Source organism: Hetaerina americana, unplaced genomic scaffold (genome assembly GCF_022747635.1).
Source record: "Hetaerina americana unplaced genomic scaffold, ioHetAmer1.1.p SCAF_26, whole genome shotgun sequence".
Classification (NCBI taxonomy): domain Eukaryota; kingdom Metazoa; phylum Arthropoda; class Insecta; order Odonata; family Calopterygidae; genus Hetaerina; species Hetaerina americana.
In genome coordinates, this window is record NW_027286830.1 from 6,223,468 (window position 1) to 6,367,646 (window position 144,179).

The window sequence follows — 144,179 nt, forward strand, 5'->3', positions numbered from 1 at the left end:
AATACGTTCTGATGATTTTTTTCTGTCAGTCACCTCATTACTTCTCATGAAGTTCCCGGCCATGGCATCATGCATAACTCACCTTTTCCGAACTGAACTGCATATGTAGGACTTCAATTTCTCCCGGCGGATGATGGCAGTGAATTCTTCTCGGGATTTCATCCGGGTAATCTCCTCCATCTCCATCGCTGCCGACGTTTCGATGAAATCCTTTTCCATCGTCATCAGGGCCGATCATGAACTGCATACCTTAGCTGCGTGCAAATCAAAGTTTTTTTTTAGTACTCTGCAAGCCACCGCTAGGGTGTGAGGCAGGGAGTGAATATTCATTCAACAGACTAGTTTTGACCGAAATATGACCCTACCGCGGTCGGACAATGTTATTCTGATCCCTTATCGTTCGTGGAAAAAATGACATTTTAAATCCATGTGTTCTACACTCAATCGCTCTAATTTTATTGACATGATCTCACCTACTGTAGTATGATTGGGCTTTTGATACATTTTCAACATCATTGCATTCTTCCAATTTATGCAAAAGATTTAATTTGTAATACAACCTTCGCTGCGTGAGTGATTCCCAGCCTTGCTCCACTAATATTTTGGATACGCTACTAAGTTTATCACAATAACGTTTCACATTCTCTACGCTGCACGTGATCTAATTCGGCAATCAATCCAACTTCATAAGGATCCCATGTACTAACCAATGAGGCATAATCAGCGAAAGATAACATTTCTCTTTGACGTTTTCATCACATTTACTCAGTACTCTTCTCATAAATCCTAATTTTTTGATAGCTTATCCACATATTCCCCGGAGGTTTTTCACCCAGGAGAGGTCGTGAGAGAGGGTAACTCTTAGGTATTTAATCGAATCTACACATTCCATCTAAGTGTTCCTGATGCAGTAGGCGTTCGGTAGAGAATTGCTCTTTTTCCCCTGCTGTGCCCTCAGGTTCATGGATATCACGATATACTACTGCATCGTCGGCAAATTAAAGTATCTTACTAGTGACTACGGAGTGAATGCCTTTAACGTAAAGTAGGAATAAAAGAGGTCCGATGACACTTCCCAGGGGAACACCTGAAGTAACTTCTACTGCATTCGAGGTAACTCCATCTATGACTACTCCTTGTACCCGACCATTCAAAAAGTCTCTAATCCAACCCAGTATATTTTTATCCGTGACATATGCTTCTAGCTTAATGAGTATTTTACGATGATGTACTTTGTCGAAGGCTTTCTTAAAATCTAGAAAAATCGCGTCCACTAGAACATTGCTCTCTCCCGAAGTAAGAATTTCATGAATAAAAAGCTCAAGTTGTGTCTAGCAGGATCTATCCTTTCGGAAACTGTGCTGATTTTCCATTAATAATTCCTGATTATCGAAGTTTTTCACGATCGAACTAACGACCATATATTGCATGACCTTGTACGAAATGTATATGAGGGAAATAGGTCTGTAATTGGTCGGTTCCTCCCTGCCTCCTTTTTTAAATATTGCTGTTACGTTAGCCGTTTTCCAATCTCTGGGAACCTTATAATCTACTAGCGACTTTAATATGATGGTGATCGAGATGGTGCCCTGACTATCATACTGACTTCCCACCCTGGGGGCCCGGGTCCGAATCCCGGCGGTTTCGAATATATTTCTGTCGTATCTCGATCCCTACTCGAGGAGCTTTATGGATTGCACTTTAAGTGAGTACGCTATCCGTCAGATGGGACGTTAAGCTGTGGACCCCCCTGAGTGCCTTTCGTTGAGAGTAGGCTTATGCCGACGCAGGGTTTCTCTCCACCCTTCATCCTTTCCTGTCCATCCCTAACGGCGCAAGTGACCTTAGCTGTCGGTCATCTACCCTAAAATACTACTTCTACGTAAAATTGCAAACGATTTCCTAACCATTGCCTAGAATTACCTCAGCACTGCTGTCGCAAGAATTTTTAACTGCAATTTAGACACCGCCCCCGATTCTATATGCTCTGTCATTTCTGTAAACGGAAAAGGATTTTGGGAAAGTTGCACTGTAGGCGATTTCAATAGGTTAACCAGCTTGCTGTCCCAATATCTGCGCCTGTACTTTGAATAAGTTGATGATATTCTGCGACTTTATTTTTTAAGCTTTGATAACTTACTATCAATAAAGAAAATGTTTCCTTGAAATTATGGTTTTTTTTAAATTTTAACGAAGATCGTTTTCTTATTAAAATAAAATCCCTTATAAATTTTTCGTCCGATGTTATCTGATTCCTGTTTAATGAACTATTGCTATCACTACCCTCACTTCATTTAAAGTTAAACAATTTGGCAAAGAAATCTATAGAGTATTTAACCTACCGACTGTTTAACCTACACGCTGACTCACACTTTAATCTAAAAAAGGCCTGCAGTGCTCGAAAATCGTAACCGCTACACATGGTGGCCTCAGACGTGTATTATCTTATGGTTCTTACATAAGACTCCTTCTCCCTCTTTTTGAGATGGGGAATAATTCTGATCGAATGAAACTTTCTTGTCAATTTCCTCCCTCGTAACTTCTACAAATTAGCCCAAAAAACTCTTCCCTCGACGCTTTTTGTGTATTTTTACAGCGACGTAATTTGTTTGCCATATTGCTTTTTTATATTCTCTTTATCTCTCCCGAATTATTTCTGGATCGATTTAATATTTTTCCGTTGTATCTCTGATAGGATTATGGATTATTCTTTCTAGTTCCCTGACGGCACTGTCAACTTGCTGCGAAGTTCACCAATATCACCTTTTCCCTTTATACTTTGCATGTTCTCGTACTGCTTCTTCTGCTAAGTTTATTTTCTCTATTACATGTATTTTCCGCCTCGTTTATTATTTACCTCTTAATAATTTCTTCTAATCTTCTGATTACAGTCTCATAATTTCATTGCTATTCTTCTTGATCCTATAATAATCCATTGCTCTCTCATCCTCTTTCCATTCGCATTTCATATTTTTCGTTTTCGGCTTTCTATATCCTTTTTTTGAGATCACATTTTTCTTCTACTCTTCCCCTTCCTTTGTCCTCACTCAGACATTTTTCGACTTGTCTTCTAAGAGCCCTCTCTTTTCTCCCCGGTGAAAGCTTTTTCATTACAATTTCTCAACCGTTTTCTCCTTTTTATCCCCTTGAAATTGACGTTACACCATGAGAATTAAATTCTTTCCCCTAGATAGTGGCATTTTTCTTACTTCAAACCCTTCCCAGGACCCGTGAATTCTTTGACGACTTTCGAAACTAATTTGGATACCTTGCACGTAACTTGGGACGTAGCTCTCAACATATTTTCATATTGGGGCCGTTCATGTATAATGTCGCACCCAAATGTGAGAAAGACATGGTGAAATGGCATCAAGGGTGTAGGGTATACGTATGGACTCGTACATATGGAGAGTGTGACTTCACACGAAAAGTTCTCAAACTTTGCCCTATAAACATGATGGATACAATAGGATAAGTTGATTTCGTTCTGCAGCATTTGAAATGGTCGAAATTCAGCCGTACATAGTGGATAATATTGTTGCAAATTAGGAAAATTGTTGGTCGTAACGAGACAGCTGTTTCGATTGATGAGAGTGGATTGAAACTTTATGACAGAATGCGGCATGTGAGCGTTTTGACATAGCTCACGGATCATTCCATTGGTTGATTTCACCAAAACGAATCTTCGGCGTATTAAATATAAAATATTCCACGTAGAATATATAAATACACGATTTCTTATCTAAATTTATCGTCATAATATGTTGCTAGTGAGTGGCAGATGAGCTAAGGTACTCGTACTGTAGCCTAAGCTGCCTTCCCAGAGAAATAATTGGTCTTAGACAATTTTTTAATTTTAAATGTCTAGCCTATTCGACCAATGCATTTCAGATTAAACACTTCCACAAGCACAATTATTTCTTCCACAAATAAGTGTAATGTATTTTCATATCATTATTGGTTTACCCTCAAAGACCCCACCAGGCTAAAATTCTGGATCTCTCCCTTTCAATGAATGGCTCTTAAGAGCAGTATTCATTTTTCTTCTCAAAGGCAAGAAAGCAAATTAATTTGAAACGAAATTAAGTCATTTTTATTCGAAATATACGATATTATTATTTCAACTGCTAAATGTCAGTGTCAATGGGGTTATTTCTTCCATAAGGAAATACGTTTTTCCAATATTGTCGTGATTGACTTCCGACTGACGTCAAATTAAAAAATAGTGCCTAAGGATAGAGCTCATTCCAAACAAAGAGCGTTAATTACACGAATCCGATATAGAGCATTTTTCAAGGTAAGAAACTCACTGAATTTCCTATTTTTATGACCTCTTATCCCGATGTAAATTCCCAATATACGACGTTGATAAAATTAGCAGGAATTGTCAGCAAATTTTAAAATGTTTCGACTTTTGATCATGAGGACACTCAGCTTGAAATTTCTGCGGAAGCCATCGATAAGCGTTCCTAATACTCCCTTCCATTAGTCTAAGCAAAATCGCATTATCTCTTCCATTCATTGGGGGACACGATTTTTCCTGACCAACTAAATAATTTAATTTGCTTTACAATCTTCGTATTATAGACCCCGGAGATTGATGATTCTACACGCTACAATTGACCTCTGATTCGGAAATTCTAAAATCCTATTTCTCCCAACAAAAAGGCCTTATTTGGCAGATATATGGATTGATGAGAATTTAAGAGCGACATATAAAAAGTTACTCCCTCGAACCCTGCTCAACTTTTTCTTCAAAGAGCCAATGTCGACGCCAAGTTTCTTTCCATCCTTCCTCAGCTCTTGTCAACCAACCCAATCATCCCCAATATCGCAAGTGCTCTTACTCGAGTGTCAGTCAATTCCTCTACGTAATAGCTACTACAAGTGTAACATCTTGTCCGCTAATGCTTTGCGCTTCTTTAAGTCCTATTAGATGCTGAATGCATTGATTGATTATTTGCATTCATTAAATTTCATCAAAATCATCGCATCTTCGTGAATAGGCAAAATTTTCGGTATGACGACGAAAGCAAGTTTAACCGATTTGGAATCTGCATCAAACATTTAAAAATTTCCCTTTTAACTGTGGGTGACTCCAGGAATTTTCCATTAAATAAAACCAATTCTGGTATTTATAAATGTCATTAAACGGTATTTCGTAGATCCTCGGGGTCTTCATTCCAACTGGGTCATCCCTGCTTTCGTTTTGCTATTTCGTCCACTGGCAAGCGTCCTCATGCACACACTCTCTCCCCCTCTATCTATTTCTCCCGCTCTCTCCCTCTCACTTAATCTCTCGCCCTCTCTCCGTCCGAGGGAGGAGGAAGAGAAGGCCCGATTGGCGGAGAAGGAAGCGACTCGGCGGTCGGTGCCAGCGCGAGGCGTCCTCCGCCTTCTCCAACCCGCCGTCGACAGCCGCGTGCGCCGCTGTGAGCGTTTGCATACAGGATGCGGTTAATTCGCGCGCATCCTCGTTCAGCTCAAGTTATTATTTTCTTTTATTGTCGGCTCTCCTGTGACTTTGCGACAGCGGCAAGGCACCGAAAGGGACGAGAGGAGACATAGCGGGGAATATTCGCTGTTGGATCCGAGTGCGGGCGACGCGGTATCTCTTTTGAAGGAGAGAAGGATTGGCTGGACCGGAGGTTATTAAAGACAGATAGAAGCTCTCTATTTCTGTCATTCATGGCTGCTACACTTGAGTCTTTGCGGACCCCCAAGCGTCATTGAGAAAAGCACCGGGCCTGATTGCCCGGTTCCTCCGAACGACATGCCGTAGCGACGTCTTTGGAGGAGACGCCGCCGAATTTCCCGTGGAATTCGCTTTTGCTTGCTCACAGGCTGTTGGTACGACGAAATACGAACTAAACTCATCATCTGTGAATGCCAGGGGTCATCTTAAACAAGCCCTCCATTGATGTGTTACAGTGCAATATCTATCTATGCAATCCATAACATAGGCAGTCCAGCGATTAAGACATCAGACGGTCAATGAACCAAAACCTGCACATCGTCGCGGGCTTATGAATAACTTCCTCCCTAATTAAACTCCGTTTCTCGTGCATTATTTTCTTGTTCTGTCCTTCATATTTTCAACCTTACTTACGCCATCCAAAATGCCTTTTGTGATGTCAAATCTTCACAATAGATGGGCACGTTTAACATATCATCAATTCTAGTCTGAACGTGTGCTCATTTATCAAAGGATTTCCGTAATCATCACGACCGTTTATGCCGAGCAAAAGATATCTCAGTGTTGAATACAGAACGCAATGGTACCTAAATCAATTTCTCCATGTCCACATTGAGTACGTACACGCTGGGAGTACGCTGCCAAGGGTGTGTCCGTCGTATATATGTGCGCGTGTGTTGTGATTTGGTCGCCTGTCCTGTGTCCTTGGTGAGAGTAGCGAGAGCGGGACGGACCACTTTGACTCATTGGGCAGTATTGGATCAGATTGGCGAGGCGAATTTCGGAGTGGTTGGCGGCGGGATGGGAGGGGGTCGAAATGGTTCGAGGGGGGAGTTTATTGTCAGCAAGGTCGGCCACGCGCTTCCGCGTGGGGCGAGCAGCCGCGTGTTTACCTCCAGCGCGGGGTTGGGGGGGGGGGCGGCGGGAGGGAGGGAGCGTGTGGGTGAAGACAATACCCCAAAACATCCGCTGTTCTGATTTCTCCTTTTGAACTTGTCCGACATGACGAACGAATGGCTCAGTGTACACGACGTTTGAAGGACTTGACGAGGTTTTGAAGCCGACGTCTACAAGTTCAAGCGCACGTCGTCGACATTTTGAAACACATCGAAACGGTTTGATAAACGCGATGACCGGTGGGATATACTTTCTTGTCTTCTGGAGACACCTATTGAAACTTTTCGGCACCTCCGTCCGTTATTTGCTGTTTATGTAATGGAGAAGTGGTGGGTCTCATGTCTTGGGTATGATATTCATATGGTGATAATGACTGAGAATTCTTGCAGTGGATTTCCCGGAAAACTGAATCAACTGAGAACCCATATGAAGTGCACGAAGGAACTACTCCGCCCCCTCATGCCGCAAGTGCGTCATTTCATTCACCGTTAGACTTAATTATGAGGTGAATTCTGCTCATACCCATTAAATCCAAATTCCCGGGTATTATCCGGTTTTTATATGTTACGTATGTGCTAAAATATTTTTGAAATTCTAAACGCTTCCGTTCATTTCCATGTAAAATTTCACAGACATTGGATGATGATAAATCATTAACAACCTGCCTGGTTTACAAACTGCAACAGTTATTCAGTTAATGAATTTCTCATTGGGATAACCCGAGGGGAAATAAGACCATTTTTTATTATACTTATTTGGTAAGTTCTTATTGCGTCATCTTACTTGAAGTTCTTGCAGGCATGCGTCACTGAGGATTGAATGCATAACCTCAAATCATAGCCATAAAGAGCACTCACTGTTCGTGTTTGTACGCATTAAATTAAAGATGACGGTGTCAATTTTATAATGAGGCTTAAGTGCATATTTGGAACCCTCAGATTTTGTTCTACGGAAAGGTAGTTGGAAACCCTTTTAAGTTTTCAGGTCCGAGACTATGTAGTTTATACTGTCTAGTTTGCAATTTGTATGCAGAAAAATTCGTTGGAAAGCGGAAGGTATGTTCTATGATATGCAAATCCTATCCTTTAACCTTTTTATCATTGCTGAAAATATATATTCTTGACAAAATTAGCATTTCCCTGCATAAACAAAATGCGGCCAAACACCTCAGGTTGAAAACTTTCTGCAGATAGCATAGCACTCATGCACTTAAAATGTCTCTTGGCTTTGGCGAAGCCAAAGACTATCTTAAAGCACTATTATCTTTGTGGGATAAACCATGAACTTATTGGTGCATTTTCGAACGCTTATCTGAGAGATCGCATCTGAAGGGCAATGAGCCACTAAGCATCTTTTTGAAACCTAACTTTGCATACAAGTCCTTTGCATTAGTGGTATAATTTAAAGATATTCGATGCATGGTATAACAAGACCTTGAATTTTCAAGCTTTATCATGTGAGCTTCTAGAATTCAGAATTCTTAATTAGGTTCAAAATGAGACACTACCAAAACAGGTACTTTGCTACAATATCGCAAGGCACGTATCAGGCTTCAATTAACCGCGGTTTAGCAAGATTTGGTCGAAAACTTTCCTTCAGATGTATTAGTAATGAAAGCGGAGCTGGATTATCACATGACTAAATCCTAGAGTTAACCCATAGGACTCCAAGGGTTTAAAATAATTCTGCCCTCACAAAGAGATGATTTTTAAGATTTCATATATTTTCACGGATGAAGTAGTGGATAATTTTCGAAGGACTGTAATATTACGAATTACATTATGCAAAATTGCACATTTAAAACATTTGGCAAAAATTATATAATCTCTGCAGAGGTATTGAGGGCCTTATTTGATTAGTATTTTTTTTTAAAGCCCTGCAAGCCACCGCCAGGGTTTGTGGCAGGGGGTGAATAAACACCAGACTAGTTTTGACCGAAATATGACCCTACCGCGGTCGGACAATTTTATTCTGATCCCTTATCATTCGTGGAAAAAATGATATCTTAAATCTCTCTGTTCTACACTCAATCTCTCTCATTTTATTGACATGATCTTGCCAACGGTATAATGGGGCTAATAATATATTTTCAGCATCATTGCATTCTTCTAATTAATGCAAATTATTTAATTTGTAATTCTTCCTTCGCTTTGTGAGTGATTCCTGGCCTAGCTCCACTAATATTTTGTATACGCTCATACTCAATATTCATCGTTAAAACGTTTTACAAATCTGGCTCCTTTATCCTCCTCACATAATTTAACTTAAAGATGGTGAAGTTTTCAGCAAAATCTCGAAAATGATCCGTTCATTTAGTTTACACCCTATTTTGAGAACTTTCGTTTCGGATATGCTTGCCAAAAATTGAAGAAACCCTTCAGTACAGAGATATTTTCTTATAGGAAATTTATCATTCCATATTTGAGCATTAAAATTTTTTATTCCCTTAAAAGTCACCTTCACTTCACATCGGTTAAAATACAAATACAGTATATACAAATCATTTTACCTAGAGGTCACATGCTTAGTGATTTTTTTTGATGTACCTAATTTCATTTCCCAAAAACATTAACCTCATCAAATGTAGTTGATGAATGGAGGTTACCCATTGGACTGAACTCGTTTCTCTCCTGTCAGTATCCGACTCCGATATGCGTGAAGTATCACCACTGAAAAGTCATCCAATGTGATGGATACTCGAACCGACACCATCAATGTCACAGGCTACTTTCAAATTTTGGTTGATTTAAATGATTTCTTAATATGAAATGGTCATAAGTTTACTTCTGACTTAAATTCAGACGTGTACAGTATGCTGTAATGGAATATCCTAGAGTATGGTCAAATAAGGATATTTCACTGCCTTGAAAAATAAATTGAAAGACGAATTCAGATTAAGAAGGACAGTTACCATTTTACGCCCAACTGTCTAATAAGGCTGCGTCTCTTTCCTTTCTTGGGCGTTCCCCCAACTTGATGCACCCACAGAAAAGATAACTCCGGGCTGCGGTCGTCACGAATTTCTTAATCAAGTATGGGGTAAGAAAGAGGAAGGTTTATGAGGAAAATTCAGCGATATTCCCAACTTTGTTTTCCTTCTTTGAAAGACCATCGGGTGTATAAAATTGAGTTGTTATACGTAAAAAGTGATGATGTTGGCAGTCACATTTTTCATCGTGATTGGTGCAGGAATAACGATGAACAAAGTGAACTAAAATGGCAGGAAAATAAGCATGACAGGGTCACTGGAGAAGTTAAAATTCCGAGGACCTTCAATCAAGAAGAGAGCAATAAAGCGTAAGCGTTGTTGGGCCCACATGATGAATCAAAATGTGTTGGACGCTTGGAATGCTGTTGGATTAACAACGCGCTTGGCAGCTTGCTCTTCCGTAGGGATGGCAGGGAACACTTCGGAAGTGTTCATTCGCATTATTAAATTCTATGCACTCCTCGTCGTTCATTAAGTTTTGAACTTCTGAATTGCTCTTTGTTTGCTGAGTTACATAAATGATGAACTCAATGATTGAGATTTAAATTTCAGGAAAAATAATTCCATTTAATGCGTTAACTGATATCGAGGTAGGAAAAGGCAAAAATGTCGTCATGTGTGCCTGATGATGGGCTCGTTAAGTAAAAGGTACATTAAATAATTCTCGTAAGGAGTTCGAAATTCTACGCCGTGCTGCTTTTTGACTTGCTTCTCCGTGAAGGATCTTGCGCGAACGTTTCAAAGAGAGTATTCGTCCTTCCATGCACATAATTTGAGTTCCAAAGACAATACATTTAGACCGAGAGCGGTCGAGAAGTCGAAGGAAACATGCGTTTCTTGATTGATTTCAACAACCAGAAAGTTAGCCCTACGATGGTGTGTATGAGAGAAATACAAAATCTTGAAAGGTGCGCCAAATACTCGCTACTATTTCTTTCGGCTGGCAAGTGAATTCCATGCCCTCGGGAGGTCGGGGAGACACTATGAGACTTCAATGCAACATTTTCAGAGCGTAAAAATCATTCGTCTTGACTGGGATTCGAACCCAGATCCCTCAAAATCCGGTCGAGTGCTTTAGCCACTTAAGCTATCGAGGCGTCCTCTTAAACTCTGAAATTTTGGGACTTTTGGGGATGACTCCGTTAAAAGTCACTGTTGCGGCATCTCCCGCAGTTTCTTTGGAACTATGATACTTGATTAAAACTCAAGATAACAAACATTGCCTGATTTTCTCAATCTCCCTCTCTCTCTGATTGGCAAGGGCCTAATAATAAAGGGCCTAACTTGAAATGAGACGTCGAGGGCCTAATAGTGTAAATTGACACATCGTTTGAATTCCCCATAATAATTCTTTATAAGGTACAGGGTACAAGAGTTGACTCCTGACAAAAGAAAAATTTCTAAATCATCGTATTCTATGGATTTTTTTCCGCCCTTATGACACAGTTTAAATAGAATGAACATGATAGATTTAAATACTCGTTCTTCTCTCATGAAATTTTCGGTCGGGTCAAAACCAAACTCAAGCACTCTCAAAATTTTAGTGGAGAAACTATATTGCTGTTATGTACCATTTATTTTATGAAGCACTTCGTGTGAACCGTCATTTGCATATATAATTGAACCATATTGTCTCAAAAACCCGCCACATGGTAGCTTCCATGGTACCATATAAATCAGTATATTTAGTCATGCAATAAGTGACAGTTGACTGATTTCTAAATTTATATTGTCTTCATCACCTCCTACAATATTGTGCAATTTAACGATCCATATCAACTCATTTGGTCTTTTTTAGTGTTTAAACTATCTAGTGTTACTTAGCTATTTCTTTAGCGTATGGGATGCATACAATGTCAGTATTGGGTTTTGAAGCAAAATGTGTGTGTAAAATAGTTCTGAAACTAATTTCACACACCTAACCGCGTGATAACTTTAAAGTAAACAGCGATGATACAGGTACTGTACATTAATAATACACTTTAAGAAAGCACTTTATTTTTTCTGCGTCCTAGTCTGCGTTCCCAGACCGTGTTAAATTTAGGACGAAAGTATTGAAATATTGATCTAAAGATGGAATTTTGGTCAAAAAAGAAGAATGATTTATAATTAAACATACTTTCACATGCAAACATGCATATATATACATAAATATTCATATTTTTCACTGCATGGAAAATTATGGACAGAAATCAAAATCTGACCCGGACATTCTAAAATGAAAAGAACGAATTTTTCTGGAAAAAAGGGACGGTTCGTCACCATAATCCGAGGACAGCAATCTTTATCCTATTGCGTCGAGTGGTCATCTAAATAATGTCATAACCCGGATACGCGTAGGAGTTAGAGCTGTAGTTTGTCACAGCGTCCGCAATTAATCTTCATTGCGTAATAAGCGAGTGTTAGTTGCAATTGCGAATTAATCAGAGCTCAGGGAGGATTACTCAGAGGCATGACTTAATAACGATATGATTCACTATGACCCATTGTTCATAGATGTTTTATTGGTTTCAATTCCTCTGAAACATTTAAAAACGCATATTCATCATTCTTCTCCGGATGTATTGTGATAATTTCCATTGAATATCGCGGAATCGGTCATTTCTCAGCTGGTATTAGTTCTCTATTGGTGGTCTCTGTGGCTGTCGGTCATGTGAAACATTTCACCTCACTCGGAGGCATTGTGGGACATTCAATGATCAAACTCGTGGTTCCTTCTGCAAAACTCCTAAATCAAAAAGATTTAGGATTATTTGCAGCTTTCTGTTTGTTCTTAGTATTTTTGTCGTGTTTTTTAGGTAAGTTTTACAAATACCGATTTCCGTTCATGTACTTCTAGATAATTGGAAGGACGTCTCTTAAGCAGTGATGTTGAAAATATATTATTAATCCCATCGTGCTGAGGTAGGAGAGATCATGTCAATTAAACTACAGAGATCAAGTGTAGAACAGATAGATTTAAGATGCCATTTTTTCCACTAACCAAAAGGGATCAGAAAACACTGTCCGACTGCGGCAGGGTCATAGTCGGGTAAAATTTAGTCTGGCGTGTGTTCACCCCCTGCAACACACCCTAGCGGTAGCTTGCAGGGTAAATAAATAAATTGATAAATAAAATTATTCTAACACTACAAAAGGGACTAATAGGTGCTTAGGATGGTTTCTCCGCCAGAATTTACTCTGCATCGGTTTATAAGTCGAAACAATATTGTAAGTTGGTTGATGTCACAATCTTGGATAGATAACTGACGGACTACATGTGAGAGACGAAGGATGGCTTGATACATCTGCACATTCAATCGGTGATCAAAGAGGTGTATCGCAGGAGGTATGTATCATTAATTAAAGGAAATTGGCTTTTTGATAATAGAATCCAGAAGTTAAATGACAAAGTAATATCTTTTTTTCGAGCAGTTGCAATGGATTTACGAACGTAACTCCTACTAACTTGGCTACTCTTGGCTCTTGGCTTGGTGCAATGCCATAGGTACAGGATCATCAGTGCACTCAGATTACAATTTAAGATATATCCCTAGCACCTGAGAGTTACTTCATATAAAATCTTACCCCTCCTTTTCACACTTTCTTCGTAACTTCACTTAGTCCTTTCGCTTCAGAATACTCTCCCTCTTCTTCCAAAAATAAAGCTCAGGATGTAGGCAGTTGCACGATGGCAATAGTGAGAAATGAAGTCATTGATAGACAGCTCGGACCGTTAAACCATTGGTAGAGATCGGTGTCCATTAGCCTTTGTATACCTTCCAAAGCATCTGCATAATGTTACACAAGACTAAATCCTAACAAAATCGATCTTACAATCAAATATATGATTTTGCCAATCAGAGAGAGACAGAATTAGAATCAAAATTAACTATTTGATCGGCGGTTATTTGCAAAAATTAACACGTGCACTTTATCCTACACCGGATTTCGTTACTTTTCTTTAAATTTCTTTTCCTGTCAAATTTTAGGTCCTTATTTAAACCCACCCACCCACCGCTATTTGGTCCCCAAAATTGCGGTGGGTTGCGGTATCTATATAATAGCGATTAACTTCAATGTTAACATGATTCAACTTTTAAAAATATGATTTCAATTTTTAACAGCTTACTCGGTAGAAAAAAGTAATTAAATTATTTTTGTTTGTATAAATAGTGCCACCCTTCCTTTCGTGTTTTCCAGATCCACTACTGAAAACGAAACAACTATATCATGGCGTTTTGGGGTTAGAATTATTGAAAAAAGAATGGAGGGTTGGATTCAATCAGTTATCGGATTGATACAATGATTGTGATGGTGATCAATACTTCGCCTTACTATTCAATTACAGTAATAATTTGGTGAATGCTGCTCTTACGAGAGTTTTTCGACGGAAGAGGTTATCGAAAAATAAAGACTCGAATGCACGAAAATTGGATAACATGGACCATTCCTTGACGCAAATGTTTTACAATTGAGATGCTTAACGCGGCCTTTATTTCCGGTTGCGACTCCATTTCTAGCTTTAGATTTAGCGTATTGGGGAATTTTATCAATAGTGGATGCTTATCGGGAAAATGATTCCATATGAGTTTAAATAACGACAATGAATGACCAAATGAACAAAAAACAAAGCTAAGCGATTATCATGTTTTGCGTTTTAATTGGCGTTTATAGTACCATAAATATCCTCAGTCTTGGTCTGTTTGTTCTAAAGTGCTTGATTTATCTAACGACGCAATCGGAAATTGCACAGCAATTGTGACGGACGTTCTCGAACTCCTAATTCATGTAATGAATGGTGCCACCGACGCTGGAGATATAATGCAGGAAATTTTATTGTGCACATTTACGTAATTTGTGGCCTTGAATGGCCAAATGTTTTTTGATTTCATTTTCATTGGCTGTCGATAGGCACCCGAGCCTTTTTGTGAGCGACATTCATCTGCAATTGGGGTGTTTCGATAATGTTTCGGGAAAACCCAAGATCAAGAATATGTGAAAACGAAAGTTAACTTCAGCTGAATATTGAGGGTCCTTGAAATTTATGACTATGCTAGACGATGCACACTCGATCAAAATTATTCCTGCGTGTCTGGAAAAGTATAGAGCGCATTATTCAAAACAGACCGATCACGTGTATCCTTGGAATCGCACATGACAGGCACAAGCGCTCCCGCGGCTTAGCAAAGCTATTTAAGTCCGGGACGTTCCTGTTCCAACGACATGTCACGACTGAGCAAGTATATATCTTACAATTAGACTGACAGAAAAAGACTGTGAGTGGATGGTATAACTATCAAGTTTGAAATCAAGGTGACCTCTAATGCAGAATGAACAGTGGTTGCTTGCAAGGTCATGTTCTCACGTATTGGCGAGCTGTAGTTGTTTGTTAAGAAGGGAACATACAAATTTCGGGCAGTTTCAGCTTTTTTTACAAAATATATTCGAACATAGCCTATGACATATATGTAAATATTCGTAAATAACTTTATGAATGAAATGAGGTAGATCATTAAGAGTAGCAATCTGAGATTGGTTTTTAGCAGCTCCCCTAACTATCCGTTCCCCTTCCAATTACTTCATTCCTTCATACTATATATTCTCGCATCGATATTTTCCTTCTTCTTCTAATTCTAGGTAGCTCATGGTAGTTCATCCTAGGCCTTCCTCTGTAATGCTTCACCTCCATGTTTCCTTCAACCATGAACTTCAGTCGTGGCTCAGGGTTTGTCCAATCAATTTCCCTCTCACTTTTCCCTCTTTCCTTCCTCCTCCTGTCCTCCGTCGGCTTTCTTCACCCATTCTTCGCAGTACTTCTTCATTCGTAACAGTACCAATGAATAAATAGAAGGCCACTTAGTAAATAATATATTGTCATTTCAATGAAAACCGGAACGAAGTATGTATATAATAACTAACTATCGCTTTCACAGTTTTTAGAATAAGTTCACTGATTTACATACTATTTTTTTATTTTCTTCAACACAAAATCTCCTCCCATCTGGTGAAACGTTATTCACCAGATGGGATTGAAGAGGATAGCACTAATTTCATTAAAAGCTTACGGAAATGTCATACGTGCACCTGCACTTTCATACATTTTGGTTATATATTCATCTTTTTGGAAAATACTTGCTTTAAAATTATAAATTATGAAAACCTTTAAATTGTTGATTGGACTAACCCTAACATCCGAGGGCAGGCTGAAAAGTAATGCACACATGCTTGTAGAGCGCGAACAAAAACAAATAGCAATATCAGGCAAAAAGTACATTGAAGTACAATTATTAAGTTTTAAAATCATAAATTTATTTTCAACATAGTCACATAAAGGCTTTAAACACATTTCTCCCCACGTGTAACAAGTTTTTTCATTCCGTCACTGAAAAATTCTTCAGACTTTTCTCGAATCCAGGACGTGACAGCTGCCTTCACCTCATCGTCCGAGGTGTAATGATTACCCTTGAAATGCCCCTTGACTTGAGGAAAAAAATCGGGGGAAAAGGAGGGTGTGGAATCGGTTCAAATTTCAGGTTTCGCAGAGCCTCTCCAGTTGCGCGCGAGGTGTGTGGACGAGCGTTGTCATGTTGCAAGATTATTGGCGCCAGGCTGCCTTTAACACGACAAACCTTTTCCTTGGATATTCCAATATGATTTGCGATACACTTTTGAGTGATTCGTCGGTCATTTCCGCTCTCGCAATCACGAAATTTTACTACCCACCGATTTACAGTAGACCTCTCAACAGCATCCCCATAAACTCCCTATAAACGACAATAAATCTCAGTAGGAGTCACTTTTTCAGCAGTTAAAAATTCGATAACATCACGCTGTTTAACTCGCGTTGACAGCACTAGAGCACGTCTCCTTACTTCCGCTTCTCGGAATACACTGGATGAATGAAACGATTTCAAATCTGCGCATGTATGTTGATGGGGAATGTTACTTCCACATGCCAGCCGGATTGCTTCTGAAGGTCATTATGTTTGTGGTCTACAAGCATGTGCGCATTAGTTTTCAGCCTACCCTCGTATGTAATTGACAAAAATCGTTAAAAATAGACCAAGGAATAGAAAATAGAACAACAAAAATAGAAAATCTCCTTTTCCACGGTGTAAGTGATTTTCAATACATTGTAATTTTAAGTCACATTTAATGGGCAAGTTGAAACTTCCGAAGAGTGGCCGTGCTCGTCTGAGGCAATTAAACGATATATGAATATCAATTTCAAGGAAAATTTCAGATTCGACCACCATCTTAGAAAATCCCATTTTCACTAACTTCTGAAAAAAAACAATCACATTTGGCTGTAAAGGAGCTCATTTCTACGAGTGTGTTCAGCGCGTTTCGTATGATTATCTTCCTACCGCGAAATTAAAATTTTCCAGGAATTCTTATTTTCGGAATCCATGGTGAGTGAACACGCAAAAAAAATATCTATTTCATTACTTTCCGATGCTCTTTGCGTGATTCACATTTAATTGTTAAAGATTAATGCGACTATTATAATCTGTCGGTCAAAGAATTGTGTCTATTTTTGAACTTAGTTTTGTTAGCTTCGTACAGAGTGAGTTATATTTTTAAGATTTACTATTTTTTTCAATTTTTGTCCTCGGTGTTTTCTTAATTGCTTCCTCTGTCGTATAGCATTGACTCTATAATATGAACGTAAAAGGTAATACCATTGATGTCGTATCTTCGCTTTAACACCAGAAAACTAATTGTGGAAGGAATGAAAATTTTTTCGCTAACGCCTTCATTGATTCGATATGGTTAGCACGTATATTTGATTATCACAAATTTCCCAGGAAATAGTTTGGATGATATTCCGTTGGAAAGTGAATCCGGCCGCATGCTTGCTACTTGCGAAATTCTTGCTTTGGCAGTAAGAATCGTGACCGGACTGCGGCATGCCTTTAAGTGCTCATTCCTGCTTCTCCGATTCGAATGGAAGTATGCAAGCCAAACGTGCGCGATAGGCGAAATGCTTCCCCTCCGAAACCCAATGGTTTACATTCTCCCGTCGCCAGCAAATCCTCCACCGCCGCCGTGCCGGTCAACGGCGCGCGCCAGAAGAGAGTGAGAGCGAAATATTTCGGATCCCAAGGTTGCGGGTAAAACCCGGATAACGAGGGACTACTAAGTGACTTAAGGGCTGTTGACTGGTGAATCTAGCTTCCGCGAGTTGAGGGGGAGAGAGAGGGAGTGTGTCAAGAAAAGCTTGTTAAGAGGGAGAGAGAGAGGAAGCTCCGAGGTGTTGTTGCCTGAGGGGAAAACGGGCGTCCCAAAGGGTGTAGGGGGAGGGCTTGGGGTTGCTGAGGAGAGGGGGGGTTCAGAAGCCGAAGAGACCGCGACCAGCGACGGGGAGGAGGATCCTGTCCGATAAAACCAGGCTCGTTGGGGGAGGAGGAGGGAGAAGAAGGGAAGTGCCGTTAGACCGCTTTGGATGGTAGCATTGGGGGAGGGCGAGGAATAGAGAGGGGGGGAAATGTTGGGGGTGAGGGGAAATGTTGGGGGTGGGGTCTCTGAAGGAAGAGAGCATGAGGTTATGCTGCGACGGTGGGGGGAGGTTTGAGGGAGGGGGGAGAGACCACTTACTCCCAAGGGGGAGTGGGAGTTGGGGCGGTGTTAGATTGGCGAGAGAGGTAGGGAAGTCGTCGTCGCGGGTGCCCAGAAGGGGATGGGATGGGGGGAGGGCCAAGGAGGAGGAGGAAAGCGGAGCAAGGCGGGTGGAATGGGGGGAGCCGGGAGGGGGAGTGGTGGGGGCCTCCGGTGGCGGGGAACCCGACCACAATCCTACAGCTGCACCGCGCCGCAATAGACACACTGCTGTCAAGTGGAAGCCGAGAATACCTGGAAGTGCGTTGTTGTGAATGTGAGTTCGCTTGGCGTTTCCAAGTCGTGCGGTAGCAATTGCGTGCGGTCCACATGGAACCCAGATTGGATACCTGAGGATTTCGGTTGCCACAAGGTAAGCGAGATCCTTGATTCAACGAGAGAGTGATAAGATCGCTTCCGCCAAGAAATCCCCATGGGGTTACCCGCAGTCTCGCGTCCATAGCCGCCGCCGGGATTGAGGATGCGCGCCCTTTTGGGCGAAATTGGTGAAGCATATTTCGGGGTGTCCTCCGTCGTATTCCTCATATTGTGTCCGTTATTATCTTGGTTCTTAACGTCTGTGTAACCGGGACAATATGTGCCTACTGTTTCAGACTTTCTACAATAGGTTCCGACGGAGGACAACAATAAGACAATCTCGGTTCAGTGAGTTGGTGATATCGTGAGCTGTTTTTGTGATCAAAAAGGTCAGATATGTAGAGCGATCCTCTCCAAACTCAGTGCGTCCCAACTCAAATTGGGAAATTTGCGGAGCGAAGTCCTACGTGTGCGTTAAAAGGAACTTGGGTGTGCTCCCTTGCCTTAGAAAAACGCGTTTAACATCCGATCTACAAAAGAATAAAAAACAATTATTTTGTAGTTTTTACTTGATTGAATCCAAAGCACTGCCTTAAAAAAGGTTGATGGTCAATGTTTTTAAATTCAGCTTTCGCCGTGTGCAAAAATGGAAAGCCTTAACTTTCTTAATCACATCGTCGCTCCGTTGGTTTTTTCTAGAGAAGAAAAGAAATGCATTTTCTTTTCTCTGGGAAAAGGGACGCAAATTAAGTGAAAGCAATGTGTTTTCCTTTTAAAATTCTATGAGAGCTGTAGAAGTCGGTCGAGGCCTTACGCCGGTCGACGCCCGTTGATCCTCCTGAGAAATGGAACCAACTTTCTCCTGTTTCTTCTTATCAAGTGACATTACAGACATATTAGCATCCTTAGCATATGTTCGCGATTTTTAAGGAAATGTTTGTTTTGGGTTCATATAAGCATGAAAGTGAAATTGGTCAAAATATTTGTTAATGATTTAAGAGGACCGAGAAAGTCGCAAATTTTTACAGCTGTTACAAGCCGTTGACTCTACCATGTTTACATGTCTCAAACTATATTAATACGCAGTTAAAAAACTAATTAAAAATATCATTTATTATTTTTCTTGTTTAATATATTTAGAGAATTATCGCTTTTAACTTATCAAATAACAACCTTTACAATGTGAACGAACTCCCATATCAAAATTTACATTTAGTATAGCTGAGGAAATATGCGAATGAATGTCGGTCATAAGGTCATGCTGATGTCGTAACGCTGCATTCTGGCGCGTGGATGAAGGTAGAAGTTAACGTTTTGTATGCATTGTGTACCACTGTAAACAGTTGGTCTTGCTAAGAAGGCTGACTTTCCTAGAGGGAGCGCTGACGTAAGTGGAAGCCATTAATACAGAAGGCGCACTTGGAATAAATAAAATATCACCTTTATCCCTTTGTGCGACGGTAACCCTCTCTTGTCTCTCTACTATCTTCGTTGGGTTGATATTATGTCTCATCTTCAAATGTTAGCGAAACTACAGTTGGATCGAACTACTCTTCAAATCTTGGAATGGACTTGGATGTGTCGTATGAAATTCGTTGTATCCTTTCGGCAATAGAAACCCGGTAAATATTTGCATTAGATTTAATTATTTAGGTACAAAGAGAGACGTTATATAATACTTATATATTTTCATTTTGCTAAATTTATGTATATAATTTATCGCAAGATAAACATTTATCAGCTATTTTGTGCGAACTAGTTATAATGAGATATTCTATAGCATCATTGTCATGTGATATCCAAATAACTTATTTTCTCATTCATCTACTCAGCGAATAGAACGCATTTCGGACAAAGAGCGGTTATTAATCTAATACTTGACAATGCTAAGAATAGAGTTGAAATTTCAGAATTACTCAAGTCAAATCATGAAAACGTTTACACCAAACCAGCCGGACATGTCCTCATTATGAACTGAGCTGTAGAATATTTGGTGTTTTGTATTTTTTTATCAAAAGAAACCAGCATTTGGGCGTCTCCTAATGCGTAAAAATAGCGATCGCCTGAGCTTATCGATAATTTTCCTTGTACTTACGCAATGCGCGCGGAAATGTGACTATATAAATCATGACGAACATAAAAAGTAATCTAAAAGACCTACTATATCAACGTTGGCCTTGGACCAGCTTTCCAGTGGCACTTTTTGGGTATTCCTAAGAAATGCAGGACTCACTTATCTATATATATTACAGGATACATTTTCGTTGTAAGATTCCACTCTGTGTACTCCAGCCATGAATAGATTCAGAATACCCTGCCAATTAAGATCATTTGACACCTTAAACTCGACTGAATATTCTGCAGCACTGATGAAACCAACGCCCATACCTAAAATAAGATCCAGCCCGCTAGCTTCCGCTAGCATAATGGGTCACCCAGTTTGATATTTGGGAGTACTGAAAATTTCATTTTATTCCAATTGATAAGAGGGAAAGTGTAGGATGAGAGGGAAAGAGAACAGTCGTAACTTCTGTATACAATTCATTTATTTAACTTGTTCAACGAGACACATTTCTATTTTTAATTGGACAACTCTTTTACAATATTTTTTTAAGATTTTTCATTTATTTGAAAAGATTTGTTCGGTGTCGTATTATCTTCATCTACCTAAAATAAAATGCTACTTATTGTGAAGTGCATGTAAGATGTGTGCAGCTAGCGCGCCTCGGGATCCCAATGACCGCACTATTGAAGAATACTCGAGACTTTCAAAGGAAATTTCAAATAGTTCCACGTAAGTGACTGGTAGAGATAAAGGTGGTTAACCTGGACCTCAGGTGGCCAATGGACCATCAGAGGTATCTTTTGCTCAAGAAAGCAAAACTTGAAGAATCGCCTGTAATGTTGATGCACAATGATGCAGTGGATATACTATCTACCGTGCCAACAATTTTCAGGATTTTTAAAAATCACTGTAATGTTTCGGTAGGTAAAGACAAAATTCACTTTTTACCAAGCCAAGTTTCATGTGAAACTCAAAATTCTTCTGGAAGACCTGGTATACAGAATATCATATCACTCCGGAGGTGGGAGTGTCCAGACCTGTCGCCCGAATTAGAAATCAGTACTATTCATCCAGTAGTGGAATGATAGCCATTGGGCTACCTCACAACCAATTTTTATATTTAACAATAAAAATATCATATGCTTTTAATTTTTTCACGTAGCTTCACATGCAAATAATACCTGCACTTCGTATGCATAGCCTCCTCCTCCTGACAATAATTTCAAGAATACGACTAGTGCTGGGTAATTAGTAACGTGAGTCCCTATCATGTATTATATCATGTTTATCAGTATTATTGTTTGCTAAAAGACCACGCTGGAGATTATTCGCCACTTGGAATACAGATTAACCAAATTTGACCCCTCTCTGCTAAATTAGTGAAGAGTTTCCATGGAAGTTGTTGGGCTCTGGCCTGCCTTTGTAGGACAGTATTATCGCTATTCAATTAAACACGCTGTTACTTCAACAGCATTTATTTTTCCGTTTTCACAGCACAACTCGTTTCAAACACACGTAAAATTGTATGTGGATGAAGATGAGGCAAGGGAGCATGTGTAGATCGGGCGAGATGGTGGGTTATGCCATTTCGTGAAATATGGCATGGGATTCCAGCACAGTTAGGATATATGCAAAATAGTATATGTAGTAAAAAAAACCGTATTAACAGCTAGCAATCAAGTCGGAAAACGATTCTAACAAGTGGTGGGTGGTTCTTATTTCTAGTAGTATTTCGCCTTTTTTTCATTCTGATTGTCCTTACTCAGTTTGAGGTAGCGAATGCAAATGAGAAGAAAGTCGAGGAAAATTTGGACATAGGACAGAATGAGTGTTCCCTATTCTATACCAGCTACCAAAGCAGGATCATTAAGACAGCAATACCAGGGACTGCATTTTTCAATTAAATATATTTACATTGTGTGATGTAAAGTCGGATTGTCATTTTTCTGAAAGATTCTTTCCGCAAGGAAGTATTTATCAATAAATATAAAAACATCATCTGCACCAAACGAACCTGCCATCGACGACTTGATCGCCCTTGCATCAAAAATACATCGCTCTCGGTAATTCTTCCAAAAGCAGGTATAAGGCAGATATTTCACAGTTAAGGTAATTTATTATGATGATGATTATTCTTATTTAGGCATCCTTCTTCAAGGTCAACTTTTTTCCCTGTTTGGCTGCTCTCAGCGACACAGCCACCCTCGTCCGGAGGTCTATTACCATCTTGGGTCCTCAGGGCGGCCTGCGCCCTCCGCCAAGATGGTCCGGAAAGCCCTCTCTCACCCTAAGACCATCTTTGGGGGGGCGGCGTTGCTCCTCTTGATCCTTGCGAGTGCACAAGGGCTTTTCCTCGAAGGTTCGCCTGATTCCGGCTCTCGCGCGAAGCGGTCGAGGAGGGAAGAGGAGACCTCCATGCTTCACTCCCAAGAACAGGCGAACTTGTACGAGGTCCGAAAAATTCCATGGGACGACTCACTGGTGATTAGTGATTCGGGGGGGAAGTCATCCGGACTAAGGAAGAACTTGAGGAAGGACAATGAAAACGATCGACAGACGACACTTCCAGAGCACTGGAGGGCCCGCAAGATAGACGGAAAGTTTTCCCGAGATGAGCTGGTGGAGTACATCAAACCAGTACCATTAACGCTCCCGGATACCTCGGGAATTTCAGGTCAGCTGACTGAAGAGCTTGGTGTCGAGAGATTCTTCTCCATGTGGATGGTGTTTAATGATGTGGATGTCACTCCACCTGTTCAAGGTTTGTAGGGCCAATATATCATTAATGACTTTATCCAGACCTCGGCTTATCTGTAAGTAATATGATTCAGTACTCAACAGCTGATACATACTATGCTCACATGTCATCCTCTATATGGCGATATTGGTTAATGCAGTAAATAATCACCAATTTTGCAGAAATTTCAATCATTTGCATGTACAAAATTAACAATTGTCGTAGTTATTAGAGTTCATGGTTTGAACGTTATTTTATCATCCTGTCATAAATTTGCTAAGGTGGCTGCTGTTTAATATCAATCTGTTTGGAAAATTAAAAATTGATTTGCCCCCAATAGGTCTACATTAGGGTGCCATGTATTAAAAAATAACATTATACTAGCGTGCAACACACTAGAAAAGTACCTAACCTCTGCTATATATTGCATTATTTAGTTTGTCATGTCAAAGTGTTAAAACTTATCTACAAAATTATACTTCCTATATACACATAGCTTAGGATTAGTGTAAACAGTTGATTTTTAAAAGTTGCTGTTGAAGCATCTCCCGCAGTTTCTTAGAAGTTGATTTCATTTTTAAATTCATATGGGCAAGGGCTTCCTTCCTTTTACAAATTTTAGATATCTATTCAATTGATCAAAATTTAAGCTATTATTTTTTAACAAATTTTCAGTTTTTTACCATTCAATAAGACAGTCATGGGCAAAAAACATGAAAAATATCTAATGTATTCACATAAACAAGGTTTACCATATCTAGCTCCTTTATAAAGTTTCCCAGGGCAGTTGACAAATAAATGTTTTCTGGAAGTATATTAGCCATTATCATCATTCAGATCAAAGGGTTCTCATAAAATTAGTAGTCAGTCGTTGTTTATTAAATACATTTTCAGTCTATATATTTATATAGGGAATGCGAAAATCAATTTGAATAAATAAATCTGGTGACAACATTGTTTTGTAATAACGTGTATATGATGATTATATCAGACTAATGGTGTCATACTATACACCACTGTTTCCACAGTTGACTTAACACACAGAAAGCATTTAAGAGGATGTGATTTTTCATGGGGAATGTGTTTTCTCATAGTCTAAACAGCCCCAAAGTTTACAAAGGCATTGCCTCTAATACATAAGTTGTTTCACCAGTCATGTGCTGGAATGTTTTAGCTACCACATTGAAAATACATTACATTTCCAAAATAGTTATTTTATAATTAATAACCATAAATTTCATTGTTAAATATTATGGAAATTATTTTTACACAATTTGGATATTTTGAACACATCAAATGATTGTGTCAGGTTTCTTAAAACATCAGGAAGTATTTGAATGCTCCCCTGAAACATATTCTACTAAAACTGGTATGGTACTAACAGTATGTGAATAAATATCAATCCAGTCTCTTTTTCGATTCATTTGAAAAGTTTTTATCATATTTAGTGCAGGAAAAATGACTACTGAAATAAAATAATTATCTAATATTGGCAATATTTGCTATTGTTTCTATGCCATCATTTCGATTGGTCCTTCATTTTTATTTTTCTGATACAGGCTCATGATTGAATAGTCTATTTATTCAATGCCAGCTTGGAAATCTGTTCTTCACTTACCGACTAAATATAAGATTTGAGGTGTGTTTGATTACTATGAGATACCATCTTGAAATTACAGTTTTTCCTGGCCCTCGATATGCACTTTATTTATTTCAAAATGTTCGCTAATATCAACCTGCATCTTATGGACCGAAGGCACATGGGTATAATGTTGACTTATAAGCGTAAGCCCATTCACTGGAAAACTACCTACTATTAAATATTTTTTCCCTCATCAGGCATAGATTTTGGTGGCCATTATTACAAATATCGATGATATCACTGTTTTGAGTCAGTAGTAAGCAACAGTACTAACATAAAAATAATTTGATTTTTTTTCTGTCTGACAAGTTTTTTTCGTAAATTCTAATTCAGTCCATCTTATGGGCCGGGAAATACCATAATGTATCTGTATATCTTTAACATGTAAATCTATTGTGCAGCCCTTCAAGTGAAAAAGGTAAAGAATTTCAATAAATAACAAGAATCTATAAATACTAATTATGTATGTTGGCATGCTTTTATGCTTATGTAATATTTTGCTTGTGGGATCTATCTCGCGGGTGGCGATAATTTTCATGTTAGAGGGTGGCATTATGTTAGCAGTAACCTATTACAAAGAGACTTCAATTGGATGACCTTCCAAATATACATTATATTTTAAAACTTTAACTTCTGTGCATTAATTGCTAAAACTGAAAAAATAATGATAATGAGCTGCCCACCAATCGGAATAAAATTCATTCATTCAAATCATAAAATAACTTATTTTTCTAAATATTTTTCAGCATATAAAACGGTATTGTTGGAAAAAATTGTTGGCTTGAAAACACTCTTATTTGGTTTATTTTGGTCTGTAAAAAAATGAATATTTTGTTATAACATGGAAATTTTCAAGTTATAACAATGAATGAATTTAAACGTACGGAGTTACCATAACCATGAATTTGCTTTCAAGTGCCACTTAAAATTATATTTATCACAGAGATTCTGTTATTGCAATGTGCATTTGAAAAAAGTATGAGCATTTTGAATCTGATAATATGCACTTATCTCTTGGTCGTCCGCATGAGGCCTTCTTTAAATATTCTCTTCCATTGTGTTTCTAAATAACCCATAAATCCAAAATCCCTTTTAAATAAGCCTTTGAGTTCTCCATATGGTCATTTTGTCTTCTGCTCTTCCATATACTGGTACACACTTCTACTTACAATTTAAAATATAAACAAATATTAAAGAAATGTTTCTGCAAAATGGAAATTTATTAAGCAGAACAAAGGATATGGCTAACAAGACTGAGTAGCCTAAGGTTTCAGTCTCTCTATCTTCAATTTAATATTTCTTGTCTAATAATAATAAAGGTTAATAGCATAAAGAGAAATTATTTAATTGTGAAATAACTGGAATGGTGTACATCAAATTACCACTTCCACTCTTAAAAATGATTCAAACATTTTATTTTTGTTTAGTACTGTTGTGATTAAGATTTTGTGAAACTCGTGGACATTTCTGGGCTAGGAAGCAGCTCCATTCATCCAGAGAATGAATTGAAAGTTTACTGTTCTATTGTGGATGGTGCATGAAGGAGGGGAAGTGAGGGTTAGGAGAGGATAAAAGTATGGGGTGAAAGGAGAGTGTAGGCTGTCATTTAATGGGCTTGAGAAAGATTTAGTTAGTATATGAGAAAGGATTAATCATGTAATCAAGGATTAGACCAGTGTTTGAGGGACCAGAGACAATGTAGTTTAGTAAAAACTTGCCAGTTTTGGTGGTGAGAATAACTTTACCAACCAGATTATGAGAAATTCCCTTTTTAGAGCTGTGTACCATACTCAAAAGGAGGTAGAAAGTAGGGGATAAATATGGAAAAACAGTTAGCAAATGAAATATTGCGGATTAGAGCATTTTTTGGGACTAGAAACTGTGGTAAACATGTTCTGTGATTCTTAATGTGGGTGAAAGGGGAGTAGAAGTTTCACCTGTGTAAAAGGAGGGGCACTGGTTACTTTGTAGTTCATATATGATGTTTCCTGTTGTGCAGTTTCTATATGGTGAAGTTAACAGTGGGCTGGGACCTGCTTGGAGTGGTGAAAATGGAACGGGAGAAGATGCGAGGGAATATTTTACAATATGGCCAAAGATTGGGATAAGACCCTTGAGTTTTGGAGGATAAAGTTGTGGGTAGAGGGCAGTAGTGATTCAGAATGTTGTGAAGGTTGGTGGATCATCAGTAAGAGATGATAGTGGGACATTCAGAAACAAAGTTGAAGGGAGGGGGTGTCCTGAAGGATGAGGAAAAGGTCTCTTAAGTATTTTGATTACTTTATGTATACCGGGAAAAAGGTGGAACAGAAGTTCAATCATGTATTGTTTTGGATTAGGGGAATGGTGAGTATGTGGAAAAGGAAAGGACGATGTTGAAATTAAGAAGGTAAGGCAAGTTTAAATTAAGAAGAAGGGAGGTTCTCTAAGTGATGGCCAATTGATTAATCATTGCAAATGTAATGGCATGGATCAAGAGTAAATAGGGGGTTCCACATTTTTTGTGTGGAGGGTGGCAGCTATTGAAATGGGGGTACTATTTGTGGTTGATGGCTTAATATGAACAGGGGTGGGGAACTGAACTCAAATTGTTCATCTTCTTTAAATGGGGATTTATGACTGAGCTGATTGTTAAATGTATGATTTTAATAGTATATATATTAGATTAATTAATGGAAATTTTTAATATTAAATAAATACAGTATGTAAATTAAAAATGATAATCAAAGCATTCATTGTTCTTTTTTGAATGAAATTGAAATGTTCCTATTTCTCTATCCACAGGAGATGAATTTGTCATATTGGCCCCAGTTGACAATGATGCACTTCAGGGACCTGTTGTGCCTCCACTGGAGCAACTTCTTGTTCAACCTCACATTCTAAGGAATCTTCTACTAAGCCATATTGTAATGGGAAAGTCAGCACTCTCACTGATTAAGCTGGCTACACTTTCAAATGGCATAAGAAATGACACCAATTCACCTTCAGCAGACAAATTAGAAGGGAACTTCACTACCTTATCAGGAAGAGTCCTTAATATGCAATGGATTAATGGTAATAAAAATATGGAGAATGTATTTTTTGTTGAATATATTTTTGTATAATTCATGTAACTGTAATTTACCAATCTTTGGTTGCAAAGCTAGCAATATTCTCATAACTCTTGAAAAAAAACAGCACACTCTCAGCAATAAATCACAATAATGACTTAAAAATAATTTCTGGGGTGATTAAGAATGAGAATTTTCAGTCATGGCATACAACTTCTCACATAAATTCCTGCATGAGAACTTTTTTGATGGAGCTATTCTGATTGAATTTTTTAAAATCAAATCATTATTATTGGGTTCAGAATTGAAAGTAAATTATGGTCTGTTTAGTTTCCAGTAATATTATTTTCACAGGGGTACCATGGTACAATAGAGTTTTATAAACTCTTAAATTTGAGTATTCACACCCCTGACATATTATGGTGCATGTATTTAATAAAAGTGGTATGTTTGGTTGGCAATGAAATTTTTAAGCTGAATTGAATTAGTAGTTCAACTTTTTAAAGCTTGTGAATATTAAATATTGCTTCCTGTAGTTTACACAAATCATATTATTTTCCAGTTTGTTTGGGTTTCCAACACTATTGAGAATCAAGTTGTCAGTTAACAAATATTCAATCATTTATCCATAAAACTTGGTTGTCATTGATTTTTCAAAATTAATTTTCTATAAGCTAAGCTTACTTGGTTTGAAGGTTTTAACTTTTCTACTTTCAAAAACTCTTCTATTGAAATATTTATGTCAAAGTTCATTTTTTTTACTTTCAGGAATCCTTCATGCAAATGGTCAAGTAGTGGTACGATTCCCTGGAATCGCCCTGCAAAAGGGTGGATTTATTTTACTTTTGGACAAATACTTATTTTTAGATGAAGTGAATGTTCAGTTAAAAGCAATTGCATCTAAGTCATCCTCTCTAATTAGTCTACCAGATGGAATGAGGGAAGAAGAACCCATTGCAAAATATCTAGAAGCAGAGCGTTTAGTTGATGAAAGGAAACCATTCATCAGCCCAGAAGCATTTTTGTTTTATTTGAATAACTCTCTATCAAAAATACAATTTGCTGAAAGATTTCGTCAACTTTTGGCTCAGGCAAATATTTCAAAATACCTCTGCCCTGGTGAGTGAAATCAAGATGTTTTTCCTTAATTATTTTGTGTATATTTATTATATCTATAACCATTCCCTTTCACCAAGGGGAGTGGGAGTAGTCATAATCATGGTTTATCAAACAAAGGATTCATTTATAGCAGCTCTCCAAATTATCCTGTTCCCTGCCAATCTCTAAATTCCCTCATAGCTTAGTGTACCAAAATTTTTCATCACCTCCTTCTAATAATTCATCCTTGGCCTTCCTCTTCCCTTCTGAATGTTTTCTTTAGTTATGATCTTTGGAAATCAGGCTATCATGCCTCAGGATGTGGTTAGTTAATTTGCCTCTTCTTCTTGTTGATGCCCTCCATAGGTTTCTCTCGTCATCCTTTCTTCAAAGTGCTTCTTCATTTGTATTCTATCTATTTTATATTCATCATTCTTCTGTAGCATAAGGTTTCCGTCATCTCCAATCTTCTTTCATCTGCTGCTCCTGTAGCCCAAGGCTCACATTCGTAGAAAGGAGATTCAATAACAGCATCCATTAACAATATCTCAATATCAACGTCCATTGGAAATCTCTCAATAATAACAAGTCCATTGATATTTCTCATCTCATGTACTTATCAACATTTAGTTTTTATGGTCATTTCAGAATCTATTTCTCGAGGCTTTTAGGATATAGTCTCCTATCCCATCATCATTGAGGGTATCCTTTTTTACTGCTATTCTTGCATGAATTTCTTTTGTAATCAAGATTCTCTTTTAATCTGTTAGCTTTATCTTCATCTTCAGTAAGAATTTTCCCATTGCTATCCTGAATGTCAATACTATTAACCCTTTGTTTATTGAAATGTGTCTCATGGTTCTACAGTAAGCTACTTTCACTTTTCTCAGGACAAGATCATGCTGTATTTTTTTACCCAAGGCTTTCATCCATGCTTCTTTGAGCTCTTCTCACTTTTTGCCTGATTTAATTTCTCTGTCTTCTGTAACATATCCATCCTTCCTCAGTCCTTTACATCTTGTATGCACTTTCTTCTCTCTTGTACTAGGTCCAGTATTTTATATGTGATCCATGGCTTCCTTTTTGTAGGTATCTTCCTATTTATTGTTTTCTCTGTATCTACTAAAAATCCAGTCATTTCTTCCATCTTTCTTCAGTCAATCCTGTCTTGTTTCACTTTGCCATTTCCTATTCCCATTTGAAATTCAATAATGGTTTAGTTACTTTCAATCTATCTACCTCAGATGGGATCTTCATTTTCTTTTTCAGCTTCTTCAATTTTACATGAAACTTTAGTAGCAATATTTTTTGTGATCACTGCCAATATCAACCCCTTAGATAGCTATCACAGCCCTCCATTTATATCCTAAATCTTTACTTCATAATTTTGCATCTTCTTACACCTACTGGCATCATTCATGTGTATCATCTTTTGTGGCTGGTTCTGAAAGAGTGTTTGCTACCACTAATCTGTACTGTTCACAGCATTCCAAAAACCTTACTCCTCTTTCATTTTGCTTCCATGAACCAGATCTTACTAATATTTTTCTTTCCTGGCTTTCACCAATGGCAGCATTCCAGTCTCCATCAGAATTTCATTTGTCTTCGTATGTCTCAAGCTGTAGATTTTCTACTGTTTACATTTTTTATGTAGCAATATCAATTTACCCCTCCATTTTATTATTATTATGGTCTGTTGTAGACTTGCAAACTTGTACCTCTGTGGTTCCATAGGTTTTGTTGACATCTTTACCATGGTTACCCTTTAATTGTATTGTAGAAAGTTCTCAACTGTCATTGTAACACTCTTCTACAGAGTTATGCCCTCTCTTGCATTTCCATTCATGGAACCAGTGTGAATGGTTCTGTAGCTACTGCTCCAAATGTCTCATTCATCGGGACATTTAATTTCGCTTGCTTCTAAAATATCTTAACACTTTCTTTGCATTTCTACATTAGAATTCTTTTACCTTCCATATGCCTAGAGTGACTGGTTATAATGAGTTTCAATCCTTAATGGATTGGCAAATTTGAATGATGATATACAAAGCTGATCTGAAAAGGTCTTGGCCTGAATTTATGCTTTCAGACCACCCTTGTAGTCCCTGCCCAGAGACCTATATGAGGGATTAGTTTAACTCTGGAATATTTTATGTGAGAGGATTCCATCATATCTATTATTTAATTCGATAAAAGAAAAAGATAAAATTGGTGAGCTGCTGCACTCTTTAGAATTTCGCCTCAAACTGCATTGATTCTATCTTGTGACAGTGAAATGCATACAAAATATTTACAATTTATGGTAATGTGGATTTATATATTAAGATTTACCCATTTCTCTCTTTATGTCTCATGACACTTAATTCTATCAAATAGCCTTTATGCATGCATTTTTATTTATTGCTCCTATTAGGTTTATGCTTAAAAAATGTTAATTTAGGATTCCAAATTACCCACCTATTCCTAATGGTGCAAATGACCTTAGCTGTGGGTCACCTCCCCTAATAACTAAACTAAAAACTTCTCTATTTCCATTATCATGGAAAGGTAAATTATTAACTAAAATGGAAAACACTGCACTTGACCTGTTTCGCATTCTCTCAGGAATTATGTACATTTCTGAAGAAGTGCCCATTCTTTTATGTAAGAATTTCACTGTAGATATTCTCTTTCTTAGCTCCCCATTCCCTTAGTAATACTACACACATTTCAGAAAATATGGATGACCGTTTCTTTTCCATGTTTTTGTCATGAATATCCCCTTCATTCTTACTACTAGTTAATTACTCAATCAATGAATGGCTTACCCAATTTCAGTAGTTTCACATTTGTAACTGAGTCATAATTGTGGTGGAGTATTTAAAAATCTATTCATATTTGAAGTATCTTTACAACACTAAATCTAATCAACTCACAAATAATGGCACAGTCTAAATGGAACGTTGGTGCAATAAACCCTCGTCACGACACAATTGTGCATGCGCAGTGATGCTGAGTTGGGCACTCAGCTGTAAATTGGGTGATGATTGCGAGGTGCACCTGTCCTTTCATTTGGGAGGCATTGCATCCTTTATCTCAGCTGATAATTTACATTTTTATTCAAGATGTTTGGTATTAATCATGAAACGATGCAACTATGTGAAGCTAGGTAAAATGCCGTATCTGATTGTGAGATCTATAAATTTGATTGAAATGCACCATAATAAGGTCTTGACTAAATTTGATGTACTAGTTCTAGACAGTTGGAAAAAACATTTTTGTGGGGCAGCATTTCCAAATGTAATTTATTTCTATTTTAATACCCTCTATTCTAATCTTAGTGTCATTGGTATGCATTTTTTTAGTTATATAATCCTTCAAAATATTGAAGAATTTATATTGACTTTCTTCCTATTCTGTTATTAATACATGCCTTGCTTAAAATCGAAATGCAAAGCCTGTTAAAAAAAGGTTGAATCCCAATGTCAGCAACATATTAAAAATGTAATGATTCACATTGAAAATGTTTTCATCAAAAACAAAAATTTTTTGATATGAATTTTATTTTTTAATTTTAGGTGAATCATATACAGTTATTGTCCCTCCTAATGAGGCATTTCGCAGCTGGGATCCAATAGACTATGGCTTCAGGCCTTTTGCAGTTGCAGATTTCATATCCGTAGTGATTCGAAACCATTTCGTTCGAGGTATAATCAATGTCACTGCTCTAAGAGATGGTGATCGACTTGAGACATTAGATGGGGGCTACCTAGTTTTTAGGCATCCATGTAAGTATTTCATGAGCAATTGAATACATTATTTATTCCTATGCACCTTTTCTTTGCTGATTAATAATTGTAATTAACATTTTAGTTGATGAAATTAATATAAGCTCTCCAGCATGTTTTTTGTGGCATAAATTAAATAAGTTTCAATTATATGTATTATATTTTTGTGCTTTTTCACTAAGTCAATGTTTATAATTCATTTGATTTATTTCATAGCTGGGAAACCACCATCACTGAATGGAGTTGATATGTTTACAACTTCAAATGCAGACATCACTATCCCAGGGGGGAAAATTCTACTCCTACGTGGTAGTAAGGTGCTCTTTGTTGATGAAGATGTTGTTCGTCAGTTGAGGAGACTTTACCCGGAGGCTGAGAGTGGCCCCCCTATTTGGGTTGATTGGACTGGATCTTCTTTCCTCGCTTATGTTTCTATTCATTTTAATGAGCATTCCCAGTTTGTAGAGGTTAAAGTTTTTGATGAAGTGTTGACGAAACCGGGTGAAAGTCAAAGTGGTTCTGGTACAAATATTAATTCAACAGATACTAAAATAGAGGCTCAAACTTTGACTGACGTTAATCAAGAAAACAAAACAGTTACCACTACTTTTCCAGCCCCATCAGCATGCAGCCCAAGTGTAAATGATCTCATATGCCAACCTGAGCCCTCAACAGAATCTGAAAATACTGAATCATTTGTTCTTGAGTATTGTGAAATGAATGCAGTACCTGAAAACATAACTAAAGATTCTCTCAATAATACCCGAGAAGGATGGAATGGTGGTACACCAGGAAGAGACTGGAATACTTTATTCAATACAAAGTCAGTTTATTCTAGAAAACAAATCCCAGCCAACAGTAAAACTAAAAAGGAATCGTTCCATCACATGTTAAGGATAATACATCAGGCTGGAGGTCACATTGAGTCCAAAGAATCTGAAGGTAATGTCTCATTTAAGCTATATAGGTAGCCATGTTTGTAATTAATTTACCATAATTAAAAATAATTATTCATATTCATTTGTATCCTTAAGTATTTGGAGAATCAAAATGAGGCTTATTAATTATTGTCCTTCAATTTAGTTCTAATTGAGTTCCAACATGCACAGAATAATTTCTATTGGATTTCATTTTAACATAAGAACATTATGATTTTGTTGTGTGGCACAAAAGTTGACAATCCACAATTGTTGAAATAACAAATTAAGAGAAATATCATTTTCCAATCAAGAGTTTGATTTTTTAGAGTTACTTTTCTGTGGTGTGTATTGCATGAATGTACTGGCTAGATCAGTGTTTCAAACGTCACAGAATACATTACAAATTGCCAGCCTAGGTGCTGGTGGGATAACAACCCTTGCCTGCCAACCCAGAGGTTGTGGGTTCAATTCCTACCTAGGTTGGTTTTTCTCCACCTAGAGATTGAGTGTTTGTAATTGTTTTCAAGGTGTGTGCAATGTTTAGGGGTTACGTGGAAAAGGGGCTATAAAGTCTCAATCTTGCCACAATCAAGTCATTACAAAGATAAAATGAATAAATAAATAGATCTGGGTTTGCCAGGGTTAATTTTGCTGTTTCTCTGGCTGGATATGAACTAAGCTCATTTACTTCAGGTTTTCAAATCCACTTTCCAATCGGGTATCTTTTCCCTCAGCTTTCATGTGTTCAGAGATATATTTCATGAGTGGCATTTGTTATTGCTGTTGTAGACTCAGGCTTTTAAGAGAGTCGTGCCATTCCCACCAAAATATGGGTGATTGACCTGACTAGTAAAAACAGATCTGGATTCAAAAATATTGTGAAATATACATTTGGGAATCCTTGTTAAATATACATTAGCTTCCAATTTTCACAATATTATTATTGCACCAGTGGCATCAAAAATGACATTCTTGAAAAATAAAAAGCCATTGTGTTGTCGCATGCATGTGTTAATTCATTATGCTTCAGAAGAATTCATTCAGCTATCCTTTTCATGACCTTAGATGAATCAATATTTTGTGAATAATTGCCTGTCATTTAATTCTTCTCCTTGTTTGTAATTTTAATGGCTATAATTGTGTGAAATGAATTGAAAAGTCTTAAAAGGCAATTCAGTCGTTTAATCAATAATTTTGAATGTCAGCAACATTTAATAAAGGGTAAAATATTTTATACAAGCAAGGCCTGTAGACATTGCTTTATCCTTGGTATTTCATCATAACATCTTCTCCTTAATAGCCCCTTAAATTTCGAGTTTAGGTGCTTCAGTAGCTTGATTAGTTAAATCACTCAGCTGGGTATTCGGTGACCTGAGTTTGAATTATGGTCAAGGCAAGCGATTTTTACCATTTGTAATTGTGGCCTTGTAATGCACATTAGCGGGTGGCTCCATTAAAGTTACGTTCATGGCATTTAACACAGTTTCTTTTGATTTAGCTCTAATGCCATCCTATTTTTGGGAACACATTTATCAGAATTAATGAATCAGTGTACAAGGTGTAAATCATATTATATTCAGCTTATTACTACTTTTAAAGTACAAATTAGTAGTCTACTAGTGAAGATAGGTTTTTGATGATTTCATGGAGTAAGCACTGCTGTACTTAAAAGGTCAACCTTAAATGCCACCAAATACTGTGGAACCCTTCATTGCATTGAACCATTTTCCACTCCCCTTATTTCCTGTCTCATTTCATTCCATTCAACATATGTCTCGATAATTCTTTTACTAAACCTATGTCTCCTTCCTAACAATCTCCCCTCTGTTATAGTTTTCGAAATTCTAGTGCCTCTCCATATGCCTTTTATCTATTTTTATTGCCTTCTTTGGATTCCTCGAAACAACTACCTCTCTTCCCCTATCATGGATAGACCTTTGTTTTCCTTTTCATCATATTTCATAGAGCACTAATTTTAGAATAAAAATATCGAGCAACAAAACAAACTCTGTTATGTCACATACTTTTATTGAACCAGACCACAGCATTAAGCATCATCATCAAGGGTAAAAATATACTGTTGAAGCATACACTTTTCCTCTTGATAACAACCCTTAGACATTTGAACCATGTTCATTACATCAATGAATGTAAAGTACAGTAAAATAATGAACACGGTAGTAAAGAATACATTTCAAAAATCACTAATGTGAACAGCAGCCTAAAATTATATTAAAAAATAAGGTATATTACCAATTTAAAAAATGTTTTAAGATCTTTATTCAAATTGAATGCATGCAAAACAGATTTAGCTCGACCAAAAATGTATATTTTAGTCATTGACATGGAGTTTTTTGCTCAATTTAGGTTGTTTCCAAGTCAGCTCAATCTAAAAAATGGTACACATGCATAATCAATTTACCCAATAGCAAGAAAGTTCTGGTTAGGTTATTTTTTACTTATGTCTCAATATTATGCACATTTAGCAAGCATGTGCCCTAAAGTATATGTCATTAATAAATCATTGTAATCATCCTCATCTTCATCACTGGTTATGTCTCTGCCATTTCAGGGGTTTACTTCAGGGCAATAATACACACGCTCTCACTCACTAAGGTATTCTAGCCAAGCAATATATCATAAGTACCAACACTCAAGAATATGAAGTGGACAAAACACTGAATGACCTGGGTGTGAACAATAGATATCCCTATTTAGACCACCAAGTGGTCCTCTTCAGTGCTCTGTAGGAGAAAAACTTGTTATCTTTTCCTTGTAAGGCTATTGAGGAAATAACCCCCAGTGTAAATGTGAGCATCCTAGTATTTTGAATGTGTGTCTGATCACTGGAATTAACTTTCCCCGTAAATCACCATATCAATCTCAATTTTCCCGTCCTTTTTTACTTTTACCATGGTGTAAGAAACACTTTACGTCCTAAGGAAATACTACCTAATATAATCAGTGTATTCCTTAGATACTATTATGTTATCTGAGAAGTGAAGTCAATTGGTATGTCTACACGTTCTCTAAGCTGAGGAAAATTTTCAGAATCTTATCTTATCTATCATACATCTATACCTGTAAAACACAACATAGGTACTATATTTTTTCTAAATACAGGCTTCCAATGGATGTAATATGGTGCTTTTATGATGTTGGTAGATATTGAAGGAAGAGGTTAGAACGTTCTCCTTTCAAGAGCTATTGTGAGGTGGGGCAGTCAGAAAGACAGTGGGAAGGTCATGAACTTGTAGGTTACACAATCGAATAGCATTTTTAGTACAAGTTTTTTGGATAATGAGACTCCCTAAACAGATACAATCAGTGTAAACAATCATAAAGTGAATATAAATGCGATGGTAAATGTTTTGTAGAATCATATCAAGAGTTTATATTTCAATTGAAAAATTTAATTATTTAATAATCAGGAATTTTATTTAACTTAGGTACTAAATTGATCTATATTTTATACACAATATTTGCATTGGACCTCAATTTGTTTCACAGATACCTCCTGGTCAGAATAGGGAATGAAAACATAAAATTCTAATCAGTACAAAAAATATAAAAAGCTAATTTTTTTCATGGTGTACTTTGCTGAAGTTCAACTTGTATAATTGAAACATGTATTAATTTTAATATACTATATTATTTGGAGAGCTAGGGTTTACTGTCAAATTACTATTTTTCCAGGTTACACAATATTTATACCAACGGATAAAGGACTTGAAGGAGCACATTTTCCAGAAGAGGGTCCATTAATGGACTCATGGGCTTTGAGTATCCTCTACAATCACATGGTCGTTGGACGTATTGTAGACAAAGAGTTGAGAGTTGGTGCTAATTTCACTACTCTGGGAAACAAGACTATTACCGTTTGCCGTAGTGAAGGTATGTTCTTTGCTAATAAGTTATACTTATTCTGATATTCCGTTAGGTAGGTAATTGACTGAGATTCTAGTTGAAAAATTTTACATTTGAAAAATCAGGTAATCGATAGGAAATTTTGGTGGCTCCACTGGGAGGGTGATAGAAAATTTTCCCAATTTGTCTGACATTTTCCTCCTCCAAAAAGACATGTATCCTGCCTCAACATAAGTTTTAAAGTCTTTAGTAGCAGATGAGAAATTTTGAAATATGGCTCCTTGTCCTCATTTGCCTTAAATTTGTTGAAAGAAAAAGTCTACACATTGGGCTATCATATTCTGGGCTCAGCAAAATATATTCTCCCCACAGCCTTTGAACCTTGAGTTGAACACACTTTCTTTCTGTATACATTATAAATGCTGGCTTCTCTCATCCTAATGTTTTATTTTACTTGTGAGCACTAAGAGCTAAGTGTTAAATTGCATACAAATAGTAAATGTTTACCCTGTAAAGTTAATTAATGGTATTAAATCAAAAAACTGGAGTACCTTTCACTGCATTTAATTTTAACCTTTATTTTGTTTGGCATTGATCAGTGTTCACAATGATGGTTTACTACGACACATTTTCATTTTCACAGGTGCAATGTGGTTAAATGGTGCAAAAATCATAGAATCCAACCTGAATATCTACGATTTAGGTGTGATAATAATTGTTGATAGACCAGTATTCCCTTTACCAGTGCTCGATGAAAATTCAAAGTGGGCATATGAAGTGTGTGTTTAAAAGTTAAGTAAAGCTTTTTCATATCATGGATACTACATGACATATATCCCAAGGATAGCATGGTTGAGAAATAGGCTGTCTTGGGGTATAAATGTGACAACATTTGTTCAAGCGAATCCAACAGGCCATTTTCATGTTTTGTATATTCTCCTGCCATTTTAGCAAAACAATTGTATCTCTTGAAATGTTGATGAACAAAGGAGATGGCCTTGAAGTGAGTGTTAGCTATTAAACTTCATTGCGAGTGGAGAGCACCTATTAGCTCTGCAGCAACCCCATGTGCCAAATATCCTTGTGGGTTCCCAGTTTGAAATGAAAAACTGACCCTCGTAATGGATTGAAATAAACTGGATGAGAGTGATTTTAAGCAGAAGTTTTCATGAAACAAGACTGGATCTGGTGGGTGTTTATTTTTCTTTTCAAAAGAAGAAGAATATCAGCCTGCAGAAAAGGAATATAATTTCCTTATGTTTGGGAACTGTATTTAACTTGTATGGCAAAAGCAGAAGACTGAGGTAAACTTTCCTGAAAGACAGGTATACATGTTACTATTAAGCACTCCACGCATGGTCTCGTTAAAACTCCATCCAAAACATTTGGTCAGTTAATTGAAGACATTATGATGCGCTCTACCCTCCTAAAATTAAGTCAAGTCAATGTGATTACTGTAAATAAATAACAATAGTTAAGCATTCCTCTCAGGAGCATGCCTCATTTTACAAAAATTTGCTCAGCAGTATTTTTTTAAATCTGTACCTCAAAAGTGCAAATAATAATAGATTACTTGTGATGTTCTCTGGAAAAATTCAAATAACAAAAACACAAAAAAGCTGCATTAAATCCTCAATGTTAATCATGATTATGTTTTACTCCAAATTTTTCATCTCAGACATCATTAAAATAGATTTAACTTTTTTTTATGCATGTACTATTGATTCTTTAACATCTTTTTAAGTAAAACACTGTTTAACTAATGAGGTTGATATATGTAATGATACTCTAGGAAGGCATAATATTGTTGCAACTGGTGACACCTTTTTATCTTCATTTTCAATTATTTTATTACTTTTACTTATCGCAGGCACATTTTCCTCTCTTTTTCCCTTTTATTCCTATCCAGACCTCTGCTTTACTCCCTATCTGACAGTGCGTGTGAGTGAAGCTTCACCTTTGCACCCTAAGTTTTTACACCACTGATTGCTGCTATTGTAGAGAATGTTATGCATTCCATGTTTCTTATTGTGCAAGAAATCATAAACTCTACATATGTCAGTAGATGTGTGAAACCTGTAGAAAATCTGGATTTTTTTCAAAAATGGAGACCTTATGAACCTCTTTAAATAATAGTTTTAAATACCTGAGAATATGACCATGGATTTTGGTACCGAAAGTAAAAGTCCTTATTTCCCTGTAGAAGATATATCTTAAGATTTGGTAATAAAACTAAATGTGCTTATATTTAACCTATGAATATTAACGTACCATGTGTAACACTTTGGGAACTTTGTTTGAGCATTCAACATGTTTGAAATTTTCAATATTTCTGGCATATTATTATGCGTTGCTTTATTTGAAGATCATTGCTTTCTCTTTACAAATACTGTTATCAACCCTAACCTGTACAAATTTTGATGGTACCCATTCATTTCTTAAAACCCTCCTAGTCCTGTAAAACTAAATTAAGGAGAAGTTTGCATTAAAAATGTATCTACCTTGATTTTCTCCATTATGAAAGTACCTCTGGAGAGGCGAAGTGATTACAATATTTGAAACATCATAATTAAGGTATAGAGAAATTCACTCTTTCTGTAACAGGGAGAATGAAAACGAGAGCATGGTTTATAGTAGATGTTTTCATATTTGAAGTGTATTTTGCCCTTTTAAGGGGAAAAATCTTGTAAATAAAATAATTTAGAATTGGACAAACTGCCATTTATTTTTATCCCCAAATGTAAGTAAATGAACATTAGCTTGCTGACAAGTTTGAGAGTTGAGTGTATACTCATGTGTGCCTGGCCCTATTTATAAGTGTGTATAGTGTTTGCAAATTCTTTTTCTCTCTACATACAGAGGAACCTTGCATAACAAGCATCTCACATATTGAGTAATTCAAATAACAAAAAAATATTGGTCCCAAAAATGACTTACTTTACAAGCAACTTTTGACATAACAAGTGACAAGGAGAGAGTAATTCCTGGAATGATTGGAGACCTGTTACTTCAGTTTATGTTATGCACTCGTTCTGCTACGATCTTAGTGTCAATAGTGATGACACATTTTTCCAAACATATGTTCAAACATAATATCAGTGATTCTTTTGTGCATAGTTTTAAAAATGACCCCAAAGAAAAAGCCATAAGAAGAAAACTATAAGAGAATAAATATAACAGTAGAAATGAAAAGTAAAATCATTAAAAATTAGGAACAAGGTGTGAGCATGGCTGATCAAGGTAGTACACACGTCAACAATTGGTCGACATCAATGATTTGTATTTTCTCCAAGAAAAAGTACAAAATTAAGTAGATACATAATTCAAAGAGCATGAAAGGAACTATCTTTACAATTGGCACGTATTCTCAAGAGTTAAAAGGTTGATTCTCACATGGATAAATGAAAAGCAATTGCAATTCAACACTTTTAACGAGGCTTTCATTTGTGAGAAGGGGGAAGTGGTTTTTGCTGACCTGGTTAGGATATTAGGATCATCAATTTTGTTCTCCCTTTTGGCTATCATGAAAACGTTGTAATTGGTCTTCTGTTTGAAAGTTATTCTGTCTGTGGAACTTATTTCTATTTGTTTGCTTCCTAAACAATTGAAAAATATAAAAATTTCAAACAATTAAAAGCTTGAACTGTAAATATTACATATAGATGTATTATTTTTATATTTGTCTTGTTCAAAATGAAATTATCAACCTAACCTTCCATTTGGGTATGAGGGTAAAAAGAAACTTAGCATTTCCACCAAAAGGATTTAATATTTCACGACCATGGTTTCAATGCTGCACATCATCATGAGGTGATGATTATCATCATCTGATAATCATCGTCATCATCTCATGCACAGCATTGAAACCATGGCCGTGAAATATTAAATCTTTATGGTGGAAATGTTAAGTTTCTTTTACCCTCATAATGAAGGAATTCCACAAAGCTAAACCTGAAACTGTCATGTTCCATTTGGGTAATTTTACTGATCTAATGCTCAAGCTTTCAGAATAAGTCTTTAGTCTACAAAATAGTCCCTACCTTAAAAAGGAGACTTATAGAAATCTGAGGATTCTATGAAATTAGAATAATAACTACATTGAGAACTTCGGTTCCCATGCATCGCAGAAATTAAAAGAAAGTTTGATGAATTTGACTTCAACTTTCACACAATTCCTCAAACATATAAATGTCTAATGGTGTCTTGAGTTACATTTCTTACAGATTCAGCACGTGGTAAAAACAAGTGAATTCTAATTTTTAAAGCTATGTGAAATACTATTTATCAATATCCTGGCTGCAAAGACAAAAATGAGATATTTTGTATCAAAACAAGAGTTTAATAAGTGAAAACCACCCAGATCAGGAAGGCTGACTAAGAAGTTTAAATGTGGTAGAAAAAGAGAGGAAATTGCAGTTGTGGAAATCCGGAGGAGACTGAAAAAGTATGTGGGGTTTCTTTTGCTCAGTGTGTTTTCTTCCTTCGGCAGTCCCATTTGGTTTACTCCAAAAGGAGATACATGTTGCTAGGCCGGCACTATTATGGCACTAAATTCTTACTTTCTCTAATACCATTATTATGAGAGCTCTATTTTTTTCTGGTCTGTAAAAACACATTCAAAAATAACCTACAAGATTAACTGTTCCTGGTTGAATACCATACAATTTAACTCTACGGCATTCATGCTTAAAATTTATAGCTGATTCTAACTTATTGCTGAACTAATTATATTAGAAGTTAGAGAAATTGACTGCAGACCCGATCAATATAAACAATCCTTTTTACCCTCTCACTGTTTGAGATCATAACAGTAGGAAATATAATGTGCAAAAACTTGAACTTCCCATAAAGATCACCTTGGCCCGCTGCTGACTCAACATCCCTTGCTTCACAAAACCATGGTGACTAATAGAGTAAGATAGCAGCGAATTTACATGGATAGTATTTTTAAATTTAGATTTTATCTTTACATTTGGCAGTCATTTTGTCCATGTCCCTGGCATGGAGAATACAATCGAAGTCAAAGTCAATACCACAAAAAATGGTAGTTTGAGATTTTTGAGAAAGCAAAGTCTGGAAAATTTTCAAATGATCGACTCTCAGAAGAAATAACAAATTAGTGTTGACAGACTCTAACTGAGAAAGTATGAAGCCATATAATAGATCATCATACCTCATTTTTCAAGTCACATAAATATAAATAAGTCGATGCAAATAATTTTTAGCAAATGGAGAAAGTGTTTATCAGAACGGTAATGGTTATTTTTTTGGGAGATTTAAGATCCTTCAATAAATTGATTAATTATGACTCTGAAATTTTATTCAAACAGTAATTGATCTGACCAGTGATAAAGGTTTAGCAAATGATATTTTCCACATCCCAACTATCATTTGATGAGAGAAGAAGGTAGAATATTGCCTGGATATCATTTTAATATTGACAGGAATAGTGAACTATTAATTTGCGTCAACAATATCCTTGAAGTAATGATCCCATAAATGTATATACTAGCTATAATAGTATGCTCTTCTTGTGTTTTCTTGGTACAGTATCTACTCTGTGTAGAAAATGTTGATTCTGTGGTACAGGAGTACCACAGAATAATCTCCCTTTCCACATCAACTGTTGCAGGTTGTCTTTCTTTATGTAATGTATTAAGCGATAGTTAAAAACATAATACACCCATTAACAAATATGCTATAATCAGTTACCCCCCTGTTGAAAATTGGTGTTAACCACATGAATTTTTAAAAATATACTTGAGGATCCACTACCTAACATGGAAATTGAAAGTGTGAGTAATTATCTCACCTTTGGTTGCTCAAAATTAATCCAAAAAGGCAAGGAATACAGGGAATCTCGAAGGACATATCCGAGTACATGCTTCTGCACTGTAGACGCTGCACTCCATATCAAGAAATTTGTTATCTCTAGTGTAACTTTATGGAATTTACATTACATATTCAAATGGAATTATTGACTTTGTTATTCCATACACTTTATTTATGATGATGTTCAACATCGAAACCTGGGTCATGTTCTAAATAAAGTGTGTGGAATTCCAAAGTCAATAATATAATTTCAATATCTCCACAACAAGGTTTTGAAGAACCTTTTCTTAATATACTTACTCAACATCCCTGTCATCCACAACCTCCTCGTTAAAACTTATTGGTCTAACACAGTCCTTCTCCTTTGTCTCTTCTACTCAATGCTATGAATAATGCCATTATAAAAATAATTAGACACCTTAGTATAAATAGAACAGATTGAAAATTTTGTACAGAAATTTTGGGAAATGAGAGAATTATTGGTATGACCTTCGAGACCAAGAATGAAAGCGTATTCAATCATGGCAATGATTAGGTAATCATATTCACATGTGCCTCTGAAGTGTAGGCAGGTTTTCGGGATCGGATTGGCGCGAGGGATTGCAGGCGAGACGGCGAGGAAGCCGACTCGGTATTGTCGTATCTACCTGCTGCAAGGAGACTTTGGGAAGGCAGTTTGAACGGCCTGGCGCGCAAAACGATGTCTTAGTGGACCAATGTTTTGATTTCCATTAAATTTTTAACCAGTGACCTTCTAGTCGATTACGGATCAATTTGAGTCAACCGGCTGGCGCGAGGAGAAATCCGACCCGTCCTAAAGGAAGCCAGTCGAATAGCCAACGCGTCAATCAGACCCGAGGGAGTGAACTTCGTTTACGAGAATGGAAAAATACCCAAGGATAATAGAAACGTATACTCTTTCAGTGTTCATATCTTACGAGGCGTTTTTGCACTGAATAATACTCGCAGAAAACTTGAATTACTTTTGATCGCTTAGGTCATGTTCATTGTCCAAGTTTTGTTATTGGTCTTCTTGATGATGTTCTTCAGCATTTATGGGCAATCTTTCGGTAAAACTTGTCTCGTGACCGTGTAAGTTTTTATTATTATCAATATCTTTCTCCTCGCGCGCAAGTCCTTTTTATCGAGAAAATAGCAAAGAAAATGCTTTTATTTTTCATTTAAGATGCACCTTGCTTACCAATGAGTGAGTAGACCTCAAACAAGAACATTGCGCTCCAATCACTATCGTAAGATATTTCATTTTTACCGCTTATTTGTTTTTCATATTTAGTCCAATGAGAAAATGCTTGTCTCATTTTATCTCCATGCCATTTCGTGTTGAGCTTTCTACTAAATTATTTCGTCATCCCCTCTGGAACTCTTTCTACTGTGTTATGGATATTCGATTAACCCCCCACCCATCTCCCTCCTCCCTTCCCATATCTGAATCCCCCCTCACTCTTAGCTACCCTCCCCTACGGCAGCTCAAACCTCCCCCTTCGCCCCCTTTTCTAATTGTCGCCCACCAATCCCATGAATTTGCTGAACCAATATCCCCCACCCCCTTCCCTCTGCATGCCCTGGCGTAGAACGCATGTCTAGGACGACATTCAATCTTTCGTTAAGTTATGGCCTGAGCGGTTGTGCCGAAGAGGGAGAGAACGTCTGTGCGGCACGAACGACCTAAGGAGAGCAATGGAAGATCACAGGCGTCTCAAGTCATGTAAGTAAGTGGCCATGCATTGAATATCGCTCCGTTTCTTGATAAACTTACTTTAATGCCCAAGGTATATCATAAAAACACATTTACCCAGAAGGTGAAATTCTGCCCTCAACTTATTTTATTTCCCTCGTAACCTTGTCTTATCTTTTCTTGGACAATTAAAGTCTTAATAATTTTGGTACACGTTTGAAAGGATAAATTTGTATACGCATGTCGTACTGCCGTACATGATATAGGGGATTGCGGCACTAAAAAGTCGACATTTGGGAGAGGCGAAATTTGACTCGATGTTACGGAAGGCTTATGCTTTTCTCTCTTTTTGGGTGACTGTACTGTTCAGACCGTATACTAATTTTACTTGGGAGAACTAGGTTCCCTGTTTATCCCGTAAGGCATGTTTGAGATTCGTGGAAATTCGTTGGAATAAGCGAATTTAGTAACTTTTCATTCGGGTATTAATTTTCAGTCAAATTTCACGTGCCTAACATGAATGTTGTAAACCAACAATCCTATCCGAATAGAATCTCATACTAAATGATAGACTATTTAATTATTTTCGGTGTGACTTGCTTTTTTCAGTTGACCCGAAGTTGTGTGACGTTGCAATTGGAAAGAAAGAGCTGGATAAGTAAAAGCTTCATTGAAGACAATTTACAGTCTAGTGCAAATTTTCCCTGCTTCTCGTGGTGCTTCTCTGTTTGAGTATGAATCGTTCAATTTTTAGTTCTAAGAATGAGCCTACATGATTTACATAAATCAGTTCCACATCACTTTGTGAACTTGCGGATTTTACGACGATGATAGCCCAATATGACTTGGCAAATCATTTTTTCCGAAAACGTATCTTACTGTTCTCATGCCTCGTAGGCGATTCAACTTCACTTGTATTACTTAAGCTCCGGCCCACTTTCACTGCAAAAGAATACATCTCATGGTCATTCGATCGAATCCAGAGGAGCGCTTCGGAAGGCGAAGAAGTCTCATGTGATCAGCTGATCGGCGAGATGATTCCCCTGATGCGGTGTATACCTACTCCGGAAAGGTAACCCAGGCTTCTGTTGTATTTGTCAGTTTTGAAGATTTATTTAGTTAGATAAATTATAGGTTTTAACCGTGGGTGCAGCCTCTATTCTGAGGAAGGTTGGTACTGAGTGATCGTTATAGATTACGGGATAAATCCCGCCTCTCAATTAACGTAACGGTTTGACTTCTTCGATAGACTAATTATTTGCTTCTTCGACTAGGGATTTTGTGCCTACCTGAGGGCTTTTGCGACATATTCAATTCCACGTTAACAATGTATGCACGCAGAGGCGTAAGTAAGCCATGCTTCTTGCCAAATTACTCTATTTGTTTTCTCCTCCGAATTTCTGTTCTGATTACGTCGTAATGAAGAGAGAATTAATTTAATTCGAGTTATTATTATTATATCTAGGGTTGAACTTCGTCTTGCTTTGTGCATGTGAACTTCATGGTTTTTGTATGCGTTGTTCTCTCTTACAATCTCGTTTTTTTTAAAATCGTATATTCAAAGTTAAATGTTTGCAAACTAATGGCAGACATTGTCGTCCTTCGCGTCCTAAATATTATCTTTAAATTTCATGACAATCGTCTGAATTTTGAAAATATTTCAATATTCGTTCCCGATGTGCTCAAGAATTTTTGGGGCCGTAATTTTGCGTTGTTTTAATGAGTTTTAGCAGGTTCTCGCAACTTATTTTAAGCCATTATATTTGAAATTAATAATTCTAATGAAATAACTTTCTTAATTTTTAAATCTATGGTCAGTTTGGAAAAGATATCTTGTCAACATGCCAATATTAAGTGATAGTAATTTTAAACTATAATTAACGAAATTAATGCATTTTTATAAAATATTTAATCAAACTGATTTTGTGTATAATGCAGATTAAATGTCACTGCACGGGCGCAGTAAAACACTATAGACGAGTTATTCAGTTCGTGTGAATTTCGAGGCGAATTCTCAGAAACTGTTTTGCTACCTCCTGGATTTATGCCAATACTTACAAAGACGTGACTACTTAAACCGACAGCGGAAGAATGCTTAGTCTAATCCCCATTCCATCAAATCGAAATAGAGACACTGTTTGGAGCGGATGATTTTCCGTGGTCAGCTGATCTGCGAGGAGTCAATGCTGTCGCTCGTCTCTACTCCTCACGGAGGTAACTCAATTCCTTCTCGTCGGTTCGTTAACATTACGATAACGTATCATGAAATTTCTATACTCATTCACTCGCTAGTTTTAATTTCTGGCCACACCGAGTAGGTATCATGTGCTATTTTGGCATTGCAGGGTCGATTTCTGCCTCCCCGAGTATCAATGACGATAGAAATCATCTAATTCTTCGATGTATAAGGGTTGAAATTTAATGATTACTGATGTCTCAAATTTTTCAATGAACCCCTTCAAATCCAGTTTTGTATAAAACAATTTTATGCCCCGTCAGGAAAGCCAAAGCCATGTCGTGCTTCATTTATAAATATTTGTTAACCATCCTTCCGTGTTTTTTAAGATTTCTGAATAATGTATGAATTCAATTCATTTGATTTAATAATAAATACTGGTGTAGAATTTTGACATGTGGTTTCGTATGTACTTACAGCATCATGTAATGCGAAGTTTTTAGAAATTTCATTTCAATATTCCACTCATTGCCATGTCTTGTAGTGCGTTAATGAATAGTTATATGGCACCTTGCGTAATTATTAATGCAGTTTTTAAGAATTTTTATTGTGCTATTTTCTTGGTGTTATTTTAGAATGTTAATTTACATTTTAATTTTCTTTGCGAATACTGAGTATTTCAATTTTCTCTACTATGGTAAGCTTCTTTCTCTGCTGAAGCGGTGCTACATTTAAAGTGGGAACGAGAAACTTCCTGCAGCAACAGTTCGCTGATAACGGCGTGATGACACACTATTCCATTCAAAGGGATATTCGAAGACTCTTGGCACAATTTCGCCCGTTCAACAAAATATTTCTTGAGCTCGCTGAATGATTTCAGATCCGTCGGGAGCTGACTTCTGATGAGGGAAGAATGCTTTGGAAAAAAGTTCATCGGCGAGATCTCCTTAGTCCTTGGCTGGCTCTTCAGAAAGGTAGTTGCAATGTCACATTTCTACTAATTCATTTTCTTACCCTAATTTGCCCTTTGAATTTAGTCACCATTTCAATTTATTTTATTCCTTTATTTCATTTAATCAACTTTTAAATTTTATTTCTTTGTTTTTAATAATTTTATTTTAATTTCAATGTTTGTTACATTTTTAATTTATTTGTTATTTTTTAAATTTGAACTTTAATTCTGTTTTCTGGCCAAAGGTCTGCCAATTTGATGAAAAGTGCCAGGCAAATTTTTTTTAGTTTCATGTATTAGTAGATTAAAACAGAATCAGCATTAAAATTTTTTGACAGAGGTTAAAATTTTAATGGACATGTAGAAAGTTTAGTTTTTACAACACACACATGTGATTGTCTTAATAATGCTTAATGCATAGCTTCATCAACTTCATAAATTTCATGTACAGCTAGAAACTATTTTCACCATTGATTACTTTTGGAGAGATTTTAATTATAAGGAGTGTATTTTAGGCAGCATTCAGACGAAAGAAATTTTTGGAAAGTTTTGACTGAAACTTCTGTAAAAACGTGGGAGATATCAAGCTATCGTTTTAAATTTTCCATTTTCTCCTAAAACTGTAATTGTATGGATAATTTATTAGGATCTATGAAAGTGGTCGGTTCTTACGATTTTGAAAAGAATCTTTCATTTTATTAAAAAAGTGCTGAATCTTTTAAATTCAAGAGAGTTACCTTGTCGGGGAGCACTTCTATTATTTTGACGGATTTCCATAGTGCAGGTTATTTAAGGAATTTCTCAAATCAAACGTTGTCATAAAGAATTAATGCATATAAATTACCCTCAATTACTGGATTTTTGCAACGACTATTTATACACACAACTGGAAAATATTGAATGGCTGACAATAGTTAAAGATTTATTTAATGTCAATAAAAGGGCAGTCCTTTTGAAGTCTAAACTTGTGACTAAATAATTTTAACGAAGCATATTTCATTTCAATTGCAAGCACTGTCATATTGTTCGGGAATTATACTTATGAAGTCTGCAATTGTGCTTCAATTTTCTTTCACTTTAAATTAAAAATTTGAAATTTACTTCAGCCCGTTTGTTTTTAAACGATGCAAGAAATAAGTTCTGTATATTTCAGGAAAAAATAGTCTTCAAGCAATTGCCAATCAAATAAAAGAACAAGCATTCATTTATCTTGATTGCTTCTTAAGCGATAGGAAAATTTTAGCCGAGATTTTTTCAAATTAAACTATGACTGATAGCTAAATTCCTTTTTCAGTCCACTGTCACTAACTACATTCGTCCTCTATTTTCTTAATCTTCTTCTGTTACAGCAAAAGTTGTTAATTGATCGAGTACAGCAGCATGCGTAGAGAAATCTCAATTATATGCTCTAGTGGATCACCTTTAGTTATGATTTAAATTAATTGAATTACTTTACACACTCACATATATATAAAACCATAAACACAGTAATCAACCCGAAGGTAGATTTAGTAGGTGATGGTAGAGATCACCTAGTACTAAGCCCTATACGGCGGGTGAAAATTCACACATCAGGGTAGGGGGGCCAGTTCCTTTCCCTGTGCCGGTTATGGTTTCCCAGGAAGACCTGGTACCCGAAAAATCACATTGCTTGGGTAGAGCTGCAGGTGCCAAGAGACTAGGCCAGGAATCGAACCTGGGACCCTCCGCTCAGTAGTTCAACGCTCTACCCACGGACCACCAGGACCCACCTGTGTGTGTAATATAAAATAAACTAAAAACTTAAGAAAACTGTTTGGCTATTGCATGACTGGTTGAATCACCCCCTGCTGCCCACCATTACTTTAATGGTACTACATAAAATGCAGAAGAAAAAATGGAACATATCTCTAGGCCGGGAAATCCTGAAACTCATGGATATATTTTTCAGCTGAGGGATTACCATGCCTGAATCAATCGAGTGACCACATCTACGAGATCATCTATCATTCTCGTACTAACTTTGAAATAAGAATATTTTAAAATATATAAAATGGGAATAATTTAAAACTTGATTGTACACTATTTCATCGTGTCTTTGTTTACTTTTTCATCCCATATAATTTTTAAAATGTATTTTGTAGGACTCTTGGACTCTTTCAAATCATTCGTAGGACAATCGGAATAATTACCACGATCAATTTTTAAGAAAAGTTTTGAAATGTAATTGTTTTTTGTATAGACTTTGAAAACTCAGTTTGGGGATAGTGAAAAGCTCCTCCAAATCACTGCTCTGCAGACCTCAATATTTTCGTAGATTCATTGATGTAAGACAGTTTCAATGTATACCACACTTCAGGGTTTGCTTTAAAAATATATTTTTACAGCCAGTTAGGAATCATATGAGTTATAATGAAGAGTTAAAGATTCAAATATAGTTGTAGCATAAATTGGATATAATAAACTGAAACATGTGAATATGTTTGTCTCAGCAGTTTAAAATCTTAAAAACATTCTCATATGCCATATTTCCATCACATAGAATGTTTCTTCCACTGTATGTAGTTAAACCATAAGACAATATATTTATGCTATCAATTTCAATTTTTTCGAGTGTTCATCTCGTGTAATTTTGATTGGAACTAGATTAAAACTTAGTTATGCGTTCACTTTACAATGATTAGATGACCTTTTGAGAATATTCTAGGATAGGGTTAACTTTTAACTTGAGATATTTCAGAAAGAGGGGAGCAAGGTACCTACTTGAGCAACAGCACTTGGTTTTTTCATGGAGTTTCATAAATTTAAATGAAAGTAATTTAAAGTTATCTGGTTGTACTTATATATTTATACCACAACGGCATAACTTAGCTTTTTTCTTTTCGGGCTGCCTTTTAGACTCTCAATTAATCATTAAAGATTAGTCTATCCATTTATTTTACCTTTAACGTTTGAATGCTCAAGTAAACTTTTTTCTACTTAGCTCAAAATAGTTAATTGGGAAGTACTTGTAGAAATCATTCAGGAGAGCATTTAAGGTTCATTTATTTTTGTACATTACATTAGGTACAGTATTTACAGTTTAGCCATGAGCGATTCAATATTCCTCCTCTAAAATACATTCGACCATGTTTTACTCAACAGGATAACTTAGCCTAAAAATATTTTTCTCAGAAGTGCATGCAGAATGAAATCATGCAATGAGGTTAAAAGACAGGATTGGGATTCGCCAACCTTGGATACCAACTGTTTGTTTTGTTTAGTACTTGATTTCAGCAATCGATTCTGTTAAGTATGTCCAGTCAGACTAGGCAAAAGGAAGTTTAGGTGGGCCTTATTTTAAAATTGATGGGTTCATAGTTAATCTACCTATAGACTTTATAGACATTCATCAACCACAATCTCCATCAATTTTCTCTCCTTAACTACATTTGATGGATATGGTAGTCCAAGGGGAGCGCATTGGACTAGTGACTGGAGAGGCCAGGTTCAATTTCAGAGCATGCTTCTTTGGGCATCCTCAGCTTCACTCCAGCTGTGACATTTTGGGTACCAGAATTTCCTCGGAAACCATAGGTGGCACAGGGAGAGGATCTGCCCCCCTACTCTGATGTATGGATTTCACTTGCCATTGTGCATAGTATTGGGTGAATGTACCATAACCTATCAAACAACCCCTCCGGTTTATAACTGTTAATGGTTTTATCACCCTTGGGAGCAGGAATCTAAGAGGTTATCAAGTGCTAAGTGGGATGTTGCTCTAAGTAATGAATTTAGGAAAAGAAATCCTCAAACTTGGATGTAACTTGCAGCTCCGGAATTGCCATACACAAGCCTCTACATTTGAGTAACTGCCTTTAATAGTTAAAAAATAAGACATGTTTAGGAACATCCCTGGCTAAATTAGGCCATTTTTTGGACACTCCAGAGAACCCCTTCCAGTTAGGTGAATTATTATTAATTATTGTTAGGTAATCTACCGGTTAAGGTAGGTTTTTGGATGGACACAGCTACTAAATAAAACATTTTGTGACTCCTTACAAAACACACAATCCAAAATCCAGCATCCTACTCTATATCAGGTCCCTCTTCATCTCTGAGTACTTTCTTCCACCCTTCATCCCGTCCAACATCCCTGTCCTGTTCCTTCCCTTTACTTGTTTGCCCAACATTCTCCCCTCTATCACAGTCACTAGGTTGCAGATTAGCCTCCTTTCCCTCCAATCTATTCCTTTTTTCTGCAGAATACTCATTAGTTTTTCCCAATTCACTCTATTAAATGCTTTTTCGAAATCTACAAAACAGGCAAATACCTACTGGTTGTTCTATATTCCTCTCGATTAATAATCTCAATACTGCAATGGCATCACGCATACCTCTCCCCTTCCTAAACCCAAACTGATCATCCCCTAAGTAATCATTTGCCCTACTCTCTATCCTTTTGTTTATGGTCCTGAGAACAACTTTAGCTGCGTGGGATATCAAACTTATTATCCTGTAGTCCTCACATGATGTAGCCTTTACCTTTTTGGGATAGAAACTGAAACTCATCTCAGTCTTCTGGCCAGATTCCTTCCTCATAGATACTACAGATCAGCCCATATAGCCTCTTCCTCCCACATTTTCCTAGACATTTCTGTGGGAATGTTATCCACCCCCACCGCCTTATGTAGTTTCATCTCCCTTAATGCCCTTTCAATCTCATCGTCGAGTATGCCTGGACCCAAGCTATCTTCCTCGACGTCATGTTCCTTTTCTATGTCTAACTTTGTTGGTCGAAGTTCTTTACTATACAGTTCTTCTATATATTCCTTCAATCTCTCTTGGATCTTTCCTGTCTCAACTATTACCTTACCCGCCTTATCTCTAACTGTTAGCATAGATCTCCCTTTCTTACTTCCCGATAAAGATTTAACCTTGCTGTACAGCGCATCGATTTCACCATTCCTCCGCAGACTTTCCATATCCTCGCACTGTATCTTCCACCATTCTTCTTTCTTTATTTGCTACCCATCTCAATTTATTATTTAACTCTTGGTTCTTCATTTTGCCAAACTCTAAGTTTACATTCTTCCATTTTTTCCTCTCGTCCATCTTTGTAATCATCTCATCCGTGCGCCATGGTTTCCTAGTCCTTCTCACGTTAACGGTTCCAATAGTGTCTTTTGAGGCTTTAGAAAACCCTTTCTTGATACATTCCCATTTTTCTTCGATAGTACTTAGCTCTTTACCATCCTCCATAATTTCCTCTACAGTCTGTTGGTACTCCTTCATTTTTAATCCATTTCATGCTTCCACGTTCCATTTTCTAGAATATAAATAAGATTTACTAGGTTTCTACTAGGCTATATAAATAATTTCTTGGCACTCAATATCTGCTTTTTTGTATGTCATGACTCATCTCCTATTCACCAAAATTTTAAAAACTGTACTTTCATTCAATTTGGTGTGAAGCCTCTGAAATTTCTGAAAGTACATAATAACCAAACATCCCAATTTCAAATGCTTTTTAAACTTTTATTTTGTTGCTTGTGCCACATAACAGGCTAGTCATTAATCACATAATTGGTGCTTTTTTTTTGGTAAAATGTTTAAGGATTTGCTCAACCTTAGTTCAAAATAATGAAATTTGAAGTATATCTCCAAATTTTTGTCAGTGCATTCAGCTTGCATTTATTACATAGGGCAGGTTTGGTTTAAAGTATTTCAATCCTGCTGTTAATAGTTTGACACGATCACCTTCGTAAAATTAGGGCATTGTCCAGCGCTACATAAATATTTAATAAATAGAATTTACACTTAAAGATATAATTCAATTAATTTAGCTTCATTCTCAACAGTTAATCTGAGATAACCTAAAGCTGATAAGAAGAGGTGCTATATAAGGTAGTGGGGTTCTTATCCATTGCCATTATTTAAGCATTCATTCAGTTGCTTAAACCCAAGGAAACTGACATAGTTTGAATTATTTCAAAGTAGATGGGTGTGTAGAGTAAAACTATGCAATTATTTTCTAATTGCAAAGTAATTAGAGATTATGAGATGAGACATTAACAAAGTCTAATGATATTGTTTCTGGTTTGTGTAGTTGAAATTGTGTGCTTGTTCCTATCAGGGTAAATGTTAGCATTTTTGTCTTTGCATTTTACTGCGTAAAATTTTCTATATATTTTGCTGGTTTGTTTAAATTTTATTATTTTATTAGTTTGTTTTTTCAATTTTTTCATACTTCAATTTCCTTGTGCATATATTGTTGTATTTGCAATGCAAGGTATTTATATTTTCAACAAATGTTGTATATTTTTAAATATTTCAGTAGCCAACGTTTTGTAATATATCTATGTTGCTCCAGTACTATTTATTACTCACTTTGTCTCAAGTTAATATGCGATAGGTCATTCTGATTCATTAATGTTTGGTAAGCGTCATGCATATTGACTCAACATCAGTAGTCGCCCTGCAGAACCATCCAACACTCAGTATTTAGTGATCAGTATTAATATATAGTCTCTAATGCGGACACAATTTGACCAATTTTTTTTGGTAATTAAATTTCCTCTAGTCAAAGATCGATATTTACAGAATCCTCAAATGTTACAGTGAATAGGTATGAGTTTTATATTCAATAGCTAAGGACTTGGCTGTTTGTTTAACTTTTTCAGTTATCATGAGAAGAGCTTCTCATCATTGCTATTAGTCGACTGTAAAATTTAAACTATCCATTAAATCCCTTAAATTGGTTGCATGCCTTCATGTTTTGAGTCTTCTTACATTGGAGTTACTTCAGCAGCCTATTTGTTATCAATGAAAAATAGTGCATTCAGCACTCTCATGATAGCCTCAACCTTCTCAAATTCAAACTGCACAAGTTTGACCCTACCAGAGATGTCAAGACAGTAACTTTTAACAAAATCATCCACAATATGCACATTACAATGTAACAATTTCATTGTATAAATCGTTCAGCTAAACTGGGATTGGAACCTGGATCCCTCAATTCCAGTCAAAAAGTTCAAATCCCAGTCAAGGCGATTGATTTTTACACTAAAAAAAATTGAATTTCAGAATATAACGCAAAAATTTCAATATAATACCCCTAAGACAATAAAGTATTATTTAAAGATTCTTAAAACTTTCTCTTCATTTACAAATCTTTTTGCTAACCTGTTAAATCTTCCTCGAAAAGTTCCAAATAATGAAATGAGTATTTCTCCAAATTCTTGTTCATGCTTTTTATACCTCTTATCAGTGCTGCATAAATGTTAAAATAATTCATTTAAACATAATTTAGGCGATATAAACTTAGATGTTAAATTTATTGCATTCTATTCTACATATTCCTAATCTAAAAACAGTTAACGTTGAAACTTATGTAATTGGTGGAAACTTCTATTTGATCATTCATTTCAATATTAATTTATATAAGCCACTGAATCTATATGCTTTTTTATAATTTCATAAACATATAAAACATATATTTGTATAAAAATTGTAAACTTCTTCAGGTTAACTATTCAGGGCCATCTTGTTAAAATTTTATTTTCTCTTTACAGGACTTCTATTATCATCAGCCTGCCTTACATACATCATCCTGTATGAAGCAGAGGAACAGTAGACTGATATAATCATGTGAAATACCCACCAATTTGTACTACAATGGAATACTTGTTAAAAATTGATTAATGCACTCACTATATTGCATGCTGCCATGCCAATAAAATACCTATGCATGGTGGCAAGCCTTATTTGCCAAGACACATGTTAACCTTTTGTAATAAAATTTTGTTCTAGTACTTAGCAAATAAAATATATCTCTTGAACAATTTAAATTTTATTAACCCTGGCCATGGAATTTTATGCTCTGGACTTAGAATAATTTTTAATGCACATTTTTTTGTTCATTTTTAATTTTCATGATAATATTTAATGATTATTCCTCATATATGAATAGATTGTTGAACAGAATTAAAAAATATACTAAGTATATTTTTTTAAAATAATTATTCACTAAATATTATAAAAAGTTGCATATTTTTATGCATTTTTGGGTCAAAAATGCCTTTAAAATATCCCTAAGTCCTATTTAATTAAAACCAGCTTCTGTCCAGCATCGAGACTTTGGTAATTAAAATTTTAATAGGGTTTATAAAAAATATTTTATTTCACCTGAAAATGGTTATAATCAGTTTACAAAAAGATGCAAGCAAAAATTAAATGATTCCCCCTCCTATGATTGATGTCAACAATAAATTGAACATAGAAAAATAATTTACAAACATGCAGGTAATATTCCAGGAGCAGTCTACTTTCGCAGGCGGTGTTACAGGGTTGGAGTTGTGGTTGTAAACAATACATTAGGAAGTTTTGTTTAAGCCACTAGACAATACTTATCCCAGATATCCACCTCCAGAAGTCAACTGCTCACAGAATATGACCCGCAAGTGTGTAAATAGTTTCTATATCCTGTTTATTATTGCTGACAGCCATCTTAAAGAGTGTCCTCTCCTGGTCAAGCGTCAAGGGCAGTTTTGTCTTCCTGATTTGGATGGTGCAGGCCCAATAACACTTATGACACCCATTCCTGAATCTGCATTTCTGGATGAACTGAAAAAGTAAGAGTGTTGACTTATCTGCCCTTGCAATGACGACCTGAAATGAAAGGCATTGTGGAAAAGTTAATACAACAAAGTGGCTTTAGAGAAAAATGCCATTACCATCTAATTCTTTGCTGTTGGCATTGCATGGCCAAGATATAAATTATTCTGTGAACGGTTCAAGATTTTTGGGAAGATACTCTGATGAAATTAAGTATGATGAAGTTGAGAAATTCATCCATGTAAAACAATAGCTATTGAATCCGCTGAGACAACGGATGCAACAACTTGGGGGAATGACTGACGGTGCTCATGAAGAGAATTAAAAATGAAGGAATACGGTGCAAAATATAGCCTAGTATGCGAATGTAGGAAATATATTATGTAACTAGTAAGTTTTACAACCAAAGAGAGATGCATACTGTGGAAGAAGAACACAGAATAATTATGGTAGTACGTGGGAGTATACGATTTACATTCTAAGAATGAAAAAGAGGGTCCCGGTTCCTCAAGTTGTTGTGTAAGTTGTAGTTAAAGTTATCAGGTGTAATGCAGAAACACCCTCCTATGGCAATGATACACAAGATGATACAAAAAATAGTGACTACAGATGATTAAATAGGCACTCGTGAAAATGCAATGCCTAAAATGTGAATAAGCTCTTTAGAAGGGTGTAATGTTAATGACAGCAAAAAATGCAGAAGAGGAAGTCTTCCAATGTGAGCCCATCATATCTGAAGACCTTTAAAATTAATCATTGGAAAAATTTAGATATGATTTTAAAAGTGCTCCTACGTAAAATAAAAACTATATTCTACGCTAGATGACATCAGAGTGCCAGTTACATGATTGCCCAAAAGTTAAGACTATTTTAATTTAAAAATTTGAAGATAATTAATAAGAATTGTCAGAAGCTGAATAATGTTTTTCCTAGAGTTGTATAAACTCTGTCAAAATGTGATTGTATCATTCCAATTCCTAGCCAGTACCCGTGGTCAATGACTCCAAGATTTAGAACCACTTTGTAAAACAAATTTTGCCCTAGCGGGAAAATATCTTGCCAGCATAAGGAAACAACGCAAAGAGTCCTCAAAATATACTCAGTGTAAAAATTAATAACTTCAACAGTAAATTTTACATTAAGCTATATAATTTTTATACTTTTCTCATTGAAAAGGAAATTAACAATCTAACCTTCCATTTCACCTTATTTTACTAATTCTGACTCATCAATTCGATGAGTTTTCCTTTTATTATTGGTGACTGCCCAAGCTTTCTAAATTTATCTTTAGTTTTTGAAATAGTCCCCGCATAGAAAGGAACACTCATGCAAATCTGAGGATTCTAAGAAATTAGAATTGTAATTGCATTTCAAACTTCAGGCCCTATGCATTACAGAAAATAATTGGAAAGTTTGATGAATTTGACAGAGTAATTTTAACACAATTTCTAAAATATCTAAAGGTCTAGTCATGACTAAGTTACCTTTCTTATAAAATCAACACGGTAAAAAAAAGTGAATTCTAATATTTAAAGCAATATGATATTCTATTTCTCAATACCCTGGTTGGGAAGACGAAAATTAAGATATATTTTGAATCTAAACAAGAGTTTAATGAGTAACATGAGCCATATAAGTTGAGGCTTGACTGCATTAATATCTGCATGATGATGGTGTAATTTCAATGAAAGATATGCATTTGAAATTATAGAACTTATGCTGACAAAGTTTAATGTAATTGAAGATGGTTGGACGATGGAAACAAGGATTTTCAAGGATGAAACTTCAAGATGATGAGGATGAAATCAGTCCTAGAAATGATGAAAACAAGGGGTAGACTTATAAAGAAAGACTAAGAGACAAACTAATGTACATAATTTAATTTCCATTCTCAGGAATATAATGAATGTAAGAATAGGTCAAACCTCAATCAAGAAATGAAATTTAATGAAAATTGAAATTACTAAAAAAAAGGTGAGCTAGTTGAGTAATTATATGCTATGAAGAGTGTTCTTCTGGTCAACACAATGTCCCAAATAAAAAAAGGTCATTAATGACTGTAGATTCAACATCAAAAAACAATGTTATGTTACATGGATTGATTAAGTCATTTCAGCTTCATGCAACTACATACTCGTATATATGCACATTAGGGTAATGACATTAGGTGAATGATGAATGAAAAGATGTTCTTAGCAACCAGAAGTTGTTGTAGTTTATGCATGCCATTGGAGAATTAAGGGTGATAGCATTTAAATTCACTGTATAAACACCCAATCAATACACAAGAGCAAAGCAATGTAATGAAACATTAAAAAACAATAATTAAAACATATAAAAGCAAAAATATATGTATAAAAACATGAAAAAGTTTAAAAATAACATAAATCAATAGTATTAAGTGTTGCTTTCAACATAATTTTATACTAATTACATCAAATATTATCATAAATGATAAAAATATTAATTTTGCCATGAAACCTTTGTGAAATTAGAAAAATATATAAATGAGCCAGTGCTAGATATTGGAAATAAAATTTCCATGTGTTGCTAATGAAAAAGTGGGACAAATTGGTACTCATTTCAGAGGTACTTTATTGTCTGTTAGACTGTGTCCTCAAATGATAATGCGCGACCCAGAAAATTGTTCCCAAGAAAAAGTAAAATGCACTCAAAAATGTTGGAATCAAGGAGATATTTTAGGAATCCTGTGTATTGATTTATTAATTGGGTAATTTATAGTCAATCACGATTCCACACGGAAACATACTGTAGGGTTGTACATTCACTACCAGTGAGTGCCGTTACGGTATTATTAAGTGGCATTCATTGCATAAATTTCTTAAGCGTGCATCTATGTTTGATTCATTTCCAATTGCATTTCTTTAAAAATTCAGAATGTATTTCAAACGAGAGCTGCTTGAACTGATATCACTGAGTAGAAAAAAAATATTTCCCCCAAGACTGTTTCCAGAAAATTCAATCATGAGTGAGATGTATGACAGTAGTAGTACTTCCAAATGGCTAATCAAAGCAAGTGACTCCAGTCTTTACTTTTTCCTCCAAGAATGGAGGAAAAAGTAAAGAAGAATACAATGAGAATGAGGAGAATATAAATTTTGAAGGGGTTTCAAGGAGTGGAAACTTGTATGATGAACATTTTTGCCTAATTAGAAGAGAAAAATAAAGAGAGAGGCAGGAGCAGGGCATTTGAGGGAGAAGAGTGAAGGAAAATAAATTGGTAACAGATACCACTTATCTTGAGTGCTTGATGGAACTCCAATATTGTATTAAACAACAATTTTCAACCATAATCTTCAATCCATTTACCATTTGTTAGTTTGAACTGTTCACAGCTGTTGGAAAATCTTATAAAACAGTTTCCCTATTAAAAAAGACTTCTGTAACAGGATTCAGTTCATCGAAACCAAAACCGCAGAAGACTGACCAGAAAGCATTACCTACTCAAGTTTTCCTAGAAATACCCCAGACAAGTTTTTCAAGTCATTAACAATCCTATTTCAGTATGAACTCACCATATTTACCCAACAATATGTTGCCATATCTATTTATTCAACCAAAATAAAACTTGAAAGACCTTTGAAGTGGTTTTCCAACAACCCAGTTTTCGGGGAAAACTTAAAAATTGAAAATAATTCTTTTTCACTAAGAACAAATTCTTTTTAATGAGTTACTTTTAATTTTGTTTTGTTCAAATAAAAAAGCCCTTTAATATCTAGTTCAAAACTCAAGTAATTGAAATCTTTTTATACTCTACCAACACTCATTAACCTCATGTTGTGTTTATTCACCAAATTAGGTGTGAAATAGAAATATTATATTTATGTAATCTTATGATAAATTATTAACGGTGGAAAGTCAAGTTTATTTGGTGAATCAATCTTAAATCAAATTTAAATTTTCATCGATCTCAACAAAAATAAATTTTTACTCTACAATATTCACTCATGACTGCAATGCCCATTTTTAATTATTACTGATTACACCACATTCACATAGAATAGGTGAAGTTGTCTGAAGTCCAGTTTGATAATAATTTCTTCCTTCGGTTAGTAAAACTGATTTAAAAACGTATTCATGAACAAATTCCGTCAAATGTATTTTATAAAAATAATTATTGCACTATTAGGTAACATCGGTTGCATATTGGAACACCATTCCTTGTGTATGGTATATTTAAAGGTTAATAGTTTTAACAAACAACAAATATCACAGTCATTTCTTGCTAATTGTGTGACTGAACTTCATAAGCATACACATGTAATAGGTATTCATTGATAATTATTGAAATGGACATAGGAATTTTTCTATCGATATTCATAATGGTCATCAAAACTTGAATGTTTAATTGGTAATGTTCATCACAAAAAAATTTCATGGTCACCTAAACAAAACAATGCTAGCTGAAATACTGGAAGCTCATTGTCTTCCAGGATTTCTATAAACCTAGTTTCGAGGACAACAGTTAAAAATATACACCATTATCTATAATTGGTAAACACTCAACATTTTTCGAAAATAGCACTGACTCATTTGTATACTTAACTCCATAAGAAATCATACAGAGATGTTGAATACAGTTCACAATAATGTCATTCCTATTTGCCTCGTCTACATTATAGCCCTTTAAAATGCATTATTGATTTTAATGTACACTTAAATAAAGTGCTTTCAGCATCTAGACTTTAAACTTAAGCATTATGAATTTGAAAACAATTGAAACATTTCAATTGCATGACTACACATACTTGAAGCCCTGAAACTCTTTGATTCATGAAAATATTTTTAATAAAAGCTTTCTAATTGAAATTTTTTCATTTATTTCTGGTGAATACACTTTAAGTGCAAATGGAGAGTTCCTAACTTTTGCTAGTTTATTCCTTTTGCAAGAATAATTATAAATATCTTGCAAAACAAATATTGTTGCATAAGAGAAAAATTGAAAAATAGCTCTTCTATAGGTCAATATTTTAGATGCATATTATGCTTGATCCCGCACATAAATACATAAGGACTCCAAGAAACTGATCACAAAGACAATCTTTGAATAACAAACTGCCACATTGTTGAAAAAAGTGATGGCACTCTCTTCTGAAGTGTCTGATTGTCATCACTTTAAATGGATCCACAATTTAAATATAATGAATGGATGCTTAAAACTGAGGGGTACCTGAGTACTTAAACTTGGAGGATCACTGAAATCTGCATTTAAATGGCTATTGTAGACAAGGCAATAGATATGCAGCTACATTCAGGAAACACATATATTAGGTTCTGCTTGATGTGATCACTGATTAGTTCTATGAATAAATGGTTTACAAACCAAATTTAAGTGAAGTAAAAATGGTTCTCCCATCATCATAATTCAATATTATATGCAGTGTATTATAATTAGTTTAAAAACAGACTCATCTCAATAATTCACAAGTAGATCTATAACAGATTCCCCAAATTGAGTTTGAATAAGTATTGAGTAAGAGTTCATTCAGATGCAATGAAATAAAAGCTGAAATATAGGAGTTAGGCCCTTTACTTAATGATATCAACCTTTATCTTTAACACACACATTGAGAACACAGAAAAATTTCAAGGAAAAAATAAAAGATGAAATGTGGAGAAAGGATAAGCATTCTTTGCATTTATGGATGGCATTACTTCATGTACTTGCAGAGAAGAAAGAATATCCTAAAAAACACTACTGACAAGTATGGAGTAGGAGATTGAAAAAAATCTAACTCCAGATGAATTGAATACAAATATGTAAATCAATAATTTGTAGCCATCTAAATGAATATGATCTTTAAATGAGAGTCTGAAGAGATTGACAGAGAACAAGATATAGTTTGAAGAACTGCTACAACCCAACCCTTGGACTGCAAACCTGTAATAATGTTTATGATTCATTCCAATTAATGTCACTTTTGATATTGAGATTAAATGAGTAAATTTTTTAATTGATTAACTATGGATACTCAAGTTATATCTTTTGAATGTAAGGCGAATAAAATAAAATTAATGTTTTCCATTAAGATTATCATAGTCCCATAAAATTTTATAAAAATTTCTGTCCCTCATTGTCATACACTTTGACGCCGACCCCTATGTGATCACATTAAGTGGAATCTAATATACTGGAATATTAGTTGAATATAGTCGGCTGAAGTCATTTTTGCATGATTTTTGTCAAAAGGATGACTATTAGAAATAATTAAATATTGGTAGTTAACTCACAGATTACAGAAACCTCCAATTCTATTGACTCAGTAAAATTTATGGAATTCTATCGGATACAGATTTAAAAAAAATTCAGATGATGGCCCAAGGATTTTCTTCCAACACATAAATAATGCTACTTATTTATAGATCTTCAACAACTAAAATTGTCTTCAATAATCAATTGCAAAAGATTAACATTAAACTTTCTTAAGCCCTCAGTGCAGTTCTCAGTATGTGGTACTTCGTGGTTGGCAGGCCTCATTCACCAATCGATGTACACCCTATGCCCCACTATGCTCTCTTGATTTCAAATTAATTTAATATATATGGTGCCTTTGGTCTCTTAGATAATGAGTCATCCTAATCATTCTGTTTCTGTTTGTCCTCATGGCTTGATATGATCTTCCTATCAAATTTCTCTGGAACCATTAGTGCATCATTCTTTCTTTTTGTTTCATCATAACAGTTGCGAGGGCAAAAGGTCTCACCACCATCTAGTCTCAGTTGTTAGATTTCTTTCTTGAGAAAGAGAAGTAAAAAAGCCACCTAATGGATAGCACCAAATGCATAACACCTAATGGATTCCAAGAGGGTAAAGCTTTTTTTGAGTGAAGATAATATAGACAATTTAGTTTAAGACTTGGATGGAGAAAGAGAAATGAGCATTGGATCTGATATTGCAAGTTCAAATGAGGAAGTTTGGTTGAGAGGCACTTCATTGAAAAGATACCGCCGACCGGGAAGAAGTCCAGGCCTCAAAGAAGATGTCAGGTATGCTCTGTGTGAGGTAAAAGGAGGGATACCATGTACTAATGCTCCAACTGCAATGCAGGCCTATATTTAGAGGATTGTTTCAAATTATATCACACAAGACTGAACTTTGAGAATGGAGGTTTGAAACAAAGGCAAATGATGGACTGAAAATATGAAATATTACGCAAGTAAAATTTTTACTAAATAGAACAAGCAATTTAACATAAGGTTCATTTTTTTATTTTAGAAATACTAAATAAAAATATATAAATTATTTTCAGTGATGCTGCAGAAAGAGAGATAAAAAAAAATTAAATACCATGAGTAGTGCCCAAGCATTTGAATTCCTATACCAGCTTGAAGAGTTTAAAACTGCCTTATTTACTTGAGCACATAAAAATGCCTGTACTAATTAGAAATGCAATTTCTCTAGAGTTGTGTACTTTAAAAATATCGTTACATGAGTAATAAACTTGACCAGGGAGAGAAAACTTCAGGAACAAAAAATGTAGCCCTGGCATTTTGTAAAGTACAGTACAATATACCCATAAGACCTTTACCTGAAGGCTTTTGTGAACTATGAACATTAGTTCTTGAAAATTTTCATGAACTTATTCCATTTTTCAACTTGTGTCAGTTAGTTATCTTACAATATAGCTTAATTGGCAAGTAATTTCATTAATTTTCATTATAGTTTCTACTATAGGCATGTCTTTCATATTTTTGTATGATCCATCCAAATTTCTAAACAATATGTTTGTGCATTGTTTGAGGAAATGCGATTCTCTGGAGGATTTGTCTTACTGTTCCTATATCTATCACAATCTGTTGTTTGAAAATGACCATTTGTTCAATATATTGAAAGAAAACTCAAAATTGATGGTCACCTTAGAGCATGGAGAGGTAACAAGTTTTCTTTCTTTAGGAAAACTAATCACACAGGAAGCAATTGCTGTCAAGATATCAAAGCTGTAGGGACTTGCAAATGAAAATTCAAAATCACTTCAGCCGACTACTATTTCAACCAGTGTTAGCAATCATTAAACTGAAATTATATGTACAATAAATTAGTATAAATAGAGACACAGTGGAAAAGAAAATTCATCTCACCACATTGAATAAGGCTGGTCATTGGGCATACAGCATATTTTAAGGTGCCCTTCACTCCACTCAATGATTTCCAATCTTCCACACACATAAAAAAGAGTAAAGAAGAGCAAATTGAGGAAAAGAAAAATTAATTGATTTCACTCTAAAATCATCATCTATTTAAATGATCTTTGAGTAGAGATCTATGAACATTGTTAGAGGCCAAATTAAAGATGTGAATATGACAAGAATGGAGAAAATAACTTAGAATACAATAACTGTTTGTTATGCCCAAGGACAAGACCTATAGAGTAAACAAAGAAGTTGAATAAACCATGATATAAAAAATATTATTTATAAAATAACAGTGATACTGATGCATGCCTTAATATTATGGAAAATATTCTTTAACTAAGTTCTCATACCATTAATATTTTAATGTATCGAAAGCAAGATTTCCTGAGACAGGTTGGAATGAATGAAATTAATTGCAAGCTGTTATAATAAATTACTTATGGAAGAGTACTCGTTCATTGGGTAAGAAATTCAAGGTTGCTAGGTTCTTTTCCAGTTATCATAGAAATATTTGGAATTATTTTTAGAAATAAATAAATTGAGTGGGTAGGTTCACTGCTGGTAAAAAAGAAAGGTTCCAAGAATGTATTTATAATGTTAACAGGTACTTAACCAACCTAATTTTTCATAATAGGGAGAGAGATCTTGCTCATCTTTGTTAAGATTAAAAATCAATCATCAATTTGGTTTCAGAAAGGGGAAGGGTTTGGGTGATGCCACTGCATTAATGAGGTCACTAATAAAGAGCTTTTTCACTGAGTTAATTGGACAGAATTAAGGAATTTATTACAAAAGATAGGAGTAGACTAATGGCTAAGCAAGAAATACAAAGGCTGTCGCAGACTGCATAGGTATGAATAGTGGTTTGAGATAGGAGATGGGTAGGAGGATTAAGATGGATGATCACTATCACCCATGAAAGTGAGCATCCATTCTCACATACATGGAGGAAATGGTAAGAGAGGCTTGGTAAGAGCTATGGGTATGAATGAAAGTAGATACAAAACTCATAAAATCGATTTTTGGATGATCAAGCTTTATAGAGTGCCATGCTATTATAAGAAGCAAATTAGGTTCACCAGAAATAGGAAGGTACAATAAAATTGTACATCATGAACAACTGCAGGGACAGAGTCCACCTATCTTGAAAGTTTTTTCGACATGAGGATCAAAGTTATAAGCACATTAAAAGAAGAACTACCCCAGATAAAGAATCTTGTACAAATAGGAGTGAGTGGATGACTAGCATTAAGATGAGGACAAGAAATAAGATGAGGAGAAGAAATGGGAGAAAGGACTGATTAAGAGTATATATTTTTGAAATGGAGATAATAAGCAGGATGAAGAGAAAAGCAACTTGGTTATTGTTCAGGTTTACATGCCACCGAGAAACCATAAGGAGGAAGAAGTCGATAGGATATACAATCAGTTAGAGGACATTATCGCATGTGTTCCTGCAGGGAAACATTTGATAGTGATGGGGAATTCAAATGCAACGGTAGGCGAAGGAAGAGATGGTGATGAGGTGGGAGACTACGGTTTAGGCACGAGGAATGACCGCGGGGAGAAAGCAGTTGAGTTCTGTAGGAGCCAGGGGTTAGTCATCACCAACACTTGGTTTAGACACCACAAAAGACGCAGGTATACATGAAAAATGCCAGGTGTCTCAGAAAGGCATCAGTTAGATTATATTCTGGTTGGGCATGGGTTTAGGAACAGTGTGATCAATTCGCACAGCTTCCTGGGAGCGGATGGCTGACTCTGACCACAATTTAGTTGTAGCGTCCATTTCAAAACGATAATGCAGGGGTGGTGGGTTAGAAAATGGAATGTAGAAGCATAATATGGATTGACAAGGATAGAGTACCAGCAGGCTTAAGAGAAAATCATGTAGGATGGTAAAGAGCTGAGTACTATCGAAGAAAAATGGGAATTTATCTAGCAAGGGTTATCGAAAGCCACAAAAGACACAATTGGAACTGTTAACGCTTAAAAGACTAGGAAACCATGGATCACGGATGAGATGATTAAAAAGATGGATGAGAGGAGAAAATGGAAGAATGTAAAGGTAGAGTTAGGCAAAATGAAGTACAAAGAATTGAACAATAAATTGAGGCGGGCAACAAATAAAGCAAAATAAGCATGGTGGAAGACGCAGTGCGAGGATATGGAAAGTCTGCAGAGGAAGGGTGAAATCGGTGCGCTGTACAGCAAAGTTAAATCGTTATCGGGAAGTAAGAAAGGGAGATCAACGATAGCAGTTAGATATAAGGCGGGTAAGGTAATAGTTGACGCAGGGAAGATCCAAGAGAGATGGAAGGAATATATACAAGCACTGTATGGTATAGAACTTAGGCCAACAAGATTAGACATAGAAAATGAACATGACGTATATGAAGATAGCTTAGGGTCAGATGAGTTAGAAAAGGCTTTAAGAGAGATGAAACCAAAGAAGGTCTTGGGGTTAGAGAACATTCCTGCGGAACTACTGAAATGTTCAGGAAAATATGGGAGGGAGAGACTATATGGACTAATTCATAGTATCTATGAGGAAGGAATCTGGCCGGAAGACTTTGTGAGATCAGGGTGAGCTCATATTCCTATAAAAATAGAGGTTACATCATTTTAGGGCTACAGAACAATAAGTTTGATTTCCCACTCAGCTACAATTCTCAGGATCATCAACAAAAGGATAGAGAGAAGGGCAAATGATTACGTAGGGGATGACCAGTTTGGGTTTAGGAAGGGGAGAGGTATGAGTGATGCCATTGCAGTAATGAGATCCCTAATCGAGAGGAATATAGAATATAATCAGGACATATTTGCCTGTTTCATTGATTTTGACAAGGTGTTTAATAGAGTGAATAGGGAAAACTAATGAACATATTGCAGAAAATAGGAATACATTGGAGGGATCGGAGGCTAATCCGCAACCTGCACATGTCTCAGACTGCTCATGTGCGATTGGGGAATGGAGATATGCAAACGCGATAACGGGAAATGATGCTTATTTGAATTCATTTAATCGTTTCCCGTATAAAGATTTTTTAAGAGTATGAAATGATCATAAATTTATGGGTTCTAGAAATAATAAGGCACTAAAAGATGATATAAGAAGACGTTAACATTTGGCGCAATATTATATGAAGTCGCTTTACGGCATCACTAGAACAACTCTCATCATCTTTATTCCCGAGAGTAAAAATTTCACGGTAAATTTTATAGATAATCCCTTTTTCCCTTTCGATATACGATATCATCTCGTATTACACTAAAGAATATTTTCCCCTGAAAAATCTGATAATGTCTAGTAGATGACAATCATAACAAAGCGCTCCCCATTTCCCATCTCGCAGCTATATCGCATACACTGTGATGCATCTAATTCCGATGGCTTTCGTCTGTACTGGCGCCAATCAGATATGCCACGGTCGAGTCTCAACTGGGTAGCTTCGAGTATGTAGTCGGACCCATTGGACTGGGGTTCGAGTCCCTCGCCGGGAGTGGTTGCGATTGCCTCCCCTCCTCGGCATTTTGGGGATGGGTCGGTGGCGTGTTTTGACCGAATGGCTAGTCCTCTAGGATCTCAAACACATTTTACATTTGGATTTCGTACAAATCGTGCTCAAATGGAGTTGGCTCATGCCTGACTTCAGCGTGGTGTGCTGTTTCAATTTAACCTATGAGAAACCGTACTTGAACCCCAATTACACCTCTTAGCAAAATCGTGGAGTGAATAGTTATAACAAAGAGAGGATTAAGAGGGGAGACGAGAGGAAACCGAAAAGCCCGCCCCGTCGCCTATTGTGAGGTGACAAGGGTCGGCGATGTTACGCATAAGGGATTGCCCCACCCCTCCCCATTCGGCCTTTCTTCTGCCAAGCCCTTGCTGGGCGACGAAGGGGCAAAGGAGCACTGCGAGCGAAACTACCATCAATTTACCCTTTGAAGCTAATATCTGCCGTCCGATTCTTCGCACCACCGAGATTACCTTCGTGCAACACACTTCGCTCGCTAAACTTACTCTAATTTATACCATTGGCAACACAAAAAGAGTGAACGCCGAGCCGGCGTGATAATACAGAGGTCATTTGCGATCGTGTTATACGATGGCAGAAACCGTTGATTACGGAAGGAAGATCGGACATCTCGGGGAAAACTGCTGGAAGACGATATCCCCCACAAAACTCCTTACCGAGAGTATTAAAGTACTACCTTCAAAGCATGGGGCGGAACTGGACCCGTAATTGGGGCTAGGTGTCCGATAATTCAAGGGATATATCTTAGAAATATTACATTTTACAGTTTTTTTAGTTCTTTGTATCACTCGATAGACCAAAGTAAAATTGTACTTATTGTCACGATGAAGAGCCTAAAACATGTTAGTCTGAACAATTCATTCTGTAACCTTCTAATCTAACGAGGACATGTTAATATTATTAAGTTTTACCAATACCACATAAAATAATTAGAATTTTAAAATAAGCACACTTATTTTGTCAACATCTCATTGATTGGCAGATCAGCTTCAAAATATTCTGGGATCGTAGAATAAATGACTCTCGAGGGATAAATCTACTACTATAGTCTCCATTACATAATCTACTAGGAAACAAGTGACCACCACTTTACTTTACGACAAGGAGGGGCTGGGGAGGAAACGAAGAGGTGAAAATGTTGGGTTGAGTACTTTGGAAAGATAATTGACTTTTAGGCGTACTCTGGCTCTAATCGGATTCGGGGGCAAAATTTTTAACACTATCTTATATTAAATTAGCACAATTGGTAAAGGGTACTATTTACTCACCGATGTCCCACGCAGTCACCTCCATATCCATTCCTTCGAGATTATCATTCAAATCACTTGCGAAGTTCGGCTCTCAAGGATAAAATCTGTAAAAAGGAAGAATAAAATTAAGATTGAATAGGAATTGAGCTCCTCTCTATATCCATAAAATGTTTTGCCCAGAAGTTCAGAATTATTATTTCCAGCTCGAAATGTCGAAGAAATCCGTAATGCTCTTACCTTTCCATTGCTTCGCGAAGTGAATCCAGCCCTTCCTGCTCTCACCGATTGTGTGAGTATTTCATTCGTCATGCGAGAGGTGGCGATGCGGGCCTACGTCTCCGCCCCTCCACAATACTTACGGGTGAGGGTACAATGCAGCATGAGTGTATATTCTCGAAAGGTGGGTTGGATTCAATCATCCCTGTGTTCCAAAGGATCCACGGGTGACGATTGCATACCTTTCAAAAATTCTAATGGATCCAACCGAGGTCACCATTCTGAGTTATAGGAAGGAACACTGAAGCGTTCTCGGAGCAAGTGAAGGAAGGGGCAAGCAATTAGGGGAAGAAGCTGAGACGGCCACAAATGATGAAACGGTGGGAATGGAAAATTTCTACGGATGACGCAGGGATTCAGCGGGCTAAATGTAATTCATAGGCATGAAGATTAAAAATTAATAAATAATGAATTGAATAATTTTTCTTTCGGTATCATTAGCTTTAACAGTTTCTTATTAACTACGACAGAGCTACAACGGAAACGCCACACCCGTTCTTTATATGTCTCACCTTTGAATTGTCAATGTTTTCTTTATATAAGTTGATGATTAATTCAAATAAAGATGTTGATAGTGAAAAACTTATTAAATTATATCTATTCATAATAAGGCAGAGCTTTCGACCAACTTCTTGCTTATTAAACACTACTAATTAATATTTCATCCCTTATAACCTCACTCTTCATACCCACGGGACTCTTTAATTAGCAGTGATAAACCGATAAAAAGGATGGGGAACAGGGAAAATGATTACTTAGGGGATAATCAGTTTGGGTTCAGGAAGGGGAGAGGTACGCACGATGCCATTTCAGTAATGAGATCATTTATAGAGAGGAATATTTAATGCAATCAGAACGTATTTACCTGCTTCGTATATTCCGAAAAGGTGCTTAATAGAGTGAATTGGAAAAACTAATGAACATATTGCATAAAATGGGAATATGCTAGGGGGATAAGAGGTTACCGCAACCTGTGCATGTCTCAGATTGCTCAGGTAAGATTAGGGGATGGAGAGTCCAGATGGGCAGTTTTAGGGAAGGTTAATGCACACTATCTTGCGGAAGAGACCACAAATTCGGAAAACAAGTCTTGTTGCTCACAAAAACGCACGTTGCTGAATTTTCAGCCAAAAACAGCACACCGGTGATTCCCATCCACCCTACTCTCCGGATCTTACTCCAGTGGACTTTTTCCTATTTCCTAAGTTGAAATCCAACTTGAAAGGACGCCAATGATGCTGTACTGGCGAGAGAAATGATAGTTGCTCCTAGTAGGGTGTGTTATGACCAAAAGATTAAAGGGTAGGAGCCAAGAGGGGACTAAAGTTGGTTCATCTGCTTCCCAGCAAGATGACTGCTAAGGTGTTTGACTTCAGTGGGGTAGTGATTCAGTGATGGTGTCAAATTAGAAAGAGTACAATTTAGTAGAAAGGAATAACTGCGTGGAGAAAAGACCTTGCAAAATATAATAGATAAATGATAACCAGTGCTTGGTTTCAACACCACAGGAGACATCGGTGCACATAACAAATTCGAGGAGATACAGGAAAATATATGACAGTTTATAATATGGTTAAGTATAGATTTAAGAATAGCATGGTCAAATCACATAGTTTCCTGGGAGTTAGATTAAAATTTAGTGCCCATGAAAGTCCAATTTAAGCAAATGAGGAAGGGAGTATGAAAAAATAGAATGTAGAAGACATTCTGGGGCCAAAAGAAGGAAATACCAGGATGAAGCTGAGGAAATATCGAGAGAGGATAAGGGGAGGTGGTGTGGTAGAATAAATACAGGAATATCTCATTTGAGGAATAAAGTAAGCGGCGCATGAAAGAGTGATTGATTAATAGGAAAAGAGTTAGGAAGTCATTGAAAAAAAGAAGATATGATTAGGGAGATGGATGACAGATGGAATTGAATTTGGATGTGGAAAGTGTGAATCCAGAATTAGGGGGAAGAAAGTAAAAAGAACTACACAATAAACTGCTGAGAAACTAATAAGGAAAAGGAATCATGAAGGACAAAGCAGTGCTAGGACATTGACATTTTGCAGAGATGGGGTGAAATGAGAAGGCATGAGGAAGATGAAGGTAGAGTCAGGATGCAACATTGAAAATTCCATTTAAACAATCAGTGATGGGTAAAAAACTATGAGATTGGTAAAATATTAACTGCAGAAGAAGGGATTCTGACAAGATGGAAAAATGTATAGAGGGACTTTATGATATTAACAAATACCAAGGAGTTTTAATATAGAAAGGGAAAAATATGCTGATAAGAATGACTTAGGACCAGAAATACTTAACAGTGGAAGAGGAATGAAATTAAATGGTATTATACTCTTGAAGACTAGTCTGTGTAATAAATGAATTTATTACAGATTTTGAAGAGGAAAAGTAAAATGAGAATAATGTACTGCAAGTAACAAGAAAAAGGCACTAGCTCTACTTTACCCATTCTATAAACAAAAATTATGAAGCATACCTGTATATGTGGGGGATCTGAAAACTTCCCCACCCCTACATAAAGATGGTGGCTTTCTAAAAAAAAGGTGAGGAATGTATTTGCACATGTGTTGAAAGGCACTCTGCAAAATTTCAACCATATAATATATGGTTATTGAAGCAAAAGAAATGCAAAGGGTTTGAGTGAAGGGTGTTGAAATTCAAGGTTTTCACGGAAAAAAATTCAGTGGTCTTTAGAATCAGTGCAATTAGGCATGCAGACATAAACAGGCAACTTGCTTCATATTCTATCTTGTTTCAAGTACTTAACTAAAAAAATACTAAACTGATACAAGGTCTTGTCTTCATCAAACATTGGTCATCGTGACAAAAGACCCTGACAAGAAACCACTAAGAGATACCCTGCAGTTGTCCGTGGTGAAAAAGTAATTTCCTGAGGACACTGACTAATTCACTTAATGTGAATAACTGAGTGTTTTAAGTTGGTTTCTGGCATGTGATTAATGCCTCCTAAAATTGCATGTGCTCCAAGGAACTATTTTTAGCATCTACTTTATGAGGTCTCCAAAATAAAATGATAAGGAGCTCATGTAAGAAAACTTGAAGTTAACCCTAACTATAAAATAATTTTTCATAAACAATCCAAGTTTGTAATTTTTATTGCTTGTCTTATGTGCTTTGTCCCCTGGTGTTTGGTTCCCTCTGAATAATATGTTCTTTAGTATTTGCTCTGGTTAAACCTTACAAATCTCGCATAAATGTAAGTATTAATTATGGCCATGGTAGTTCTTACAGTTTTACTTAAAATAATATTTTAAGTTTATTTAGATTTTATAGCTCCATCAAGGTTCAAATCACTTGACTTTTTAGATTATGTAGACTTCACTCACTTTTCACAGATTTTTACAGATTCTATCACTCATGGATTAATGCAATCTTTATGCGCAACCTTTTTATGCAAAAAAATTATATAATCTGTTTATTGTGGCCTTATCTCAATAAACTTATGAAAGCTACAGGATTCAACCCAAATGTGAGATTAAATGTGAGAATAAAACGTGAGAGTAAAGCTCACATCATACTTAGCCCTATATAAAAAGAGAAGTTTGCATATCAGTATAGCATACTAGTTCCTTTCAATATTCCTCTGAAACATCGATATGTTCAGTCTGTGTCCAGAAAAAACCTAACTTAAGTGATGAACTAACAAATAATAATAATATATGCATATAATAAATTTTAAATAATTTAAGTTAGATGTGCTCATTACTGTGAATACTATACTGAGCATGAACATGAACAACAGACAAAATATTAATGCCTATAACATAGATCATGTAGGATAATACCTGATAGTAGCAGTAAAGCATGTAGAAGTATTCCATTCGCTAGAATTCTAAAGTCACATTCTAAGATCACAGCAGTGTTACTGCTTATATCAGCAAGGACTTGTTAAAATAATTGATCATTATATAAATGACTTGTGCAAAACACTTTAACTACTACTTTGAATGGACCCCATCCCTATGATTCTGGCTAATCAAGTAAAAATTCCACCCATAGCAACCCCCAACTTAGGACTCCATTTTAGGCCATAATCTCACATTCTTATGATTGAGTTCTAAAGATAAATGGCACAGGCTAATTCCTTTCTCTGGACGAAATAATTTTACAAAAGTAAATTAACTGCAGTTATTTTTAATCATCATACCTCTCTTGGACTATATCTAGTGGTTTCATCACTTGACTCTGATTTTTCATGGTTCAGATGAAACTACCTAGAAATAGGCAAAAATATGTAATTAATAATAGCAATCAATCAAACTAAATATAAGAAGAAATTTCAAGCTATTTTCAATTGATGGTTTAATGCAAAATAGCAGTGAGGGCAGAAGCAACAAGATGAATGTCATGGCAATGAAGGGTCTAGCAAATGCTACTTAAGATATTTATTCACAATCTCCGTATATTTCCTGTAAAGTTTTGCTAACTCTTGTACCATTTGCTACAACTGCATAAAAGGTAGTTATTCATGCCTATCTATTCAAGAGGGGGTAAATTTTCATAAAATGCAAGAATAAAATATAAGAATTTTAAATTTACATGCTCATAAGCCTTCCCAGAATATTATTATGCATATCATTTGAGCAGTAGAGGTCATATTTAAATATATTCTTCACATTGAAATGAAGCAATTCATTGATGCATAGGAGAGATTTTCTTACCCTTGGATTCCCTGTTTGAACATATAGGTTTGGTCAGGCCTTGTATTATATCATTCAATTTCACGGAGAAAAAAACGAAACACCAGTATGAGATTTTGAAAATTTTCATCCTTCCTCATCTTTTCTCCAATTTTTACTTTTCATTCAAAATTTCGTTTGTATTTGGAATTTTCATTTTGGGTTGAGTGTAAACATGATACAAGGGAAAAAATAAGATGAAGATGAGGTGCAGTAACTTAGTATCCTTCACCCTTTATTTGGGATGTAACAATTATTTTCATTCACATGGAGTGTTTAATAATGGTATTAATTAACAAGGCTACGTGAATGAAAGGATTTGCCATGTGCTAAACTGGTGAACATTAACACTATCTGAAAAATATTAATTGGTATCACAGGTACTATAAAACTCATTTCTCCATGAGGTAAGTTATAACCTCTCATCAACATCATTTCCATGACTCATATAAAATTACTTAAAAGCCTTATAATTGGAAATTGATTTATATTGTAAATATCTCACCATGTTGCCACCTGACTGCTCATTAAAGAGGCACTTATCTATTTACTCATTGGCTGGGAGGATTTTTAGTTAGCTATTCTGAAAGTTCTTATACTTTTCATTATGTGCCACCCATAATTTTTGCTCAGCCACCAGTGAGAACTGAGTTGCCCAACTGTAAGGCAATGTGGAAAGCCCATGACAGGAGTGATTAATTCATCTTCGGCCACAACTTCTCCCCTCTTCCCTGTTCTTTCTCTTCTTTCTCTGTTCTGTTCAAAACAATGAACTGGCTACGTATTAGGAACTAAATCTAGATTTCATTGCTACTTTTTCAACTTATTTCATCTACCTCCATATAAATACCTAACATCTATCTTTCACTAACAATAGTGCCCTAGACATCATAATAATAGTTGATCTGATTTAGAATATAATATCTATGTATTTATGTATACATGTATTATATGGATAGTAAATTTACAATATCTTGAATTGTCGGTTATTTTCTAAAAAAAGAAGTTTCTTAACCAGTCTTCAATAAAGTCAATGAAAAATTACTTCATCATGTGGCCTTGACAGCTTGACATAAATGTGTAGCATCAATTAAGTAAAAACTCAAACTTAAAGATATGATAAATATTGGTACCAACTCTAAACCATTAACACCAGTTTTTTGTTCTGGATAAACCACAAGGAGGTCTGAACTGTAAACTTACTAGAGAGCCTTAAGGTTTTAACCATTGGCCAGCAGTCTCCTTTACACACAAAAGCTTAGACTGAGTAACTCATTGGGAAGCCAACAAGTTCAAAAGTATCCTGATCGAACGACACTCCAGTAGATTTCAAAAAATTAGTTATGTTTACAAAGAGTAATATAATTGGATATCATCACAGCAAAAAATATATTTGCTAAAAGCTCTTCCAAATTTCTCTGCTGGATGACTTTCATTACAAACAAATTAGGATCATGTTCTTCCTATATGACAGAAAGAGTGAATAAGATTTTTTTCCCTTTTAAAACAATTTTATTGCTGAGATAAATACTGAAAAATGGAATACCTAAAGTTTGAGACATAATATGATATAGTATGATTGCATAGCTTATTCCATTCACAGGGAGAGCTTTGAATTAAAAAAATGAAGGAGACCTATTTATTTTCATAAAATTCCTACTGCTTTGAAAAAACTGGCTTAAGTTAGGTATAAAAAACGAAAGTAATTACATCAAAGGTCATTTTGATAGATGAGGGTGGAGCTCACCAAGCGCTAAACCTAATGGTGGGTGAAATTGACACATCAGGTTAGGGGGGACAATTCCTTTCCCTGGGCCACCTATGGTTTCCCAAGAAGGGAAAATATGGACAACTTTGATACATTAAGAGAAAATAATTGAGCTTTATGAAGACAAAATAAATATGAGTGGCTTTCTGTGTACACCTATACATTTTTTTTTTCAAGGAGAAGTATTGCTATGAAAATATCTCTTGAAAATCAGTCATGAGAGATTGTAATTTGCTGAGGAGCAGTCAATTTTAGAACTAGGGGGTGAAATAAACAATAAACAATATTTTACGCAAAAACAGAACTGAAACAGCATCAATCAATTCAGGAAACCAATGTGATGATGAAAGGACTATAATTTCAATAAAACAATCAAGATTTTCAATAGTAATTTGTGAAATATGAGAAATAAACACCACTATTTTATTTTCTAATTAAAGGTAACAATTTCTAATTAAAGGCAACAACACTTTTGCAATGAGGTATGTATATTTAGTGCTAAAATTATTTTGATATTGTAAATAATTATTTTCTCTGTTGCTACCCTATGGAGGTTGGAAAGAAGGTTTAAGGTTTAAGAGGGAACAATCATTCACCTACTACATTCCTTATAGCTAGGATAGCCCTTTTTGATAGTCTGACAACAAGTCCATTTTCAGCATTAGTAATTGAATAATCACTACACAAAACATAATGGGCTGGTTAGCTATAATAAACGCAATTATTAAATGATCACTGTCTCCAAAAGACTGTTATCTAGTACCTATTATCTTTTCCATCAGCATTGGTAATTCAATAGCTTTCATGAATTTAATATCTTCTAATTATGCTCCGTCACTCACTTGCTCTATTTTTACCACTATTCTTCTTGCCTTCTCCTGCTAATCCATGCAATCTCTCTTCATCTCCAATTCCTGACCATCATCCTAATATTCTAAGTTTATATTCTAATGGTTGAGGTCCTCTTTTGCTTTTTCTTTTCTAAGCTGTGCAGATATTTCATGTGATGATGACCAGGGAGACCTTGTCTGTCTCAATACTGGGATTGATACTCTCCCCTATAGGCAGAACTCTATAGTTGCCAGGACTTATAATAAAATCTGAAGCGATCACTTTTTTGTGAGTCGGTTTTCCATTGCCTTTCTCATTAGTGTTTTTAAAGTGACAAAATCACTTAAATAGCCAGCCTATTGGAGTCAGATGTCTCTGGAGCTGCATCAATGTTGACAGACACTGTGTGGACTAGCTTTCATCTGCCTCCAAACCTTTGATCTGGTATGTGGCACGGATGACCCCACCAGGAGCAATGAGCTGCTGTCAGCACAGTTTGAGAAGTCATTATAACACACAAGCTCTTCCACTATATCATTGTTTTTGTCCATGGAGAAAGTTACCGGCACTAGCAATATAATAATCAAATCACTGAAATATTGCTCAATGGAAGTGCTCGTTCTCTAACATTTCAGCAACTTATGTCAAATAAACTTTCAAAAGAAAAAATTCGAATATCAAGAAGAATGAGAAATCGCTACAAATGTAATATGAATTTCATTTCCAGGTCCTAGAATGTGAAGGAATGGGCATCTAATATAAGAAATCACTCCACATTCCAAAATTATAATTAATTGTATATGAATGAGTGGATATACTGCAACAGGATAAAAGATTCAATCAATTTTGTACTACAAAAACTTCAGGTTTTGGTCAATGAACATCAGGTAGAGACCACTTAAAGCTAGTTTATCGAGTGAACTATGTGCAATTCAGCAGAAAATTTTTCCATTAATGCGGTTGGCACCAAAATAGTCTGATCAATTTTGAACATCATTTCGCCCTGATTTAACCAATTTTTTTGTATTTCTTAAACAAGTCACTGTGAGTATTGTGATAAAATATTAGATGCTAAACTTACCATGTGTGCCACGTATGGGAACGAGTATTAACCGTGAAAATTAGATCATTTTGCACCATTCATTATTATTTTCCAATCATGTCTCTAGCATTCTCATAACTCGTTAGAACAAGAATTTTATCCACGTCACGAGTACATCAACAATTTTCAGGATGATACAGTCGATTGAAAATATTCTTGCCTCCGGTTGGAGTTGAAGTGAACACTTGCGCTATGTTTTGAACGACAAATGACTCTTCAAAGGTAAATAAACATACGGTCGAAGGAATGAAGCGGAGGGTGGGGAATAGGGGTTGGAGATGGGCGACATGAGCGTGTGATTGGTGCGCGGAGAAGTTAAGATCGGGGCAGAGAGAGAGAGAGAGAGTATGGGTGTGAGGAGGGGAAGGCGATGGAGAGGAGAGGAGTCGGCCGGTTCGGCAAGGGAGTTGGGGAGGAGGAAACCGAGGTGGGGCGGAGGGAGGCTAGGGAATGCCTGCGGTCTTCCCCCTGATACCAGGGCCGCTGCCGCCGCTCCCGAAGGTCAGCCAGGCCGAGATCGGCCCATAGGTGGTATGGGAGGAGGCTGGGTCGGAGCCGAGGAGGTGGGTGGGAGCGACACCTGCCCATCCGAAGGAATGCAGCCACTCAACCCTTCTCCCCTCTTCCGTCTCTTAGCCCTCCTCACACCCTCCCGTTCCTCATTGGGAGACCATTGAGGAGACCAAGGGAGCCAGCCACTCCTCTCCCACTCTTTCCATTCCACCCGCCCTCCCCCTCTCCCCGCTGGCCGGCAGTTCCAACTCTCGGGCGCCCACAACGGCGCTCCCCTCTCCTTCATCCCTCCTCTCTTGGCCCTTTTCAATCTCCCCCTTCCCCACCCCCCCAAACACCTCTCATCCATCTTCTCACCTGGGTTCTCCTGGAGCATCTCCACTAACAGAAATCCGACTTCCTTGCTTTTTCTGTTTCTGGATGTGTAATTTTCTCGTTTGGTCCCCGGAGATGATTGCTTACGCCATGTTTAGACTTTTATGCCTTATCCTCTAACTCCGTAATCACACCTCTTCGCTCAAATGTTGCTCTTTTGCCAATAGCTGATTTGCTTTTGTAGAAAACCATTCCTACTTCATCACTCACAAGCAACCTTTTGGGGAGTTAAACTCGGTATAAATGATTATATCCTCTCCCGCTCTTTGTAATACGGCATTTTATTGAAATGAATCGAAGATTTTGGACGCTACCTAAAGAATATTATGTTCTTAGAGTATCGAGTGCACTCCCTTTTGTTTTCCTCATCAAAAATGAAATATTTTAATTTTACGGGCGTTTATTTTGACAATTATTCTTATCCTTTATCAATAGCTGAAAATGTGAAATTTTCAAACTGTGGGCTGCATTGTAGAAAGTCTCAAACACATATTCCATCCAAAAATTAGTTTTCGGCCGATAGTCCTTCAGGGCAAGCTACATGCAACTAGATGATCCCACCAAAGGCAGCTTAATGGCCTAGATGTGATTGAAATTGAAATTCTTGATCTTAACAGCCAAAATGAGTGAATTCTGAATTTAAAATCGCCTGATTCCGATTAATACAGTATGTTTTGCAAAATTAATTACGGATGACACGCAAAATAAATGTGAACAACTCTGTGCAAGGCGTCATGGTAGGTGTATTTCTAAATCATTCGCGTTATCCTTGTTGTTGGCGTACCAACCGCACGATCAGTAGGTCACGGGTTCGAGAGCCGGTCAGGGTTGGAAACTTTGTTTTACAGACGTACATTCACAGTGGTTTTTATTAAAAAAATAACAGCGGTCTCAGGATTTTAAAAGTATATATATATATATATATATATATATATATATATATATATATATATATATATATATATATATATATATATATACATATAGACGTAATTAAAAGTAAAAATGGCCACCACTCCATATCATCGGGACGAGGTCAGTGCTCGTGAAAAGGGAAAAAACGAATTATGCATACATAGCAGTAAAGATTCCTTTATAGTTCGTGTTTTTGTATGTTAATCATCTAAGGAAAAATATTTAGACAATCATTTGGTAGGTAAACAGATTAGGGATCTCTCGTTTAGAGAGAGTTAGAGTGAATGACAATGAATGGTCCAATTGTAAAAATATGATAATTATTTTGACTAGGATGCTATAAGCACGCGTTAGCGGCGTATTTTTTTCTTTTCAAATGCTTATCGATTGCACTTATGAAATGCAGTCTTAGATTTCAGAAACATCCTTTCATCATATTGAAGATGAGGCACCACGACGCTTGGCCGTAATAAATTCGCCAGCGTGTTAATATCTTCCAATTTTTCCTTCTTCTCGCCCCTCTTCTCCCCTTTTCTTCAGCCTCTACTCCACCTCCCTTCCACCCATGCCATCGCCGGTTCGTTTTTCTCCCCTTGTTTACTCCCCCTCCCACTCTCCACACACTCCGAAACTTCTGTCATCCTCGCGCGGGTCCATTTCCAGAACGGTGGGGTCAAGCCCACTTTCTCCAAAAGCCACCAAGCGCTTCTATTTTTGATGCAATCCCAAAGCTTCTTCATGAGATGCTTCTTGCTGGAAATGGGCAAGACTTTTGTTGTCACAATTTCTTGGAAATCTGAACTCAATTTAAAAAGACAATAATAAGCCATAATTACCTGAGTGGCTAATGGACGGATTTGGAAAACGGATTCAGTCAAACCTGAAAAGAAAAAAATGTTCGTGGCACTAGCGCCAGGTCACTCGGGAGTAGCATTCAGGCATGCAAATTCTTGAATATTGGCCGAGAATAATTTTTGAAGAGTTTAATAGTTTGACGCTGACCAGTTTTTTTAATAGCGGCAAAAACTTTATGGCTTGAACAGAGACATTTTTCATTCTGACTCACCTAACACAAGAGGAGGACCATTCTGAAGAGAGGATGTGTGTAGGCAGGGCACACTTAGATGCGTCCTCATATTTGTTTGCGTGGAATCTCAGACGGGCATAAAACGGAAGGAGGCGAGACCAAATATAACCTTTCGGCATAAAAAATATAGCTGTAATATCTAGAAGTAGGTCTATTTTGTGATGAGGCTAAGAATGCACGAATATTACTAACTCTATTATACTAAGGTAGGGGAGATGATGCGGATAAATTTGTGAGATAACTATAGCTTTAACCAAAAGTTATAAAATATAATTTTTTCTACGAAAGATATGAGACCAGAATGATTCATTAAATCCTATTTACGACGCTAGGTAAATAATTTTTACTAAAAACAGCCCAGTTCGCGGTCATTAATTTATTTCTTATTTAATTTTTCCTCCTACTAGCAGATTGCCTCCTATGCGTAGAGTGGAATCTAATCCGAGATACTGCGTTACACATAAATCTATAGCAAAGTTTCTTTCTATCTTTTGAATTCTGTTAGACAAACATTTAAATATTATTTAATTTTGATAATGCATCTCTAGGGTGTACATCATCATCAGGTATTATTGCCACAATATAGCGCTGTCTTGCAGGGTGCCATGTAGATGGGGGCATTTTTAAAACTCAAAAGCCACTAAATGGCAAAGAACGTGCTAATAACGGTAGTGCAAATATATTTTGCATGGTTAAGCAATAATATAAAATAAATAAGGCAGGGCAAACGAGAGGAAGTTCTCAGGATTCGTAGAAGATAATACTCGTTAGGGTGCGTTGAAAACCTACCTTTAATCGGGAGAATACCTCGATTGAATGTAAATAATACTAATGTTGAGAGTCGGACAGAGTCGAGTCAATTTTTCGGCGAGAGAGTTTGGTAGGGTTCGGGACTGAAAGCGATTTTTTCCACAATGAGTTATTCCCCATTGGTTACGAATATGGAGGAGGTAATGGAACAATTTAACGAAATCCATTGTAAATTTTAAGAACTGTGTAAAGCTGCTCTGGTTCATAAATCATTGATTTTGTTAAATCTGTACAAATGTTTACTACCATTACGATTTACTTTTGACAACTAGCTGCTTGGTCTTTTACCTCCTTTTATGTACTCTTCTACGTTGTTTTAAAAGAAGTAAAGACTGATTTGCGCGTCAGGAGTTCGAGTATATATTGCAGAGGGGGAAATTAAATGTCCTAGAAAGCCAGCAGCGTGTTCACTTCACCTTGAATCATTGGACATAGTCTTAAACTCTCCAGTTAAAATGAATCTTATGAAATAAATTAAAATAAATTAATAACTTACAACTCTGCTTTCACTCCTCAAGATAATACTTATTATCTTTCAAGGCCGATCTAGATCAGAGTTTCTCAATTGTTCTGGGATGGCAGAAACTTCATAGCGCCTCTTTGGACCCGCTTCATGGGCTGTTGCCCTGCTCTCACTTTTCGAACGAAAAAATAGTATATTTTTGCAATGAAAATAGTTGACGTTAAAGAGATACACATGAATTGCAAAACTTAGGGTCAACGATAGCATGATGCATATTTAAACGTTAATTGCGGCGATACAACTCTATCTAAGAAAACGAAGCAGTACTTGCTACTAAGGGCAAGGATTCAAAAGCTGGAATCTGGCTGGAAGGGCAAGGATTCAAAAGCTGGCTGGAATCATGATTCCCTAGAATCGCAGACCTGGAAGAGTACGTAAGGTCCAAGGAAAGATCAAATATTTCCATTACTTAATCATGTCCTTTGCAGAGCTAGCACCGCAAAGAGCTACCTCATCTCATATTCGATTCAAAATACACATTGAAGACTTTTTGAGCTTTTACTAGTTGATTTTATTTCGAGTTTCATGATTTTTGTGAGAGGATTCCATCTCAAGTATTATAACTTATTACCGGCAGGTTGTGGTACTTATCGTATGAGGCAGCATACGAGTTGCCTCTTTCCATAAGTATTTACGTGATTTTTAGTATTTTAAATGCCTCCTCCGTCTCTAAAAACGATAATTATTTTGATGGAAATGTTTTTGAATGCCCATATCAATTCTGAGCCAATTGAAGAAATATGATTGAATTTAGAAGATTGAATATTGTAAGATTGGTAGGAAACCAACGTTATGTTTATAAAATCTAGAATGGAATATTATATTTTTGATGCAACATCGTGATGGCATGATCTTTTACCTATTTATATATCTATAAATATATTGCATCTGATTAAGAGAGTATTATTTTATTTACACGTATCTGATTACACTAGAAGCCCTCACATGCTTCCCACTCGGTCAAATGAAACCCAATTTTCTTGCTCAAGGTGAGAATAACTGTATTATTTCCTCCAGGCGTGTCCCCACTAAGTGTTTATGCCCATCTATTTAGAACGTAGACGGTTGGAGACAAGAAAACTTTCTAAACTAGTAAAATCGAGAACAAGAGTCACTGAAACCGTCAATGTGAGAACCAAATCATAAAATACCTAGACCGAAGAGTTTAATAAATGTTTTCCATATTACAATATTGTTACCACACGTGTTACTTTCACTGCAGTATCTCGTTTCACTTCACAATTCAGTGGAATGTTAAAATATTTAAGCATTTATCTTCTTCTGTTGTTTATATTTTGGATTGAAATATTTAGTTTGTCATTTAAAAGCCATTGATATCTTTGAAATTCTACGAGTAAGAAGAAGAAATTCTGGTTCCTAGTCAGCAAAATTGACTCAACGATTGTTTCCCGAAAAATCGAGATCATCGTCAGAATCTCAGGAAAAGACAATGGATTTGTCGAGTCTCCTATTCGTCGAGTCTCCTATACCTCAGTCAACCGTGAGTAACTTGTTAACTACTTTTGGCGGAGAGAGTCCTGCAGGGGACACTTCCGTCATCTGATATCACTACTACCCTCCGAAAGGTGTATATAATTTCAGTCCTTTTCCCGGTTCCTTGGAGCAGTGATATATCACAAAGATAATGGTGATTCTATCATATGGTGTACAGCAAAATTGTTTTCATTAGGTCCCTCATGAATTATTCAGAGTTGAATGTAAGATCATAGGTTAATTCACAGCCAGAGGTAGGTAATGACAAGTATGTGTAGTAAGTGCATAATTATAATGCGGGACTTAGATTATAATTAATGAGAAATATTGAGTTCTATTAGGTAGCTGTAGCACATACTATTGAATGAGTATACTGAGTGCCTTAGGAAATGTATGGCGATGAAATTATGAAATGATAATGATAGTATTTCAGGTGTTGTATTTGTAAAATCAACAATGTGGAATAGAAAATCAATCACCAAGCAAGGCAGAATTTATGTGCAGTATAAAAGTTTTGATATGATTAAAACAAAAAAATTCTTACGTGAACAACAGCATTTCTCAAGGTAGTGAAGAAAAAAGGGAATGCTCATCACCTTTCATTTCTTTAAAAAATAATCAAAAGCTATTCTATGAGCGTAAATCAGCTGATGCACCCTAGGTACCCTCAGTGGTCACTTAAAAAATCAAATTAACATGCTAGGTAACCCCATTAATAGCACCGACTCAGATGAGGCTATTATCAATACCTTTTGTCCCATTGCACTTCCCCTCTCCCAGCCCCCTCTCCACTCTCCGAAACCTCCACCTCCGCACCCACCGACATTCCTGCGCCCTCCTCGCATACTTCCCCTTCTCGGACACCCATTCCTTCCTCCCGCCCCCCCCTCCCCTTATCCACCTGTTGAGGCACCAAACATCGCCGTCTAGTGCCCACAGGCATTCCCACCTCCCATCCGAACCAAATCCCTCCCACTATCACCTGTAATTCTCCTTCAACCCATCCCTCCTCGCATCCACCTCCTGCCTTTCCTTCTGGAACCTACTCCCGCCTTCTCCCTTCCCTCCTCCTCTCACCTCCCACTTGTATTTTTTTCCTCAAAGACCTCCTTAGCCGGGTCGACCCCTGGATACCTCTTACTTCCCCTCCCCCTACGGCCTTTCCCCTGCCCCTGTTGAGCGACGTTGCCAAATGGTCAATGTTTTCGATCACTGCTCCCCGCGAATGGAATCAAGTGGTTTCGTGCGAAGAACTGATTACCGGTGCGGTACCGATGTACGAGCGACTTGTGATCGATGACACATGCACGTGCTTGCTCCTGCGCACTACTTGGCGAATTATTACGCACTCTCCCCGATGCTAGTGAAATTGATCTATTAAACCAATTGCTAAAGTAAAATTTAAATCGGGATGCGGACAAAATTAATGAATTGTAAGAACAAAAAAACCTGATTTTTATGAAGAAACATACCATTACCATGGAGGCAATAAGCAGTTCTAGATATTTTCCTCTTGTCTGTGACTGTTACATTCCGGTACTAAATAATAAGGCGGTGACTTTAAATTTGAAGGATGGTGAATTTTAAATAATTTTGCAAATTGGCTTATTTATGCGATATAATAATTGTTCTTCTTAGCCAATGTCGTCCATGGGTCCAAGTTTGTAAACATCCTCGGGTGAAATTTATACCAGATTGTTTCATAATCATGCAATGATCGAGGTAAGCTTATCCTGTGGTCCTGCCGGGGTCAGAAGACGAGAAAAATGAATGTAGGTAGAGTACGGGCTAAGCGATTGATTTAGGGAGCAAGGAAGGCATTTGACATGACTTGGCCCAGGATTGGCACCATGCCGGAATCTCTCTCCACTGTCATGAGGCGAGGATGAGCCCAACCGGGATGACTGGTGGTCCTCATTTTTAACTTACCTGCTATCCTCGCCAGTCCCTCCCCCCCTTCCGTTCCCCTCCCGTCTCGCTCCTCACATCCTTGTCACACACCACACTCCGATCGTTTTTGGTGGCCGAGGGATGCTGGCCAACGCCACAGCGGCCGAGTCAGCCGTTGAAGTCTCCTCGCTCGCGCGGAGAGGAGGAATTTAAAACGAACGAGCGTTTAAAAGGAAATATTGAATACAAGCCTGGAGGCTATATCAATTGAAAATTCCAATAGATACGTCAGTTCCGCTTACGCAGAAGAATTTATCGGTTAGTCTGACAGTGGATTGTGTTTAATTCCAGTATTCCCCAACGGTAAGTTTTCAAGCGGATATTTTTACAATTCGTCTGTTGAATTATTGAAAATTTTTGCTTGGTAAAATAAACGTGCAAAGTTTCCATATTGTGAACACTTAAAAAAATAACAAATAATAGTGTTCAGCATATCCCATTATTCCACAAAGTCGGTCCTGGTATGCACAAAAATGAAGAATCTGGTCTAAAAGAAGAGACGAAGTCCAACTCTCGACTAAACTAAAATTAGTGGGCATATTATGTACAAGTGTATATTTTAAAAATAATTCTAGGATTTAAAAGGCTATAGATTTTGCGAAAAGGTCAAACAAATTGATAGTACAATGTTTTCAATCCGGAGTGGGTTGCCTCAATATCATTCTTGGTTGATGGAGAATTACTCTTTTCACATTTCATATCGCATTTTTGAAGGTCCGGATAAAATGTGAAACTTGGCCTTCTCCAGGAATCGAACTTAGTCACTTCAAATGAGCTGTGAGGCATATGATTGCCCAAAGTATGGCCTGGAAGTAAAACAGTATCTGAGGCTGCTTGAAAAAATCTATTTGGAGCTTTCTGAGAAGGAATACATGAATTATATTGCCTATTTCAATAGCGAGCACAAATCACGTATAGCGGGAATGACTACAGATTATATCATTATTAAGATTGTCTATAAAGGAAAATATTTTAGTTCACCAAGGACAGATATTCTGCAAATATCAAAGGTCTGCCTGTCCATGCAATCTGCAGTCAGAAAGCTGGTCCATAATATTTGTCGGATGAGTGATTTCAAAGGCCTTGTCGCATTCTATAGCCATTAGACTCCTCGATCAACAATGCACCTATCTATGCTGGTGACTATCCCGTGAAAACCTTAAGATATAAATAATTCTGTAATACGATATATGATAAGTAGATACCTAGGAAAGTAAAATCTGAAACAAATACTGAGAATGCCAAAAGAAATATTATAACACTTGCACCAAGTAATACATGAATAAACGCAGCGTATACACAATCGAGAGCTAAGTTATGGATGGCAATGTATCATTTCCAATTCCATTGCAAGTGGCCGGAGTCATATGCATTAGCTATTCCTTTTATATCTAAGCATTGGGCGTGTAGTAGTAATTCCCTGTGCAGAAATTGCAGCAAATAAATTAGCAAAATATCATAGATATTTCACAGATCAACTATAATTTTCAGGGGTTTTGATTTTAGCATTATTAAGTATTATGGGTATGACATTATTTTTTTCAGGTTTTAACTTTTCCCTAATTTTAGGGAAAAAGCATTGAATATTATCACTGTCTTCTTTGATCAGTTTACTCGCAGTTTTTCCAATTAGTGTGAGTTACCCATTACACATACTTATTAGTCAAGGACAGGGTAAATATAATAATATATATTCCACTGCACTAGGTTAGTTTAAATATAATAATGTATTTTATAATAGGATAAGCGATCCAGATTTTTGTGGGTTGATGAAAAAGTTAGATAAAATATTTTTCATTTTTATTATTGCCTTTCTTATCTTATAAATACCTTTAATTTTTACCTTTTAATGCGTGTTATCTACAAATATCATGTCGTGGTCAAAAATATATTAAGGAAGACCATTTAATGAACCAATTTAACGAGTATTTCCCGACAGCGAGTTATTCCTTTCATATTTTCTTCGATCGCGCTAAGGCCGCTTTAAAAGGCTGAATAACATTTCTGCGATCAAACAGATACCGTATAGGCAATCATGAGCGTACAGGGAAGACAGAAATAAAACAAAAATAAACCTCCTCCAATGGGACGAAACCGCTACGGACATCAAGGAGCCAATGGGGGTGGGGGCCAGGTACTCATCCAACTACTACCACCCCCCTCAAGCCCAGTATCTTCACCACGGATCCAATCTTCATAACTGCTTTCCATAATTTTCTTAGAAACGGAGGCACCCGCGAGTCTTCCCTCGGAAATTCCATCCGCGGCGGCCCTGCCAAGGTCACGAATGAGTTGTTGGCATCGGCCTATCTCTGGGATCTCATCTACCCCTCGCCAGCATCACCAAACACTTATGTTAGCCAACCAACTGAACTACCCGGAATCCCTGTCCGAGGTGCCGCCAGTGCCGTGCCAGAGGCATTGCGTCACTCACCTTTTGCGAAGCTACTGCAGCCGTTGCCGATAAAGCGTTGAGTTGCCTGGAGTGATACACCACGCCGCAAAACATGAAGTTGGAATGCTCTAAAGGATCTGTATCTGAGCTGTTGAGCTGAATATTGACCCAAATTATCGTTTATCCGTGGTAGACTTCCATTATGCGTGGTAAAAACTATCCTACACAAGACCAATAGGTTGGGAGATGATTCATTAAGTATTTTTTCTCACATTTAATTTTCTCCAGTAGTGTACGCGATTCCATCTACTTGATGTCCGCAAACCTTCGATCCGCCTCAGGGGCGTGAGGCTGAAGGTCTTCACGGCATTACCCTTGTGTATGTAGGTGCATGTGTATGTTAGTTGGTAGTTTGTGTGCTTGCATGTGTGTGGGGTGTAAGCGTTCTTGCATGAATATATACTATGTTTTGTTTGTGGACTGTATAAATTTGGTGTTTTTGCATGCGGTTTTTTTTCTTTCTTAATTACGGGTGGTGTCCTAACACCCCCAGCCACCCGCCCTTGCGGCGGCTTGCGAGGTATTAAGTAGATGTACCTTTCATCGTATAACTTCATGAATTCGTGAATGTAATTCATTCGCAACTCGGATTTCTGATTACAATTAGGGGCTTTGGGTAATTATACTCGGGTATTTAACCTTGTTCCTGACGTGATTGCAAAGCGTGCGAGGGAAGAAAGGGGAACTAAATCTTCCCGTGTCAGGGTCTCTTTCACTTATTTTATCCGGGTAGACTGAACTGCCATTGCAAAGTGTGGTCTTCATAATTCTCATAGAATCTCAAGAAAATCCGCTCAAGGGCTTCTACGGACCTTCAAAAAAATCGTAGTGTCGATTGCAGTCTCCCTTGTAACTCCATTTTTATTTCCCAAGTAACCTCGTCACACATACATTCTTGTGGTAGAAAAATTTGAAAAAATCTTGCTGAGATCGGGTTAATTTTGTCTAATTTCTTAATGAATTCTTTAATAGAAACTTTAACCGATATATCCCGCATTATTCACATATTATAGCGTGACATTCAATTTCAAATGCAATCTACCTATTAAGATGGGTTTTGGACTGGCCATGAAAAATATTAAGCAGTACATATTGCATGAACTTCGTTTTTATTTCATCAAAGATATTTTAGAAATTTAACCTAATTTTAGACGGTCTCTGTCGACAATTTACTTTTGCGTGCGAGAAATTTCTCTTGTTTTCTTTATACCATTATCTCATGTCTTTGTGACTTCAGCCTCTCTCCATGCTGTTTAAGAATGTTAAGTATTCTAATCCCCTTCTTCCTCTACTCCGCTTACGCAAAATTCTCTCTTCTATCTCAGACTTCAAACATCTCACCAAATTTCTGTTTTTCCTTCCTTCACCCACTTTCTCAGCTGTAAAGTATTTATCCCTACAATCCACAATCTTCGTCCGACATATTTAAAACTTTAGTGCCTGCCTTTCTCTCTGCCCAAATTAATTGTTTTTTTACTCTTAAGTTTTCTTAATGCATTTCCTCACGACCTGTGAATAAAATCAAGTCTTTTGAAAACCAACCTTCAATATTTCTAGCATACTCGTCACACAATGAGTTGGAGTGACAACTTAATGATTGACTTTTTTCAATTAAATTATTTTGCTACCGTCTATTTTATATGTGTATTTACTTGCCCTCTTATTCCCGAGCAAATTTTCTCTATTTTCATTATTGTTTATATGTTGGCGTTTTATTACAACCCCAATTCCTTACAAAAATCAGGAATATTGTCTAAGTCTAAAGACAACAGCCCGCCGTCATTCGGAATCTTCATTTTGACACATAAAACCGTGTCTTTGACAAATAATATGGCTTCTCATATGGGGGCTTTCATCATTGATAATTATTATGAGCAATGGTACCAAAATTCCATGTGATACACGGGTACGTATACCTATTTAAGCTCAGTCCATCAGCTGATGATATTTTTTTACGTCATTTGTGAGATAAAAATTCGTTTACGGGTTCGTACATCACTCGCAAGAGAAGTTGTGGCGGCTACCGTGCGGCGCGCCGTTCGTTAGCTTTAGAGCATTTCCAGTGACGACAATTTAGAGATATGTTTGCATTTTTGTTTCATACCATACCCTTAGTTTAAAGTTACGTGTTGTTTGTACAGTGGCTGAGAAAGAGTTATAGTGAGCTTGAGATGAAATTCTGCATTGCTATGAAATATTTTTACTCGACGGATTTTTTTACTATAAACAGCCCTCGTAATTTTATAAACATTCAAGAGCATTAAAAATTTATTATACGAAGAGATCCAGGAAGACAAGTCATTATTAACATCCTTAAACCAGAATATTGGATGGGAGAGGGTTTCCTATCTAGACAAGTAATGATGAAATGCTTCAGAGGAACGGTGCTTATTTCCTCGCTAACAATTTTAATGGGAATCGGCAGTTGGTCCCAGAATATGTTGGGGGGGGGGGGTGCGACTAAAACTACTCGATAAGCCTTGATTGCTTTGGTGAAAAAGGGATTATTGATGAATGATAAAGTTCCCCCAGCAAAAGCGTGAAAAATGGGAGGTAAACTTAGTGAGTGGGAAGAGGGGATAATTGCTCTTGGATAATAAGTAGCTAGAGGTGAGTGCATTATTTTATGGCTCCAAGCATCATATTTTTCTGCTAAAAAGAATATGACAGCTATGTCCATTGGAATAGTAACTACCATATCGCACAAAAAAATAAGTGGTACTTCTTACTTACTGGATGCATGTGGAAAATCAGGTTTTAGCTAATAGTCGGGTGCTTTTTACGACTAGGGATCCTCAGTTTTTAAAATTTACCTTCAAGCAGTGACTGTCATCACTAAGATAACCCCTTAGGAGTGCTAGGTTGTCAGGTAAACATTTAATAACTCATAAAACATCTAAGATCCATATAATTCAGGGAAGGTTCAAGTAATGTAAAGCATTGTAATTTAGTAATGTTAATTAGTACCTCCAAAACTATTAATAAAACAATTTCACAATACGGCAAAATAATTGAAATCTCAAGATTAATTAATCCATGTACACCCTTACATCTAAAGCTTTTCCAAAAATGGAATTTTTAAAATAAATCTTCGGGAGAAAAAATCTTAAAATTTTACGGGATAATATACGATGGGCATACACTATACGTACAATCGCGTAAGCACTAAAGAAGATATTGATTTCTGCAGGTATTATTTTGAAACATATTAGAGCGGTTATCTGACGATGGCGTCACGGATACCTCCAACCATTGGCTTGCGAAAGCATCATTTGGCACGACTCCATGCCTGGAGGGACCGTTGCTGGAATTCCGCTATTTAGAGGACGTCTTCGAGTCCCATGAACAGAAATGAACTTCCAAGAGGTCAACGTATCACCGAAACCATACGCCCAACCATGGTCAACATCATATAGAAATCTATTTTTGTGCTTTCATGCTGTTCATGTGGTTTATATACATTTATTTTGGCTAATGACTGTAACCATCTCAATTCTATTACAGTTCTAATTCTAGGCAAAGGTTAATCCAAAAAGTTTTGTTTGTCAAAGATTTGATCTTTTTGCAAAATGAATTATTTTTCAGTGGTTAACTTTTATAACAGAACAGGATCGTTTTGATGAATGAGGTTATTATCGAGCGAAATACTATTAGAAGAGCAGGTACGCATGCCTTTTAGGGGTAGAGGTATAAACAGGTATGCTTGCTATTTCAACTATATTTCACCAAATGACGATATCCGTCTAAGACGGTCGCGTTTCTTTTACACACAGCACAATTTTACTGCGGGAAAAATATTATTTTTACAAAAAATACCAATATGTACTTATCATATGGTATAATTACACAAATTTACGATATCCTCAACGATTCATTGCTTCTATTTAATTTTATATGTCACTCTAAGATAGAGTAAGCGTATTTAAAAAATATATGCTTGACTAACGATATATCAGAATACAATGGAAGCTTCATAAAATAGTCCGCTAATTCGCAAGTTAATTAATTTATGAACAATGGAAAATGATTTTTCGTCTGCTACTGTGGAAAATTAAGTTTATGGCTTAACGTTTGAAATTTCAACTCGCGCAGGAAATAACATACGAAGCAAGTGGTTACGCGGGAAATATTGTTGATTCAACCTAATAAGGGGTTGTCAGATGTTTCAATGTCCAAGAGACATTATCGGAAATATATTTACAGTGGGAGGAGGTTCTGAAAACATTGGCTGTGAAAATCTGGGTTCATTATTTTGTGGATCTTTTCGTACAAAATTGGAAATAACGAATCAACTCATATATGCAGCACATGAACTTAGTACTCTCCGCCTAAGGACGACTTCGATAGCATGCTTGGGCTTTATCCGAAGGGCGCGGAATTAAAGAGATTTTATTGGTGTTACGAAACTGGTGATTCGCTGTAGCCTTGGATCTGGTATCCAGCTGAAAGGCAGTGAGTATGAATACGGAGAGGCGTATGCTTTGTGTTTTTTGAACTGATGCAATATTCTCGTCTACACAAAACTTCTGAAGTGAGTTCCTCCAGTGTTCATCGCTACGATACGTCTGGTAGGATTAAACTATGAGTTCATATATTTACTGCATGCGGTTTGATTATATGGTAAAGAACTGTTGGTTCCTTCATTCTTGACACAGATTTACTTTTCACAAATTGAATCACCTGAACACCTGTACTTTGGATGAATAAAAATGAAATTAAAAGCTAAACCCTCCGATAGAAAAACAACCGTTATGCATGGAGATATTAAAGAAGTCCACCACACACTCGAAATATATCGAGGTTTTTTTATGAATTCAAAGTCAAATATGGAAAATGGCACGATTGTAAATTTGACGTTGATGTGCAGAAGATAGAGCTGATGCATAAGATATTCGGAATTCCCAGAGGAATTTCTGAATAATGAACCCCCGTATCATATATTATAGAAAATAAAAAAATCGATGCACATACTTGCTCAAAATCGATCTCTTTTTTTCTTTTATTGATGTTCATGTATGTAGATTTATCTCATGTTGCTGGAAAGCCTGCTCGTATTTTAAGGTCCTCCATGGCAGCAAGAAATTGACATTAAAAAAATTGATATGGAATCATATTTTCAATTGCCAATATCTTGCCACCGTGATAATTCTAGGTATCGTTGTCAACCCTATCCACAAACTCTTGCGAAGACCTTTAGGACACCATTTAGATATAAATTTAAGTAACTGAGGTTCTTAATGGAAAATTGGCGTGGCGAAATCTTTCTCCGGGAGTAGAATGCTAATCCAACTCCAGATAGAGATTAATATTGCGTTCAAGATTTTCCCCTGAAATTAAAAGGATTTCATTGATAGTTACTTATAATAGCTAGGATGGATAACGTATGCTGTTTTTATGACCTTCAGTGAAAGAGAGCGTCTACCAGCTAAGAAAGAAGTTTCTCACTAAATATTTTCAATCGCATTAAATCATGAAGCTACTAAATGCCTTTCACGGATGGTTTTCACGGATGCTTTCGCTAGGAGAGAAAATTTCTGTTGCATAATGGCATTAAAAATACTACCTCGTTGAACGAGGTCGATTCGTTATGCATGTACTTGTTTCCTCCGTGATAAAACTTGGCTCAAACTAAGGAATTGTTTTAGTCTTACTGTTCCATTTCCACGAGGCCATAAAATATGTTGAAGAATTTAATTCATGGGTCGTGTAACACCGACGCAAATTAAAATTTCTAGTTTATGTTAACAGATAAATAATTGAAATGGCTGTAGGAAAATGATGCAGTTTTTCAAAAGAAAATGTTTTCGTGTCATTCGATAAAGAGATGGAAAGAAAATCGTGACCAAATTTCCAAATAACAGATTCTGTGAAATGAGAGCCAGGCTGAGGATTGGAGTGTCTCATTAGATAACTTGCCACAAAAGATAAAAAAGCCTGTAAATTTCGGATGTTAATAAGAATATAATTTAAATTAGTTGGTAATTTCAATGAAAGAGTATATATTCAGGCATTAATTTCGTTAACTTGTGGTGATTAATTGTAAGAAGTGATTAGCAACTTAAATTGTGGGTGACATTTACAGTATAGAAATTATTTTAAAAAATAATAGGAAATTACAGAGCTAGTTTGGTGTTGTAAAGCGCCAATAAAAACGATTTTCAGAATAATCTGTTACAGGATCTTATTGAACTGAAGTTAAAGATACAATAAAGATTAAATTTCTTTCTTTCAAGGATAATTAATAATTAAATATACAAAAAATATCAAGTAACTACTTAGCTAAAGAAAAAATATTCAACGCGGTTTTCGTAGAATAAGGTATCCATTGATGAACGAATAGGATTATACAGTATCCGTATTGAAAAATTTTATAATAATGTCATTAGAATATTATTATTATGACAACATTTCATAACAATATCATTTTTCCTGCTAATCATATCCTTTTACACTTGAGCTTAGTAAGAATTGTTTTTAAAATATGTAATTCAAGGATTAATAAATGTAGATACAATTGAGTGCACCAAGGAACAACTTTGTAGCAGAAATGTTTCATTATAAATGTGTACGTAAAATTATAATTTATCGATTGAGTATATTAATTCTGGTTGATTACAGCAAGTGCATGTTGATAAAAACCAGTTTGCATTACTAACAATTTAAGACCAGTTCGTAATATTGAATTATTCATGCATATTTAAAACAATCTAAAAGTGTACGTTTTATAAAACAAAACTGTTTAACGAAAAAATATGCCTAGAAGACAATAATAAAATGACAATAATCTGAAGTAGGGATAAAATGGAACACGAACTCGGTTACAGTAACGAGCACAGAAAAACCCAGAACAAGATAGAAATTAAGTAAAACGGATCATGGCATAAAAGACAATCTTGAAAGATGGAAATTATATTGAAACATTTTTAATTCCTGTGCGGTGCTTACCGTCTGGGAAATGTGAGAAGAAACGAAAATACATACGGACGAGAAGAGAATGAGAGATCAATTGAGACAGGTATTTAGAGTGATAAAGTTACAGATTAATTTGTGACAAAGGATTCGTTTTATTTCTGTATGCTTTAAATATATCAACATAAAGGTTTAAAAGACTCAGTAGAAACCAGCGCGTAGTCTCAAAAATAACTAGCAACGATCACTATTCCAATTGGGTACAGCTGTCAGACAGAGACTGCGAATGTGCTCTTACACAAAAAGTAAGCTCCCCGAGGCCAAAGGAAATCTCACTTGAGTGAAAAAATCCAGAGTCATCAACAGCTGAAGTGTTAATGAGGAAACCTGAACAATCCTCTGCGATGGCCGACGATTATTCGATTTAAATTACCCTTGACGAGTTGGTACGCAACTTGCGCCAAGGTAAACCCCACTCCCGCGTTGTCAAACGTCCATCCATTCCCAATATTTAGCTTACATTAGTAACCGTTCTGTTTCCAATGACTCAGAATAAATGACTTAGTTTCCGACTCGAAATATTTTTTGGCATTTAGAAAGTAAAATTTGCTGTCTCAGGCGTAACTTTATGAAATTTGTATAACATATTGAAATGAAATGAAATAATTGACTTCGTAATTCCACATACTTTAATTTAAAAAACATGACCCAGGTTTCGACGTTGAACGTCATCACCTGTTGATGACATTCAACGTCGAAACCTGGGTCATGTTTTTTAAATTAAAGTATGTGGAATTACGAAGTCAATTATTTCATGTCGTGTTTTTTAAAATAAAGTGTGTGGAATTCCAAAGTCAATTATTTCATTTCAATTCAATATTTCGAAAGTATTTTAAACATAATTACACTGAAAGAAGCGGTCACTTGCTTGAATAAAGTTTTGGCCATACTTAGGCAGTTTGAGCGTTTTGAAATTGCGATTTTAACTTTTGGAGTTAAATTTGCATTTTATGCCTACTTTATTTGTAAATGCAGGTAAATGAGCAATGTAACTTTGAAAATGTAACATTTTAAGTGTAAAAAATGTGCGAAACCCAAAAAGTGTAAGTTGATAGGTGCGACATTCAATGTTTTTGATCTCATGCAAATTATAAAAGTAACAGTCACAACTATGGACCCGTTTCGGCAAGTATCAGGTCACTACCAAAGGAAATAAAATATTTGAGCTGTAAACGAAAAATGACTAAAGTATTTTAAACCGGAAGATTAGTTAGTCAATTTAGTACAGATAATTTCAGTGCATTTTTGCAAAAATATTCATATTGTAACCCTAAATGGCCATATTTATTCATAATTTCATTGCTGTATTTCAAGTGGCAGGAGAGAATATACAAGTATACTGAAAATCATTAATCCTTATATAGACAAGTATTCCTTGTATTTCTCTCTCGACGAAATCTGTATCAGCAATAGCACATTATCTGAACATTACAGTGAAGAAATTCCGACGACATGACTAGAGAGAAGCTAATTATCACCAACTTTTAAAGGCGAAGACTGAAGTGAAGCCAGAATTGTATTCAGAGCTATTGATACCTATAGAAAATGAATTCAGATGATTCAGACATAGCTCTCTTGTAATTATTTCATGTACGGTTATTCCACCGACGATAGCGAATGAATAGTGGATATCTACCGGTGGACCAATAAAAGAGCACTCATTACTCTAAGCGGATTAGTAATTTTTTTCAGATTTTATGGGTCAACTTATATAAAATTGAAATTCATTTAAAGATACTGGTGCTAATTAACGTATAAATTTCCTGGAATTTGGAATTGTTACCAAAAAGTACAGTCAAGTAGCAGGGCCAAAGACTAGACGAACGATTTGTATGGCATTATGTTGATAGTAACTCTCGCGACTAAAAAAGTCTGGAATAGAAAAGTGTGGGTGAAATTTTCGAGGGAATTATTATCCAATAAGGATCTCTTTTAATTAAAATTGGCGTGGTTAATACAGTAATGGTGTGAGTTATTTCCAATGTGCAAAAATGAAGACAAGAGTATTTTATTATACGACTAAGAAATCACTATCAAATAAAATGTTCACCATAACTGCTTCTTTGTGTGATATTACTTGATATTCCATCTGGGCAAAAACGATAATGTCTCATTACCGGCTAAGCATCTAAAATAGAGTCCAAATAATACCCCCTACTATATTAAAATACACTACAATACCACTACTATGATACCCTCTAGCTACACCCCCTGCCACACGTCCTTGCGGCCGCTTGCGGGGTATTAAGTAGATGTAGGATAATCAAAATTTGACGAAAGACATCATAAACCGCACGGTTTGAAACTCATATGGTTAAAGATAAGAATTTATACTTATTTTTTACAAAAAGGTTTATTTTCTTCAAACAGATACAAAAGCGATAAAATAATGGCGGAGGAGTATTTAAAATTTTGCCTTGCTACAGATTTGTACTTTTTATTTGACGATATTTATTGCAAAAAGACTTTTTGAATACTTCATTTTTTTACACTTACGGCCAAAATACTCACAAGAAAAGCTAATGGTTCGCGGTTATACATGTTAGTAGTGAGGAAGGATAAAAGTTAGTGTCGGCAAAGGAACAGGTACATCCTAATGTCAGTTATACCGCTTTTGCGGTACACTTGAGTACACATGGTTAAAATTGGGGGAAAGTATGATGAAACCAAGAGAATGGCTCTGGACAGGAAGATATGGAGGTCAACCGTGAGAGAACCTGCCACTAGGCAGAACCAACTACGATGACGAGTATACATGAGCTACAAGAGAATGAGGGAGAGACATGGAAACGACAAAATGATGGCGAAAGCGGAGGATTGCTGGGAGGGGTTGGAGTGCGGCGGAAAAGGAAGAAATTGAATATTCGAAAGCTATTTGGAAGCGAGCTTAAGCACACGCGACGGAAATGACAACCAGGGAGCTAAGAAGACCTTGAATGCTTCCTTGAGGAACAGGGCAGATATAAGGAATCCTTGGTTGAGATTGGCACACGAAGATATTTCGCAGTAAAAGTTGTTCTTATCAACGCTATCAATTTTCATTAAGACGGGAGCCGACGTGATAAATCAAATTTTCTGACCCTCGAAAATTATGTATCAGTTCCCCGGAATCCCCGGAATGACCCAGAAAAAAAGGACAGAAGAAAAAGAGACGAAAGTTGCCCTTTAGTATCCTAACATGATTGAATAGGAATGTGAATATATCGTATACCTACATACGCAAAGTACCCTGCCAGGAGCGGATCTATGATATGAAGCGGGGCACACGAGCAAAAATAATTTAAAAACTTTTTCCTAGAAATAAATATGAAAATCATGTTGAATTTTGAAAGGAAGAGACCGCAAATGCGGACACTAATTAAAAACTGCAACGCACCCTAATGTCCGGGATCAGTAGGTACTCTCTTTATTCAAGATTAACATTATTGAAAGTACTGTCGAGAGGTAATGCGTGCGTCGAACTTTGTGGACATAGGCAGTCTATTAATGAAGCTATTTCTATCAATTTTTACTGGGTTTGTTCTATGACATTAAATGCATAGTAAAAAAAATTTCTTCGCATAAACGTTTTTGCAAAGATCTTTCTTACGCCATTGACAACAACTGCAATACTAATTTTTTTCTTCATGAAAAAAGGACCAAGATAAACATAAATATGGGACTATGAGCAGCTTAAAATATATAATAGTATTAAATTTCAAAAAAATAAGGTGGTATTCAGAGTATACCATTTACTCAGAGATTCAAAGAGATTCATATATTATTTCATATTCCCGTGTATTGATGAAGCTGAGGTAATGATATACGGGGTGTCCTTTTTGTAGCCATATTTTAAGTTGATATTTTAGGCAAAACGTGAAGGATTCCTTCAGAAATAAGAAATTAATGAACATGCACTTTAGTATATTATGGGCTGTGCTCTGGTACTATTTGCAATAGTTTTTTTATCAATTTAAGGAATTTATTTTTTCGATGGAACATATATTTTAATTGTAAATGGAGCAGTAGAAAACTGAACTTATTAATGATATATACAAATATGTTTGACCTCAGTTGATTCATTTGTTACAATTCAAAATTGAATTATAATGGGATTAGTACTGCATTTTTTGTCGAATTTTTGTCACTTATATCGCCACCCCAATTGTGTGTGCACAACTGGGAAAAGGGCTGAGCTTAAGCTTATTTAAGGATGTGTATCTAGATGTAGATTTCTTATGTTCCGAAAAAACGAAGGACAATACTTTATATTTGAATTTTAATAAAAATACAAGATTTGGAATAAATCATATCCACATTATTTTTGTAGTCTTTTGTCAGGCATAAATATTTGTCGATAATTACTTTATTTGAAGAATATTATTCGGTTTTTAATTAGCCATGAATACCTCACTGCCCTTTTCTCTCCTCAGTAGCTTCGGAATTAATCCTCCAAATCACTATCTGCTGCCATCACTTAAAGCCTTGAAGGTCATGATTTTTTTCTCAAGAAATAAAACCAAATATGCCACTTCGGCGACGCCAACTGTGATTGCCGATGAGTGACCACTGTAAAGATCGGAAAAATGCTTTGTTGACTCCAAGGTTTTCCACGGAGTTGCAGGAAGTGAATTATCATCGCAAGGCAATCAAATACTCTGACGGATCCAATAATAATGCACCTGCACAATGAACTTGGGCAAAAACCCATCTATAGGTCTCTGAATCCCCTGATACATGGTACTGATAACGAGTTCATCAAAATATAATGAGCGGAGGAACAGTGTTAAGACCTCGAGTTTTATAGCCTGAAATGCTTAATTAATAAAGCTTTGTTTTTTTTAATTAAGTCATCATTCGGCCATCCAGGCCAGAATTATCAAAACCGACAAGTAATGAATCTCGAGGGAGAAATAATACTGTGAATAAGGGAACGACGAATCTATATAATATGATAATTTAAATAAAATGAAAATGGGAATGAATAAAACTAATCCATATGCATTTATAGACAGTAGTACGTTAAGCTTAGACATTTTATCCTAGAAGAAATAACTAGTTTCTAAGAAAATGTTTACCATTGAAAGAACCTGATGAAAAGAATAGAAATCTGGCGCATAATAATGGCGCAATGAAGTTAAATGGCAGAGTGACTAATGAAGGCCTTCGAAGAGCTTGCAATGGAGGAAACCAAAAGCGGAAACTGACAACAGGAAGACACGAAAGTTGGACACAATCTTAAAAGCACTAGGCGAATTGGTGAATACCATATAGAAACGCATCGATGAAGGGATGGACGTAATTGAGTGAAATCAAGGACGAACTAACAAGACTACAACTTATGGAATGTGTTATTGCAATGAGCTATAGAGACTGAATAGCGTGGTGGCCCAGTAGATAAAAGAGCGGTCAGCTACTGAACGAAAAGTAGGGATTCAATTCTGTGATGCTTCTATAGTGATTGAAACTTCATCAAAAGATGAACCCAAATTGTCTACCCAAATTTTCTGGGAAGATGGCATAAGAACTGGGATGATTTATATAAGGAGCTAAAGAGATTGGAAAAATCGAGAAGAAAAGCATTGGGGTTTGCCGGCAGATAAATCAATTATTAAAATACACCGATATTCATATCATATGGACCACTGAAATGCCCATAAAGAAGAGGTAGCTGGAAAAGCGCATGAATATGACTGAGGCAAAGGAAGCCATTGTACACATATGTATGGGTACATAGGCAGCTGTACTCTATAAATAAAAGTAGTACGATGCACCAAGTCTTTCCTAACCTAACGGGGGCCCTATTTGACTGTGGAAATCACTGTAGAAAACAATACAAAGAGCTAATACATTTGTTTTTTATGCAAGGTAATTGAGTAGAATAAAATATCCACACTGCTGAAGTTTGTCCTTCAATTAGAGCCATCAAGAGTGTCGACAATTTGAAATCTAGAGAGAAGAACCAACTAAGTCACCTTATCAAGTATCACCATCTCTATGTAATAATCTCCTTTTCCTTTGATATCAATTTCTTTCTGCAAATGGCTGAACATTGGCACTGTTGAGAACAGATAGAATAAATATAGCAAAAAAATAAATGCTCAGATTACATGCGCAAACGTAAAAGGTTGCCAAGAAGAATCATTACATAAAAAATTCTTTCTGCTTACGTATTGAAAACCTGCGGGTTTTTTAAATCGCTTAGCTGAATAAGAATAGGCAAAGGGTAATCTTTCTTGTAGGAGGTATGAGCCAATAGGCGATTTGTACACAAATTGATTGGAATTTATTATAAAATCCGACTGATCTATTTTGCAATCTCGTTTGAAACGAGTCTCGAAGATTTGCAGTGCACTTCTACCATGGACATGAAGTTCAACATTATCTCTTATTGCATAAGCAGGTTTCCCTCATAAAACCGAGCGAAGATACATAAATCCGAAAAAACGCCGCGATGTATGTATGCGCATTCCCTAAATTTATATTGGCGACTTCAAGGTTATGGCGAGATGAAATGAATATAGAGATGAAGCTCGAAAATATGCATTTTAAGGAGATAACAAATTATTCCTAAAATTCTGAAAGTATTGCTCTTAAATTTAAGTTGAATTAACGATGAAGGTACTACCACTCATTTCATTAAGTTTTATCGGGTCTCCCACCGGGTCAGAGGTTCCATATTGGCCGACGTTTCGATGCCCGACTCGTGCATCGTCCTCAGGGTAGATGATGGTACTACCTGAGGGTACTACCATTCATATTTTCTGAACCCGTAATCAGTTTTCTAAAAGCAGTTTCAGAAAGTCTAATTTTATGCTCATTTGTTCACCTTCTCGGTATCAAACAATATGAATTTGATATGACCTTCAATTTTTCCTCTGCATTTGTAGTTTATTTTATTCATATCCATTCAAAAATCATTATCCATCATCTTTTTAAAATTTAAAATTCCCTTTTCGATTCGGCAATATCTTCTTGTCATTTCAGAATGTATGGCCAAGAATGACTCGAATGTTTTCAGAATTTTGTTTTCATTCTTTTCCTTTAACTGAAATGTTTTAGCCTGGGATGCTTTCAAACAAAAGTTTTCAGCACCTCACGATTGTAGCAACCAAACCCTCGGTTCGAGGCTTGAGTTCAACGGAATAGTTCATATAGATTGTGAAAAAAAATCGTTTTGGATATTATTACCAACAGGCTGAATTTCAAATGAGTGTCCTTCGCCCGTGTGTTACTTCCTACGACTCAGTTTTACTAAGGATCTTGTTTTTGATCAAGGTTATAGCAAGATGGGCGCCTTAGTTCCAAAACGAATTCAGTTTCTGGACTCAATTGACAAAAATACAACTGAGTACAACTGTACAAGGCGAGTAAAGATTTCATCCTTAACCTTTCATCCCATTTCTCATCGGTGGCATACCGACAGTGGGATAATCTTTGCGAGTAAGTATGGTTGTAATATAAAATAGTTGCTTGAAACTGCTTCTTTAAATACATAAAAACGTCGATATTAAAAAAAAATTATCGTGATTTTTATTCAAATGTTCCTACAAGACACTAGCTTGTCCGTATCTAATTCGGCTAACTCTATGATTGATTGCCAATTGGTTAAATTGGATAGTTATCTCTCTACCTCTAGTTCAATTTGTTCCCTCAAAGAACACCATGCAGCCCTTCAAAATATGCAGGTTGATTATAGCAGATTGAGTGGAAGAGTTTCAGAACATTAAAAAAATCACACATCGAAATAGTCACACCTTAAAGCAACTACTTTCAGCGAGAAAACGCATTGAAACGGGATAGCGGCGATGAAAAAGAAAAGAAAAGACTTGCGACATTTCCCCAAAAAAGTATTTGAATAGAATAAATTGAGTATGAGAACCACCGAGGCATACATCTTTGGTTGATATTCGGAACGTGACGAGAGGAGAGATCCTGTCACTTGAGACCGAATGGCACACGAAGCATATGCTTGGCGTTCGATCTGTTAATGGGAAGGTGTCCTACTGCCCTCCCTATTGTCCCAGACGTCTTAGCGGGAGATGGAAAGGGGTAGCGAGTGAAAACTTAGGAAGGTGTTGACGAGACGGGGGAGTGGTGGGGAGGGTCGGTGGGGCGGTGGGACAGGAGAGGTAGCGCGGGAGTGGGAGGAGTGCAAGAGCACTGTCGGGGAGGCGGACTTCCTTATCCCACACGTCGGAGGCGGATCCTCCTTCCCTCCGAAGTAAATCTCACGACGCACGACCCAGCACCGTCTTTTGTCCGTCAGGGGAGTGACAAAGCGTTGCAGTTCGTGCTATCTCTATTCCTTTGAACAGGAAGTCCTTGGTCTCCCCACACTAGTCTTCCCTTCGCGTCTCGTCCGCTCCGTTCGTGGCAGTTCTTCATTTCTCCCTTCCAACCTTCTCTCTCTTCATCTGCGGAACTACTCCTCTCGCCTTCATCACTTCAGTTCATCCGCAATCGGAGATTCCAGAAACCAGCGTTGTCATTTAAAGCCGAATTTAATTTCCGTCATTTCTGTCCAATAAATGTATTCCATTGCCAACCATCAAATTTATTAACATAATTATTCGAGATTAGGTTCTCGCCCAGTTTTAGCATTTTAAAATTTTTTTCCGAAGAAACAGAAGGTATTCCACGCCAAACTCGAGGAAAATTTTTTATGTATCATGAGTAAAGTTAGCAAAACATTTTTTTTCGAAACACCACCTTGGATATTTTATTTCAGTTTTTTTCAATATGCCTGGAAACACCACATGAACTTGAAACACCACTGACGGCTCTCGAGTTTACTGGCAGAGAAATCTATCAGTGTGGGTTTCGTAATCGACGGGGCACGCGGATTTCCGTTCTCTTTCCTCTCTTGGATGAGCTGCATTCCTTATCGTAATCGCCTTCGGCGAAAAAGATGAAAATTCATTAATTATTTCCAAGGTTTCTGGATGGAATCTCGTAAAACGCATTCCGCAGGGTGCCCCAAAAAAATCTTTTCTTCTTGGAAGAAATAGGTTCGGAAAATCTTTTAGCATAAGGACCAATAGGAATACATGCCTGGTTACCTCTACAGGAATGTTATACCAATGCATATCTTGTTAATAGCGGAGGGGGGGAGGTAAGGTGTAGGTAGGTGTATAATTAAAGTGGCTTATAAAAATACTTTTCGTCCGATAGAAATATCGTGCCTATCTTCGTGCATGTACTTTCATTAATTTAATGTTAGGTCCTATTCACTGACCAGAATTAACTACGAACACATAAATGAGTTATTTCCTCAAAAGGTTAAAGGACGTAAGATTAAAATTTAAGCCTAAAAAAGGTTTGATTGAATGTAACTATGTAAAAATATTCTTTAAGTTCAAGAAATAAAATATGTGAAAATAATTAAGGAATTACATGCATACAATTAAGCTGTGTTAGCAAGCATTTTAATAGAAATGTATCCGGTAGAAATAAATTAATTCTACAGATACACAATCCACGTAAGCGGCCAGAACGGGTTCTCCCGGAGAGTCGCAGTAGATCAGCGATGGGAAAGGAGGGAAAGAAACCTGTTGAAGGGTCCTATAAACATACAGGGTGCGTTCCAAAAGTAATACAACAGCGGTTTTACATGAATTCGGTGGCTTTGTATATCAATCTTAATTAAATATTGCTCAAAAATACATTTTCCAAGATGAGCTCCAAATACACCTATGACAGGGATGGTGAACCTTTGGACGATTGAGTGCCAAATTTAGTGCGTAATATGAGTGTACCATATTATTGAATCGCGTGCTAACCCATCGAGTGATCATCATGGAATTGCCCATAGCACCCTCCCAGTTCTGCGTGGCAAAATAAATGCTCCGCGTGACATTTTGGCCATGTGTGCCATAGGTTCACCGCCCTCGGCCTAGGATGCTTGGATGTGAGGTCAACTTATAGAAAACTGTCATGTGTTTCTTACTCATGATCCCTTGACAAATATTTCTACAAAGTGGCACTACATTCATTGAGTATGTTTCCCTGGTGTTAGGTTTAAAGATAATGGTCGCAACAACGTTCAATGACACATAGAGCAATGGTCACTTTAACCCCTCCAATCGAGTAATAAAGGTGTTTTCCAAGTTTTTCTTTCGTGAAGGACATTTCCCGTAAATGTGTCATATTTTATTGTAGATCCTGAGACTGTTGTAATGAAATTTTTTTTAATCCATACTCTTTCCCTTTTCTGTGGCAAATGAGTTTGGAATGTTTTGGTTAAGTGCATCAGTATGAAAAAGACTTTGATTGAGCGAGAATATGTAACGTATCTACATCCAATTACGTCAGCTTACTTTTACATGCCTCTGCCTCTTTGGAGTTTCCACCGGTTGAATGAAATAAGGGGACGGATTCATTTATCTGAACTACTTATTCAGAAAGGGATGATCGCCATTGACACAATTTGATGAAGGCCTTAATTTAAAATTAATTTCAATATCGAAAATACGACCAATTTTTAAAATGACATACTTCCAGTGATAAGCTTCCATTTAACAAATATGCGATAGTATTTTACGGGATATTTAATCAATAAATACATTTACTTTTGAAGTATCATAGCGGTGAAGGTAAAGCTTTAAAGTAAACAAATGTGCGCAAACGGTGTCATAAGGTCCAAGGTGGCAAGGGTAAAATGGAATCATTAGGTTTGGCAGCAATTATTTCAATGAAAAGGAGTGGTTAAGAAACAAGATAATTAGTGACCAAACGTTTTCCACACTTATAGTGGCTGTAAAAAATCCAATTCTCTATCATAAGACAACGTGAAAAATCATGAATTAATGAGTAAGACCATGAAAACTATGAATGAGACTGCACTAAAAATGCACTTAATGTGATAATATGTTACGATGCTTACGTAGTATATTGTCAAATTGATGCCTCAGTTGGATATTAAACAAAAAAGCGTTGCACCTTTCAGAGGTGAAGCTTGGAATGCCATTTAACAACGGGGAAGGATGGACATAATAACGTAGATATTCTAGTTTGGGACAACAACGAAAGGTATTGTTACCCACAGCTTGAATTATTTTTATTAATAATTGAGCCTGTGTTAAATGAACTTTTAGCGCCCTAACAACTATTTACCTCTCGGATACCCTTGGGTCTAAATAGTGCCTACGGGACTGGAATAAATTTCTGAGCCTATTTGAACCGTACCTATGACTCATGCCAACTTGGAGAATCGCCTTAGCCATCTTAAAACGCTCAGATTCAAGCCTTGCACGACTCGCAAAAAGAAAACAGCTCGTCCTTTTTCGACGTGATCCGATCGTGACAGGAAAATACTACGCATTATCTCTCTTTGTGTGTTTCGCATGATGTATTTTGGAAAGTTAAACCCCGAAACCCTGGAATTTAATTACACGTTGTCAAGGGATTGTGCAACCATGGAACAAACTTTAATATCTCCCGTAGTTTTTTTTGCAAAATTGGTATGACAACAATAAACTTTGATAGGCGCATTGATGGAACGGATTTTTGAGATACCAATCGATGCCGCTAAAGCATGATGATAACGTGGCTTCCACATGGTATACTTAGACATTCAAATATTTTCTAACGAAGTGCATATGGCGCCCTACTTTGTCTTATTTTTCTCTTCCGACCATTTGCCCTCGAAGGGGAGAAACGGTAGGTCCTTTGTTGAGCTAGAGCTCCCGCTCCAGAGAGATGTCAAGGTTCCAATCTGTCCTAAATATTCTCTTCAGGGCACTTAATTCAATTGAAATCATTGCTGCAGTAAATGTGGGAATAAAATCTGCATGGCGCTAGCCTTTCAAGGTAATCCAATACTACACGAAAGTCTAAAGAAGAGGATTTGTTCCATTGAATAATGCTCTATCGATTTCTTTGGAACCCTTGAGACGGCTCCCATTTCATCTGCTCAACCCATTTTGAGGAACTATGACTTCAAAACTCAAATGGAAATGAACGGTAAACACCTGGTCAAACATTCGATGCACAACAGTATTTGGAAATATGTGCCGTCGGACACAGGAGGGTTGTGTCGGCCTACACGGCTATGGATGCAATTTACGTCTCGGAATGGATGTAATCTCAAAGTTTATCCGCATTTTATGTTAAACAAAAGAAAAATTCCCTGACAGACTTAGAGGGGGTGAAAGGCTTATTTTTCATTAAAATAAATAGGAGAGAACCCTGCCGCGCGCGCTTCCGGCATCTCCTCCTCGCCCCCTTTTCGGAGAATCGTAAAACCGGCAATCCCAGCTGTCCCCGCGGCGTCGGCATCGACGACATGACCAACTTTTTAATGCTCATCGTCGATCCACTTAGAGGAGCGGCGTTGTTTGTCGTCGGAGGAGAAAGAGGCTGCGGTCGTGATTGGCCGATGAGAAGCTCGTCAGTGGAGCGCGAGAGTTTGAGGAGGGGTCGGGCGAAGAGGGTAGGACGCAGCGCATGACGCCGAGGGGAGAAGCGGCGGAGTGGTGTGCATAGGATGATGGCTGGGGGTATGGAGGGGTCGGCCGAGGGAAAGAGAGCTGATGTGTGCGGAGGAAGGTAAAAACCAGAAGTCAAAGAAGAGGAGATTGTTGAAGGGAATTAGCGACGTTGCCATTCAATGCATGGATCGCAAGAACGATATTTTTAGCCCCACGAAAGAGAAAAATCTTTGTGTGTATTGTAAGGTATCAATCTGCTCACAAAAATGCAATTTGGAACGTAATGATGATTAAATTCGCAGACTCAGAGAAGCATTGCATTTTAATAGATGCGGGGGTGGATACAGAGGAGAGACCTCAGGAGAAAGAAAGGGTGAAATGTTTGATTTAAGAGTCGAAGTATTATAAACTCTTCTTTCATTAATTTTCAATTCTAAAATCTGCGTTTTTCCTGATGTCTATAGTATATTTAATAAATGGTAATTCATCTAATAAAGTTAGTTTTTCTATGGTGCCTTACAAGTTTTTATGTATTATACAAGTATGGTGTGGACTTTTTTTTCCCTTGTATCCTATATTCAGTGGCATATGACCTATGCCTTTCTTACGGATATAGTCTGAGCTATTTATCGCCACTGATGAACTACAGAGAGTTTAAAAGAAAAAAAATATAAAGTTTATTGAATTGAGAAACGCGCACCACCATCGCCAAAATCCTTATCAGCGCCAGTATTGACGCGATTCACCTATTTCACGATCTCTTTCTTTAATTAACAAACTCCGCTTGGGCAAGAATTGATGATATCTAAAAACTGATGGTGACCAAGAGGTAAATGTTTATCTCTGAGAATTTAGTGATTAACATATTTACCGTGTTCCACGTATTATCAGTAACGGCACCGCTATATTTTGAAAAGCGACGATTAGGAGAGTTTCAAATGTAATATAAAACGTATAGCGTTTAATTATCTTCTATAATAATATTTTGTCATCAAATCGGATTAGAGGCCATGATGTGAAGTAGAAAAATTTCCTAAATACCGTATATACCATGAAGAAGTTAAAATAAAATGTATCGTAACGTTTTTATATTTAAGAGAATCCACCGAACGCAGGTTAACTAATTTTTCGAGTGTAAGAGGTTAATGAAAACGCGAAACAAAAATGCTGATATTTAGAAGTGAAAAAAATCTTAGAAAATTTACCACGCCACGCCACCTAACGGAAATCTGCTGGTGGATTATGTGACCCGCCAGCACGGCCCCTGATAGCGGAAATTTGGAAAGGGGATGGGTGATAAGGCCGAAAGGTGAAACAGGAGTGGGGAGTGCAACCAAAGGGGAGAGTTGGGGTGGGTGGAGAGTTGTGTCAAAGGGAGGCGGGGGGGAGAGAAAAAAGGGGTCGCAGAGCAGAGGCAACTGGTAGATGAATGACTGGAACAAACATAGATGAAGTCTTCTTTCTCTCCTCTTGAGCTCGATGGTAAATATACCTTTAGTAAACCCCGAATTCCGTGTTTTCCATTCATTCCATACTGTTCCCAGTCGCACGTGTGACGGATGAACGTGCAAGTCATAAAGAATTTAATACAAAAACAAAAACCTCTTGGAAAAGTTGGTACATTAATATGGAATCAAAATCAACGTTTATTTTTGTGATGGTTTTTCAAATGGTATGTAGAAGTAAGAGAAATATTGAGCTGGTTGTACTCGTGGCAAATTAAAGCAATTCATATTGGCACGATAGGATCTACTTACCCTCAGGCCAGGAAAAATAAAAATAACTGAAAATTACTTAAAATGCACAAACTTAAAATGTTTTCCTAATAAAAGCAGCAACACGGATACATTTGAGTTCCAATTTTTGTGAGATTTTTAGAGCAATAAAATTGGCAAAATAATAGTAGATCACCAGTAAATAAATACAAAATTGAAATTTTCATGTCAATCAAACTTTCAGTAACTTAGTGATTGATGTATCAGTAACTTCAAATGCTGGGTAAGTTATTGACCACTGGCCATTGGGATTGACCATTGGAATCATCAAGGGATTAAAAAATATTAGCATTCTAATAAACTCGTTGGTTTAAAAAAATTAGCTAAAGCTGATACAATATGATAAGATAAATAAATGAATTGCTGAGCGATTCTCTAGAAGGAAAGTACACCGAGAATTCAATAGATCGTCTTCATAATACCCAGGAATCCGCCGATAGGATGTGTGGTAAAAGGGGCAGAAAAAACTAAAGAATTGAGGTTTGCCGGCTCTTGCGGAACTGTCCATTGAAAATAAAGAGAAGAAAAGGCTTCCAGAGTCATATTTCTAAATATTTTCTATGTAATTCTGGGTTGAGTTAAGTATTGACTCATGGCCACAGTGGCACAAGGACTTTATTTACTTAAACCAATGAAGTCATTTCCTGTGGGACGGAAATTTGGTAGGGAACGAAAAAGGAGATTGATGTGGACATATTAATACTTGGTGCTCATCCCTTTTGCCTCTCTCCTTCACAACCACGCTGTCTACCCCGACCTCGGGAGTTTCTCTGGCCTAAAAAAAATAAGCGTCTTGTCCATCCATCTCGAGTGAACATGATATCCCTTTTCCGGAATTACGTCAACCGCGATTTGCAGGTCTTAAGGGAATCGTTTCCGTCCTTCGTGGTTGTGGCGTCAAAACGTATGCATCTTCTGACCTACGGATGGATGATGATGATGACATAATTCTGGATATTTTATCTTCGTTTTTTAATTTAAATTTCACTCGATTCTGCAAGAACCTAATGACCTAACTTATACGGAGTGGTAGGAAAAATAATAGTGATGTCCGTGTCCCTGAGTATTATTTATTTATATTAACAAATATAAACAAGAAGTGATAATGGAACAAGGTCTTTCATTTTCTGACCCGAGGTTTTGGAAACCGAAAGATTAAATTTCATGAGATATGATCTTACATTAATGAATTTTACGCGAACAACTTTTGTTCAATTTGCTCGTGATATCTCTTACGTATACGGGTAAAAAAGGAAAAGAAAATTACTCAGGAAAAAAGATTTAACGCATAAGAACAAATAAAATTACATTATGTAGCACAACAAAATACTCTATAAGAGAACGTGTTAAAATGTATGGCCAAACACGTGAAAAGCGTGTGGCCTCAAGAAATATTACAGTAAATATAGTTGCATTTTTGTGAATAATGGTAAAACTATAAAAATTTCAGCAAATATTCAGGAAAATACTTTCAAAGGAAGTGAATTAAGTGTTCTAAAATTGGAAAGTTCTGCTCTAGAATGCTGAGGTAGGAAAGGTACGTTTGGTACATAAACGTATATTAGGAGAATCTGCGGCCATTCATGACGCTTCATGTTACAGCTTATGAGATACATAAATATTAAATGGCCTCTGAAAGATTACACATATTAAGAAGAAAATCTTTAGTTGCTAATAACGATATCAATAGATATTAAAATCGTAAGGGTTAAATTGAGCGATTTGAAATACAAGCCATTAGAAAAAGAACACCGCACCCATCAATTCCGCTATTGTTCGTAGGAATTAGAAAGTGATATTACAAAATGAAACATTGACGTCCTCCATTGCCATTTTTCTTCATAACACTTGACACCTGAGAAGGCAAAACGCACACCCACTCAAGGAGACGCACGCACGGTAGGAGAACCGCTGAGGCACAATAAACCAGCATTAGGCACGCAAACATTTTATACCTTTGCCTAGCGTAAATTTCGTAAATCACGAAGACGTCCTCATATCGAGGAACAATTCACTCCTTCCGTGAGACTCATGGCCACGTTGGATTTACGTGACAACGATCGTTGGAGCAGGAGCATAAGGAGATCAGAAAGGGCGGAAGGGCGGGCGGGTGGGGAGGCGAGATTGGGTGGTGTGGCGGGGAAAGAGGGGAGGAGGAGGCGAGACAAGGTTTTACCCGGTATGATGAGCGTGTGCACTGCGTGACCCAAATGATCGTCGTCCGGAAAATCACGCCCCCTCCCAAGGGGATGCCCTTCCACCCCACCGGCGGAATACCCTATCCCGCATTCCCCGAGCGTCTTCGCGTAAAGACGACCTGACGCAATACCCATTGGCCTGTCTCCTTTCACTCTTTCGCCTTCACACTATCACACGGTCGCAGGTTGTTCGGCCACGCCTTTCACGAGGACAGGCATTCCACCGGTGGAATTCGACTTGAGGTAAAGAGGAGATTGCTACAAAGCAAGCACTAAACATCAAACTTATTGGTAATAGGTCGATAGCCCCTATTGATCGATGGAATAGCAAAATCTCTCAGCCTTTGAGTAAATTAATGAGATAGAATCAAACCTATTGAGCAGTACATAAGCAGCCATCAACTACAACATTTCTTCAGTGTAAATGCAATAAGAAATAACTCAATTCATGCAACAGTTAAATTATGCAATTTCGTCATTTTTTAGAATTCCTTCGATGAAAACGCCCTGACTCATGTTTGCACTATTGCGAAACACAAAATAAATATAAAATTCTACTGATATGACCTAATGCGCATATTCTTCGGTACTTAGATAGTTAGCCAATTCGGAATAGTCAACGTGACACGATTCACAACTACAGCTTAAACTACACGATAAGGTTTATAGTCCATGATATAATGCATTTATCAAATCCTAGGTTAGACTCCCATTAAGTGGAATAGTGTGGCGTTAAGTCTAATCAGAAAATAAGTACATTAAGGCCACTAAGGCACAAATCACAGACTCAGGCTGGTGCAACCTTTGCTTGAAGTTTACGAGGGAAGGATGGGGAGAGTGGTGATCCAATCTAAATGGACTTCTTTGATGCATCTGAAAAGCTCGAGTTCATGCAAACCTCTGGTCAAGTATCTGGAAAGAACACAAGTGAATCAAACTTTTAAGTATCGAGCACTGGAAGAACTCAATCAAAAGATTTTTATTTGGGGATCGTAACTCTAACTGTATTTCCCCTAAAAACCAGTGTCTACCAGCTTCAAGCAGAAACATACACCGAAAAAATAGTTTTAAATCAAAAAGAATAATCGTAACAGACTAAATGAAGAAATTCTGTCAGTGATTTAGATTCGGTCCGAAACGGCGTCTAGTTAATTAAATGGAAAGCCGGACGGATAGTCGCATAACCTACTATATGAATTCTTATTTAAAATTAGAGCATAATTTTATAGTGTACGATTCAACCTAGCGAGTTAGTTAGTAACATTCTCCAGATGTAGAAAAGTTTGTGACCGGAGCTTAAATGATGTTCTTCTGCTGCTTATACAGATAAGCTGGCTATGAGTCAAAAACCGGATGTACCGCATAATGTTGGACGTCTTAAACGGTGGAAAGATCAATTCATCTAAATACAAGACGAATATCAAAAATGGGTTTGCTAACTAGATGCTTCCACCTACGAAAGTAAACCAGCTGTTAGGGGTTAAATTATACGAGTACCCATGACGACTCATTACGTTCTGCGGTGAGATTCTCAGCATTAATTTGTTACGTTTGGATGAATGATTAGGAAAAGTTTTTGAAAAAATCAAGAGTTTGACTAACACATTTCGCCAAAATTTAGGTGAAATCAATAAACAACCACATTTGTCAACCCAAAAGGTCGGATTGACAGGTAAGGGCAGAGCTCACCTAGTACTAAGCCCAATAGCGTATGCATTTCAGTCATCAGGGTAGGGAGCCAGTTCCATACCCTATGCCGCCTATGGTGTCCCAGGAAAATTTAGTTCTCAAAAAATCATACAACTGGGGTGAAGCTGACGGTGTCCAGCGGTGTGCCTGGGAATCGAACCCCAAGTCCTCAGGTCATTAATCCAGCGCTCTACCTACTGGACTACCACGTCTCTCTGCAAAGCAATAGCGACGCTAAATTCGACGGACAGGCTGCTGAAAATTCCATGCTGACCATCTTGCAATAGCAATATCGCAAGATGGATGAATGCATGCCACTATGTGACTGGCTTAGAGAGTGCGCATTGCACTAGTGGAGAGTGTGCACTACTTTGACTGAAAAAGTATCTTAAAATTTGGGTATTGTTAATAGGGATGGTAGTGAGCGTGCAGTTATTGCCTTGAAATTTCGTGCGAGATCCTTTAAGAATTCACAATTACTGGTAAAATTTCAGTCATTAGTCCTCATTTGTCTTCAAATACGGGGATTGGTTAACTGCAGCCCCCCCACTTTTCGATATCCGATTGTGTTTCTCCCTTATGACCTCATCTTCTCTCTACTGAACATCCCTCTACATTCAGTTCATGTATATCATACGTTCTAGATAAGTATTATACGTACGTCCGTATGTACGTCGTATATTGGCCTTTCAAGAAGGGTCTTCTCTTCCACTTTTTTGTCTTCCAAGATTATAATAAACCAATCGTGCCTCCAAATGATAACCCAATCCAATCGATTCTTCTTGTCCTAATAGTTTTGAACTCTTTTAGCCTATTTTCACCCATACATCTATGATACTTCCTTTTTTCCCACCTCAGGTTACCATTTGATCTTCTGCATTCATCTGCGGGACAAGGTCTCGACGGCTACATCAAATAGGTATCTGCTATTTTTCTACTGATTTCGAGTATGGCCTAGTGGGTTTGTCTCTTTTCAATAGAGATCCAAATGTCACACGAATGTTTTCGAACACTGCCTCCATAGTAACCATTTTTACTCCTGCGTTATCGTTTCCTCACCATCAAAAATTCCTTCTTAGTATTAGGCGAACTTCACCTAATGGCAGTCAAGTAGCAAACACTGCACTTTATGATGCTTAATTATCATTCCACTGGTTCTATTATTATTCCACGCCATATGAATTCTCTCCTCGCAGAACTTTTATCTACTAGGGATTTGGTTTTCTATAGAGGTATTTATTTGTGTAAAATAAGCAATGTCAATATTTGCAGCCATATTTACGGAATATGAGGTGCATTTAAAACATAATGTCCTGTAAAATGAAATCATTAATTACTCTAAGTTCTTACTCATGAGTACATATGCTAACTAACATTACAGTTTACCAAGAACTAAACAAACTTTTTAGTGCTTCTTGTCTTTTGCACAAAATTGCTGTGATTTATCTAGTGCCCAGAATGAGTACATCTTCCAATGAATGGCTATAATATGCATTGCCATATTTGCTAATCAAATAAGGTCTTATATGCTGACAAAACCTCAACACATTAAAAGCAGTTTCCCCGTAGAAAATGGCCGAAATCCGACGACCGAGGAATAGTAATTTCACCACAATAAATATGTTATCAGATGAAAGAATTGCAGCAACAAAACTGGAGGTTGTTTTAATGTGTACTTCAGGAGAGTTGGTGTCATGATACGATACGATCCGTGCACACCACTGCATGTAAAATCTCGCTTACTAGGGATAGTTAAGATCATACCTAAACACCTGAGGTATTTGTTGCTGAAATTTCTTCTCATAAATACCTTCTGCATATTTAGAACTGACTTTATTTTTACATTTTTTAACTTTATACTACTTTTTTTACCACTTATGAGAGTGATTCCGCCCATATCTAGGTCATACATTTGGATGGAAAGAGATAGAGCAAACAATGTAGCCTTTGGAAACACGTGAGCTGGCCCCTTGGTAAAACCTCGAGTGTTCTATGTGTACGTATGAGAACTTTCACTAGAATCTCATCTCGAGGACCCCTCCATCACGACGAAATCGAAGAGGAGAGTTGTTCAAACCTATGATTACATCCCAGGCATGAATGGCACGTGAATGCCCATTTCCATAACGGTAGAGAAAAACGGCTTGCATAAAATCTGTTCTCGAACGCATGAAGTGGGTGAAGCTTCGCGATATTCATAGGATATTACTCAACGAAGCTACAGATTAGGTTGCGCAGCATTTAATGACCATACAGACAGTTGACGGTGGGTGGTCTACCGTAGGTTTTTATGGGTGGATTCATTGTACACTCTAAATCCAGTCAATCCAAAATTATATTTTATTTTTACTAATGCCACCTAAATATAACATTTACTGTTCATATAATTTTTCCAGCAAGAAAATGTACTATCATTTTCGGGTGCAATAGTTGCACGTTTCATACTTTTTTCCTCATTAAATCGCCTCTGCTGTGCCAACGAAAATCAGGGCAAGCTCAACCATTATTCTTAGTTATTATTGTGAACTTCGACTCTGTTAATAAAATTAGCGACGACTCATTCCCATTCTTATTTGAAAATCTTTAATAAATTCAAAGTTGGAATTAAAAAATAAATTTGAAAGAATAGGAGTGTTTTAAAATGGAGCATGCATGAATTGAATATATATGTATTTAAAATAATCGATATTGCAATTTTTCGCTATATAAATCCATATTATTGCTAGTAATAGATAGATTTTAGTTACAGTAACGATTAAAGAGACATAATTAATAATTGACGGTCGCAAGTACTCCATCAATATTTCAGTCCTAACTTATGTGTGACGGAAACTCAACAAGGAAACCATAAACGACGGCAAATATTGAAAATTTCATGTTTAAAAATATCTTATAAGAATGCTTGCATATTTTTTATTCACGCGATCTTACACCATGGAGTACAACTAATCGCACTATTTTATTGGTATTTCTACGAGGGATATCAACGTACACTTGCACATTGCGGAGTCTTTCATACCCTGTAGGATAAAAAGTAGAATACTTGCTTAAGAGCAAATGAACATTAGTGCGCAATTACGCAAACTTTTCACCCAGTCCTTCAATATCTGAGCTTGGTCTGCGACTTTTAGCGCAGAGCTTTATAATTATTAATTTATTATTAGATGGAACAGTTGACGTATCTGGGCAATATTTTGAGCAAAATATAAGAAAAAAGTGTTCTTAAAGGGTTGTAAAATTAACAGAGACTCGGTGTGAGATATACTGAAGAGACGATTAGTGTAGAAGTACTTGGAGGGAAGCGGTTTATATTTCCAAAATCTGGACTACGGGGTAAGAGGATGGAACTAGTTAGGATGATTTTGCGATGCAAGTATGTAGAATAATGGAATAAACGATTTGAGTCAGGTGAATAAAAAACACAAATAAATAAGCATAGACTATGGTACAGCAAGATAGGAATGTTAATGGAAGATATTCTTCGATGATAACAAGTGGATTAAAGTGGTGGCAGAGTTAATGCAGGTTTTGAGAAAGGAGTTAAGGAATCTATGACGAGGTGAATCAATTATTATATGCAACCAAAAATTAAGTCCTAAACAACAGATCTACTGTATTAATGAAATACAATGAGGTACCACCTACTATCAGAAAATTATTACTCATAACGTTGCTGCCAATATTAGAGAGACTGGATAACTTCCCAACGCCCAATTTATGAAAAAAAGAAAGGAAAAGGATATCACTACGACCGAGAGCTTCATTTGGCACTCTTGGATAAGAATGAATGGTTGGGGTGTATTAGAATGACTCCTGTTTCTTATTCAAAAGGAGTTTGGAAAAAACTTTCGCACACTCAAAAAAGTTTAAAAAACAGTAATATATAGTAATAATAATAAGAGTTATCAGTTGAAATTTTAGTATAAATACAAAGTTTTAAAGCATAATAAGTATAAGGAACATGGAAATTTCTACTGATTCGCCTGAAATATAGTGCTTTAGCTGATTTATTAAAAAAAAACACTGTAAGGGAAATAAGCTCCAATGGAACATTATATGACTTAGTGGTTCCAGATGAGATTTCTCCACACGTGCTCGAGAGAGGTCCTGCCGAGAATCACGGGCGCTATAGTACTATTGGGTAATTGTACGATCGATCACTCGTTGAAGGAGCACGTGGATGCAGACCGCTCGAGCGAGGCGAGAAACTTCTTTCGGCTGGCGACAAGTTCCCCTCCCTCCCAATACGCCAAGGGGACGGGGATCGAAAGTGGACGGAGGACAGACGGTTGCCACCCAAAGAGACGGCGGAATGTGAGCGGCGGCGGTGCGTTTCCTGGTCCCCTCTGCCGCACCCCGCTCCCGTCCCTCCATCTCGCACTACCCCCCCCACCTCCCCCGGTCTCCTTTTCCCATCGTTGCCGCCGCGATTGGATTCCAGACCGGCCTGGATTGCAGAAGCAGCCCCGCGCTCTCCCTCGCAGGGGATAGCTTTCACCGGGCAGGGGAGTGCCCGCCGCCCTGAGCTCCCGCAGTCGAGGGCATAGATGAAGGGAGAGGGTTGGAGGAGGGGACGGGCTTCGACCCACACGGAGACCTCCCCCCTACGAGTGGTCGCCTATCTGTGTCGCCCCGCTCACTGGGCCAACTGCAGGTGCAAGTCTCGCCGAAGAACTAGTTGCAGAAGGAGCGGAACACAGTTGATTTTCGTCTTTCTGGAATTTATGAATCTGTTGTCGTTACCAGAAACAAGAGATGTCTCTAGGGCCGGACCGGGTCGGCAGGATAACATGAGTTTCATGGTAGGCCGCTGTCCAACCGGCCGAAATACCTGATATTACCCGAAGCAAATGGTTGAGACATGGAACGTTGCCCAATCTTCCCGGGCCAATTTTGGAGGCCATATCATTTATTTTGATTTAAGGATGATATTCATTGGATTGAATGGGTAGATTTTATATGTTTTGCCTAAGAATTGACCGGTCTGGTTTGGAATATCCAACATTATCTGATGATCATCTAATATCATGGCTACAAAAAGAAAACTTTACGCGAATACAGTGGAGAACTGTACAAATTCCACATCAGGGTAGAGTTCCATTTCGTTTTTATTTTCCGACTAAAATTTCCTAGGAGAATCTGGTAACCAATACGATAATTATACCGCTTAAGTGATGCTGATATCACCTGGATTTGAACCAAGAACGCTATCGTCCGAGCTCAATGACTCCACCCACAATGTTAGCACACAGAGCAGAAACGTTACAATTATATTATCGAAGGACTCGTATGGGCTCATGATAGCAGAGGGACAATGGCCACATCACCTTTTCCAGATTTTATTAATGACTAAATATGAATTTTTTCAAGACGGTTGCACGCGACTCCAGGGTAGAGAGAGTAGAAATTTTGTACTATTTTTTTAAATTTCTTTTTTCAGTAAAAAAACGACGATGGCGTGTCCAATTGGCTGATAGGTCACCTAATTGACCGAAATATTCGTAAAGAGTCCCACGAAAAGTCGAATATGACTTTAGGATTGTCACCTTACAATATTTGATGATAAATATTGGAGACATAAATATATGATTTTTTTTCTTGTCTTCATAATCATAGTTGAGAAATATGTTATAATCATTGAAATGATTATCTAATCTAAGAAATATAATTTATTCAAGAACAGGATACGTGGGAAACGACCGAATTGCTATACATTCCTTTAATAGCATGATTAATTATTTCTACAAATGTTCTACAAATGATACGATAAGGAGTTTAAAATGATAGCGAGGCGTGGAAGGAATAAATAAAAAGTGAATAAGTTTTCCGTCTTAACATAAAATAAGGTTTCTTTTGACTCTACCTATGCCGAAAGGGCAAAGAAAAGGATATTTGCGTACTTTTTGTACGAACTCTAACATTACATAGAGCCTTCCTAGTTCATAAGAAATTAATTTTGCTTCCAATACAATTGTCTGCATTTTTTATTGCGAAATCATGAATTTTCTAGATTTGTTATTTCAATGGATGCAATGGTAACTACCTGTAATTGAGGGCATGGGTGGAGTTACTGATCTGGAGAAAACTGCACCAAGATGCCATGAAAACTTGCTAAACCGAGGGAGCAGAGGGGGGCGCTTAGAAAGAGATAGGAGAGCTTAGAAGAGACGGGCAAAAACGAAGTAACTCCTCCTCCCGATTATCCTTTGTTTAAACTTTTGGAGATAGCATGGTTATGAATCATGCCTCATTATCGTGGGGGGATTAGAAAAATAAATGAATACAGTTATATATGTATTAATGGCATAGTATGACTAAAATGGTCTAAATTTGAAGGAAAATTCAAATATATGTTCTAAGATTTGTCTAATAATTGTGCTCCCCATTGGTAATTAATGTGTGATAATTTTGATATACCAGAAGTACACTGTTCTTTCCCGATTATCAAACGGGAAACTTTCTAATACTTATGCATACGCTTAGACCAATAAATAAAATGATATAAGAGCGTATGTTCTTGTTTCAAAAGTAGTGATGTTCTGCTCAGTTAAAGTGTTATTTATTCGGAAAAATATTCGATAAACTTACCAGTATTGCAGTGAATCAGTACAGTCTAAATTACTGTATGTACTGAGTTTTCTCAGTAGTTATCACAAAAATGTTCTCTATTCATTTTTTATTTCCTTAGAAAGATTTTTAGAGTGTCAACTTTCAAACTCAGATATGAGCATTTCTTCCTTGTTTTGCTGCGCTTAAATTTACTTCCACTAAGGCATACATATTAATATTATAATAATTTTTATACGATTTGGTCATAGATCCACTAAAGTTTGAAATGAATTGTGCACTAAGTGGTTATAATACACGCTATAACATTAAATCATAATATCATTGTATTTAATGGCATATGAGATTTACAAAAACCCATTTTTACTCTGCAATTAATTTCATGCGTGTATTTAATAAGAGAGATGTCCCAATAATAGCCAATAAAACTATATATTTCAATAGCTTTTTTGACCTTAAAAATGATTGTTAGTAAAACGAGAACTAGATATGGATCTTCAAACTAATCACAACAAAATAACAAATTTCAATTTTTCTTTTTGTGTAGTATTATTAGTTCAAGTAAAGTTTCATTACCTGGGATATTAACTCTTGCCCTGAGAAGTGGCAAATTATCATTTTGCTAAGGTGTACATTATTTATTATTATGAATGCTAATTATGTAATGTGCTCACAAACAATAAACATAAGCATATTGTCAAAACAGCACGGGCTACATTTGCTGGCTCCAAAGCTCCATTATTCAATTTGTAAAACGAGATAAAATATTATGCTAACGCTTCCTTCGGCAATAAAGTTATCATTTTGAAAGCGATGTTTATGACATTCTTCGGTCACGAGATATCCCTGTAAGAAAATGCTCTCACACCATAATCTGGAACGTTTTTGTGACTGAGGATGATACGTTAAGTAATTACACAATCCATAATGCTTTCCGTATAAAAAAGTCAAATGGAACTACAATTTCAGTCACACATGGTGTATAATGAGCTTCTGTTATTGCTAAATGTGAAACTAATATGACATATACATATGTATACATAATAGTGGTGATTGTTCAAACCTATTTTATACTTAGACGCATAAAAGCTGCTTAATACATGTACAAGTACATGATTGGCAAACTAATCATCTAATGTCGAAGATAACTAACAAATGAGTGGTGTTATATTTTTAGAAAGTTCTGGCAGTTTAAAATACAATATGAAACGGCATTTACAGGGGCCGGGGGTATTAAGATAATGCTTAGTACGTTATTTTTATTGATTCTGAAAGAAATCATTTAAAGGTTAATTGAAATTCAACTATTAGAAATAAATGGGATTAGATATTTCCACAAAAATTGAATCAAGAAAATGGTTACCAAACCCACTGACAATTATCAGCCACTTTACCCTCCGAGAGTAAAAGCCATCGCATACAAAAATGCGCTTTTGTTTGTAAAACTGACAAAATTTTGACGGTGAATCTATCCTGTTGAATGAATAATATGAAGTCTAGGACTCCCTAGTAGGGAGTATAAATCGTAGGGATGCAGTCAGAATTAAAATGTATCGCTTTTCAAGTTCATTGGGGTATTACATGCATTGTTTCTCAAAGGACTGGATTTTTAATGAGGACCATAATTGAGTATTAAAACCATGTCACGCTCCCACTCAAGCCCCGGATCAGCAACGTGGGAAGAAACGCAATTACCGCTGTCTCGAAAAAAATCAGCTTTATCGCACGAAATTACTTACTGGCGAGACTGAACCCCATTTCTTGGTCTGGATTGCTTTTCTCCAGCTTTTACCACAGATACTTCTTTGAGCTAGCCTAGAACTTCAGATCATAAAACCATTAAAGAGCCAATACATTGGTTTTATGTATTTCAGCGAAAATAAAAAATAAATAATATTCAGACCTACCTCGAGGGAAGTAAAAGGACATTTAGGTACTTAGCTCAAAAAAGGACTTGGGGACGAATACATTCAGTAGAAGTCAGTTTCCACGAAGAGAAATAATAGAGTAAATGTAATTATGATGAAGATTTGGGTTGGAGAGAGAGCGAGTACTTCCGTGCTCTTTCAGAAGGATGAATCAACGAATTGTGGTCAATATTGAGTGGTAAACATTTATGAAAAAGTAAAATCACTCTTTCACTAGATAATGCAATTTGAGTAAGTTGCACATTATTCATGCAGAATTAGGAATGCTGTATAATTTCTCCAGATATTGAGATAATCGATACAGCGCACTCATTAATATATCAGCGTATTGTCTACGTGTATTGATGCTAAGATTCTGTTGAAGTTGAACGAAAGATTAAACTAATTGTTATGATTGTATTAAAACATCTAATCGTTCTTAGGTCCATTACTGATTACAATACGATCAGAGTCGCCGCTCTGGTAACAAAGTATTGTGATGATGTATGCACAATTTCAGAAAAAAATACTAACTTTATCATGCTTCAGGTAGTGGATTTTCGAATGCGACAGAAAAATTAGCAATTTTTCCGTAGATAATTTGTACATCCTAAAACATTCATTCATCACAAATGCGTACAAAGAACCCAGCTGCATATCCGTAAATGCTCAGAGAAACAAGTAATATTATCTTAGAGAGACAAAAACACCATGCATTCCTAATACCTCTCAGTTCACGTAAAGAACACTGAAATCTCTCGGGAAGATGAAAAGGAGAACAGGATGCTGGGCAAAGAGCGCTGATTGACCTCAGACTAATAAGACTAGTTCCGTCATATCATTAAAAAATAAAATCTCAAGTCGGGATTTGAATCCTCAACACTCGATGCACCCGTCAAGCAATATTACCAGTCAAAATCGCCGATAAAAACAAAAACGATTGAACATGAATTTTTGTCTTGTGGACGATTAAAATAAGCTAATAGGAATGAAAGAATAGGTGTCCAAATGACTGTAACGTGTAATTGAATACAATTTATACCTGAACGAATAAAATAAATAAAATCTTGAGGCTCAGTTGTATTATATACTACAGCAAAAGGCATTAAAATTTTGTTGTTTACCTATGTGCACGGCGATTGAATAAAATGCATAGCAAAATAGGTAGATTGTATGCAAAATTGACCAATGGTTTATTATAGCGGGGGGGTGAAGGTCTTCTAGGCAAAGTAAATGAATGTAGCAGTATCCAGTTAGTGTTCTTCCTAAACTAAACTTTAACGGTAGACTGTCAAGTATTAGAATATATCATCTGTCTATCACTCAATAAAAGTTAACTTTGGTGACCCGTTTTAGAATATCTCGAGAAAATGGATCTCTTCCGTTGCTGCACTAATTTATTAGTTCATACACTATTGTTTGACAAAATATTCTGAAGAGGTTATTCATCTGATTTTAGAGAGTGTTCGAAAACGAAAGACCATTTATACTAAGGATTTTCAGGTTGTATTTCTTACCAATGGAATATGAAAGCTGTTGCATCAATGAAATAAAGAATTCCATGGTACGAATTAAAAATAACCCCGGGAACATGGGTTCTAATCTCTCAGCAATGAAAATAATGCTACGCACGAAATTCTAGTGAAATTTTCGTACTGTAAACAGCATAGGGGTGGGCATGACGAAGCTCATCTAGTGTCGTGGCGCCGATCCGCTACGTAGAGCAAACAGTGATGAAACACGTCACGCGACCAATATCGTGCCCCGGTTTCACAGGAGACAGCACTGCGTAGGGAGAACTTTTACTTGCTCTGAGTTTTCGTGAGTGATGCATTATTTGTCATTGCCACTTTCAACACGAAGTCCTGATCTGTAGAGTGACGAAAGGATATGGCCTCCGGAGCTGTTAAAAAATCACTTTCCTACTGCTTGCTCTTCTTGTTAAATGGTCCATGTACCCAAAGTGGGGAGCCGTTCATGAGCAATGAATTCTCTGTTTTGCAGTTGACGGGATTTGGTCACTTTTATATTTATTTATTTAACAACTCTATTGGGGTGAGATTGAGACTCATTAGTCCCTTCTTCCACCTTATCCTTATAGGTTACAATAAAGACGATGACAAACATCCATTCCCTAGGTGGAGGAAAACCTACCTGAGCTATATAAGAAGAACATCGAGTAAAAATATCTTTTGTGCGAAATTCTAAGTTTATCATCAATAATTAATGTAATCATTATTCTTGAAAAAAAACACTAGTCCTTCATGAATAAAAATACCGTAGGGAATTTCGTTCAGTAATATTAATATTCGTATTTATAAAATCACAAACAAGCAATCTATTTTTCTTGTTAAAACATGGCTCATTGAACGAATTATGAACGGATTTGTGAACTGATTATATTATTGCCAAAATTCCCACAGGGACCATTTCGTCTGTACATAAACGCGCCACAGCGGTGCGGACGCAGAAATAAAAAAGAGGAATATCTGTGAACTATTTTTATGAATAGTGACGCCAATTTCCTATAAGCACAATTTTTATTTTCCAGATAAAATAATAAAGAATTGAATTATTAGATCAAAAATTCAACTATTTTACGGTATTGGTTTTTTTTCCGTTTTACCTATATCACTTAAAACTTATATTAAAAGCACATGAGATTTTTGGTCCGCGTGGATGTGGCCACCAAAGAAAAAAAATGTACTTTACGGCTTTCATTATTATGGTGAATGTTAAATCAATTTCACCGAATAAGGAAAGAGATTTTTTTAATATTACATATTTGCAAAAAAAAACATAAAAGGAGATTATTTCTCGACTATTTTTATCATTTGATCTTGCAGAGGAGCAAATAGAGACTTTTAAGAGTACTGGGTTAGGAATTGGGTGATCGACAATTATTACTTACTATCCTTGCCTTTGGCCATAAAAAAATAAAATCGTATTAAGAAAATAGTGTAATGACCGCATTAGTTGTTTTGATGAGAAAAAGAAAATGGTGCTTTACGTAAATTTGTATTCTTTTTCATAATAATAATTCCCAGGCCTTTAGCTCTCTTCAAGGTACTTTTAGGGGGCGGTGCCACCGAAACATGCAGGCAAAAGGTCGGAAGAGTCACCACATGTGGAAGGATTTTAGCTGAAATTGACTCCTAATAATATTGCTCAGAATAAAATTCCGTATTTTTCAGATTTGTGGTTGTTAAGTTATCGTTGACACAAAAACCTGTAGCATGTATACCGGAAGATATTATTCGAAGATGACCAAAAAGGTTTCCATAAGACCATTAAAAGTTCCCGAGGTCAATTTTATCAAAAAGTAATACTTTAACCCGTACTATGTAGTATGAAAGGGATAAGTAAGAATAGATAATTTTTAAGCCAGCTTTTCCATAAAATATTTTAGCATTTATACTGTTTACTAACATTTATGAATATGAGAGTTTATTGGAACTAATTCTCATGCATGAAAAGGCAAGAGAAATGTTCACTTGACAAGAAGCTATAATGTTGCAATCACTGAATACGTGTATTCTAGTAATATTAAATTTTCCAGAGACATTTTTAAAGTTTCCTTAATGCATCAGCAGTTAATTGGTTGTTCGAATGCTAGTATTTAAGATTTAAAATCTGTTCTACGAAGCTTGGAAGCAATTAGAAAAAAATGTATGCATTACCATGCTGAGGACTTGGATTTCAACATGTATATTTTGTAATGCCTCTAATACCAAAGGACTTTTTCAAAATACGGCCCCGTAAATTAATAAAATAAAATGAAAACTCCTATAGCTGTAAAAAGTTTTTAATCAAAATCGAGAGATGAATCATGCATAAAGGTTACGCAATTACAGGTCCGGGGTGCAAATGCAACCGACTGGAGAGCAAAGGGCAACCAAAGGGTGAAGAAATAAGCATACAATATATTGAGGAAATTTCTGAGAATATTTAAGAAAGAAAGGAAAAATTATTATGATCTGAACAATGCACATCGCGTGCGCAGTAGAAACTCAATTATTACTATGAACTATTTGAGAATTCTTACGTTTAAGGAGATCATAAACTTGAGCTTCGATATATTATTCATCTTAAACCTTGATTAACCAATTTAGTACTATTCAATAGAAGTTTCAAAGTCTCTATTGGAACATCATCCTTACAAACTGTATCCTAAAAAATCTTATCAAATTACAATTTGCGTGAAATTGGCGAAAGATTCGAATCTTGATTTTTTAAATATAGTTTTACTTAATATATCTAAAATAAATGATAATTCAATGGCTGAGTATATTAGTTGCTGAAATCGAATAAATTACTTTGACAATTTGGATAGGACATAAACAATAGCATTTAGTGGGAGCACACTTCCTTCATAGATCATTTTAATGGCGAATTAAACGGGCCTTTCAGTAAGTAATTTTCTCCAGCCATTTTGTCCCATATATTTACACTTTTAGCAATAGTCTTAATGGAACATAGTAATAACCGGAAGAGAAAGGAGGGAACCGTTGGTCTTGCGCAGGAAACAATTAGCGCCTGAAAACTCTTTGACCTCAGTGGCCTCATTGGGTCGAATTATTTACAAATTCATTTTGTCTTACCAATTATGATCAGTTGCTGTATTTACTCCATCACTTTATGAAACTTTTCGCTCCTCCGAAAATCGGATATAATTGAGCGTATAGTAATAATTCATATATTTTGGCATTAGCTAGGGGTAATAATATTGAGTATAATTCTAAAAGACTTACATACTAGGCAATACATACTATTAATACTTGCATTCTGTTCGTGATATTTAAATAATATAAGACATAAAATAATGACAAAATGATATGCACTAATTGCTAACGCATCACGACAAAAATAGCCATGTTATTGCAGAGATAACATTAATGCATAAGGCACATCACACTTTTTTAATAAGAATTTTATTACACAAACGATGAAATTCTTTCTTAGGCTTTAAAATTTAGCAGATATGTTTCCAAAACTTTCGAAGTAAAGAAAATATCAAATAATTCAGCAGTATGTTTTTCGCAAAGAAGTGCCAAAAATTAGCTATTTCATGACGATAATAATGCTTTTTGGGTTTCGGATAAGATTCTATAACTGTGGGGTCTCGTGAAATGTCTTCATTTACGAAAGCATGAGTAAATTCAATGTCATCTTATTCTTACTCAGAATGGCCATAACTACGATGACATGAAAAGCTAAAAGAATGTTTTTGCCCAGAACTACTGTTTATATTTGCCCGGAGCTCTTATTTATCCCATCATCCGCATTCCATCCATCATGCATACAAATCTGCCCTCTGTTCATCTTTTCAGGCAGCTGTGCCTGGATCTTCTCGTATTTGTTTAATTTTCTCATATTTCTTCGAAGCTGTTGAGCACTTAAAAACTGCATCCTTCGCACGACGACGGTTAGCGCATGAAAAAGAGCTCACGCGGGCATCTCGGTCTTCCAAAATCACGACCCTAAGCGGTGGCCTCTGTGTGGCCGGCCTGGGAAGTAAGAGAGCATCAGGTTAAATTTCCAGCGATCACGGAAGAACAACCTTACCACGATGACTTCTTTTTATGTTCCGATGGATGGAGCCGCGAAACGGTTATTCAAGTCAAAGTGTGCGTGAAATGCGATCTTAAAGAGAATGCCAGCCAGCATCATGGGGAGAGAGTGACGAAGCACCGTCGACGCGTGCTACGCCTCGCTGGGTGCCCCGCCGCGTCGCGAGCATCGTGGAAAGATAATATCACTATTATTGGAGTCAGTAGTTATCCCAAACCGTGACCTCCTAAATAATAGTATCCTCAGCCAGTGAGAGGTGGGCGCACCAGGCAGGCAAGATTAGTTCCGAACCGATAGTTCCACATACGAGAGTTACCTCCCAAAGACACCTCTCTCAATGTGAATCACACAATGAAATAAGAGTTACTCATTAATTACTTTGGCGGCACGCGTAAATAATGCATTATGATTTTTTAGGAGGCATGGATATTGGCATTTCCATTAACTATAAACTTGATTGAAGGGATTTCAGCACCTTATGAATCGCGAAATTGTACAGGTGAGACTTCATATGCATCGTAACTTCACTAATTCGCGATTTCTCGGTAAGGAGCCATGCGAAAGGCACTCTACGTAGCGCCTGCTCCTATGTGAGGTGGCTTCAGGGCTACTGATTAAGCGCTGATGCCAAGTTTAAGTATAGTTTTGGAAAAATTAATAATAATTGACTTTAATTACCTTTCTCTATAATATAATGGACGGAGTATTGGAAGGAGAAATTAATCTAAGCAGTGAAAAAAACACAGCATTGGCGGTCGCCATCATCTTTGCAAATATGAGCGAACAGAATTAAAAAAAAGACAGAAGAGGTCAGAGATAATTCAAAAATAGGTACATTAAACATTAGAACATCTTTGAGGACGAAGATTTAAGAATATAGTAAAAGAAAAATTATGAAATATAGATATGAGTTTTTGGATATGAGTATGGATCTAGATGATGGAAAAAGTAAGCGCTGGGTAGCTGTTGCATTGCATAGTTAACGAAAAGAAAACGAAAAACTAGAAAGAATGCGGGTGTATTCCCTAAAGGATGGGGACCCATGGGTTGGTAGTAGTAGTAGTTTTGAGGGGAGGCGACCGACAGCTAAGGTCATTTGCGCCATAGGGGAAGGACAGGAAAGGATGAAGGGTGGAGAGAAACCCGGCGTCGGCATTAGCCTACTCTTTACGAAAGGCGCCAAGGGGTCCGCGGCTTAACGTCCCATCCGACGGACGGCGTACTCACTCAAAGTGCCCTCCACAAAGCACCTCAAGTAGGGATCGAGATACCTCTGAAAAATATTCAACACCGCCGGGATTTGAACCCGCGCCCTCAGGGTGGGAAGCCAGTACGTTAGCCCCCGCACCATCTCGATCCCCCCATGGGTTGGTATATACAAGAAAAAGGAAGTAAAGATCGTACATGATTAGTAAGAGCGGAAGATTGGGAATCGACAATTGTGGAACGCTCCTCGAATATGAAATATGAGCGCATTGAAAGTGTTTAAAGAGAAGGGATTTTTGACCGGACCTCTATGCAAGCTGAAGCAAGAAATGGAGTCGGGCAGAATGTATGTGTACCGGTGTTATGGAAAAGTTGTGACACAAAACGATGCACGATTGTTTTCAGAGGCCATCCATCTAGCAGTAATCAGTTTACTGCCGATAAAGTAAACTCAGTACTCAGCAATACCTAGTTACGCTTTATAGTTTCGAAATTTAAATAAAATCATCTCAAATCCAATATCTTTTTATGCAAATACCTTATGCTATACCACTGACTTCAGAGAAGAAAATTCCCCAGTTCTCTTGAATTTCTGTATATTTAAATGTCATTTTGCCATATAGCAATATATCGTATTTTAATCATTTCAGAGAACAAATAGTTCGTGTTACTTTTCCATGGAACGGTATTTCCTGGTTTGTAACTCATAATATTAGTATTTATTTAGGCCACAGTATCAATTTTCTTGAAGGTTATTTTTCCCACCTCTAGCATATTTCAGCCCTGTAGATTAACGGCTTATTGTCGATGTTGCTGTTTTGATCGAGTCGTATTTATGCCTCACTTAGTTACTTCCGGGCGCAAGATACCTACTGCATTAATGCAAAGGAAATGATAGAAAAACGATCTTAAGAAATAAAAATACTCATTCATGGGATTCCCAAGCTGTATTGGAGAGGAGAGTATTTTTTTCAGAAATGCAACCACTTCAGCCATGACAACACGAGATACTCAACTAATGGGAAGGTCGTCAAGATTTTCAATTGGCTCACTCTAAGCCACATCAGCAGTTGTTTCAAAAGTCTAGTCCCACATAACTTCAGTCATTCCGACGATTACCTATCTCCCCTAGGGATACCAAGCCACTGTGCTTTCTAAATTCCTAACTGCACAGCGTAATGAGTCCGTTGGCTGTTTCTGTTCGCCATCTCTCCTCCCTTGGTCACTCTTGGCTCCCGTTCAATGTCAAAGTAACCACCCACCAGTAGGACGCCCCTCCAGCTGTAGAGAAATATTCTCAAGGAAAACCGCATTTGTCTAGTTAGAGAAAAAATAAATAACAGAATACCCCAAATTGTTTTATTTTTTAAAAAAGGATCGGTCACGTCTTTTTCTACTCCGTTCCTATTATGTGCTTGCTGTAATTAAATGATTATATCACCGCATTCATTTTAGATTCATCTATTGAGGCTGGTCAACAAAAAACAAACTTCTTCCCTTTCTGATGGCAAAGAGCACTACTTATTTTTAAATAAAAGCAGGTTTTAAAAAATTCGGGTTTTTTTATGCCGATTCACTCACAGTCATCGACACTTTAAACTTTCATTTATCTGTGCACTCATATGCGAGGCTAACTGGCCGTATGCTGGCTGGCTCTGTAACTTATTAGGGACTCTTACCAAAGGTTGTAGGTTTTAACCCAATCCAGTGAACGGGTATTTTGTTATCTCATTGCGATCTTACGGACGGACTATTTAATGAGTGAAGTCATTATACCCGCCCAGGCACTACAAAACAATACCACCACTTCTTTGACCGTGAATTTACCTACTCCCGATCTCCTAACATTAGCGCGGTGCATGTCTGTCCGGCATTGACCTTTCCACAAATGGGTCCATGCCATCTAATATTCGCCGAGGCTGACCGATGAAAGTTATGGTCGTCTGGACGTTCTGGCACAGCGCGACCTTCCCGCGGTTTCGCCCGTGCATCACTTCTCGGACACGACGAAGAACGCGACCCGATAGAGAAGCAGATCGTGCCCCGCAAGGCGAACGACGACGGTGCGCGCGAGGGCGGCGCGGGAAGAGGAGGACGTGCGCGGCGGTCGTATGGTGGTCGGCGAGGGGACCGGACCACGTGACCCCTCCGACGGCGACGACTCGGAACACTCGGACGTTGAAGTGCGCGAGGCTTGAATATTCAATCGCTTGAAAAGAATAGCCGGTCTTCTGAGAGAGGGACTGCTTCATGTTCCATACAGAGAAAACTCCGCGTAGAAACTCACCCGAGTCGTTAGAAGTGGTAGCGTGAAATAACATGAGCAGTATCGCTGCTGCTATGGATGTTGCTGAAGTGAAAAAGATATTGCTTCATTCATCAAGTATTTGGCTTTTGTCATTTGTCATATTTAGAACCAAGAATCTTGATATATTCTTTCGCTCACTAAATAAGTACAACATTAAAAAAGTGAAATGAATTACAAGGTAAGAAGAAATTCTTATTTTGGTGTTGTCATACCAAAAAAAAAGTTTTTTACCGAAAGTTTAGTACGAGCTAAAATATCTATATTCAAAGAATCTATAAGTCCATGGGAAATCTCATTTGAAAATTCAACTTGGAATTCAATTTTCTGGCAATCGTAGTGCGATGGGAAACTGAAAGAGGAGCAGGGAAAGGGTCTCAATGCGTGAATTTCATGCGTCTTATGAGCTAAATTGGGATGATTCAAACCCTATTCAAGCAAATCTGTTGCTTGATTACTCTGTTATTAGAAGTATAGAAAGATTTATCTAGCATTGAACGAATTCTATTCGAAGAAAATATTATTACATTACCAATTTCTATTCTTTATTATGCTTGAAGTAATATAAATAACTAGAAGTTATCAGCTCATGCCAACTTGCAGTAAACAAGAGGTATGAACAGTAAAGTGTATGGGGCAAAAGAAAAGCGAATAAGAATAAAACAACCACTTAAGTGTACTGCTATTTTAAATACGAGAGATATTTAATGAATACAGTTGGCGAAGGAAATTTTATTTCTGAAAGTACTAGAAAATCAGTGTCGTAAGCATCGGGAGAGGGGTAAAAGGGGACATTGAGTCCCCCAGCCACCCAAAACTGTCTCCTGTATCAGCGAGAACGGGTAGATTTCAAAACGACTGGTGGTTAGATGTCTTGGCCATGTCAGGATGTCAAGGATAACTACAATGTCGACAACCTCCCCGTTCTACGCAAAACACAAAGGCTTTTAGGTGAGGCAATTTAGGAACCGGAGACAGTCACAATGAACATTTTTTTTCAATCTAAAAGGTCTAATGGTTGGGTGTCAGTTTTACAACCCAGCGACGTCTCCCATATTCCTTTCCAAAGTTATCAATCCATGCCACACACCCGCCCCTCCCCTCATTTGCCATCTGATCCTCTCTCCATCCACACTTCCTCCTTCCAACGCATGCAATGTGCTTCGTGCATACCTTGCATGAATATCCCATCACTCTCAAAATCCCCACACAATTGTAATTTAATTCTTGCTCATTGAAATATTTTAAAATTTCAGTGTGCAAGGACACCTACGTAGCTTAACTGGCTAAAGCACTCGGCCGGGCGTCCGGGAGCCAATCCCGGTTAACACGAATTATTTTTAGACTTTGAAATCGTTGGATTTTAATGCATATTAGTTTTATAACTCTGATGTAATTACTGACGCAGAATCTCCAGCAGTTTTTTGAATTTATAATTTTATCGGACCCAAACTGACACTTGGTCTTTCATGACAAGCTAATCCTTTCCTTGAAGTTCAGTGGGTGAAGGTATTTCTTGAAAACTTCAATGAATTTTATTTTTATTGATTAGTTCTTCTTCCACATCTACGCGTACTACAACGGCTCTGTAATTCCTTTAGTAATCACTATAATCCAATGGCTGACTGAGCGGCTCAAGTTTGATGATCCGCGAATCTGGTTTGATCAATTGCCCAACCTAATTTCGTTCCCTACCTCCAGCTCTTCCCATGCCTCTCTCGCCATTTTTGCCGAGGAAAAATTGAAAAACAAAGGTCACCAGGGACAATCTTGTCTTTTTCTTCCTTGCTTATCCCTGTCAGTCTCAATTCTTCACTTGATACCCGAACTCGTGAGGTCAGAGACATTAACGGCCGCCTTCGGCCTATTCCTGCAGTGTACTCCTATCTGCTGCAAAAATGTTCCCAAGTTACTCTGACAAACGCCTGCACGAAATCCACGAAGAAAACAAATATTTTTTGGTTGCTTTCTATGCATATATATTTACACCGGTGGCTTCACGTGTACCCCTCCTCTTTCCACATCCAAAATAATTCTCCTCCAAAATGACCCTCTGTCCTCTTCCCCGTCCTTTTATTAATGATCTGAAGAAATATATTTACAACGTGTAAAATGAGATGTAGCATTCTATAGTCCTCCCAAATTACTCCTTTTTTCTTTCATGGGATGGTATTAAATGCCGAATGAAACCTTTTGTCCTATTTTCTCCTCGTAAATTCTTTAAGGAGTTTTGAACACTTCCTGTCTCCGTTTTCTCTACATCTCCTTTGGTCATTTTTTTGGGTAGTTTTGCAGAGATGGTTACTATTTCATCGACGTTGATCATATTCGCACCCATACAACTCTCTTTAACATCGCATTTGTGGCACGTTTTGTTCGTCATTTTAGTTTCTCAATTTAGTTCTTAAATTCACTCTTTGTATTTTTTCTTCATAAGTCTGTTTTACATCTTCCACTATCTTTTATCATCTACCCTTCTACTAATTTTTGCCGTAAACCATGAAATGCTAATCTTTTCTTATTTACGGGTCTAATTTTTGCTCGCAGCCATCTTTATCTATATTTTAGGATAACCTTCCTTCTGCAGTACCCATCCCTTACTCACCAACTGGATATTAACTGCTTCCTGGTATTCCTTCCTTTTCGCCTCCATTAGAGCTTCGACGTCACATTTTCTTATGCACCTTTCTTTTCCATCCGATTGCATTTTCCATTACATTTTAATGATAACTAATTTATGATCCGATTAATCTTCCGCTCTTCCGTAACGGTGCAAACTAATGACTCTGTTCCTAACTCTGTGACTGGCCATAATATAATCTAAATGATATCTCTCTTTATGCATGCATTTTACTATTATGCCCTCTTCTTTTAAGGTTTTTAAACCAGATGCTAATTGTAATTAACCATTCTGGAAACAATATTTTTCATCCCCGCGGAAAGATATACATAAGATACATATATCTGCCATTCATTTTATTTTTTTTACGGTATACCCTATTACTTGCATACTATAAAATTCAAATTGGGCAATTCCCGATAAGGTCAATGAAGATATTTTCCAATGGTAAAAGTATTAATCATAATAATTTCAAATTAAATCGAAATCAGTCTCAGGGATAGTAAAATAATTCATTATGTGAAATTTTTTTGCTAGCGCACATTGCTAACTGTTTGGTATCTACATCTACATTATACCCCGCGAACCGCCGCAAAGGCGTGTGGCGGGGGGTGTTGGGCCACCACCCATAACAGATAATACCACATGCAAAAACAACCTGGAAAACTAGATACACAGCAGCGCACACATTCATGCAAAAATCCCTTCATCCAACACTCGTGCAAACACATTTACCATAAACCAACAAACAACTGCACCCTAGGATGCAGCACAAAAGCCACCCAACAATCCGCAATCCCGGACACAACAAGCAAGAATACGAAACTCCATCGCCACATGAACATGCAACACAAAAAAGTATTGGTCTTTGAAAAAGGTTCGACTCTAATATTACCCCAACAGACATTTTTTCGCAAATATTTCTCTTTATTTGGAATGATCCTTCCTATTACCAGTGGTGGAGTTACTTAGGAATTATCTGTAACGTCGCACGGTACTTGGTCTTCCTGAATCATTTTACTCATTGTCATAATGTGTCAAACGATTTCAACCTTTAAACATTTCATCACTTCTAAAAATGACCAGCACAAACTACGGATGATAAATTAAAAACTGAATCAATATAAATTGGTAAAGAGATCAATTAAAACTTCTTTCGCGCAATGGAATACGAAAGCTAATTATTTATCCCTAACATTTACGATGACATTGCAAAATTCTGTTGTTTTTCTTCTCAAGTTATTCTTAATGTAAACCCATTTTCGTCCTTAGCAGACCCCCTCCCTCTTTCGATTGTAACTCAATGCGAGGTAAGCACCTTAAGTGGTGTAACTGAAATGGATGGAGAAATGGGAACACATTCCACGGGCGGAGAAAACTACTGTAGGTTTAATGGAATGCTCCTCGTCTCGGAAAACGTGAGTTAGGAAAAGAGTGATGAAGTGATTTTAAATCATGATTGTGGGTCCACGCTAAGGTTTCAATATTCATGTTTTAGTAAATGTTGACAGTCCACTCTTTCAAAGCGGTAGATAGCTTTCAAAAGAATGCTATTGGATTTTTTTTAACTGTATAAACATAAAGATGTATTGAAATAATGTACATGTACGCATTCCGAGTATTTGTTGAGAGCTGAGAAATCTATATCAGAACCGGAAAGAAGTATTCTTAAAATAGAAAACTGGATGATACATCACCGAGCATAGGATAGCAATAAACCTCGAAAAGTTCTGACTAATGGTGTGTTAACTGAAAACAGACCTTCGTGCTTTTATTAATTACTAAACTTAATTGTATCAGGCATGAAATCGTGGAGATAATGTATATCCATGATAAAAATTAAATTTTGATTTTGTTCATATTTATTTGTACATGGTACAGATTGTACCGCTACACTATACCACATTCGCATCGGCATGGGCAAATTAAAGTGAAAACCAATGTTCCAGGCATTGACAAAATATGGCAAATTCGAACTTATTTTTAGTTTTGAACACTGTCCACTTGCTAACACCGATATGGAAGACATACATGGATGCTACACGCAAAATTAAATGATCAAGATTGTTCATTTAAATGATGTAAACATCCTCGAAAATTTTTCAATTCATTCTCTCATCTACTGCTGTTTTGTACAGTTCCAAAATCAGAGATCCGTCAAAAACAAATCTCATCAAAGTCGTTATCATCGACGCTGATCAAATTCTGAGTCATTTACCTCAAATAACAACGGACTCACACAGTCTTTCATCAGTTTCACACATATTTTAAAAGTACCTGACCCCCACGCACGAATTGTGACCTGTTGGAATACCTGTAGCACCACCCATCTCGAGTACATGCGCCGTATTTCAAGAGCGGTGCTCTTTGACTCGTTGCTCCTCGGGGCGTCTTGCCCGTTGTGCGCAGGCGTGCAGCCTTTGGCGCCTACGATAAAATACTCACCTCTTGGTTTCATTATCACTTCCCCCGGGCAATCTTCCTTCCACCTACCTTCAGCCCCTCCCCACTGCCGTAGTGGGGGGCCGCCCTCCGCCCAGCCTCCCATCATCACCGAACCTCTCCTACTCCCCCCCCCCTTCTGCCCTACCCTCTGTGACTGCCGCATCTTCTGACCCCTCCTCCGTCCCCGGTCCGAGATGGAGGTCACGGGAACCGGTGGGCAAGGGGCGCTGGCCCCTTCTACGCAACAGCGAGATATGCCCGCGTGGCAGGCGAAAGAGTACGGGAATACGGGTGATGGTGGCGGGTCTGCACGGTGAGCGATACAGGTGGACCTAAGAGATCTCCATCATATTCCATTGAAGGAGATCCGCGAATGAGTCGTGGTTTTCGTGTTTGGTGTGTTTCCTGAGAAAAAAACTCGTGTGCTCTCACGGGAAATGGTGTGTTTGTGTGGTCCAAAGTGAGTTGAGTCTTTGAGAATACGTCGGAACAATGATACGCATGGCTGAGCAAAGGGGCCGCTCGAAAGTAAAAAGTTGGGATTCCTTTTTCTTGATTTGCACAAAATCGATAGGCGGAAGAAGTCCCCCCGTAACTGTTGCGATTGAATATTGTTTCAAGTGGAGTACAGCGTTGAAGCAAAACTACCCGTAAATTTGACTTTTAAGGAAACTATCTATACTTAGCGAATTGCACATCTCAAACTGGTTCCCATCCTCATTTTCGGAAGCCTCTACTATTTCAGAACATTTCTGCAAAGATCCTAAAAAGACATTCATGAACAGCCTTACAATTCTCTCGAATTCACTTAGGAGCAATCGGACTAAGTTTAATTTTGCCCATGAAAACACGATCAGATGCAGTATTAGTAACTTCTGAAATTATGCAAAATATTTTTCATATTACGAGGATGTCTACATTTTACAAATTGGAAAAACGTATCATTATAATCAGTTACATGTAGTTCATATAGTAGTATGAGTATAGCATCCTCTTGATGCTATGGGTCATATCAACCAAATGGCGATTAATGCCAAATGAAGATTGTAAAAATTACCAAACATGAGTATTACCTGAGATCATCTTCTACGCTTTATATCTGCGTGGACTACACTTAGCTTTCAAAGGTCAGACGAATCTAGCAATAATTACGGATTTGGATGAATATTTCTAAAGTACCCTCGAAATTTGGCAAGTAAATCACGAATCTATTAAAAATAGCGAATAAAAAGAGAGCAGGATGAAGTACCAAGAACTTTCACTGTTCTAATACAAAGATATTGGTTAGTTAAATTGTATTATAAAGATATTGGTTAGATACTCAAAATATTAAGAACTGCCTTCAGTTTAAATTCAATTAAATACAAATAACGTGTCTACATAAATTTCGTGTGAAATAATTTAAAACTAATGAAAATGATTTTTTGAAATTCATCAATACAATACAACAATTTCAAAAGGTAAAACTGATTCACCATCTCCCTTAGTTCCTTTGAATTTGTCGATATCTGTATATTTTTAGAGGTGAGGACTTATAGCGATATAGTTTTCTATGCCCATTAATGATTTGACGAATTGGTATGATTTTTTTATAATCCCATTTTTTTGTCGGAGGAACCTTTGGCTGTGACAGTCGAACCTAATGGTAATTCTTTTTTTCTAAATTCGACTTTTGCAGTGACTTCAACGTGTGAAAAAATTTTTCTTAGAGATAATGAGCTGTTTAATGACAAAGACTATACATAAAAAACCGTTTTTGATAGTTGTGATCATGGAATTTTTCAATCGGGAAAACAATTACAAAATAATTCTGATTCTTTGGGGAGTTGGATTTACATTCTAGGTACTATAAAAATGTAAATACTTTAGGAAAAGAAACTTCGACATTTCTGATGCACACACATACACATTGATGTACGTTGAACGACCGATAAGTTTTTTAACATTCCATCTTCAAGCAGCATCTCTTTGTGTAAGTGCATGAAACACCCCAAATAATTTAAAGCAAACTTCCTTTTTAACAAGCAATTAAGCCATGGATACTTAATTAATGGTTATCATAAAAAATTGCCATGATGTTAATACGGTTACCGAGATCGATGCGTCCATATACCCAGGTACAGAACCTGAATAACGGGCAACCACTTTTGTAGCGAGCGTGACTTTTGGAACACCCTGAAGCTCGTAGCCAATCGAGATGACGCCAAATGCCAGTCGTACACGCACGTGCAGTTTCAATTCTCCCTCTTTCTCGAACTATTCGCTTTCACTTTCCATTAACAGTTGAAATTCACTCCGCGTTGTCCCACGTAGCTCGAGTCTTTTACTTCCCCGGGCGTATGCTTGCTTCGGAGATTTCATTCCCCCAAATCTTTGTTTTCCCCTTGGGTGCCTCTACCCTTCATCTCAGTGGATTCAGCCCATTTGAGAGTACCTTTTTTTCCGTCCAAGGGAATGAAATTCCACGGCAACCTTTTCCTCATCGCATAGGAGACATACAATTGTAAAAGCTATTATGTGCAATTCAGCACGGAGCTTGATTTCCAACGGTATTCACGCATAATTTTTCTCTCCAGCCTACACTTCTGAGCAGTATTTTGTGACGCAACTGTATGCCATAAGTTCTCATTTACGCCGCTGAAATTTTTTCTGGTGGCTATAATTGGGGACAGAGTGAGAGGTAATTTACATTCATGAGAAAAATCTATGAAGTTTATTATGGCCTAAAATATTCGCGTTATACGGTAAGATACGCCCTGAGGAAAGAAAGGTTTAATTTTATTTGCGTAACACAGATGTTTTTTCTTCGACCTAAAAAGAATTAAACTGAAAAATTTAAAAGCTAAGTGTATTGTATTGCATATTATAGAAGTCAAACCTGATAAGAGCACGTTAAAGGGAATAGTTTAGGTGAACCATGATAAAGCAAGAGAGCTTATCTACAACACACATGGCTTCGCCAAGAAGGATAATTAAGGCTCCCTGGATTTACGAGTCTCCCCACTCCTTGAAAGATACCAACAAACCCTTCCCCCATTTGGCTGCGTTTTTATCACCGTTTTTTAACTCCCATGTTTGAAGTGTCACCCTTTTAACGCACATCATCCTCTGGCTCTCCCATTTCTTCCTCCTACGTGTCTACGTGTTCCCGGCTTAAATAGCTGTCGTGCCCTCTTGCGACGGTACAAGTGCAATCCGTGCACGCTGCGCTCATCAACCGACATGCACCGAACGTGAAAAGAGCCTTCTGGCGTCTTTTGCGCAACCTTCGCATGCTCCCCATTGAGTCCACATTCCGGAGGGAGACTGGAGGCTCGGTAAAGGGCCATTATTCCGCCCGACGGCCGCCTTCCTTCGTCCTCACACTCTTTCCCTTCGCACTAACTCCACCACACTCTTTCCCCACTTCATTTTTCTCCCCTTCCTACTCGACACTCCTCCCTTCGGTGCCGCTGCGCTCGTTGCCATTTGCACCTCTCATCCCTTGGACCATGCATCTTTTTCAATCGTGATCATCCCATCGATCTCCGCCCTCCGAACTCGGCTACAGACTTGATCCTATTGATGGCCACGCCGGAGATGAATTATGTTGTTTATTGACGATTCTGTGATGCAAAGGAAGAGGTGCGAGGCATCCGAGAGACTGGAATTCACGGCGTTGCATTTGCTTGTAGGTATTTCGGATTAAATGTACATTTTCACGAATAAATATGTTAAAATTCTTTAGGTTGCTGAATAAATATGAATTTTTGTTGTCCCAAACGCGATATTACTGAGCAGTGTACGTACCACTAATACCTGGTTCGCACGCCCTTAGATTTGCCGTTTCTTCACGAAGTCCACGACATTCTTATCAACCCACTTGGCCTTCAGAAAAATTTAAAGAATATTGAGAAATTTTTTCTTTCCCTTGCGTTTTTACTTCCGAGCCCCATCTTGCGCTTCAATCTGCTGTTTCTCCTCAGTTTCACGGTGTAGTGTTGGCCTCACAATAAAGTTATATTTTCAATTGCTAAAACATTTGTTAGCAATTATTAAACTATAATTATTTTTCATGTACGTTAAAATATTTACCTTTTGTTTAACATTTATTCTAGTGTACATTTCAACATATTTTAAGTACCAAAACATCATTAATTTTTGTGATACGAGTAACTCAGCAAAGATTTTTTGTAAGAATTTTGCAGTTTGTGAGGCAGTTTACGAGGCAAACGTTAAGTTAGAATTTCATAGCGTACCAGAGAGTACAGCTAGTTTTCTCAGTTATTTCCGTTAACTGTTCCCAGCCTAGTCCTCTACAGAATTTGATCGCGAGCGTAAATCTTTCTTGGCGCCATATGATAACGTATCGTTATTGTATGCCCCGATTCCTCTAAAATTATATTGGCATTCTCATGAAAGATTATTTAATAGAAGTAAATCACCCGTTTTGAGCGACTTCTCCCATCTTTTGCTTCTCACATTCATTCCAGAAACATTGTTTACTCCTCACATTTCTCCTGCCCAAAGAATAGAGCGAAAACTGTCTTCAGCGAAGAGGATGATCGTACACCAAAGTTAAAAGTTTCATATACAATTTTAAATAGGGAAAAGGAAGAGCTTACAACTATGAATAGACATAATGGAAAATCATACAAATATCCCGCGAATAATCACGAGTCTATCGAAACATTATTTGGTTGGATTGGCAATAAATATGCTTACCTTATTACGAAATAAAAGAGAATATAGATGAAATATCACCGTTTTAAAAATAAGAATGTTTCAGGAAATTAACTTTGCCTACTTCTTCCTAAATGCTTTAATAATTTAAGCAATTAATAAAAAATATTTACAGTTTTATTGAAGTACAAAGAGGAATTATATTTTTTGCTATAGAATTAGTAAAAAAGTAATTGTCGTGAAAGAGGTCCTACAGTTAAACCACGACTGTTTTAAATTATATCTTATTTTAATCCAATATTTGGCTTGGTAGGGCCTCAGTAATTTGAAAATTGAATAGGTGTGCTAATATTATAAATTGGTAAATATTTCTACACCTATTTCTCGTATATTTTTTATGAAATCCGTCAAATGAGATAATTTTAATGACCGGTGTAAAATCATGATTATATGATCGCAAAATATTGAAATCATAAAATGTGTGTGGCCCCTAGATAGTTTAAGATCTTTAACCAAGCGTTATTCATTACAAAATGCACTTACGTTCTTTCGGCTCTTTTCAAACCTTGAAAATAGTCTGAATTGGCACGTCGTTGTTCTTAAAAGCAGTACAACTGTGATTTAATCAATGATGAATGCACAACATCTGTTAAAAATATTTTGTAGAATTATATTATTTATTTCAATTGTAAAAACCTCTTCTCGCAGTGTTTTTCCAATGGTTTTAACAGAAAGCTACCTTTTATAAGATTTTACTGCATTCAAAAACGAGCTCATTCCAGGATGGATTCCATAATTTATCATCTTAATGACTAAGTGTCCTTCAGGGTTTTGACAGTAAAGAATATGATATGAAGGGGCACAAATGCATTCCTAAAGACCAAAGCGATCAGAATGCACGTATATCCGAGCGATAGGCTGAAACTTAGAATTATCCAGTTCAATAAAATTATTTGGAATTTTCAAATGCCATTTGCCATTTATTAGATTGAATATTTATCAACATTCCATTTATTAATGTCGCACGTCACTTGCATATGACATTGCAGAGCATAATTTGTTCAGCCTGTGCTCTAAACTCTTGTCTTTTGTGTAGCATAAGGGCTAGATTTCCTTAAATTTCATTTTCCTTAAAACAACTAATTTTTACGGTGACCATTTCGATTGAGAAGTTCAAAAGGATACCTTAAAATTCAATAGAGTTTTACACTTAATTTTTCCGTATCCTCATCTCATAAATTTCGTACATATCAGCAGATAAAATTTCCCAGGCTCATAATGTGTCATTGGGTACTAGTCTAGCGGGCAGATCGTCGGGCTTGACATTGACCGGGGGACCCGGGTTCCATTCCCGGAGATGCCTTTGGACAGCCTCACCTTTACTCAAGCTGAATACTTTTTTGTGTGCCAGATCTTCCTTGAAAATGACGGGCGGTACAAGCAGGCCCTGGAAACTGGTCTCACACATTGATGCGTTCATTTCACAAATTATTGGGCTTACTACTAAGTGAGTTCTACCAACACCTGTTGAACCGAACTTCAGGTTGTTAAGTCTGGTTTGGTTTAAAAGCATTATGTACGAGAGCGCACGCCCTTCCGAACTCTCAAATACAGAAATTTCCAGCTAGTAAGCTACCAAAATGAGATATATTAGTCCAGGGGTAGAGGTTGAGCGGCGTGCCCGGGAATCGAACCTGGGCCACGAGGGCCCAGGTTCGATTCCCGGGCACACCGCTCAGCTAGGCTTCACCCGAGATATGTGATTTTTCGGGTACCAGAACTTCCTGGAAAAACATAGGGCACAGGGAAAGGAACTGGGCGCCATGCCGTAATGTGTGAGTTTCACACGCTGTTTTGCTTAGTACAGGATCAGATCAACCCTCACCTATCAAATCGACCTTCGGGTTGATAACTGCATTTACTCTACCAAATCTCTATCAAGATTTCCTGTTATACCGATCTTATTTTTCAAGTAAGGCAAATAAGACCAGTCAAAAACAAAATTCACTACTTGTTCAAAACATTACTTACAAGAATTCGTCGCATGGATTACTACACCTTGAATTAACACCGTTCAGCATCCATAGGAACGGAAACTTTTAAAGCACGAATTTAACATTCGTTATTGTAATGGCAGACCCAGAACCATAGCAGAGCCAGACACATCTCTTAAGGTGGAAGACACCGCTCGTAGAGAGATGCCAAAAATCTTTCAGGATAGGGCTGGGCTCCCTACTCACCTTACATTCGTGATCTGGAAGGCCTTCCGGGGACAAGTGCCAATTGATCACCTCGCCAAATCCACGATTCCTCCTCGGCGGGACCTGTGAGAAGAGCGTTGAAACGCGGTGTGAATCGTGAAGACTGTCTGTGAAAGCAATCTGCTGTGCTTGGTACAAGAAATATTTCGAACGGATACCATTGAGAGAACTCGGCAAGACACCCACCTGCCACTGAAAACTGGAGAGGCAGAGAAATATGAGACACGGCATTATGGAATATTTTCCGTCAAAATATTGGTATTCAGATGAAATAAAATGGTTTTCTTTTACTTATGCAAAAGAAAGCAGCAAACATTAGATATAACGGCAACTTTCATAGCCTTGACTAACGTAAAATAGATACGGTAAAATAATAAAGAAAGGCTGATTATTATAGAAATTGCATTTCATGACGTTGAATATATTTGTACACTTATTTAGTAATCATATACGAGTATTATTCCAGAAAAATAGAATCTCGTTTATATTGCAAAGCTCAACATAACTACAGGACTTAAACAGGAGAATTACGAATTTGTCTCCATTTGCCTCCGAAAGATACTAAAAGTTGATTTTCAATCAAAATATTTTTCCTTTCGATTCAATTAAAACAATTCATTTTCCATTCCTCCTTTCTTATCCTATCTTCCCAGTAACTTTTCCCCTTTTTCCAGTTTAACACTTCTTAAATCTAATCATTTTTGGTAAAATTCTCTGAAATTTTTCTGGTTCTTCAACATTTTAAGTCAACACAATTAGATTTACCATCTTACGCCATCTTTTTGAATATCACGCAACAAATCGAATGCAGGCAGTTGGATGTTGAAGATAGTGATAGAGGGAAGAGTTTTGGGCGATAAAGGTTGAAAGAGGAAAATATTAGGTATTTAGGATAGCATTAGGAAGGTCGAAAATATGTAGACCTTAAAAGTGGTCATTATAGCTTGTGGCATTAGGGTAGGTGGATCTAAAACGTTTGGTATTATTT

General features: G+C 36.9%; 1 protein-coding gene and 2 long non-coding RNA genes across 5 annotated transcripts; 2 read left to right on the plus strand and 1 right to left on the minus strand.

Annotated features, from left to right (window-relative positions):
- Nucleotides 1-18,376: 18,376 nt before the first annotated feature.
- Nucleotides 18,377-39,267, plus strand: LOC139689607 (uncharacterized). Of its 2 annotated transcripts, none has more exons than XM_071586775.1 (8): nt 18,377-18,534; nt 22,688-23,305; nt 27,708-27,977; nt 28,742-29,092; nt 32,629-32,838; nt 33,055-33,780; nt 37,455-37,652; nt 38,269-39,267. In XM_071586775.1, the coding sequence occupies exons 2-8, from the start codon at nt 22,807-22,809 to the stop codon at nt 38,412-38,414; spliced, it is 2,400 nt and encodes a 799-aa protein (XP_071442876.1). In that variant the 5' UTR covers nt 18,377-18,534; nt 22,688-22,806; the 3' UTR covers nt 38,415-39,267. The 2 variants fall into 2 exon arrangements, with proteins under 2 accessions (XP_071442876.1, XP_071442877.1); XM_071586776.1 differs by having other exon boundaries at nt 22,703-23,305.
- A 5,824-nt stretch (nt 39,268-45,091) lies between these two features.
- On the plus strand, nt 45,092-56,012 carry LOC139689632 (uncharacterized). Of its 2 annotated transcripts, none has more exons than XR_011701343.1 (3): nt 45,092-45,187; nt 48,032-48,303; nt 55,814-56,012. It is a non-coding gene; the product is annotated as an uncharacterized lncRNA (long non-coding RNA). The 2 variants fall into 2 exon arrangements; XR_011701344.1 differs by having other exon boundaries at nt 45,092-45,183.
- Nucleotides 56,013-56,486: 474 nt separating this feature from the next.
- On the minus strand, nt 56,487-69,904 carry LOC139689630 (uncharacterized). The gene is made up of 3 exons (XR_011701342.1): nt 69,817-69,904; nt 64,956-65,030; nt 56,487-56,909 (listed from the first exon to the last, which is right to left on the minus strand). It is a non-coding gene; the product is annotated as an uncharacterized lncRNA (long non-coding RNA).
- Between the last annotated feature and the right edge of the window lie 74,275 nt (nt 69,905-144,179).

Bases quoted from the DNA above. Each gene is read 5' to 3' on its own strand.
- LOC139689607 (XM_071586775.1), top strand. From the start codon at position 22,807: ATGGTCCGGAAAGCCCTCTCTCACCCTAAGACCATCTTTGGGGGGGCG. The intron at 27,978-28,741 runs GTAATAAAAATA...TTTTACTTTCAG, and splicing joins TAATATGCAATGGATTAATG to GAATCCTTCATGCAAATGGT. The intron at 37,653-38,268 runs GTATGTTCTTTG...TCATTTTCACAG, and splicing joins TACCGTTTGCCGTAGTGAAG to GTGCAATGTGGTTAAATGGT.